Below are 134,245 nucleotides of genomic sequence, written 5' to 3' on the forward strand. Positions count from 1 at the left end.
CATCTGTTTTGTACATTTCTCGAATATACTGAAGATAAAATTCTACTTTTTTCTGACAGGTATTCTTTTCGCATGAATAGTTTTTTAGAGTCCTCGTCATTGAATGTATGGGGCAATTTATCCACCAATTGATCGGTGAACTGTACTTCGGAAATCATTTTTCACATCCATGCCACGTAGTGAAATAAGCACTTCAGGGTCTGATATTGTTTCCATTACGTTTCCAGTGTCCCCTTGGTTGACACATTACTTGTTTTCCAAAATTGATATCACAATAGTACACATGTGCGCCTCGTGATCGGAAAAAGCGCTTGGCCACATTTCTGACTGTAGGAAATATTGCTGCAGATCAGCTGTTGCGTACATCCGGTCTAAATGGCTTGCGAGGTAGATAATGAAGTGTGCAAAATCAATTCGATGGCTGATCGTCTGGGTGAGTGACAATTAAAATCACTGGCAGATAAGTGATCACGACCCGGCCTAAAAAGTGGTACTATCTAGATCTTAAAGAAGTCTGCTTGCTGCTGTCTTTTCCTGAAGGCATTTATTAGGCCGATTATGTCTCTGCGTTTAGGCTGTTTTTCAACGTTGCGAACTATGAGAGCTTCCTTAGTTAAGATTGCTGTTCCACGTTCACTATTGTAACAAGGGTTAACCACAGCTTTGTAGCCTGTTTCCTGGTCCAGGACAATATCTGTCACTTCTTATAACATCACGATATCGATGTCTGCTGCGTAGTTGAAATCCTCGAGCTTCCCCGTATTGACTGTACTCCATATCTTATTGACACGTTTAAACCGTGCATGCTTGTAATTCTTTCCTATTATATTGAACTTGGTCTGGTTTTATGCCCAACTTTGTATCTTCCTATCTATATTTATACCTAATTTTTGTAAATTTTCATTTAATAGAAATCTGAGTCACCATCGGCTCCTGTTTCTGATGCTGGGAGTTTCATTTTTTATTAGATTTTTCTTCATTAAGACATTGTGTCGTTTTATCAGTGGTTTACGTCATTTCAGCCCAGTCCTGGGAATGAATGTCTTGTCTCTTGTTTCCACTCAGTTGATTTTGTAGGTTGTTTATCAGCTTCAGCTTTACTTTATTGGGGTTAGCTTTACGAGTAAGGGGGGCCATAATCTTCACGTAGCACAGTCCAGCGATCCTTCCGTTCGAAATTTCTTTAACGCTTTTTGGGTGGTGTCATTGTTGTCATGTGTTTCTAATGGTATTCATTTATTTTCTGTTGCTCCTGTTTGGCCTTGTCTTTCAACGCAGGTACAGCTTTGTCCACCTCTGATGAGCAATCCTTCATTTTGGATTTCACTTGGAATGTTTATCTATTGGTTTTTCATTTGTCTCTACTGTTTCCGAGTCAAGGACCAACTGTTGTTCAGCAGCTAAAGTCAGTCATGGCGTTCAACATCCACAGTGTCGCTGTATTCTTCTTCTGTTAATTGTTCCAGTGTCTTATTCTCTTGTTTGTCTTCTGGATCGGTTGTTTCCATTCGGTTGTCGGCTATTTGGCTCTCGCTGGTGGGTATCTCTATCGTGGCTGAGGGTCCGCAGACTGCTGCTAAGTATGTAAGCGGTAGTTGGGACTTCGTGTTTCGGATTGCTGCCTCACCGGTCGATAATTTTGTAACTCTTTGCTTAAACTGAGTGCGATCACGTATTGTTGAATCACAGCCCGCGCACGTTACCACTTGGTCTTCGTATTTCACGACATTAATATAAGATGGCCATATCGATTTTCATCTGTCGAACACCCTTGACAACCTGAAATTTATGAGCAGCGGACCACTTCTCAGCAACGTTGCTTATGTCAGCTCCATATGTTCTCAAGACTACATTAATTTCCTTGGCAATTATTTCCAAAGGAAGTTGGAAAACGTCAATGGTTCGAATATCAAATCCAACTTTAGTTACTTTAACCTTACCAGTACTGCCATCGGTATGTTTAAACTTTAAATTGCCTCCACATCACTCATCAACTTGAGCACACTTATCAGCACTCTTTAACTTAAACACAGTAATACTACGAATCGATTGGCGAATACCAAGATATCATCACCTTTGACTATCTCCTTCATGACGTTCTCCACTTCAAAACAACCAGGTCTTGCAGGCTTTAGGGAATTCAATATTTCGAAACCCACAGTAACCCAAGAATACCATATTTCAGCCATTACCTTTCACCGTGGACAATGCAGAGGCCGATGACCTTCACTTAACGGCCACGTGGAGTGGCCGCGTGGTTTGAGGCGTCATGTCACGGACTGCGCTGCCCCTCCCGCCGGAGGTTCGAGTCCTCCCTCGGGCATGGGTGTATGTGTTGTTCTTAGCAGAAGTTAATTTAAGTTAGTTTAAGTAGTGTGTAAGACTAGGGACCGAAGATCTGAGCAGGAATTCACACACATTTGAACATTCACATAACGACCTAGAGTAGCAGCGTTTGTGTAGAGCTGTCAGTGCTAGCAGACATGCAAAACTGCGTGAAGTAACCGCAACGAAAGTATCGGTTAGAACAGTGTGCTGAAATTTGGCGTTAATGGGAACCATATCGGGTGGACAGTATATGACTGGAAAACAGTGACCGGTTCAGTTGAATCCCGGTTTCACTTGGTAAGAGGTGATGGTAGGGTTTGACCGTGACTCAGACCCCACGAAGCGATGGACCAAGTGGTCAACAAGAAACTGTGTAAGCTGGTCATAGCTTCATAATTGTGTGGGGTGTGTTTACAGGGAAAGGACTGGGTCTTCTGGTCCAACTTCAATCGATCATTGACCAGAAATGGGTATGTTCGACTAGTTGGAGACGATTTGCAGCCATTCGGCGATGAAAATTAATGGATGACAATGCGCCATGTCACCGGGCCGTAGTTGTTCAAGCCTGGTTTGGTGAACATTCTGGACAATTCGAGCGAATGATTTGCCCACCGAGATCGCCCAACATGAATCCCATCGTACATTTATGGGAGACAATCGAAAGGTCAGTTCGTGCACAAAATCGTGCACGATTTTTTTAGCGATATTTGAAAATTTGTGTGTAAAGGACATTGCATAGTACACCGTAAAACACGGGCACTACAAAGAAGTATTTCATGTCTAGACAGGCCACAGCAATAAGAAATAAGTATCTCCCTGTGTGGGAACTAACAACCGCCAGAGTGCGAGAGGACACACGGTGACATGTGGAGCTTTAGGTCGGTCTAAGAGCCGTGCGAGGCCGAAGTGGTGAAGGCGACCGCACACGTACAGCGAGAAATCAGGATTCGAGTACCTGTCCGGCACAAATTTTCGTATGCCGCTAGTAAATTGTGCACCTGAAGTCTAATAATTGCATACGTGACTGCGAATACATTTCTTCTACTTGCTTTGGGTTTCTCTATTACTAAAGGTTTATTAAATTCTGCATGACTACAAGTTTAACAACAAAGTATAGAACCTGAAAAGTAGGTAACTGTATATAAACACCAGATTTCGGATTAAGTAGCTCATTTGTAGCGATAGTATTTTTAGTACCTTTTACCCGTGGTCTAGGGGAGCCGGCACGGTAGCTCAGCGCGTTCGGTCATAGGGTTTAGCTACCCTCTGCAACAAAAAAACTGTGTGAACGAATCAACGATCAACCTGAACAGGCGTCATCGGACGTCCGCCACGAACAAATTCAACGAACAATCTAGAACAAATTGAGATTAAAAAAAAAGAAAAAAAGGGGGTAGCGTCTTTGATTCATAATCAAAAAGTCTTCGGTCCTGGGTTCGATCCCCGCCACTGCCTAAATTTTGATAAATAATCAGCATTGGCGGCCGAAGACTTCCGGCATAAGAAGTCAGCCTCATTCTGCCAACGGCCTTGTCAAAGAGGGCGGAGGGCGGATAGAAGTTCAGGGCACTTTCTTGTCCTAGGGGTGGGAAATTGCTCCTAAAGGCGGAAGAATCAGCAATGATCAACGGCATGAGGATGCAGAAGGCAATGGAAACCACTGCATTAAAGACACGTAACGTGTATCCACAGGACATGTGGCCTGTAATTGAAGAAGTGTCATGATGATCTCTCCATTGGCAAAAGATTCCGGAATAGTCCCCCATTCGGATCTCCGGGAGGGGACTGCCAAGGGGGAGGTTACCATGAGAAAAAGATTGAATAATCAACGAAAGGATAACGTTCTACGAGTCGGGGCGTTGAATGTCAGAAGCTTGAACGTGGTAGGGAAACTAGAAAATCTGAAAAGGGAAATTAAAGGCTCAATCTAGATATAGTAGGGGTCCGTGAAGTGAAATGGAAGGAAGACAAGGATTTCTGGTCAGATGAGTATCGGGTAATATCAACAGCAGCAGAAAATGGTATAACAGGTGTAGGATTCGTTATGAATAGGAAGGTAGGGTGGAGGGTGTGTTACTATGAACAGTTCAGTGACTGGGTTGTTCTAATCAGAATCGACAGCAGACCAACAGCGACAACGATAGTTCAGGTATACATGCCGACGTCGCAAGCTGAAGATGAACAGATAGAGAAAGTGTATGAGGATATTGAAAAGGTAATGCAGTATGTAAAGGGGGACGAAAATCTAATAGTCATGGGCGACTGGAATGCAGTTGTAGGGGAAGGAGTAGAAGAAAAGGTTACAGGAGAATATGGGCTTGGGACAAGGAATAAAAGAGGAGAAAGACTAATTGAGTTCTGTAACAAGTTTCAGCTAGTAATAGCGAATACCCTGTTCAAGAATCACAAGAGGAGGAGGTATACTTGGAAAAGGTCGGGTGATACGGGAAGATTTCCAAACTTCCTGGCAGATTAAAATTGTGTGCCCGACCGAGACTCGAACTCGGGACCTTTGCTTTTCGCGGGCAAGTGCTCTGCCATCTGAGCTACCGAAGCACGACTCACGCCCCCTCCTCATAGCTTTACTTCTGCCAGTATCTCGTCTCCTACCTTCCAAACTTTACAGAAGCTCTCCTGCGAACCTTTCGAAGGTAGGAGACGAGATACTGGCAGAATTAAAGCTGTGAGGACCGGGCGTGAGTCGTGCTTCGGTAGCTCAGATGGTAGAGCACTTGCCCGCGAAAGGCAAAGGTCCCGAGTTCGAGTCTCGGTCGGGAACACAGTCTTAATCTGCCAGGAAGTTTCATATCAGCGCACACTCCGCTACAGAGTGAAAATCTCATTCGAGAAGATTTCAATTAGATTACATCATGGTCAGACAGAGATTCCGAATTCAGATACTGGATTGTAAGGCGTACCCAGCAGCAGATATAGACACAGATCACAATATAGTAGTGATGAAGAGTAGGCTGAAGTTCAAGACATTAGTCAGGAAGAATCAATACGCAAAGAAGTGGGATACGGAAGTACTAAGGAATGACGAGATACGTTTGAAGTTCTCTAACGCTATAGATACAGCAATAAGGAATAGCGCAGTAGGCGGTACAGTTGAAGAGGAATGGACATCTATAAAAAGGGCCATCACAGAAGTTGGGAAGGAAAACATAGGTACAAAGGAGGTAGCTGCGAAGAAACCATGGGTAACAGAAGAAATACTTCAGTTGATTGATGAAAGGAGGAAGTACAAACATGTTCCGGGAAAATCAGGAATACAGAAATAAAAGTCGCTGAGGAATGAAATAAATAGGAAGTGCAGGGACGCTAAGACGAAATGGCTGCAGGGAAAATGTGAAGACATCGAAAAAGATATGATTGTCGGAAGGACAGACTCAGCATACAGGAAAGTCAAAACAACCTTTGGTGACATTAAAAGCAACGGTGGTAACATTAAGAGTGCAACGGGAATTCCACTGTTAAATGCAGAGGAGAGAGCAGATAGGTGGAAAGAATACACTGAAAGCCTCTATGAGGGTGAAGATTTGTCTGATGTGCTAGAAGAAGAAACAGGAGTCGATTTAGAAGAGATAGGGGATCCAGTATTAGAATCGGAATTTAAAAGAGCTTTGGAGGACTTACGGTCAAATAAGGCAGGAGGAATAGATAACATTCCATCAGAATTTCTAAAATCATTGGGGGAAGTGGCAACAAAACGACTATTCACGTTGGTGTGTAGGATATATGAGTCTGGCGATATACCATCTGACTTTCGGAAAAGCATCATCCACACAATTCCGAAGACGGCAAGAGCTGACAAATTCGACAATTATCGCACAATCAGCTTAACAGCTCATGCATCGAAGCTGCTTACAAGAATAATATACGGAAGAATGGAAAAGAAAACTGAGAATGCGCTAGGTGACGATCAGTTTGGCTTTAGGAAAAGTAAAGGGACGAGAGAGGCAATTCTGACGTTACGGCTAATAATGGAAGCAAGGCTAAAGAAAAATCAAGACACTTTCATAGGATTTGTCGACCTGGAAAAAGCGTTCGACAATATAAAATGGTGCAAGTTGTTCGAGATTCTGAAAAAAGTAGGGGTAAGCTATAGGGAGAGACGGGTCATATACAATATGTACAACAACCAAGAGGGAATAATAAGAGTGGACGATCAAGAACGAAGTGCTCGTATTAATAAGAGTGTAAGACAACGCTGTAGCCTTTCGCCCCTACTCTTCAATCTGTACATCGAGGAAGCAATGATGGAAATAAAAGAAAGGTTCAGGAGTGGAATTAAAATACAAGGTGAAAGGATATCAATGATACGATTCGCTGATGACATTGCTATCCTGAGTGAAAGTGAAGAAGAATTAAATGATCTGCTGAACGGAATGAACAGTCTAATGAGTACACAGTATGGTTTGAGAGTAAATCGAAGAAAGACGAAGGTAATGAGAAGTAGTAGAAATGAGAACAGCGAGAAACTTAACATCAGGGTTGATGGTCACGAAGTCAATGAAGTTAAGGAATTCTGCTACCTAGGCAGTAAAATAACCAATGACGGACGGAGCAAGGAGGACATCAAAAGCAGACTCGCAATGGCAAAAAAGGCATTTATGGCCAAGAGAGGTCTACTAATATCAAATACCGGCCTTAATTTGAGGAAGAAATTTCTGAGGATGTACGTCTGGAGGTTCTACGCAGAATCGGAGAGGAAAGGAATATGTGGAAAACACTGATAAGGAGAAGGGACAGGATGATAGGACATCTACTAAGACATGAGGGAATGACTTCCATGGTACTAGAGGGAGCTGTAGAGGGCAAAAACTGTAGAGGAAGACAGAGATTGGAATACGTCAAGCAAATAATTGAGGACGTAGGTTGCAAGTGCTACTCTGAGATGAAGAGGTTAGCACAGGAAAGGAATTCGTGGCTGGCCGCATCAAACCAGTCAGTAGACTGATGACCAAAAAAAAAAAAAGTATTTTTAGAAGGTAACGTCTCGATTTCGCACGCATCTTTATGTTGAATAAGTATGATAACAGTTACCATTGCATTCACAGCTGTATCAGTTTCGTGAGACTTTACCTTGCCAACATATTTCTCCATATACTGAACACTCAACTTGCTTTAACTGAAACGCGAGAATATCTATAAAATTTTTTGTTATTTATGAGGGAGCTGTGAATAAATCAGTGGAAATAGTGCTTCTAGCTTCTGCACATTACTGCTACAATAATATGTTGTACAGTGAACATTAATATATTTTTTACATCTGTTCAAAATTAAATATCTATCATGCATATGCATATTATATCATTGATTAAGAAATTAATCTTAACTTCACAAGTGTCTTGCGGTGGCCGTTTTTCGCAGCACCATTGTTACAGCTTTGTACTCACGCACAAATGCCTCTCGTGCGGGCACTTTATAGGTCATATGAGTTCAGCGGCATATTTTCTGTTCCCCCTTCCCCCATCCCTTTCCTCCTTACAACTTTTTGGTTAACATGTTAAGTCTAGTAATGAATTATGTTCTGCTGAAATCACACAGGATGTTCATTGCAGCTACGCGCAGGAGCGCCTCCTGCCAGAGGCGACCCAAGGCTGGTGACTACTCTACAGCGATTCGGCGTACTTACTCTCTGTAAGATCCGAGTCCATACGTATAACGTTTTGTAAAGAACATCTGTTGGGAAAGAAAGATGGTAATGTACAAATCCACCTTTGCGGAATAGTTATTTATTTCTGGTCATACTCCGAAGGATTTAGAGAATACGGTAACCATATATATTTATATATATAGGGTGATTATAATTAAAGTTGAACTTTCAAAACGCTGTAGAAATAACACCACTGGTCAGAATGACGTCGAATTGCAACGGAATATTATCGGAGAAGAGGGAAAGCGTATGGCAGATGAAAAAAAATAGTGTGAAAATTGATCAATAGATGGAGCTGTGTGTTTCAGAATACGTAAATGAAAACACCTGTCATGCGCACGACCCATTGAAGTTGGTATAAACGCGCCGGGTACGAGGCTTTTCTTCCTTTCGCGTCTTTGACGTTCGACATGACTATCTCAATGCACGATCGCGGTCTGCTAGTAAAGCTGCATTACAAGAATGATGACTGTGCAAACGTCGCTCTGCAGAAGTTCCGGGCACTGAAGGGTTTGAAAAACAACGTTGGTCCGATGACTGCTTTGGGTCAGGAGGAAATAATTAGGAAATTCGAAACCACTGGTTCTTTTTGTGTGGAATCTGGTAGAGGGAGGAAAGGAATTGATTCGAAGCAGTGGCCACAGCAATGCAGGAGGAGACGAGTGGTGGTGCGCAAACGTGTAGTACACCTAGAATTGGCCGAACATTGGACATACCCGTCAGCACGGTGCGCAAAATCCTACGAAACGTCCTTCTTTGCTATCCATTCAAAATTCCCATGTGCACGATTTGCTTCCTTTTGACCTTTGTTCAAATGTTCAAATGTGTGTGAAATCTTATGGGACTTAACTGCTAAAGTCATCAGTCCCTAAGCTTACACACTACTTAACCTAAATTATCCTAAAGACAAACACACACGCCCACGCCCGAGGGAGGACTCGAACCTCCGCCGGGACCAGCGGCACAGTCCATGACTGCAGCGAGAGACTTTTGCTTTACAATTTCTTGCTCGCGTGGAAGTGGACAATGACTGATCGTGGAAGAGTTTGTGGACAGACGAAGCTCACTTCCATTTGACAGGATATGTCAATACACGGAATTGTCAACTATAGGCAACGGAAAGTCCACACGCAAATCAACCAGTACCACTTCATCCTGAAAATGTCACTATGTTATGCGGGTTTACGACATCATTTATCATAGGGCCATATTTTTTCGAAGAGACAGGTGCTTCCGGTCCTGTTACCTGTACCGTCACTGGTAAGCGCTATGAGTGTCTTTTGCACAACCACGTCATTCCAGCTCTCCATCAGCGCGGATGTGTGGATGGGACCATTTTTATGTAAGATGGCGCACCTCTGCAGATTGCAAATCCAGTTAAGCAGCTGCTGAAGCGCCATTTCGGAAATGCTAGAATTATCAGCCGCAATTCCCCTACAGTCTGGCCGTCACGATCACCTGCTATTAAGCCGTGTGATTTCTGGCTGTGGGGCTATCTGAACGTTGTGTTCAGTGTTCCGATTGCAGACTTAGCAGCACTGAAGGCACGCATTACACAACACATTCTGAACGTGAGCCCGGAAGCAATTCGATCAGTTGTGGAACACGCTGTTTCTAGATTTCAGATTTTTACAGAAAATGGTGGACAGCGTATTGCACATATTTTGCGCCGAACACACGAAAATTAATAATCCGGTTTGATTTGATTGATGCTTTTTATGCGATTTTTGGCCTCAGGACAATTAAAAACCGATTTTTCCCATCCTATGTGATATGACCTTGCCGTGGTGGATGGGCCTCAGTAACTAATAGTATCACACCTGTACCCCCATGCACACTGAGTAGTACAGTGTGTTTCGCGTCAAACGTACACCTTAGGCATTGTTGTATGATTCGTGTCTCATCTGTAGTCGACAACTATTAGCTTGAAGGGGGAAACCAGATGGCGCTATGGCTGGCCCGCTAGTTGGCGCTGCCATAGGTCAAACGGATATCAACTGCGCTTTTCTAAATAGGAACACCCATGTTTTATTACATATCCGTGTAGTACGTAAGGAAATATGAATGTTTTAGTTGGACCATTATTTTCGCTTTGTGATAGATGGCGCTGTAATAGTCACAAACTATTAAGTACGTGGTATCACGTAACATTCCGCCAGTGCGGACGGTATTTGCTTCGTGACACGTTAACCTTGTTAAAATGGACCGTTTACCAATTGCGGAAAAGGTCGATATCGTGTTGATGTATGGCTATTGTGATCAAAATGCCCAACGTGCGTGTGCTATGTATGCTGCTCGGTATACTGAACGACATCATCCAAGTGTCCGGACCGTTCACCAGGTAGTTACGTTATTTAAGGAAACAGGAAGTGATCAGCCACATGTGAAACGTCAACCACGACCTGCAACAAATGATGATGCCCAAGTAGGTGTTCTAGCTGCTGTCGCGACTAATCGGCACATCAGTAGCAGGCAAACTGCGCGAGAATCGGAAATCTCAAAAACTTCGGTGTTGAGAATGCTACATCAACATCGATTGCATCCGTACCACATTTCTATGCACCAGGAATTGCATGGCAATGACTTTGAACGTCGTGTATAGTTCTACCACTTTGTACAAGAGAAATTACGGGACGATGACAGATTTTTTGCGCGCATTCTATTTAGCTACGAAGCCTCATTCACCAACAGCGGTAACGTAAACCGGCATGATATGCAGTAATGGGCAATGGAAAATCCACGATGGCTGCGACAAGTGGAACATCAGCATCCTTGGCCGGTTAATGTATGGTGCAGCATTATGGGAGGAAGGATAATTGGCCCCCATTTTATCGATGGCAATGCAATGTATGCTGATTTCATACGTAATGTTCTTTCGATGTTATTACAAGATGTTTCACTGCATGACAGAATGGCGATATACTTCCAACATGATGGATGTCCGGCACATAGCTCGCGTGCGGTTGAAGCGGTATTGAATAGCATATTTCATGACAGGTGGATTGGTCGTCGAAGCACCATACCATTGCCCGCACTTTCACCGGATCTGACGTCCGCGGATTTCTTTCTGTGAGGAAAGTTGAAGCATATTTGCTAACGTGATCCACTGACAACGCCTGACAACGCATTGTCAATGCATGTGCGAACATTACGGAAAGCGAGCTACTCGCTGTTGAGAGGAATGTCGTTACACGTATTGCCAAATGCATTGAGGTTGACGGACATCATTTTGAGCATGTATTTCATTAATGTGGTATTTACAGATAATCACGCTGTAACAGCATGCGTTCTGAGATATGATAAGTTCACAATGGTACATGTAATTGGAACAACCGAAATAAAAAGTTCAAATATACCTACGTTCTGTATTTTAATTTAAAAAACCTACCTGTTGCCAACTGTTCGTCTAGAATTGTGAGCCTTATGTTTGTGACTATTACAGCCCCATCTATCACAAAGCGAAAAAAGTGGTCCAACTACAACATTCATATTTCTATACGTACTACATGAATATGTAATAAAATATGGGGGTTCCTATTTTTTAAAAAAGGTAGTTGATATCCGTTTGACCTATGGCAGCGCAATCTAGCGGGCCAACCATAGCACCATCTGGTTTCCCCCTTCAAGATAGACGAGTTTCGTTCTTTGTAGTTTTTTCGTTTGACGCTTATTTCGTGAGATATTTGGCCCGGTCACGATCAATGGACCACCTTGTATGTCCACTATAGAGCATAAGTATGCCACGTACAGAGCTAGTGACGTGTGCCGACAGGCTAAAGAGTAGAGGCAGTAGCCTCTAGTATACAGGGTGAGTCACTAACTATTGCCACCAAGAATAACCCCGAAAGTATGATAGTACCTGAAAAGTTTGTGGGACACATGTTGCCTAGGACAACGGGGACCATATTATTTTTGTTGCTAGGTGGGTTCGCGTCAGAGATATGAAGGTCAACTTTTTTTTTCTTTTTTTTTTTTAATGGGATGCTATATTGTGGTTCTTATTTTCTGATAGCGGCTATCTAGACGAATTCAGTTATTTGTAATACTAAGGTCTTTGGAGATCAACGAAGGTCAAAAAGGTGGCACGAACGTCGATTTACAGAAGGTGTTTGAGATGATGACCATTGGTATCAACGCAGTGCTGCAATTTTCTTATCATGGATTAAGTGGTATTCATTATCATTTCGGCACTTATCGAAGCACATACTCTGACAATTCTCTCTCCTATATCGTGCAAACAGTAAATATTCGCCAAATTCTGTGTATCCATCTAGCGTACCATTGACATGTAAATACCATTCGACGGTTTCGCAATACAACACTGACAGGCACGGTAAGACTAGTATCGTCGAATAAAACGAATGTGAATGATGTATTCCTTCGAAGAACAAGTCGATATGCTTCTCATTTACGGAGAATGCCAACGAAATTCAGTGAGAGCTAGAGGCTTATACGCTGAAAGATATCCTCAATGTACTCACCCTACGCGTTGTACATTTCAATATGTGTATTGGATCTTTAAACCATCGGAAACGTATCTGGCAAAGTAAAATTATTAACGAGGAAACGGAAATTGGTACTCTTGCCACTGTTCAGATGGTTCCAATGGCTCTAAGCACTATGCCACTTAACATCTGAGGTCATCAGTCCCCTAGACTTAGAACTACTTAAACCTAACTAACCTAAGGACATCACACACAGCCATGCCCGAGGCAGGATTCGAACCTGCGACCGTAGCAGCAGTGCGGTTCCGCACTGAACCACCTAGAACCGCTCGACCACAGCGACCGGCTCTTGCGACTGTGGTTCGAGATCCTTGTGTTAGTTCGCGTCAAATCGCAAGGGAATCGGATAAATTCTAGTGTCCGATACCACCCGTCATCTTTGACCAATGACGTCATACGTAAGGCAAAGATGCTGCAATGGACAATCTATGAACGGAACGGATCATACTCCTAAACAAACGAATGTAGCATACCGTAAAATAATACATTTAACGCGACTATTATTTACGCGCGAATTTCACTTAAACGAGTTGAAGATGACTGAAATAAATAACAACACGGGAGGAGTTGCGAGTGGCTGTATTATATTTTCCACACGTACTACAATACTGCAAAAACAATCTAAATAATGAACCGTCGAATAGTTGGAATCGGTAACTAGAAGCAACCTATGTAGGAGGTCATTTCTAGTTACTGAGTCCAATATTACTGTTTGTTACACAAAAATCTTATAACATATCAGAAACGTGCTAAAAAATGATCTTGTTAGTGAACTACAGAACACAACTAGACTTTCAAAAAATGAAAATCCTTACACACATTACTGCACATGCAAAGAAATGAAACGCAAAAATGACCAAAGCTTGCAACCGATAACTATACTACACGAAAGTCACACCAGCTACGGTAGCTCCAAATAACATCCAGTCAAATGGATACACCAGGAGTGACACTAAAAATAAGAGAAGTATAGCAGAAACATCGAAAAGGAAAACATAAAAGTGGCTACATAAAGAGAAACCTACCGCATATGAACTTCCAAAGAATTCAAAGATCGAGGCTGACAAGAACGAAATAAGGACATAACAAGAAATAACAATGTTAGAAGGTCAAACTGTAACGAAAGAAGCAAAATCCAGAATAAATAATGAAAAAAAAAATAATAAGAAACACAAACTGCCATGCACGGATGAGGTACCACCCAATTCATTTCTTCCGTACCACCCGCCCTCAATCAGACGCAAAATTTTAAAACAGTAAGAAAAATGAAACCACGAGTCAATAACATAAACCCTCCGGCAAAAGCACTATAATACACCTCGGCCCACCATTGTAACCAGAAAATATTAAAACGACAGAAAAACCTCCCTCCCGAGAAACAAAAAATGTAGCACTGGCCCACAACAGCAACATAGAAAAATGCAACGTAAAACAAGAAAAAGTTTCAGACCCACCAACACCTAATTAACAAAACGAGGCTTGTACATTTTGCTAACTACTTTCATAAATGCAAGAAATAAACAATAGCCTTTAGGAAAACTCATCCTCCAACAGTATTCATCTAAAAGGCCTTGCAATACAGAAATCCGCCTCCTTCCCTGTTATTTCTTTCTGCAAAATGGTTCAAATGGCTCTAAGCACTATGCCAATTAACTTCTGTCGTCATCAGTCCCCTAGACTTAGAACTACTTAAATCTAACTAACCTGAGGACATCACACACATCCATGCCCGAGTCAGGATTCGATCCTGCGACCGTCGCAGCAGCGTGGTTCCAGACTGAAGAGCCTAGAATCCCTCGGCCATATTTTTTCTGCACCTCCACATGAATTCGTCGGAAGTGCGTCAAAACCATTAATTTCCACAGCCACCGCAGTTGCAACATTCAGCTATGACGCCCATTGGTTGCAAAAATTTTATAGTTGATTTATGGTCACTCATTTTCTGAATCAGATTTTTCGCAGTAAAAACAATTGACTCATCCATAACGAACAGCGTCAGAAATCAAGACCTGGTAAATCACGACTACTTATAAATCACGACTACTTTCACTAACAAAAGACGCCGAGAACAAATTACGAGATGAAAACAAAACAATCTACATCGAATTTTTAATACACACGCGTAACGAGGAAATCCGGAGAAGTCATTTAACTTTCATCGACAGCAATCTGCGGCACAAACAAAGTAACATCAGACATTACGTCATTGGTCAAAGCTGATGGATGGTATCGGACACTAGAATTGACGCAGGGAATCTGGCATGAGCCGGAGTAGTGTTGTTCGTGTTTTGCATTGCCATAAATATCATCCTTACCATATAAGGCTCCACCAAGAATTAACTGATACAGATTGTATGCGCTGCATTGAATTCTACCGATGGGCTCAACTTCAGATTCAGAGGAATGACTCATTTATTAATTTGATTTTATTTACTGACGCGGCTACATTCAGAAACCATGGAAATGTTAATTTGCATAACATGCATTATTGTGAAACTGAAAATGCATGTTGGCTGCGGCATGTTGCACACCAAAAACCGTGGTCGGTGAATGTATGGTGTGGGATTCTGGAGAGAAAATCTTAATGGTAGGAAGTACACCACATTCCTGTAAGAAACATTAGGTCCATTATTGGAAGAAATACCTTTAGGAACAAGGAACAGAATGTAGTATCAACACGATGGGTGTCCGGCACATTTTTCGCTGATGGCTATAAATGAGTTGCTGAGACAATTCCCAAATCTTTGGATTGGACGAGGAGGAGATGTGTCGTGGCCGGCTCATTCGCCAAACTTGACGCCTCTGGATTTTCTCTTGTGAGGATTCGTAAAAGACATTGTTTATAAAGACATTGCAACTACACCTAAAGATATGCGAGAGAGAATTGTGATAGCATGTGGAGATGCGCTAAGGAATACCCCTCTATTCATGATAAGAAGATTGCAGCACTGCATTGATACCAATGACCATCACTTCGAACACGTTCTGTAAATGGACGTTCATGACACCTTTGTTACCTTCGTTGATCTTCAATGACCTTACTGTTACACATCGTAGGATTCGCCTCTATAGCTGCTATCGCAAAATAAGTACCAAACTACAGCATCTCATTTGAAAAAACAAAGCTGACCTTCATATCTCGGACGCGACCCCACATAGCACCAAAAAACCAACGTCATATTGTGGCCCCCTTTGTCCCACACATCATTTGTCCCAAAATCTTTTCAGCTACTATCATACTTTTGGAGTTATTCTTGCTGGCAATGGTTAGTGACTGACCCTGTATAATATGGTTTTTAATCGCACACAACACGTTGTTGGAGCCATTGTCGTGTGCACGGTATTTTACCGGTAAAAAGTTTGAAGACAAAGCTCTCCTGTAGAGAAATACTAGTTTCAAATCATGTTTTTTAATTGGTATTAAGTTTACGACATAACCCTTCTGAAGAATACAGTTTTAAAACTGTCGAAACCATGGTAAATGTTTAACAAACTTTCATTTTACAACTATTTGGGTGTTGGTTCCACTCCGTTGAAACACTTCTTATTTGTCGATTACAGCGCCACCTGCCACGAATGGAAAATCATGGCTTGAGTAAAACGTACATATTTTCTGGCGTAGAATCCGAACATAAAATAAAAGTTGGTGCGGGGATTCCCATTTCAAAATACAAAGTTGACCCTGGTGACGTAGGAGGGGCGGTTAGGAGGTGTGTAGTTGTCCCCTTTACTAACATGAACTTCTCACTTGGAACTACCGAGCGAGGTGGCGTAGTGGTTAGCACACTGGACTCGCATTCGGCAGGACGACAGTTCAATCCCGCGTCCAGCCATCCTGATTTAGGTTTTCCGTGATTTCCCTAAATCGCTCCAGGAAAATGCCGGGATGGTTCCTTTGAAAGGGCGCAGCTGACGTCCTTTCCCGTCCTTCCCTAATTCGAAGAGACCGATGACTTTGCTGCTTGGTCTCTTCCCCCAAACAACCCAACCCAAATCAGAACTTTTTTTTCTCGTATGATGCGTAGTTTTCGAGATATTTAGTTGTCTCAGGTTCAAACAAACACCCTGTCTTGTTAGTCTCTGCGGCGGCTGGCCAGCAAACAGGTTTTATGTCTAAGACTGTACGCATAATGGCCGGCCGGTGTGGCCGTGCGGTTAAAGGCGCTTCAGTCTGGAACCGCGTGACCACTACGGTCGCAGGTTCGAATCCTGCTTCGGGCATGGATGTGTGTGATGTCCTTAGGTTAGTTAGGTTTAAGTAGTTCTAAGTTCTAGGGGACTGATGACCGCAGAATTTAAGTCCCATAGTGCTCAGAGCCATTTGAACCATTTTGTACGCAAAATTTTGACCTTTTTCTCATTATATCTGTTAACTTTTCAGCTTTCAGATATAGTTCAGTATTAGATCTTAATCTATACTCTGATTCACTGCTGCTTTTGGGTCCTGGTATTTTTCTTAGGATTCTTCTTTCAGTTTTTTCTAATTTTTCAAGCTCTCACTTTCGAAGTCTGACCGTTGTTTCGCAGTGCTTCAGTTTTGTTCCAGGATAAAGATCTTATAGCATAAAGTTTCTTGTTAGTTGAAAGGCCATCTCCATTTTATGTATTCTAGTTTCAATGGCTGTATTTTGCTTCATGGCGTTTTACATACATATTCCTAGATATTTAGTATTTTCTATGCATTATTTTTGTAGGATTTTTCAAAATAACGGCTACATAGCCTGACAATGTGAAGTACCTACACGGCATGGTAGAATGTCGACGTTTCTACAGAGATGTATACACTATCGGCAGTAATGTGATCAGAGTTGCAGTGTCTGTGACGGATACAACGGGCGCCAGAGTCCGTTAGTATTGTTGTTAGCAGGACTGGTTGGGTGTGAACAGCATGTGATGACGTGTAATAACTGTGAAGAACGTGGAGAAGCCGAATACTCCTGCGACACAGCGTAATCAGCAATAGACGGAGTTTGAAAGCGGCCTCATTGCAGGCATTCATTCGGTCGACTTATGGATCGTGCAATATCCAGATCTTTGGTGTCGAATGTGACTGCTGCTCTATATTGAATTGCATCGGGAAGTTAGGGCAGGCAGACTCGTCTTCAGAGTCCGGTCGATCTCGTATGACGATCACAAACGAGGATCGCCATATTGTACACCAATCATATCGTAACCACTTCAGATCTGTGCCTGCCTTCCGAGAACAACTAATCGACATCCTGCAACATTCTGCGTCAATGCGCATCGAGACCGGCAGCAACAGGTCTAGGGAATTCGCATCCCACACGTAGACCACTGTTAAAACCACATCACAAACTGTGTCTAGAGTGGTGCTGTGATCGGGAATCATGAACTGCTGTTGAATGGCGTCGCACTATTTTCAGTGACGAATCAAGCTTCTACACTAGCTCATAGTCGGCGAGGATGGCGGCGACCTGGGAAGGGAGGGGTTGCTCTGATGCAGCACAATGGTGTTGCTTGTGACGTCGTGGTGTGGAGAGCCACCGGGTATGACTTCAGGTCACGACTGGTAGTGATTTTGGGTTGTCTGACAGAAATGCGTGACCAACCGCCTGCGAACACATGTGCTAATACTCATGTGACAGTATCGTAGTGGCACTTTTCAACAGAAAAATACTTGTCCACACATGGTACCTTTCTCTACGAACTGTGGGATGTTGAGGTGCTTCCTTCGCCAGTGAAATCCGCATATCTGGCCCTTTCAGAACATGTGTGGGACCTCATCCCAGTGCCAATACCCAGGATATAAAGGGTCAAGCATATTTGTGTGCCAGCATGCCTCTAGAGAGCGTACGGCTTTGACATCCATCAAAAGGAAATCAGTGCATGCAACCAGACTAGAGAGGGTGCAACATCATTTGATAAGTTGGCTGATAATGCCGAGTTGTTTGTAAATTTGACCGATTTTATAGTCACTACTGTAACATCACGTACCATCTCAATCCGAGATGCTTGATATCGTTTCCTCCTACCATTCTGGCTGATTCATTCTTTTGTCAAGCAGAGTAGATTCGGTGAATACAAATATTGATTAAATTTCTTTATGTGATGTATCTGGAATCTAAAACAGTTGTTGGTAAAGCACAGCGACGTGTTATCGTTAAAACTGAAGTATTATCAAAGATCTTTCCATTATGAACCAAAGAAGCTGCCGACATTTGCCGATAAAGATGTTTTGTTTATGAGGGACGTTCACTGTAAAGCAACACAATTTTTCATCTGCCAGTTTCCGTTCAAAAAAGCGTAATTTGTTGTGAGGCGCCGTGGAATATTCCCGTTTCATTCCCTACGGTTTTATGACGTTCTGATAGGTGGTGTCTCTATATGTAGCCTTCAAAATGGCGTCTGCGACGGAGGTGCGTTCCAAGCAGAGAACTGTCATTGAGTTTCTTTTGATGGAAAACCAGGACATCGCAGATATTCATAGGCGCTTGCAGAATGTCTATGGAGACTTGGCAGCGAACAAAAGCGCGATGAGTCGTTGGGCGAGGCATCTGTCATCATTGTAACAAAGTCGCGCAAACTTGATCGACCTTCGGCGTGCCGGCTTGCCGCACACAGTTATCACTCCTGCGATGTTGGAAAGTGCGGACACTCTCATTCGAGATGATCGACGGATCACAATGTAACACTTCTCTGTTCAAGTGGACACCTCTGTTGGAAGTACCGATACACTCTGAAACCATTTGGGGTCTTCAGAGCTGTTTACCTACCAAGCTCCTTGTCACCTAACAGAAGAGCGTAAAGAACAATGGAGGACCATTCTGTGCTGAACTGCTTGAATGTTATGAGACTGATCGTGAGAAGAAAAAGTTAAAAACCACATCCTCAGCTGGTAAAGTCATGACGACAGTCTTATGGGGCTATGGAGGAGTTGTTCTGTTTGGTATCCTCCCTCGTAATGCAACAATCAGCTTGTAAATGTATTGTGCTACCCCCAAGAAAGTGAAGAAACGAATTCAAAGTGTTCATCACCACAAAAATACAAAAGAACTTCTCCTTCCCCATGAGGGAGCAACATCTCACATAGTTCTGCACATATGACATCGGCTCACAGGACTTCGTCGGACTGTTTTTCCCTAACTATCCTACAGCCCTGTTAATGCGGATGAGTAGCAAAAACAAACCATTAATGTTTGGTTACAGCGTTAGTAGCATACTACTTGGTGCAGTCACGTACTTTAAACAGCGGGGGTAACATAGCAAAGCAATATGAAATGGAACAAGGATTGTGGCAGGAAAGGCGAATGGTCGACTTCAGTTTATTGGATGAATTTTAGGAAAGTGTTTTTCATCTGTAAAGGAGACCACATATAGGATGCTGGTGCAACCTACTCGTGAATACTGCTGGAGTGTTTGATATCTGTACCAGGTCATATTGATAGAGGAAATCAGAGCAGTTCAGAGGTGGACTGCTAGTTTCTTACCAGTAAGTTCCAACAACAGGTAAGTGTTCCAGAGATGTTCCGGGAACTCAAATGGGAATCCCTGGAGGGAAGGCGACGTACTTTTGAAGGAACACTGTTGAGAAAATTTAGAGAACCGGCATTTGAAGCTGACTGCCGAATAATTCTGCTGCCGCCAACATACATTGCACGTAAGGACCAGTCGTTTTCCCCTTACTCTGTTTTTGAGTGAAACAGGAAAGCAAATGACTATTAATGGTGCACAGTACCACACATCGTATGGTGGCTTGCAGAGTGTCTAGGTAGATGGAGATAAAGCACCTTCTAACTTCCACCTGTTTGGTCCAATTGCTGTAAGACATAAAGAGTATGACGCCCGGCTGGTCCCGGCGGAGGTTCGAGTCCTCCCTTGGGCATGGGTGTGAGTGTGTTTGTCCTTAGGATCATTTAGTTTAAGTAGTGTGTAAGCTTAGGTACTGATGATCTTAGCAGTTAAGTCCCATAAGATTTCGCACACATTTGAGTCCGACGCCGACCAGTGGAGTGGTACCATGCAGGTATACACGCCCTCCGACTAATGACCGGTTCCCACTAGGGCTGCCGCGCGTCAAAACCGCGCGGCAGCGGCGTTGTTGCCATGGAAACGCCGTCAGCGGCGCGGCACAGCGGCTCTGCGTCGCGGTTTGCCCATGTCGAAGCGCTGCCGCTGCCGCGGCCGCGTGCTGCACTCCGAGTCCGCGCGGCCAACCACAGAACGCGCGGAACCTGACTTTAGGTACAGAAACGCGGGTCACACGAACTTCCGCCGAACCGCTGGCAAGGACGCAGCGGCAGCTATGAAATACTTATCCGATTTCAAGGAAACAATTCGGTAGAAAAATTTTATTCTTGTGCATGTTACAGCCAGATATCTTCTCTCAATGAAGGACCGAATTTCTTTTCGTTATACGTCGTGGTTATTTGCTGTATCGCATTTACGTAAACCGTTACACGAAATTTTAATGAGTGTGCAGAGGTAAAAGCGCATTGCGTGGATCTTGCGTACAGTTCATTTTAGGGAATCATTATTGTGTATGAAATTTAGTCAACATATCAAAAATTTTTTTAAAGATGAGAGCAGAATGATAGTTATCACCGTTCTCGAGATATTGAATGATATGTCGTTGGACGGGCTGTGCAGTGACCGCGCGCAGGTCGCTGTCGATGCGACCGATACTTCGTCCTGCTCGTCGTAAACCATGTTGTAATATCAACCGAAAATTTCGTAAACGGTTCAAGAAATTGAAACTATTTTTTTTTTTTTTTTTTTTTTTTTTGCAAACGATAAATTGTAAAAAGTCGTGTATTTTTTCGCATAATAAATATCCAAAATCTATTTATCTATAGAGATTTGAAAGTAACTACAGTTTTTCAGAATGGATAGATGAATTTTTTTAAATGACATTTAATAGCATGTGGAACGAGAATTTCAGTGACATGGAAGACGTTAATATTTACAGTATTCTATATAGACTTACAGAAGTTAAACCGAAACTAATTTGCTGGTATTTCATAAGATGTAATTTGCTAAGTATCTACAGCTATTGATTATTTCCTTTGGTAAGTGACAAACGTTTTTTTCTTGCTCCAGTGTATTTTATTTATTCAAGACGTGTTTTGCCTTTTACTTGAAGGCATCTTCGGTGGAATCTAGAATGATTCAGTTTTGTTTTGATATGTGATCCTTGCAGATTATAAAACAGTTCACATCTTTTTTTTGCGTGAATAACTGATTACTTACAGTTAATCGAGTTCTTGGCGCACATCTGCGTTCCTCCTCACCTGCTCACATGCTGGAGGTTCAATTAAAACATAAATTATGGAACGTAACCAAATTTTCATGCTCGCTCTGCTTTCTTCTGTCACTAGCTGTAGGCATTTTACCGAAAACTCTGATTTAAAGTCGTAACTACAGTGTGATCACCTCATGTCCCTTCCTGTATGGATTGTTTATGTACATGTTGCCAACCTAAAGAATTATATGCTGAAAACTAATGTTTGTTTATTTCTGTCCTCCTTATATCTGTATGTGTGTGTGGCTAGCCAGTGGTAGTTATACTGTAGAAGGTTGACAGTGAATGCAGTAGTTGACAGACAGTGGTTGAAAGGTTTGGTGTTCAGCTGATTTCAGCTATGGTTCAAATGTTTTGTGGAGGAGTTCATGTAAGAGTAAATTCACTGCTTACATTAATAGATAAAATAGTAGAATAACATTTCAACAGATGATTATTATCAGAATACTAGCACCCAACCTCTTTGTTCTCACTCTTGCATGAACTACTCCACAAGATATTTAAATCAAAATTCGAATCAGCTGACCATGAAAACTTTCAACTACGCTATGGCATACGTTTATTACATTCACATTCAATTTCTTCAGCTCAGCATGGCTAACTACACGCACATATAAGGAGACATAAAGAAAACAGAATGAACAGAGTTTAGTTTACAGCATACGATTCGTTAGGTTGGCAACGTGTAAATAAACAAACAAAATAAGAAGAGACATAAATTTAACACACAGTAGTTACGACTCTAAATCAGTTTTTGGTAAAATACTCGCATATAGTGACAGAAGAATAATTATGCTCCTCACCAATTAGCGCAAAGAACATAAAAATTGTGAAGGAGAAAGTTTGTAATGTGAAATTAATGTGCTTACGTCTCGTAAGTAATTTTGTAGTGCGATCAACAGCCTGTGACCAAATGAGTGGAAACGCAGACTCCAGCCAAAAATTCGATTAACTGTCAGTAATCACTTATTCACTTAAAAAAAAAAAAAGACCTGAACTGTTTCATGATCTACAAATAACTCAAAGATTCCACTGGAGCGCCTTAAAGTAAAAGGCGAAAAGTGTATAGAACAAACAAAATACATCACATGAAGAAAATGACGTTTGTTAGTTACAAAACGAATATATCTGTGCTTTATGCAGGTGATGGCCACGTAAACAAATTTCTTATTTATTATTTCGTTTTGCCTTATGATACTTCGTTTATTTGCAACGTTTAGAATACTTTATAATTGCATGTAATAACATTTGATTGCCAATTACTCTTTCCATCATCGCTAAAACAGTCCTTACATTCAGATGTATAGTTTTCGATAAGTCGATTTCTTTTACCGAAAGATTTTACTTCCTTGGTCGAATCTTTCTGTCAAATACCTTGGCTTAAAGCATCAAATATAACATTCTGTGAATCATTTTCTATATCCATAAAGTCTCACTGATCATGGTCTTGCAAGTAGTTATGAAGGACCAGTCATTGCTTTTACAGTTACCATTTTAAGCGTTGTAATCCAATTGCCGATTCGATATTTGATTACCAAAATACCGTATCTATTTTTTGTTTAACCTGCTTTCCCCCACAAAAACGGTACTTTAAAATAGTTTCATACGACGTTCGTGCATCCTTTAATATGCTTGTGAACGGTCACATGGTATCTGATGCCGGCGGAAAAGTCTCCACTGCACAAAAAAAGTATGCGAGCATACGTAAAATTGCATTATGATACATTTGCCACTGATGACTTCTACATAGTTTGAGAACTGCCAGTGCAATCGAAAGTCATGGATAATACGTAACCAGCCATTGGCTGTTGTTTCACGAAGGAATATGTCTTATGGAAAATGCTACAAATGGCAGAGTGGCCGTAACAGTAATTAAACTTCATCATTTTCAGACAGTCGCCATAAGAAAACTGCATTCAGTTGTAACTTTTCCCTAACATAAGGCTGTTTGCAGAGACTAATAGAGATGTATACACAAATACATCACACATATATTTGCTATGGGCTACATTAAAAAAATATTCTGGCGACTGACCTTCCTAATGAAAAGTGATTTTATTTGCTGTTGGGCTGTATAAACAAGAAATACAATTCGTCTGTGTGTTGATACAGTGTTCCACAGTAGTCTGTCCTCTACAGGCCTCTTCATTCCTACATAACTACTGCATGCTACATCCATTCTAATCTGCTTACCGTTGGAAAGCCTTGGTCTCACTCTATCGTTTAGCTTCCAGTACCAAACTAATGATTCTCTTGTAGTCAAGTTGTGCCATAATTTCCTCTTCCTCCTCTATTTAATTCCGTACCTCTTCTTTAGCTACACGATCCTTGTATATAATCTTCAGCATTCATATTTATCACCACGTTTTGAAAGCGCCCATTCTCTTCTTGACAGAACTGTTGATCGTCCACGATTTACTTACATACAAGGCTACAGTCAGCACAAGTACCTATGTAAAATAATACCCAACCATTAGAATTTAAATTCGATGTGAACAAATTTTCTTTTTCAGAACCCTTATTTGCTATTGACAGTCTTCATTTTATATCCTCTCTACCTCTGCCTTCTCAATCACTGCTTCCCTTTCAAGTCACTGAAGGCTTAGAAATGCAGTTTGGTTTCTATACAAGTTGTAGATAATTTGTGTCCCTGTGTTTTATCGATGACACCTCCAGAGCTTCAAAGAATGTTTTTCAATTAAGATGGTTCAAATGGCTCTTAGCACTATGCGACTTAACTTCTGAGGTCATCAGTCGCCTAGAACTCAGAACTAATTAAACCTAACTACCCATGCCCGAGGCAGGATTCGAACCTGCGACCGTAGACTGTAGCGCCTAGACCCGCACGGCCACTCCGGCCGGCAATTAAGATGGTCAAAACCTTTCTCTAAACACGCGAATGCTATGAACACAATTTTGCAGTTCTTCAGTCTATCTACTTAGCTAAGTTGTAGAATCAGTATTGCCTTGCGTGTTAAGACATTTCACAAGAATCTAACGTTGTGCTTACGTTAGTTTGTGTAACCCCTCCCCCTCTTCTCTCTACATATTCCTTCCACTTTCTAGCCTTCTCTTACTTGCTTAGTTCTGGCTTGCCAAATGAGTTCTTGACAGTTGCTTCTCCTTTGAGCAAAGGTTTCTTTCTTCTTTCTCATTTCCATTCTCCTTTGTTTTCCAGTTCAACTAAATACTTAGGGATTACAATTACAAATAACCTAAATTGGAACGATCACATAGATAATATTGTGTGTAGAGCAAACCAAAGACTGCGATTCATTGGTGGAACACTTAGAAGGTGCAACAGTCTACCAAAGAGACTGCTTACACTACGCTTGTTCGCTCTATTCTAGAGTGCTGTTGTGAGGTGTGGGATCCACATCAGGTGGGACTGACGGATGACATCGAAAAAGTACAAAGAAGGGCAGCTAGTTGTGTATTATCGCGAAAGATGGGAGATAGTGCCACAGACATGATACGTGAATTGGAGTGGCAATCATGAAAACAAAGGCGTTTTTCTTTGCGACGGGATCTTCTCATGAAATTTCAATCACTGGTTTGTGATTTTGTACTCTCTGACAACTTCATGTTTAGACATTTCTGTTTCCCATGGCCCACTTTATTTGCTGCATTTTTATATTTTTCTCTCTCGTCAATTAAATGTAATATATCACGTTTTATCCAACGATTTCTACTGTACCTTTCACCCGTTCACATACTCTGCTGCATTCACCACTTCTTCTCTCAAAGATATCCATTCGTATCCTAGCGGATTCCTTTCTCTGTTCCAGTCAGTCGTTGCCTTACTGTAATTTTAAGATTATGGAAAAACTGTGGGTCTTGACTTATTCAAGTTCCATCTCCTTAATTTGCTACCACTACTTGTAAACTGCATTTCGTAACCAATAACTTATTGTTGGTTTGCGTCTGCACCGCGAAATGTTTTACAATTTAAAATCTTGTTTCGAAAACTCTGTTCTAAATATGTATTATTCTTTCATCATTCATTAGAGATGGGGCCCCTCCACACCCGCACCAACGTGGTGACCTGACCAAACGTTCTACTGTCACCTCCGTCAACATGTTAGTTATCCAATAGGTGGATCACAGGATGCTGGGCTGTGATTTCATCCGTGCGTCTGGGTAAGACTACGCATTAACACGGTCCATCAGACGATAGATAGTAAACGAAACGCGAGTGAGGGTAGCAATTTGAAGAGCCTAGGGAAAAAAGTGACAAGGCTTGTGCCGTGGGAAAAAAACCTCTGCGACAGTGGGATGGGTAGTAAGAGCAGTAGTGGCTTACTAGCTGCGATAGTTCATGCAAGGTTGGATTTGTTAGTATGGGTATCATGCATCATTACCGTGGCAAACGATGGCGATGTATCCCAGTTGCTGCAACCGCTACATTCCTGGAACAATCTAGATCGTTATATAGTAGTGGGAGATCGGCCATAGATCATCTCACTGTGTGTGGTGGAGAGGGGGGAGAGGGGGGGGGGGGGGAGCTTGTCTGCATGCAGTGTACGGTACGGCTTCCCTGCGTGGTGCCAGTTATTCGGCAGTGTGTTCCAGCTGGATATCCAGTAATGGCGTCTGATTAACAGGGGCTCACCTGTACCGTTGTGTTTGCGTGTGCTTGGCCATAGATGTTAGGTCCTTACAAGTATGTCTTTTATGTTTCCATCTATGGTTGTGGTCGTAGTTCCTCAGATTCAGAATAGACGGGTTCTGCGAATGTCTGGAATTTCTGTATAGTCCTGTAGTGAGTTTGTGGATTTCCTCCGTGAGAGTCTCAAGTCGGTATTCCCGGTGAAGGTCCGCGATGCGAGTGTATCGTGGAGCATTGCTTATGATTTTGAGTACTTTGTTTTGTATGAGCTGCAGACGGCGCAGGCGTGTAGGCGCAGCGTATCCCCAGACAGGAGCTGCGTACGTCATCAGGGGTCGAATAAGTGTCATGTACATGGACCTCGACACCCTTCTGTTCAGTGTGCTACGCCTGTTGAGCATAGGGTAGAGCTGTTTGAGCCTCGCGCTAGCTCGGTTGGTCATGTGTTGTATGTGGTCCCCCCAGAGTAATTTCCGGTCCAGCCAGACACCGAGGTATTTGACTTTCTCACGGAAACGTATTGGGCGTGCATATAGAGTTATTGGTCTCCAGTATCGGTGTTTGCGCATTTGCTTCGGTCTTTTAGTGAACAGAACGGCTTCGCACTTGTCGACGTTTACTCTAACACGCCATTTCTCCAACCAAGGCTCAGCCACTCTGAGTGCAGTCTGTAAGCGTGACGTAATGTCTGATGGTTTCCAATCTTGCGCGAGGATGGCTGTGTCATCCGCATAGATTTCCATCGTTGTGTTGTGTGTGGTTGGAAGATCGTTTATGTAGAGGTTAAACTGTAGGGGCCCTAGGATGCTTCCCTGGGGTACTCCAGCGTGTATACCGTGTCGTGTTGATTGTTTTCCCTGCACGTCAGTGTTGAAACTCCTGTCTGTGAGGTATGAGTGTATTAGACGCACCAGCCCGTCGGGGAATCCCGCGTCGCAGAGTTTGCGAATGGTGTTCTTACTGTTTCCCTGTACCTGCTACCGAATCACATTTTAAATATTTGTCACGCTTAACTATCTGAATAATCTCTTTTAAAGTAAAGTGTTTCAGTGTGTTAGGAGAGAGTGAACAATCATGAACGGTAGTCATGAAATCTGTTTATGGTGAAATGACAAAACATGAATAATGAAATATGTGAAAGAGCACAGAGTACAGAAAATGAAAAAAATGGTAATGTCGTGTGGCTAGGGCCTCCCGTCGGGTAGACCGTTCGCCTGGTGCAGGTCTTTCGATTGGACGCCACTTCGGCGACCTGCGCGTCGATGGGGATGAAATGATGATGATTAGGACAACACAACACCCAGTCCCTGAGCGGAGAAAATTTCCGACCCAGCCGGGAATCGAACCCGGGCCCTTAGGATTAACAGTCTGTCATGCTGACCACTTTTTTTTTTTTTTTTTTTTTTTTTTGGTAGATTTCATTTTGTTCTAGATTGTTCGTTGAATTTGTTCGTGGCGGACGTCCGAGGACGCCTGTTCAGGTTGATCGTTGATTCGTTCACTCAGTTTTTTTGTTACAGAGGGTAGCTAAACCCTCTGGCCGAACACGCTGAGGTACCGTGCCGACAGCACTCAGCTACCAGGGCGGACACAGAACATAAAAAATTGGTGTATCCTCACCCAACTTCGTCTTTCCTTCATGTAGGTGTAAGATATAGTTAATCAGACCCACCGGGCGTTTCAGTAGGCCCCGCCCCGTATCTCAGTGGCTGTCCATCATTGGCTACCGCTAGAGTCTGCCGCTTCCAAATGGGAACGCCAATTGCGCGAGCCGCCGCGTCAAAGCGGAAAACGCTTGCCGCTGCCGTTGCCGCACGCCGCGCTGTAGTGGGCTGGCTCTGAGCACTATGGGACTTAACATCTGTGGGCATCAGTCCCCTAGAACTTAGAACTACTTAAACCTAACTAACCTAAGGACATCACACACATCCATGCCCGAGGCAGGATTCGAACCTGCGACCGTAGCAGTCGTGCGGTTCCGGACTGAGCGCCTGAACCGCTAGACCACCGCGGCCGGCGCTGTAGTGGGAACCGGCCTTAAGGTGCCGTAAGAGCGTTGCATTGAACGGAGAAATATAAGGTTTTGCAGTCAGAATAGCGGTGAATAATATGATGTTTTGGAATCCGGAATAAAATCTACCTGCTTTCAGAAAGAAAGGTGTTGCAACAGTTATTGAACGGACCTTCTCCATCCTCGTGGCAATGGACAAGTATTATTGCGATCATTAATAGAGACGTGGGCCACAATTGTCACGAGTGTATACACGCCACGTCAGGGACACTCGTACGTTTGCGACCACAGCAGCGAGCGGAAAACTCCCGCCGGCAACGGGTATCGCCGTTTCGGCGCCCGACTGACGCACCGCAGTCCCGCTGCCAGGCTATTTATACAGCGCGGCGCAGTGGGACACCGCCGCACGGCACCGCCGCTGCCACTCTCGCGACCTCAGTACCTGGCATCGCGGCCGTGGCATTGTTCTCGCGGGGGACCCTGAGGGACGGAACCACAGGGGCGCCATCCTCAGGGCGCGCTCTCGCCAGCCGTCAGCTACGTCGACTGAGCAGATCCTATTCGGCGGGTGTACTGCGCAGCTGGAACACTTCCACTAGACAAACTCAGAGTGAGCAGTGACAGCAGCAACCACACTCGTCGCTTCAAGGTAACCTACCAGACGTCCTTAAACATACAAACAGGTGCTCAAGAAGCAAATTGGAGTAAGTTGACAGTTCCTTACTCTATTTCATTCCATTCCTCTTTCCCTATTGTTCTGGCGGTACCGCCAGTGCGCCTACAGTAATGACCGACACAGCATGTCAGTTTGAAAATACAGTGGGTCATAAAAGTGTGTAAGCATGCTGTTTAGGTTTTTATGTTGGTAACGCCACGTGAAAATCACTGACTGCGCTGTGTGCAGTCTGTGGCTAGTTGGAGTCATTGCTGGAATATTCGCTTGTGTAGTGTTGGGCAGTTGGATGTGAACAACGCGTAGCGTTGCGCAGTTGCGGGTGAGCCGCCAGCAGATATGGAGAGAGACAGATGTCAGAGTTTGGAGAGGTTGCTATAAGCGGACGACCTGGACGTGTGTCCACCAGAAAAAGGAAATTTGTAAAGATGGATGTCATGAATTGATATATATATATATATATATATATATATATATATATATATATATATATATATGATGACTTTTGAACATTATTAAGGTAAACACATTGTTTGTTCTCCATCAAAATCTTTCATTTGATAACTATGCCTATCAGTAGTTACTGCCTTCAGTAGTTAGAAACTTTAGCCGCTCGCTGTATTGCAGTAGTTCGAGTAACGAAGATTTTTGTGTTCGAAAGTAATCATATATACAGGGTGGTCCATTGATCGTGACCGGGCCAAACATCTCACGAAATAAGCGTCAAACGAAAAAAACTACAAAGAACGAAACTCGTCTAGCTTGAAGGGGGAAACCAGATGGAGCTATGGTTGGCGCTATGGACGGCGTTGCCATTGGTCAAATGGATATCAATTGCGTTTTTTTAAATAGGAACCCCCATTTCTATTACATATTCATGAAGTACGTAAAGAAATATGAATGTTTTAGTTGGACCAATTTTTCGCTTTGTGATTGATGCTAATAGTCACAAACAAATGGCTCACAATTTTAGACGAACAGTTGGTAACAGGTAGATATTTTAAATTATAATACAGAACGTATGTACGTTTGAACATTTCATTTCGGTTCTTCCAATGTAATAAATGTACCTTTGTGAACTTATCATTTCTGAGAACGCATGCTGTTACAACAGGATTACCTGTAAATACCACATTAATGCAATAAATACTCTAAATGATGTCCGTCAACCTCAATGCATTGGGCAATACGTGTAACAACATTCCTCTCAACAGCGAGTAGTTCGCCTTCCGTAATGTTCGCACTTGCATTGACAATGCGCTGACGCATGTTGTCAGGCGTTATCGGTGTATCACGATAGGATCAACTTTCCCCACAGAAGGCAATCAGGAGACGTCAGATCTGGTGAACGTGAGGGCCATGCTTCGAGGACCAATCCACCTGTCATGAAATATGCTATTCAATACCGATTCAACTGCACGAGAGCTATGTGCTGAACATCCATCATGTTGGAAGTGCATCGCCATTCTGTCATGCAGTGAAACATCTTGTAGTAACATCGGTAGAACATTACGAAGGAGATCAGTGTACATTGCACCACTTAGATTTCAATCGATAAAATGGGGGCCAATTATCCTTCCCCCCATAATTCCGCACCATACATTAACCCACCAAGGTCGCTGATGTTCCCCTTGTCGCAGCCATCGTGGATTTTCCGTTGACCAATAGTGCATATTATGCCGGTTTAAGTTACCGCTGTTGGTGAACGACGTTTCGTCGCTAAATAGAACGCGAGCAAAAAATCTGTCATCGTTCCGTAATTTCGCTTGTGCCCAGTGGCAGAACTGTACACGACGTTCAAAGTCGTCGCCATCCAATTCCTAGTGCATAGAAATATGGTACGGGTGCAATCGATGTTGATGAAGCATTCCCATCACGACGTTTTTGATATTCCCGAGGCCGGTCTTAGTGGCCGAGCGGTTAAAGGCGCTGCAGTCTGGAACCGCGTGACCGCTACGGTCGCAGGTTTGAGTCCTGCCTCAGGCATGGATGTGTGTGATGTCCTTAGGGTAGTTAGATTTAAACAGTTCTAAGTTCTAGGAGACTGATGACCACAGCAGTTACTTCCCATAGTGCTCAGAGCCATTTGAACCATTTGATATTCCCGATTCTCGCGCAATTTGTCCGCTACTGATGTGCCGATTAGAAGCGACAGCAGCTAAAACACCTACTTGGACATCATCATTTGTTGCAGGTCGTGGTTGACGTTTCACATGTGGCTGAACATTTCCTGTTTCCTTAAATAACGTAACTATCCGGCGAACGGTCCGGACACTTCGATGACGTCGTCCACGATACCGAGCAGCATACATAGCACAAGCCCGTTGGGCATTTTGATCACAATAGCCATACACCAACACGATATCGACCTTTTCTGCAATTGTTAAACGGTCCATTTTAACACCAGTAATGTATCACGAAGCAAATAGCGTCCGCACTGGCTGAATGTTGCGTGATGCCACGTACTTATGCGTATGTGACTATTACAGCGCCATCTATCACAAAGCGAAAAAAGTATTCCCACTAAAACATTTTTTTATTTCCTTAGGTACTACACGAATATGTAATAAAAATAGGGGTTCCTATTTTTTAAAAAAGCAGTTGATATCCGTTTGACCTATGGCAGCGCCATCTAGCTGGTTTCCCCCTTCAAGCTAAACGAGTTTCGTTCTTTGCAGTTTTTTCGTTTGATGCTTATTTCGTGAGATATTTGGTCCGGTCACTATCAATGGACCACCCTGTATGTGTATCCATTCATGACATCTATCTTTACAAATTTCCTTTTTCTGGCGGACACACGACCAGATCGTCCGCTTATAGTAACCTCTCAAAACTCTTGCATCTCTCTCTCCACATTCACCACTGCTGGCGGCTCATCTCCAACTGCCCAGCGCTACGAGCTGTTCACATCCAACTGCCCAACACTACACAAGCGAATATTCCAACAATGAGTCCAACCAGCCACATACTGCACACAGCACAGTCAGTGATTTTCACCTTTTCGTGCTGAAGTGAGTTTACTTCAGAGCCTTGTTTCGAGATAATCTTGGAAATTCCGCGTTAAAAAGTGCTATCTACAGGTCGGTGACTAAGGGTGATTCTCGTAAGACGTAACACCCCCTTTTTTTCGTGAACGGTTCCAGAGATCGAACCGAGGTTTCTGGCAAATAGTAGTACGCTAAGGGTATTTAATACAGAATCTTAACACTCCTGTCGGTGAAGATACTGGAGCAAGTATCATTTTTTAAATAGAGCGACATATTTTTAACGGCATGCGAAAGCACTTAAAAAGAAGAGTATGATGATATAGTGCTTGTTAATTCATAGTTAGAGACACTTTGCAAAAGAATCCCAGAAATATTCTGAAATTCAGTAGGAATTGGGGCGAATTCGGCTGTTGCATTGTTAACGCGCTCATGCCGAGCTATGTCACTGTACCAAGTCTTTCAACTGTGTTTTGTCTGTACTCCAGAACCAACAAGAACTGCGTTGACTGTCTTCAGATCATATCTACTTTAATAAATGGTTCAAATGGCTCTGAGCACTATGGGACTTAACATCTGAGGTCATGAGTCCCATAGAACTTAGAACTACTTAAACCTAACAAACCTAAGGACATCACACACATCCATGCCCGAGGCAGGATTCGACCTGCGACCGTAGCTGTCGCGCGGTTCCGGACTGAAGCGCCTAGAACCTCTCGGCCACCAAGGCCAGCTCTGCTTTAACATTTCTTGCATGTAGACTTATACACTACTACAGAGAAGTTCGACGTGCTACTTCAATATGGCGAATGTCAAACAAATACTGTCGAAATGGTAACTGATGAAACGGCACTGGTTTCCACAAAAACCTGGAAACGTACGCACATTTGAAATACCTTTCTTAAGTCGCATCTGGGGCACCAGAACTTAGCATATGGTGTGATGCCGTATACAAAACTTATAGCTCACCCTGTACGTATGTCTTATAGAAAATTAGGTTTTGTTATGTTAGGTTGATGAATAAGTTCATAGCTTTTTTCTTTTGCATGTTGGTATTCAGGTCGCGATGGGTTTGAGTTCAGTAGGGAAGAGAAAGCAGCGGAGACAGCCAGGAACATTTGCACCGTGTATGAAGATAGTGCCAATGGACAGAGCACTGCAAGAAAATGTTTCCCTCGTTTTAAGAAGGATCGTTTTGACATTAGTGACTCTCAGCGTTCAGGAAGACCGTCAGCGTGTGATGAAGATCGTTTAAACGCAGTAATGCGCAATGGTCCGCGTCATCGTACTCAAGAAATGACAAATGTGATGAACTGCGATCATTCCACTATCGTGCGACATTTGCATACAATGGGGAAGGTTCAAAAATAGAGTTTATGGGTATCGCACGCACTAAGCCAAAATCACAAAAATCAGCGGGTATCCTGTATCGATACTGGTCACAAGAAACACTGTCTTTATGCTAACATAGGGAAAAGAAAGGCATGGTTGAGGTCAAACAAAGCAGCAAAACACGATACAATGATCTCCACTCATCCACAAACGACAATGTTGTACGTCTGGTGGAACAGTGACGGTGTGGCGTGCTACCAACTGCATCCCTGAGCTGTAACTCTGACTACTGATATTTCCTGTCAACAACTGAGACGTCTTGCAGACGCGATCGAAGAACAACAACCAGGAACACTGCATGAACTGTTGCGATAATTCCTGTCCGCATTCTGTTAGACTGACAAAAAACACTATACAGGAGTTGGTCTGGGAAGTCATTCCAAAGCCACTTTATTCACCTGATTTTGCATCCTCAGATTTTCACCTTCGCCGCTCTCTGTCAAACAACCTTCAAGGAACTTCCTTCCCGGATGAAAATGGGCTCCGAACATGACTCGCCAACTTCTTCGCCTCAAAACCAGGTGATTTCTTCACCCGCGTTGGTAGACTGTTGTAAATAGTGAAGGGGAATTTATTATTGGTGACTAACGTCTCTCTTATGTGTATCTGTTGTGTTTATTAAACTTACGCAAAAACACTAAGAACTTACGCACCAACCTAAGTAATGAAAAGTGTGAGGTCATCCAGACGAGTGCCAAAAAGGAATACGTTAAACTTCGGTAACACAATAAACCAATCAAACTAAAGGCCATAAATTCTGTTGAATACCTAGGAATTACAGTCACGAATACCTTAAACTGGAAAGAACACAGAGAGAACGTTGTGGGGAAGGCGAACCAAAGACTGCGATCTATTGGCTGAACACTTAGAAGAAGCAACAGATGTGCTAAAGAGACTACCTACACAACGCTTGTCCGTCCTCTACTTACCAGACAGGATTAACCAAGTACATCGAGACAGTTAAAAGAAAAGTAGAAATAGGGAGAGAGTGCCACGGACATGACACAGGATTTGGAGTGAACATCATTAAAACAAAGACGTTTATCGTTGCTGTGGGATCTTGGCACGAAATATCAATCACCATCATTCTGCTTCGAATGCGAAAATATTTTGTTGACGCCGACCTACGTAGGAAGAAACGATCATCATAATAAAATAAGGGAAACCAGAGGTCGCACGGAAAGAGGTAGGTGTTCGTTCTTCCGTGCACTGTTCGGAAGTGAAATACGGAATTATTATGAAGGGGGTTCGATGAACCATCTGCCAGGCACTTGAGTGTGATTTGCAGAGTATCGATGCAGATGTAGATGTGGATGTAGATGTAGGCCTGTTTTGCTGCATATAACAAGGGGCCTGGCATGAGAGCTACCGAACAGCCGACTCTGGCCATATTCCTTTCCAATCCAGCGAGTTTCTCGGAATCTTCTTGCCAAAGATTTCAAAAAAAAAAAAAAAAAAAAATGGCTCTGAGCACTATGGGACTCAACTGCTGTGGTCATCAGTCCCTTAGAACTTAGAACTACTTAAACCCAACTAACCTAAGGATATCACACACATCCATGCCCGAGGCAGGATTCGAACCTGCGACCGTAGCAGTCGCACGGTTCCGGACTGCGCGCCTAGAACCGCGAGACCACCGCGGCCGGCCAAAGATTTCAACGGCAATACTAACAGATGCAATATCACTGCAACTGACTTTCTTAGAGCTACTGAATACAGCTGTGAAAAGTATACGAACACATTATAAAATTAGTTGTTTCAATATCTCGGTTGATAGACCTATCAGAGTTCAGAACACTATCCGTACAAAACATTACTTACCTCTTGGCATAATATCAATTGCTGAAAACCGTGTAGAGTGACTAAGAGCATAACACACTTGCCGAGTTCGTAGTGTATGCACGTCGATGCGCTGTACAGCGAAACAGACGCAGTATGTTAGATGATTACAGTTCTATTCCTTTTTAAAACGCTTGTAAAATTCAAAAGCAAACTGCAAGAGACCTCAGTGTGTCACTCTGCTTAGAGGGGTTCACGTTTAAGAATAAAAACCTGTCTACATTGTGAAAATCAAATGTTATATGTGTTTGGATGCCTGACAGTGCCCATTATTTCTCAAGTATGCCGGCCGGAGTTGCCGTGCGGTTCTAGGCGCTACAGTCTGGAGCCGAGCGACCGCTACGGTCGCAGGTTCGAATTCTGCCTCGGGCATGGATGTGTGTGATGTCCTTAGGTTAGTTAGGTTTAATTAGTTCTAAGTTCTAGGCGACTGATGACCTCAGAAGTTAAGTCGCATAGTGCTCAGAGCCATTTGAACCATTTCTCAGGTATATGTGAACCGATGCACGTCTAAATAACATGCAGTTGACCCGTGATTTACGAGCATCATTTGCTTTAGTACACTGTTCGATAGTGACAGAACTGTTGTAGCATTCGAAGAAGCAACCTTTCTTGAAGTGAAATAGTCAATAATTGAATTTTCGTTTCCTGAGCCAATGTAGACGGAAAACTACTAACTGTACGGTTACCCATCTTTATAGGAATGTTGTGCAGTTTGTGCGCTGCATGGATTTGATTTGTTAATAATATTAGTGTGATGTCTTGCCGTTAGGCGACTGTAATGGTACGGCGACGTAGGGTTGAAACATAGTAATCGGTGGGCGTTACAATTGCAGCCAGGCAACATAGGTCTGGGACAATGTGGCCAGGGCTTTGTTCGTAAAACTATTTCATCAAAACAGCAATAATGCTTTGGCTCTTCGCGAGTGTCGACGTATTAAAGGAACACGGAGAGGTCTTCTTTCCGCATCGGAGTTGAAGAACATGATTCTGAAGTTTGAATTAACTGGCAATTTGGTAATTTTTCTTAAGGGAGACAGCCAGCCAATGGAGCCACCAACTGTTGAAGAAGTTTCTGTTGCCACGGCTGAGAACGCTGGACGCAATGTGTGATCTTCAAGCAGTGCACCAGTTTTCTCATGAAAGCTGAACATTCCATGGTCCACTGTTCGAAAAGTACTTCGAACAACTCTGAAATGATATCTCTAGTGCTGTACCTGGCTGTTGTGGATGCAGGTGGCCATTACATCGAGAACGTTTGTAACCCAGAACATTGTAAGGAATTAACTATTACCCCTCTCGTGTGTAATTTAGAATGTGTTTATTTGAATGATATAGTCATTACTTCTCACCTGCATGTCCTTAAAAATGTCCCTACTAAGTTTCATTATCCTACGATCAGTCGTTTTTCATGGACGCCCTCTCAAGTAGCGAAGGCTCGATCATAACCACCCCGTGTGTGTAGGACGTATCGATCACTGTGGCGAAGAAACTTTGAATTGTAGAGGTAAAAGAACTCTTCGTCTAACATTCTATCGTGTCTTGTAGAGTGTATATATGTTGCTCCAAACGCACGACAGAAGATGATACGTGGGCTCTGGTTATACCGAGAGGTCTCTTGAAGTAGAACATTTTTTTTGCGTTGATGCTGACTGGAATACAAATTAATTTTGACATAATTGCATTATCTATCATGAGACTCAAAGAAAACATAGTACAAATGTTGCTGGGATTTTTGCTGACACCTCACACTTTGGTAAGGGGTGTGGCAGACTTTCCTCATCTATTGCTGGAGACATTTTCAGAGGCCTAAACAACTCAGAAATCTGTTACATATGCAAGCAAGCTCAGTGATTCTGACTTCATAAGGCCAGTCGCTGTGACCGAGCGGTTCAGGCACTTCAATCTGGAACCGCGTGACCGCTACGGTCGCAGGTTCGAATCCAGCCTCGGCCATGGATGTGTGTGATGTCCTTAGGTTAGTTAGGTTTAAGTAGTTCTAAGTTCTATGGGACTGATGACCTGAGATGTTAAGTCCCATAGTGCTCAGAGCCATTTGAACCAACCAGACTTCATAAACAACCTTTCATTAACTTACAAATGATTCAAATTGCTCTAAGCACTATGACACTTAACATCTGAGGTCATCAGTCCCCGAGACTTAGAGCTACTTAAACCTAACGAACCTAAGGCCATCACACACACACCCATCCCCAAGGCAGCGCTGTTCCGGACTGAAACGCCTAGAACCTCGCGGTCACAGCGGCCGGCCATTAACTTACAGGAATGCATATTGAATACGTATTCATCATGCACTGTCAGTCATGGATATAATCCTTAGTGACTTGTCAGGAAGGCCTTAACGTCAACATGTACTCTCCCGCCACACCGATGCCACAGTAGCAATTTCTTTATTGTCGTCCTGTGACTATCCACAGATTGCAAACTCCTTCTTATTAGCCAGTGTAAGTGCCAGTATCTGTTGCTATTGTTGTGGTTTCAGTACGAGGACTGGTTTGAACCACCTCTCCACGACAGTCTACCCGGTGCAAGCCTCTTCATCTCGACATAACTCCAGCGACCTGTATTAGAGCTCGATCTCTCTCGACAATTTTTACCTCTCGAACATCCCTACAACACCAAACTGAGATTCCATTATGCCTGAAGCTAAGTCCTATCAACGGATTCTTTCTTTTAGTCAGTATGCGCCATACATTCGTTTTTTCCCTAGTTCGGTTCAGTACCTCCAATAAGCAAATTCTTAAAGTAAAAGCGACAAAATACAAGGAGACAAAGATTATGCTTTACGTGTACAGGAACTAGACTGAAGTTTCAATAGTCGAAGCACCTGAAAGGAAAACTGTGATTGAGATAGTGTTAAAGCATTATCCTCGATGTTAATGAATCTTACTTTGAGTAACAATAAAGGAAATCAGGAAGAAACTTAAAATGGACTTTGAAGTTCAGAGAAAAGAAATGAACACTTCAGTGTTTGCCGATGACCTCGCAATTCTGTCAGGGGCGGCAAAGTACTTGAAAGATGAGCTGAATGGTGATCTACCCATATAATCTTCAGCATTCTTCTGCAGCAACACGTAGAAAAACCTTCTATTCTCTTCTTCTTCGTTTTCATCTTGTCTGTACTGTTTGTTGTCCACGTTTCACTTCCGTACATGTCTGCACTCCAGAAATGACTTCCGAACACTTATAACACATACATATTCGATGTTACCAGATTTATCTTTTTCAGCATGTTTTCCTTTCTGTTGCCAGTCTGCATTTTATATCATCTATTGTTCGTTCATAATCGCCCAAACAAAGAAATTCATATTCTAATTTTAGTGACTCATTTCCTAATTTAATTCCTTCAACATCACCTGATTTAATTTAACTGCATTCAAATACCCTTCTTTGACTGGTATTCATCTTCTAACGCGTTTTCAAGACACTACCCGTTCCCTTCAATTGCTTTTCCAAACGCTTTACCGACTCTGCCAGTACTACAAGGACATCGGCGTACACTGAAGCATTATTTCATTTTGAACTTTAATGTCTTTTCCAGATGTCTTCTAGGTGTCGTTTATGGTTCTCGGAGTGCAGACTTACGAGGGCAGTTCAATAAGTAATGCAACACATTTTTTTTTCTGAAACAGGGGTTGTTTTATTCAGCATTGAAATACACTAGGTTATTCCCCAATCTTTTAGCTACACAACACTATTTTTCAACTTTATCTCCATTCAATGCTACGGCCTTACGCCACCTTGAAATGAGGGCCTGTATGCCTGCACGGTACCATTCCACTGGTCGATGTCGGAGCCAACGTCGTACTGCATCAATAACTTCTTTATCATCCGCGTAGTGCCTCCCACGGATTGCGTCCTTCATTGTGCCAAACATATGGAAATCCGACGGTGCGAGATCGGGGCTGTAGGGTGCATGAGGAAGAACAGTCCACTGAAGTTTTGTGAGCTCTTCTCGGGTGCGAAGACTTGTGTGAGGTCTTGCGTTGTCATGAAGAAGGAGAAGTTCGTTCAGATTTTTGTGCCTACGAACACGCTGAAGTCGTTTCTTCAATTTCTGAAGAGTACCACAATACACTTCAGAGTTGCTCGTTTGACCATGGGGAAGGACATCGAACAGAATAACCCCTTCAACGTCCCAGAAGACTGTAACCATGACTTTACCGGCTGAGGGTATGGCTTTAAACTTTTTCTTGGTAGGGGAGTGGGTGTGGCGCCACTCCATTGATTGCCGTTTTGTTTCAGGTTCGAAGTGATGAACCCATGTTTCATCGCCTGTAACAATCTTTGACAAGAAATTGTCACCCTCAGCCACATGACGAGCAAGCAATTCCGCACAGATGGTTCTACTTTGCTCTTTATGGTGTTCGGTTAGACAACGAGGGACCCAGCGGGAACAAACCTTTGAATATCCCAACTGGTGAACAACTGTGACAGCACTACCAACAGAGATGTCAAGTTGAGCACTGAGTTGTTTGATGGTGATCCGTCGATCATCTCGAACGAGTGTGTTCGCACGCTCCGCCATTACAGGAGTCACAGCTGTGCACGGCCGGCCCGCACGCGGGAGATCAGACAGTCTTGCTTGACCTTGCGGCGATGATGACACACGCTTTGTCCAACAACTCACCGTGCTTTTGTCCACTGCCAGATCACCGTAGACATTCTGCAAGCGCCTATGAATATCTGAGATGCTCTGGTTTTCCGCCAAAGGAAACTCGATCACTGCCTGTTGTTTGCAACGCACATCCGTTACAGACGCCATTTTAACAGCTCCGTACAGTGCTGCCACCTGTCGGAAGTCAATGAAACTATACGAGACGAAGCGGGAATGTTTGAAAATATTCCACAAGAAATTTCCGGTTTTTTCAACCAAAATTGGCCGAGAAAAAAAAATGTGTTGCGTTACTTATTGAACTGCCCTCGTATTAAGATCAGGAATGAGCTACAACTCTGTCTGCACCACTGTTCCCCTTTTATGTCCTTCGATTCCTACAACTTGTCTACTTCCAGTACAAGTTGCACACAGTGTTTCATTCCCTGTATTAATACCCTTATTACTTTCAGAATTTCAAACGGTATACTGAACTCACATCCCGGAGATCTAGAAATACTACAGGCGTAGGTTTACCTTCTTCGGTCTGTTTTCTGGTATACATCGTAAGACCAGTGTCATCTCGCGTATGCCAACATTTCTATGGAAACAAAACGGATCCCTCCAAGGTTGGTCTCTACCAGTTTTTCCATTTCTATGTAAACAATTTGTGTCAGTGTTTTGGTCCAAATGGCTCTAAGCACCATGGGACTTAACATCTGAGGTCATCAGTCCCCTAGACTTAGAACTACTTAAACCTAACTAACCAAAGGACATCACACACATCCATGCCCGAGGCAGGATTCGAACCTGCGACCGTAGCAGCAGCGCGGTTCTTGACTGAAGCGCCTACAGCAGTTCGGCCACAGCGATCGGCTCACAAGTAAACCCTCCATACTGTAAATCACGGTTTTTCATGCGCTTCAAATATGTTGTAGAGGCACTTACCCTGAATACCTGACTAGCCGGTTTTTTAACGACGAGCCTTGGTTGTGAGAAAATCGGTATTGAAGTTCATTGCGCGCTTTGTATACGCGTAACATCTACATCTACATCTACATCTATACTCCGCGAGCCACCTTACGGTGTGTGGCGGAGGGTACTTATTGTACCACTATCTGAACCCCCCTTCCCTGTTCCATTCACGAATTGTGCGTGGGAAGAACGACTGCTTGTAAGTCTCCGTATTTGCTCTAATTTCTCGGATCTTTTCGTTGTGATCATTACGCGAGATATATGTGGGCGGTAGTAATTATATATATTCCGAGCAAGCCAGCGTAGCGCAGCGGTAAAGCTTCACGGCTACTACGCTGGAGGTAGTGTTCTGCTCGTGTAGTTTTTTTTCAAAATCGAACGAATGTTTCAATTTGATTTGAAAGAAAATCGACAAACAGTGTAATGTGTGCGACATTATAAAGATATATTCAGTTATTAATTTTCTCAAACATTCATTCCGTTTGTGGTTCGCAGTTGGAGTTCCAAATATTCGTACAATAGTCGCTTCTTGTATTACCTGAAATCGATCTCCACCCATTATCGTCCCCTCTCCCGTGAATACTGACCGAGTGAGATGGCGCTGTGGTTAGACACTGGACTCGCATTCGGGAGGACGACGGTTCGATACCGCGTCCGGCCATCCTGATTTAGATTTTCCGTGATTTCCCTAAATCACTCCAGGCAAACGCCGGGATGGTTCCTTTGAAAGGGCACGGCCGACGTCCTTCCCCTTCTTTGCCTAATCCAATGAGACCGATGACCTCGCTGTCTGGTCTCCTTCCCCCAACAACCCAACCCCAACCCCGTAAATACTGTTAGCCGTAATGGGAAGCCCAGCTCCTAGTTGCTGCCAGTTAGGATGCGAGTTACATTCCTTTACGTTCGCGTCTAGCTACAGCATCAGTTGCTCGCAAAGCGTCTATAGTGCCGCGTGTTAGAAAAATTCTGTGAAATGGAAGAACCAAGTGTTTCTGCAGTAGTGGAGCCAGAAGCAGATCCACAAGTAGAGGAGTTGAACGAAGAATCAAATGGCGAAATCACAAATGTCATTAAATATGCCGTAAATCTCCTCCGCGATTTGAATCTCGTAAAGAATACACAGCCTAGCGTGATCTCTGCCAATACCGTTGCGGTTGGCGATGAGATATGTATCGCAATACAGGACCCGTTGGCCGAAAGACAGATAATTAATGTTTATGAATTGATAGATTTCAACGAAGAAGATGAATTGGGGGAATATGATGCGAACCACAAACGGAATGAATATTTAAAAAAATTTATAACTGAATATGTCTTCATAATTTCGCACACCTTACGCTGTTTGATGATATTCTTTGAAATAAAACTGAAAAATTGGTCGATTTTATAAAAAGAAAATTACACGAGCAGGATTCGAACACGGTACCTCCAGCGCTGTAGCCATGAACCTTTACCGCTGCGCTACGCTGACTTGCTCGAAATATACGTTACGTTACAGGTATACAAATTGTGCAATTAACTTCAAAATCAGTTTTCTTAAAATCCAAGTCCCGTCGCTAAAAAGCCGGATAGCCAAGTACTCAGGGTAAGCACCTCTAAAACATATTAGAAGCGCTTAAAAATCCGTGATTTACAATATGGAGGGTCCCCTTGTCAGTGTTTTGCAGCCACGACTTATCACATTGAAAATTCGGTGATATTTACACCTGTCAGTACCTTATTCTTCACATTAGGAATTACTACATTCGTCTTGTAGTCTCAGGGTATTCCGTCTGTCTCAAATACGAGGAGCGTTCAATAGACGATACAACACATTTTTTTCTTGGCCACTTTCGCTTGAAAAAATGCGGAATTTTTTATGAGACATAGTGAAATTTTCCCTCTTCAGCGTCTACAGTTTCATGACGTTCCGACAGGTGGCTGCGCTATACGTAGCATCCAAAATGGTGTCTGTAACGGAGGGGCGTTCCAAGCATAGAGTAAATATCTCTGGAGTGAGCATTGCGTTCTGCGAATGTTGTCAACATTAAACCAGAATTGTCACGTGTTTTCGTGACTTCGCTGTGCGTGTGTGCTTTCCGCAGAGTTTGAAGTTTATAATATCAAGAGTTTTTGTTGTGTTTTTACCGTTTGTTGATAGTGTAATAGCGATGGTGAATTACTGTTATTGCTACGGATACAAAGAAAATATGTGAAATGAGGGATAGTAACTTTTCATGGGTACTATATTTAAAAATTTCGAGACGTATTATAATTAAGGCTTGATTCTGTAGACCTATTTTCCTACGATTTTATGGCTATATAATAGATATTACGGCTTTTACAAAAGCTTACAAACAATCGCTTCCTCTTTTAAATTTTCTAGTGGAACAGGAAAGGGAATGGTTAGTTGTTTCAGCAAATACTATCCTCCATGTATTTATCAGTGACTTGTCGATTATGTATTTAGATTTGAAAGACGGGAGACAGATAAATTCAATAGAGTGGAAGTCTTAGTTGTCTTCGTATAATATGTGTGTCCAAACCTTTTTGTTTACTATAAAGTTACAGTAGGAGACCATGTTAAGTGTGTCTAGGACATGTAGAATGATTATGTGTGATTTATATTTTAGTTTCCCGAAGGATGAACAACGAGTGAAGATGTGGCTCCAGAAAATAAGTAGGAGTAATTTTGTCCCCAGCAAATATTCCAAAGTATGTTCACAACATTTTGAAGAGGAATGTTTAGACAGAGAAAAATTTGGACGTGTGTGACTGAAGGTAGATGCTATACCAACTATTTTTAATTTTCCACAGCACCTGCTACCAATTTCTGCATTCGGCTTAAATAAATTTTCTGCACAAATCAAATAAAAAACACAATACTGTAGCTAATCAAAGTACACATTTATCTTCTTTGGTGTATTTTGCCTTCAATTTATTTTCTTCGCCATTTCATTAAGAAGCGTAAAATATTAGTAAACACGTCCCCAAACTCTTTCATTTGTGTCACTTTCCACTTCCCTTAATGGTGTTATATGGGTTGACTGTTACATGACCAATTGTATTTGATTTACAGTACATTTATTCTCCGATCGCCTTTTTTTCCCCTTGTTACTCAGTCTACTATGTATTTAATAAACTGGGAGCAAGTACGTAAAATGCGTTAAATAAACACTTCAAAGTGTCACCAGTAAGAAAAATAATGCTTTATGTCGCAAAAACGAGAAAATAAATACGCAGAAATAGCTGAAAAAAGGACGAATTAGCAGGGATATAATCGCTAAAGTGTGGCAAATTCGGTGTTTTTCGGACACTTGCAAAAGTAATAGCGTACTGTCATGTCGTTTTGCAAGACTATCACTGCAAAAATGTACATCAGGCTCCGTAATACTATAAAGTGCCGTACATACCGAAAACTACCAAAAATCGAGTGCATCTGATCTGTGACACGTATCGCAAAGAAGCAGAATGCAATATCACTTGCCCTTAAAAGTTACGTAGCTGGTTTATTCCCGGTATCAAATGGATACTGTTAAAATGTCTGCGCAACATACACTCCTGGAAATTGAAATAAGAACACCGTGAATTCATTGTCCCAGGAAGGGGAAACTTTATTGACACATTCCTGGGGTCAGATACATCACATGATCACACGGACAGAACCACAGGCACATAGACACAGGCAACAGAGTATGCACAATGTCGGCACTAGTACAGTGTATATCCACCTTTCGCAGCAATGCAGGCTGCTATTCTCCCATGGAGACGATCGTAGAGATGCTGGATGCAGTCCTGTGGAACGGCTTGCCATGCCATTTCCACCTGGCGCCTCAGTTGGACCAGCGTTCGTGCTGGACGTGCAGACCGCGTGAGACGACGCTTCATCCAGTCCCAAACATGCTCAATGGGGGACAGATCCGGAGATCTTGCTGGCCAGGGTAGTTGACTTACACCTTCTAGAGCACGTTGGGTGGCACGGGATACATGCGGACGTGCATTGTCCTGTTGGAACAGCAAGTTCCCTTGCCGGTCTAGGAATGGTAGAACGATGGGTTCGATGACGGTTTGGATGTACCGTGCACTATTCAGTGTCCCCTCGACGATCACCAGTGGTGTACGGCCAGTGTAGGAGATCGCTCCCCACACCATGATGCCGGGTGTTGGCCCTGTGTGCCTCGGTCGTATGCAGTCCTGATTGTGACGCTCACCTGCACGGCGCCAAACACGCATACGACCATCATTGGCACCAAGGCAGAAGCGACTCTCATCGCTGAAGACGACACGTCTCCATTCGTCCCTCCATTCACGCCTGTCACGACACCACTGGAGGCGGGCTGCACGATGTTGGGGCGTGAGCGGAAGACGGCCTAACGGTGTGCGGGACCGTAGCCCAGCTTCATGGAGACGGTTGCGAATGGTCCTCGCCGATACCCCAGGAGCAACAGAGTCCCTAATTTACTGGGAAGTGGCGGTGCGGTCCCCTACGGCACTGCGTAGGATCCTACGGTCTTGGCGTGCATCCGTGCGTCGCTGCGGTCCGGTCCCAGGTCGACGGGCACGTGCACCTTCTGCCGATCACTGGCGACAACATCGATGTACTGTGGAGACCTCACGCCCCACGTGTTGAGCAATTCTGCGGTACGTCCACCCGGCCTCCCGCATGCCCACTATACGCCCTCGCTCAAAGTCCGTCAACTGCACATACGGTTCACGTCCACGCTGTCGCGGCATGCTACCAGTGTTAAAGACTGCGATGGAGCTCCGTATGCCACGGCAAACTGGCTGACACTGACGGCGGCGGTGCACAAATGCTGCGCAGCTAGCGCCATTCGATGGCCAACACCGCGGTTCCTGGTGTGTCCGCTGTGCCGTGCGTGTGATCATTGCTTGTACAGCCCTCTCGCAGTGTCCGGAGCAAGTATGGTGGGTCTGACACACCGGTGTCAATGTGTTCTTTTTTCCATTTCCAGGAGTGTATATAAATATTCCACGACACGTACGAAATGAATCCGTCTGTACTAGGGAAGTAGTGACATTCGAAATGTAAAGGGCACTATACGGACAAACACACGACGTCCCGAGAACACGTGACCAGGACGGCAATGTATGTTGACAACACAAAATCTGTTCCGCGCATGTGAATGCTCACTCCAGATATTTACTCTATGTCTCCAAGCAGAGAACTGTCAAAGAGTGTCTTTTTTCGGAACACAAGAGCATTGCAGACACTCATAGGCGCTTGCAGAATATCTTCGGATACCTGGCAGAGAACAAAAGCACGGCAGGTCGTTACGCGAGGCATCCGTCATTATTGCAACAAGGTAGCGCAGTCCTGTTCGGTGTCACGTGTACCGGCCAGCCGCACACGGCTGTGGTGCCTTCAAAGTTGGAACGTCCCGACACTCTCATTGGAACGTTCGGACACTCTCGTTCGATGCGATCGAAGGTTCAGAAACACCTCGCTGCACAACTGGACGTCTCCTTTGGCAGTGCTAACACACTCGTCCACCAGTCACGGTGCTCAAAGGTGTGTGCTCATTGAGTTCTTCATCGCAAAACAGAAGACCGTGAAGAGCAACTAACGACCATCTGTGCTGAACTGCTTGAGCGTTACGAGGCTAATAGCAATAATTTTTTGACAGACATCATGACAGGTTTCGACGTCGATCAGTAGAGCAGAACCATGCAGACATACAGCCCTCCCAGTAAAGCGGCGTAAGGCCGTCACATTGAACGGAGATTATGTTGAAAAACAGAATAAGAGTTGGAATCCTGAATAAAACTAACCCGATTCCAGAAAAAAGGAAATGTGTTGCGTTACTTAGTGAGCCGCGCGGGATTAGCCGAGCGGTCTCGGGCGCTGCAGTCATGGACTTTCCGGCTGGTCCCGGCAGAGGTTCGAGACCTCCCTCGGGCATGGGTGTGTGTGTTTGTCCTTAGGATAATTTAGGTTAAGTAGTGTGTACGCTTAGGAACTGATGACCTTAGCAGTTAAGTCCCATAAGATTTCACACACATTTGAACATTTTGAACGTTACATAGTGACCGCCTCGCATATCTTCCACCCCTGGTGGAATAGTTTTCTCATGGCTTGCTCGAACAAGAATATTAATATTTCGGAGAGGATATAGCGCTTGCAGAAATTACTAGCATGACCCGTGGTCAACCCTCACGGATTATGAAAGAGTATAGAAACAGCCTCTGCGGGCAAGCGCGAGGGTAGCGGATAGAAGGGGGGGGGGACCTGGTGCAATGACTTTCGCCGACGCCCGGCAGCGTGCAGGTGTTTCAAAGCCTGGCACCGCGCCGCCCGCGTGGGCGTCTGTTGGTGGTGGCGGTGCCGCCCCCGCGCGTGGCTGCCTGCCAGTGCCGACAGCTGGGCCCGTCTTTGTGACAGAATCGCCTCTGCTGCTGCTGCTGTCGCTGCTACTTTAACTACCCTTTGTCAGGCAGAGGTCCGTTTCTATTTAGTATTACTCAGCTGCGAGTTTTCAAGGAGTAATTGCTCTTACACTAAGGAGAGTAAACGACTAGTTGATTTTTCACTAAAGGTTTATAGTTTATGTTTGCATATGTGAAGTTGAAAAACGCCATTTTCGTTTTGCCCATCAAGTCACGCCTCAATCGACGGAGGCATCTATAGCTGCTTGAAATATTGACACGTCCTCAAACTACTGAGACTGAATCAGAAGGAACCCCTTGAGGCTGGCCGCTGTGGCCGAGCGGTTCTAGACGTTTCAGTCCGGAACCGCGCTGCTGCTACGGCCGCAGGTTCAAATTCTGCCTCGGGCATGGATGTGTGTGATGTCCTTAGGTTAGTTGGGTTTAAGTACACTACTAGCCATTAAAATTGCTACACCAAGAAGAAATGCAGATGATAAACAGGTATTCATTGGACAAGTATATAATACTAGAACTGATATGTGATTACATTTTCAGCAATTTGGGTGCATAGATCCTGAGAAATCAGTACCCAGAACAACCATCTCTGGCCGTAATAATGCCCTTGATACTCCTGGGCATTGAGTCAAACACAGCTTGGATGGCGTGTACAGGTACAGTTGCCCATGCAGCTTCAACACGATATCACAGTTCATCAAGAATAGTGACGGGCGTATTGTGACGAGACAGTTGCTCAGCCACCATTGACCAGACGTTTTCAGTTGGTGAGAGATCTGGAGAATGTGCTGGCCAGGGCAGCAGTCGAACATTTTCTGTATCCAGATAGGCCAGTACAGGAACTGCAACATGCGGTCGTGCATTATCCTGCTGAAATGTAGGGATTCGCAGGAATCGAATGAAGGGTAGAGCCACGGGTCGTAACACATCTGAAATGTAACGTCCACTGTTCAAAGTGCGGTCAATGCGAACAAGAGGTGACCGAGACGTGTAACCAATGGCACTCCATACCATCACGCCGGGTTATACGCCAGTATGGCGAATACACGCTTTCAATGTGCGTTCACCGCGGTGTCGCCAAACACGGATGCGACTATCATAATGCTGTAAACAGAACATGGATTAATCCGAAAAAAATGACGTTTTGCCATCCGTGCACCCAGGTTCGTCGTTGAGTACACCATCGCAGGCGCACCTGTCTATAATGCAGCGTCAAGGGTAACTTCAGCCATGCTCTCCGAGCTGATAGTCCATGTTGCTGCAAACGTGTCGAACAGTTCGTGTAGATGGTTGTTGTCTTGCAAACGTCCCCATCTGTTGACTCAGGATCGAGACGTGGGTGCACGATCCGTTACAGCCATACGGATAAGATGCCTGTCATCTCGACTACTAGTGACACGAGGCCGTCGGGATCCTGCACGGCGTTCTGTATTAGCCTCCTGAACCAACCGATTCCATATTCTGCTAACAGTCGTTGGATCTCGATCAACGCGAGCAGCATTGTCGCGATACGATAAACCACAATCGCGATAGGCTACTAACGTTATGGTACTTATTTCTCCTCCTTACACAAGGCATCACAACAACGTTTCACCAGGCAACGCCGGTCAACTGCTATTTGTGTACGAGAAATCAGTTGGAAACTTCCCTCATGTCAGCACGTTGTAGGTGTCGCCACCGGCGCCACCCGTGTGTGAATGCTCTGAAAAGCTAATCATTTGCATATCACAGTATCTTCTTCATGTCGGTTTAATTTCGCGTCTGTACCACGTCATCTTTGTGGTGTAGCAATTTTAATGACCAGTAGTGTAGTTCTAAGTCTAGGGGACTGATGACCTAAGAAGTTAAGTCCCCTAGTGCTTAGAGCCATTTGAACCATATTTTGAACCCCTTGGCTGCGAGGTCGCAAGTTCAATCCCGAGTGTGGCTCGTTTGAAATTGTTGTGTTAGCAGTTATGATAGGGAAGATATTAGCTGCTAATCTCACCACGTGCATCGGTAGGGCAATAGGAATTGAGTGTCCAGGAGGTGCAGAGATCATCGTTCAGTGGTATGGATGTATTACACTTCGACATTCAGGAAGTGTTCGAAAAAAGCCATTACCTTGCGCCATGAACACCGAATGAAAAATGGCACGCCACAGTGGTCGAAAACGTTCGCACAATCAAGATCCAAGGTGAACTCCTTGGGAATTACAAAACGTGCATGACGTTCAGCCAGTTATCTACTTTTAAACAATGCATTTAGAATCATATTGGTGTAACTGGGTGATGCGATCTGATGGAATGTGATGGCATGCAACCGAATGAGAAACAGTCTGTCGTAGAACTTATCGTGGTACTGGCCATCCATTCAAGCGTGGCTGCACACAATGCGAGAATATGTTTTAAAGGCACGGGAAAAAGAAACATCCAGAGGTGGAATTTGTCCAGTGGTTCCAGGCGGTAAGACTTCCAATGTCGCACACTTTTTAGGAGTTATAGTTTACTCTAAAGGAGTACGGTTTCTTACGCAGGTCAGGAATGAAATAAAAGCAAAAGCAGATACTGGCCAAAAGCAATGCTTTTACCGTATTTGTAGTTCTCTTACGCCAATTTTCCCACTCTTGCTTCCTGTGACGTAAATATTCCCTACTGCCCTTGCAAGATCACGCTTACGAAAAGAATCGTACGAGGCAAAGCACCTCCAACTTCTCCCAGCACAATAAATAGCTTTGCAGCCAAATTTTTATCCACATTAACAGTCGGCGTAATTGTATACGAATGCGATAAGGCACTGAATCATACTCATGTTCAGAAAAAAAAATCTCGAACGAATAGAGATATGAAGTTCATATTCACAGGACATGTACACCAGTATGATCTGCAGAAATGGTAAGCATTTGAACCATGTCGGCCAGCGGGTTCAATGTCAACACTGACTCCGCGTGGCAACAGGACGCTAGATGATTATAAGTGTTTTAGGGCGCACAACAGCGAGGGTATCAGCGCCCGAACAGGACGCAGCCGGCAAAATGTACTAGCGCCTCTCGTTGTCTCTATAAACCCAAGGTAATGGACCACTGTGATTTGAGTAGCCGGCCGCGGTGGTCTACCGGTTCGAGGCGCTCAGTCCGGAACCGCACGACTGCTACGGTCGCAGGTTCGAATCCTGCCTCGGGCATGGATGTGTGTGATGTCCTTAGGTTAGTTAGGTTTAAGTAGTTCTAACTTCTAGGGGACTGATGACCACAGATGTTAAGTCCCATAGTGCTCAGAGCCATTTGATTTGAGTAGACCTGTAAGATGCCTCGCAGACGTATGCGCGAACCATATCGTCAAATCACTGAATTTGGAAGTGGGCGCATTGTTGATATGAGAGAATGTGGCGCATCCATCTGAGAAATTTCTGCTCGTGTGGGACGAAGTATTTCGGCAGTGCAACAGGTGTGTGCAGAATGGTTCACGAAAGACCGTAGAACACGACGAGATGGGTCAGGTCGCACAATCCAGACCACAGGAGCGACACCTCTGAATGTCATTGCAGGACAGATCTTGCGACCTTTAGGATCTGTCAAAACAGTGGAACAGTGTAACACATCGTACACTACAGGGGTTGACATTCCGTCGCCGCTTATTACGGCATGTATTATGTGCACATCGTCCACTTCTACAACTACCTTTGATGAATCTGCAGAAACATGCTAGAAGGTAATGGTATATGGAACGAAGTCAATAGGACACGGGTGGCGTCAGATAGTGTTTTCGGATGAATCCAAGTTGTGTTTTTTTTTTTTTTTTTCAGAATGATGGCCACATTTTGGTTGTCCGCAAACAGAGGGAGCGGCATCACAGTAACTGCATTATCGTAAGAAATACAGGACCAACGCAAGGCCTTATGGTGTGGGGTGCCATTGGGTACAACCACAAATCACAACTGATGCGTGTCCAGGGCGCTATGACATCCTGTGACTCGTAGCCATATCCTTTCTGCACAACACCCCAGACGCCGTTTTTCAGCAAGATAATGCACGACCACATGTTGCATCACGAATACGTGTCTTCTTGGTTTCACACGCTGTCAGCCTTTTGCCTTGGTCCGTCAGATTGTCAGACTTGTCACCAATCGAAAATGTGTGTGATATGGTGAAACAATGGGTGCTGCGCTGTGACCCAGTGCCAACAGCCACATAAGAACTTTGAAAACAGGTGAATGTAGCATGGATGGCTATACGACAGGACGCCATCCGCACCTTATACGCGTTGATGCCATCACGCATGAGGGCCCATTGCGGACCCTGTACCTATTAGGCAACAGGACACATAATGAACCGACGTGATTGAAATGCTAATCATTGGTGCAGAACATACCCTGTGAACATGAACGTCCTATTTCTGGTCGTTCAAGGTGTTGTGTTTTCTTTTCTGAATATGAGTGTAGTTGACCTTAGTACAACTCTATTGCTACCTCAAATATCCAGGGTTCCTTTCAAATGCATTTTCTCTTAGTAGGAAATGTCAGTAATTAGCAGTTAATATTTTTCTTGTCGTATTGTTTAACACAATATTTTCAAATGAACCTTACTAAAGTCTGAACTTGCGACCTAGCGCTCAAGGGGTTCCTCATCTTTTGGCTTCACTGTCGTTAGAGTGTAATCATGGAACTAGAAGGGGCAGGATGATGACCCAATTGTGCCGATCCCTTTTGCCCGCAGGAGCCGTCCTAGAGGGACTGTGAATAGCAAAAATCTCTTCCCCTGTCCACGGTTGAACCCAGGATATTCAGGGCCGGAATCTAGTGTTGTACTTGGTAGACTTCAGCGGCCACACTTACGAGCGGCAGTAACAAAATTTTAATTATCATCTCGAAAAAATAACGTTACATAACAAATACTTTGTATGTTTACATATACATGTCTCCATTCGCAACAATCAAAACATTGCCGCCCATTGGTAAAATGGGGTATCGTGTGATAAATCGTTTTCGGCAGAAGCAGGAATGTAGTAGTTGGTTTGAAAAGACCACAGCTAGTTTTCTGTCATACTGTGACCTGATGGATGTGAAACGTCCCCTTTGAACAATTCTACATGACTGTGCTTAAACTGACACACAATATTTTGTTAGCGCAACGCAATCTGACTTTCAAAATTCCCTACAAAAGAATGGCCCTGACTAACATTAAACTATACCTTTCACAAATCACTTACCTCACAAAAATCTTCGCTGCTCAAGCTACTGCAATACAGCGAGCGCCACTACTGCCAGCTAAATAAAAGATTCAAACTATGGAAGGCACTAACTACTGATAGGGATAGTTAGCAAATGAAAGATATTAATAGAGAACAAACAATGTATTTACCTTAATAGTCATAATATATATAGCCGTTCATGACAAATTACAAATCTCCGCCATCTCTCTCCCCACATACACCACTGCTGGCGGCTCACCTCCAACTGCGCAACGCTACGCGCTGTTCACAGTCAGCTGCCTAACACTACAATGGCGAGTATTACAACAATGCAAAGCAGCCACAGACTGCACACAGCACATCCAGTGATTTTCATACAGAGGTGGCGTTACCAATAAAAAAACCTAAACAGCCTACTTACATAAATTATACATGACTCTGCTTAAACTGACACACAATATTTTGTTAGCGCAACGCAATCTGACTTTCAAAATTCCCTACAAAAGAATGGCCCTGACTAACATTAAACTATACCTTTCACAAATCACTTACCTCACAAAAATCTTCGCTGCTCAAGCTACTGCAATACAGCGAGCGCCACTACTGCCAGCTAAATAAAAGATTCAAACTATGGAAGGCACTAACTACTGATAGGGATAGTTAGCAAATGAAAGATATTAATAGAGAACAAACAATGTATTTACCTTAATAGTCATAATATATATAGCCGTTCATGACAAATTACAAATCTCCGCCATCTCTCTCCCCACATACACCACTGCTGGCGGCTCACCTCCAACTGCGCAACGCTACGCGCTGTTCACAGTCAGCTGCCTAACACTACAATGGCGAGTATTACAACAATGCAAAGCAGCCACAGACTGCACACAGCACAGCCAGTGATTTTCATACAGAGGTGGCGTTACCAATAAAAAAACCTAAACAGCCTATTTACAGATGTAAGTAGAGTGCAGACATTCTTCACGACGGCACAAGGAGAAGGGGGGGGGGGGGGGGAGGCATTGGGGGCTCTTACGTCTCCGCTGTTTTAAAAGGCGTGTCTTGGTAGCTCTTTGTAAGAGACTGACTGTACAAGTGAGGGCTGTAGCCCGAAATGTACATCAGGTACACCTTACAGTGCTCTCTCTCCTTCTATTGTATTCTAAAGACGATGTCAAATGGTTCAAATTGCTCTGAGTACTACGGGACTTAACATCTGAGGTCATCAGCCCCAAAGAACTTAGAACTACTTAAACCTAACTAACCTAAGGACATCAAACACATCGACCCCCGAGGCAGGATTCGAACCTGCAACCGTAGCGGTCGCGCGGTTCCGGACTGAAGCGCCTAGAAGATTATGTCTCCTTCGGTGCAGAGGATACTGCCGTGGCTTCGTTAATGAAATGATGCTTTAAAGGTTGTGATTATAGAAAAAATCTATTTCGCAGTAAAGAACCCTTCTTTACAGGGTATAACGGGTATAACTGCAGGCCGGTCAGGGTGGCCGAGCGGTTCTAGGCGCTATAGTCTGGAACCGCGAGACCGCTACGGTCACAGGTTCGAATTCTGCCTCGGGCATGGACGTGTGTGTTGTTCTTAGGTTAGTTAGGTTCAATTAGTTCTAAGTTCTAGGGGACTGATGACCTCCGAAGTTAAGTCCCATAGTGCCCAAAGCCATTTGAACCATTTTTATAACTGCAGATATTTTTATATGTGGTCCTTGAATATGTACACACATAAGTGGGCTGGTTGTTTTCTCTGCCTCAAACTATTTTCCACCAACACTTTACAACCATTACAATCTCTTTCCTGGACAATCGTAACTACACCTCTAAATGGACTACACTTGTCAGTATAGAATAATCGTCATGGGCCCAGGCACGTCAAAAATTGACCTGCTGCCCAGACGAAAGTAAGCATTAATGGCTTGCTGCTGCCACATGTCCTTGGAGATATTAACCACCCTAAAACATTATACTCCTAATACCTATAATTATTAACATGCAAATGAAGTAAATACTGATGTAATGTTGTTCAGTGCATTGTCTTCGGTCATAGAAAAAAATGTCTGCACCGGTACCCGTTATACCCCGTACAATTCAAGATACGTGCTATTTTACTCTGTGCTGTCGGTCTTACAAAACCATCGTTACCACCAAATGCTTACACCAAATGAATACACAATGTGTCACATGTGTAAATTTTTGACACACAAATTCAGTAATGCTTGATAACCCTTCGTCGTAAATATTCTGAGCAGTGAACCGAGTTATGCACACCAATCTGATGTAATTAACAAAACTTTACACTCGTTACCATCAATGGCTTCGGTCGTCACATACACGACCCTTCATGTTGGCCATCGCCAACTCACTCGAAGAACACACCCTCCTGATGCCATTAACCCCCTGAATGAAAGAATTAATACCGTTTTCAAATACTGAACAGTGACATTACATAGGCGACCGCTTATTGTTGTAGCTGCCAATTTCTTTTCCTTTTTCTTGTGCCTTTGTACAGCATCGGCGAAGGATCGTCATAGTAACGGATTTGGCGTGATTAACTTATATGGTAGCTGGATGATCTTCGTATCACCGCAAAGTAATCTCCCTGGAGGGAGCAATGTGTGTGTCAATTCTTCTCGTGTAGTGTTATTCAAGTGAAAGTGAGCTAAAGTTTTCTACATATTTGAGAATGGTGTAACTGAGGCGAGGCTGGAGTACCAACCCACTTTTCACCGCTTAACAAGCACATCTACCAGTCCGGTTCACTAACCCTCGTCATTAATCCCCGCGAATTCGATCGGAGATCGGTGCGCCTACCCGTGTCGGAATCATTGCTTTAACACGCACCGCTGTCCGATTTTGAAAATATGGTACTTCATAAAACTGACGTCACGTTCGCCCCGTACTCAAGCGTACTCAATCACCCGACACCAACCAGCAATGACAACAGAGCTGCTGTTCAAACATTTCGGTCAATGAGGCCCGAAAAATCCTCGCTACCTGGCAATGGTCGGCTACAGCCAGCCAATAAGAAGCGACCACACTGTCTCCAGGTGACGCCGTAACTCGCCACCAAGCTGCCTCCATCTCGTAATAGGCTGCTCGACAGTAGCGCTTGCTACATATTGCACAATATTACGATTTTATGGGTACTCATTTTGCATAAATTTTAAAATCTCCTCGGCCGTCTTTTGTCATCGAGGAAGATCCTTTGTATTCATTCAAGGAATGAGGTGTTCAAACTATGCCGTCGCGATATATATATTTTCGCAATACGAATTTGTGATAAACAATCCATGCCTACAACACTAGGGGAAAAACGACCTTTATTAACCATTATTTAAGCTGTCAGTGGCTCAGAAACGATTTCAATGCCCAGCACCAAAAATTTTATCATTTGCGCAGTACCATAAAGTGTCTGACAAGTAGCAAACCAATGTAATGTAAAAATCATTTCCCAATGTCAACTGAGTCTATTCCACTAACGAATTTCTGGTTAAAAACTGGTAGCCAGATAAAGAAAAACTTCAAAATGAAACTACGAGGGTAGGAACTGTAATAGTGGCAACTTTTTATTTACATGTCGTACAAAATAGATATGTGTTTCATAGTTTTACTGACATTCAAAGTAGTCACCAGCATTGTGTATAACCCATTGCCAGCGATGTGGAAGTCGTAGGATACTCTTAGCAGTGCCAGTTGTGTTGACAATTCGAGGGGCGCGGTCCATTGCCCGACGGATTTGTAGCAGTTCTGAAGCGAATGCCGTGAAGTCTTTCCTTTAGTTTAGAAATCGAGTTGAACGTACGAGAATTTAAGTCAGGGGAGTGCAGTAGGTGGTACACCACTTAGCAGCCTCATCAGTCAAACAAATCAGTAACAACTTGCACTTCACCTGCTTGAGCATTGTCCTGCAAAATGATGGTCAGGTCCTGCAGAAAGTGTCATCACTTCTGTCTCTTCGCTGTTCATTTTTGGAACACAACCTACGACCAGCCTAGAGACAGAAGTGATGTCACTTTCTGCAGGACCTGACCATCATTTTGCAGGAAAATGCTCAAGCAGGTGCAGTGCAAGCTGTTACTGATTTGTTTGACTGATAGGGCTGCTAAGTGCTATACCACCTACTGCACTCCCCTAATTTAAGCCCTCGTGAGTTCAACTCGATTTCTAAACTGAACGAAACACTTCGCGGCATTCGCTTCAGAACTGCGACAAATTCTTCGGGCAATAGACCGCGCCGCTCGAACTGTCAACACAACTGGCACTGCTAAGAGTATCCTACGACTTCCACATCGCTGGTAACAGGTTATACATAATGCTGGTGACTACTCTGAAGGTCAGTAGAACTTTGAAACACGTCAACACGTATCTATTTTGTACGAGCTGTAAATAAATAGTTGCCACTACTAAAATTCCAACCCATGCATATGGTTCCAGAGGCTTTTACAAATCTCAGAAATCTAGCATGTATATATGAAGACTGAAACGAATAATGAAAATTTGTACCAAGGACAGGATTCGAACCCTGGTCTCCTGCTCTCTACGTTGGTACGCTAAACACTACACCACTTTGGCACAGTGGCTTTGCAACACTGGACAGTCAACTCTAGAACGCCTTCCTCCTCAGTCCAAATTCCCATTCACGTCTCACTCCACTTAGTATTTCCCCTGAATTCTAGCAGCATTCCTGGTTCAAAAATGACTCTGAGCACTGCGGGACTTAAGTTCTGAGGTCATCAGTCCCCTAGAACTTAGAACTTCTTAAACCTAACTAACCTAAGGTCATCACACACATCCATGCCCGAGGCAGGATTCGAACCTGTGACCGTAGCGGTCGCGCGGTTCGAGACTGTAGTGCCAAGAACCACTCGGCCACCCCGGCCGGCTAACAGCATTCCTGAACTGCTATTCCAACATAGTTGGAGAGCCTCTACAATGTTTAGGGGAAATGCCAAGTGGGGTGAGGCTTGAATGGGTATTTGGATTGAGGAGGGAAGCGTGCTAGGGTAGTCCATACAATTGTGCAACTGTATAATTGTGTAAAGCTATGATGGTTATGTGTCTGCCTCGTGAGGAAGGGACACTAGTTCAATACTCGCCTTTGCATAAATTTTCATTCAGATCTCCAGTCTGTACATATACATCACAGAAAAGCGCAATTGCATGAGTAGGACTAAAACAATGTGTACATTAATGTACAGAATAGTCGTGTATACATATTCTGTAAACTGACTCATTCCCCATCATTTCAGTAAGAATCGTTCAGCTAATGTGTGGAACATGTAAATAACTAAATACCAGGCCGAGTGGACCTGTGGCCGTCCTAGAGAGACTGGAACTAGGAAAAGTCCCCACCTTATCTAGGAGTAAACAAAAAACATGTAGGGCTGAAGTCTAGAGCTTTACCTGCTACCTGCTAGAGGACCACCGGTACAGCTACACAGTACAGTTTGCAAGTTATTAAAGCCTTAGGTTATGAAAGTAATTAATGGACATCCTGTACGTCAATGTTGATCATTTGTGTGGTGCCATAGTCATCTTTCAAGCACAAAAAATTTACATTAAGTCGTGTGATGTATATAAAATATACACGCTTTTTTTGCGTCATCAGTCTTCTGACAGGTTTGATGCGGCCCGCCACGAATTCCTCTACTGTCAAACCTCTTCATCTTGGAGTAACACTTGTAACCTACGTCCTCAATTATTTGTTGCATGAATTCCAATCTCTGGCTTCCTCTACAGTACAAAATAAGTTATTCTATGATTCTTAACAGATTTCCTATTTTACTGTCCCTCTTTGTGTCAGTATTTTCTGTATATTCTTTTCCTCGCCGATACTCCGAAGAATCTCCTCATTCCTTACCTTACATTGTTTTATGACGTATTAAACCAAACTGACAGTGGCGTGTACCTTTCTCGTGAGCTGTTTTCCTACTCACGGTTAGTATCCAGTTGGCTTTGGAAATACCCAACTAATGCCATCGCATCCTGAAATCTGTCACCGCAGCAAATCCCAATATCTCTCTCTGAATTTCAGATATAGATAAGTACAGAAATTTATCGGCGTCGCACTGATAGGAGATATTTAGAATCTTCGCCGGCGTCTTGCCAGTACATAAGAGCGCAAGCGTCGTGTGACGCTGCGAGGTGATTCGTTCCAGGGCTTGAGGGAGCAGCGGTGAGGCTTAACGAAGTATGGTGGTGCGCAGGCAGCTGCAGCTGCGCGCGGTCCCCATGGAGCTGCGGCAGTGGATCCGCGGCGTGCTCGACGGCGCCAAGGACGGCCGCGCGGCCTGGGACGCCGTGTGGGCGGCCGTGCTGGACGGCGTGCTGCGCAGGCGCGAGCTGCCCGACGCCACGGCGTTCGACATCGAGCGCGAACTGCACACCTTCCTCAAGGACAGCAACACCGTGTGAGTACAACAGCGAGAAAGAGGTGTGTCTTTATTTACAGGGTGACAATTATTGAAGTACAAGAGGAAAAAAAACGTAAATTAGTTACAAGCTAAGGCGTGCATACACTTTATTCCAAATTTAAACGTGTAAGTAGGCTGTTTAGGTTTTTATGTTGGTAACGCCCCGAAGCGCTCTGTATGAAAATCACTGGCTGTGGTGTGTGCAGTCTGTGGCTGGTTTGCATTGTTGGAATATTTACTATTGTAGTGTTGGGCTGTTGGATGTGAAGAGCGCGTAACGTTGCGCAGTTGGAGGTGAGCCGCCAGCAGTGGTGGATGTGGGGAGAGAGATGGCAGAGGTTTGAGAGCGGATGATAATCTTTTTCGTATAACTTCTCAATGCATTCTTTCCCTATTCTTCATAGTTAGTTTCTTGTATAGTCTACCTCCTCTTAAGCGAACTTAAAACTACTGAGCTCAGATATATATACTAAGGAACGAGGCAATGCAGCAACACACAACAAATTAACACAAACAGCAATGATAAAAAAAATGCAAATTGGCAAAGCAAGCAGCAGTATATCTAAATTAGCAAAGCAAATGCAACGTTACAACTAATATGAGCAGGGTCGCCATATGAAACCTCCCATTAGAAAAATTTATGAATGATTGTGCTGATAAACCCCTTACGTTATTTGACTTTCAAACAGCTGAGCAAAACTGAACGTACTCAGACATTTCGCTCTTTATTTATTCTGATCAACACTAAACTGACACATAATATTTTCATCGCAACGCAATCTGACTTTCAATAATCTCTACAAAAGAATGACCCTGACTAACAATAACCTATACCTTTCATCAATTACTTACCTCACAAAAACCTTCGTTAATCGAACTACTGCAATACAGCGAGCGCCAATACTGCCAGCTAAATAAAAGATTCTAACTGCTGAAGGCACTAACTACTGATAGGCACACTTACCAAATGAAAGATTTTTATGGAGAACAAACAATGCATTTACCTTAATAGTGTTCAAAAGTCATTATCTTACAAATTTACTGTCTCTGATGGATACACGTCCAGATCATCCGCTCTCAAAACTCTGCCATCTATCTCTCCACAGCCACCACTGCTGGCGGCTCACCTCCAATTGCGCAACGCTACGTGCTGTTCACATCCAACAGCCAAACACTACAATAGTAAATATTCCAACAATACAAACCAACCACAGACTGCACACAGCACAGTCAGTGATTTTCATACAGAGCGCTACGTGGCGTTACCAACATAAAAACCTAAACAGCCTGCTTACATACATCACTACTGATATTCGGATTTAAGTTATGAAATTATCGATATGCCTCCCATCATTGGCGATGATGTGGCGCAGACGCATAGCGAAATTCTGCATGGCCTGGTGAAGTGTCGGAACATCGATGCTGTCGATGACCTTCCGAATGGCTGTTTTCAGCTCAGTACTGGTTTTGGGGTTATTGCTGTACATCTTGTGTTTAATATAACCCCACAAAAAGGAGTCGCTTGTGTTCAGATCCAGACAATATGGCGGCCAATCGGGGCCCAAGCCAATGGCCTCCAGGTACCTCAGAGCAAGAATGTGGTCCCCAAAGCCGACTCTCCTGCTTCGATGGGGTCGAGATCCGTCTTGCATGAACCACATCTTGTCGAAATCAGGGACGCTTTGGATAATGGGGATGAAATCATCTTTAAAAAGATTACCTACCGTGCCATCAAGGATTATGCACCCATTATTCCGTGACTGAACATTGCACACAACACAGTCACCGGTTGAGGGTGAAGAGGCTTCTCGATCACAAAATGCAGATTGTCAGTCCCTCAAATCCTTCAGTTTTACTTATTGACGAATCCGTCCAAATGAAAGTGGTCTTTGTCCCTAAACCAAACCATACATGCACATTCTAATTCCCATCATGCCCCGAGGCCACCCGTGCAGTTTGAACGTCCTAAACCAAACCGTTCAGTTATGACGATTTTATTTCATATAATTCAACAATGGTCACCCTATATTTACTTACTGGCATTTGGCGTAAACCATGCAGCTAGAGAAGTCAGTAATGACAAAGTTGATGTGCAATATCGTTCAATAGTTTACTCATCTTGGGTGTTTGGGGGCGATATGTTATTATTACTCAAGAAGAGATAAGTTTCCTGGCCAAGATCGCTTGTAAACAACTTTTACTGTCGATTAGAGGTTTCGGTAAGCGTGGTTACCATCTTCAGATCTCGATAAAAGATTATTCCATGTCTCCTACACCCTCTGAACAAGTGCTCTTTCTAAAACATTGCTAGGTACGTGAGGGACGAGCTGAACAAGGCATTGGCACGTCAGTGTTTGTATTGGTGTTTTAATCTTGACATGCCGATCCATCGTTCAAGTCGTACCTCACTTGCTTGGTAATGTTTCATAGAGAGTACTTGTACAGGTGATGCAGGAGACGTGTTACAATTTTTATCGACACCTGAAAATGGTAACCACACTTACCGAAAGCTGTAGTAGATAGTAAAATTTGTTTACAGGCGATCTTGTCTAAGAAGTTCACCTTCTCTCAAGTAATATAACTTACACACATTAGACTATTATCAGTTAAACTTAATGGTACACTTTGCACATTCAACACAGACCATGTGTCACCTTCTGACTCTTGATTCCTTGTGTCAGATTTTTGACGGTACTAGCTGTTACCTGCGGCTCTGATCGCATACCATACTGCAAGGAATATCATAAAATAAATAATATCCATACTAATACTAAAACTGTTAAACCATAGTGTCTGACTGTTTGTCTGCTTGAGCGCGCTAATCTCCAATACTACTAGACGAATTTCAGGGAGCTTTCACAGAAAATTTGAACCTTAGTATCATGAAAATCGGACCACGGGGAAAAGATATCGTACTTTAAAGTTTTACCTAAAATCGTTTCATCAGCTTAGTAGTTCGGATGTTTAATCATCATGCCGTAGTACTCAAAGGGATCAATATATGCCCCTGTAAGCTTCTTTAATTCAGTCACACACGTACACTTATGGAAAAAAGCGCAACACCAAAAAATAATTAATGCAAAGTAATGAAATTTCAGGAATACATTTGTTGAGGTAATACATGTGATCGTCATTGCACGGTCACAGATTAAAGTAAGCGCGGGATCAGCCATTGCAAATGTGAGATACTGGTACCTCAATAACCGGTGTAACCGCCAGAATGTTGAATGCAAGCATGCAGACGTGCCTGAACTGTGTCGTACAGGTGCCGGATGTCAGCTTATGGTACGGAGTTCGTCGCCTGCTTCATCTACTCGTTCAGTACAGGGACTGGGACGGTTAATGCTGGTTGTGCATGGTACCGGAATTGTCGTCCGATAATGTCCCACATTTGAGCGATTGGAGACAGATCTGGCGATCGAGAAGTACAAGGCAGTATGTCGACACACTGTACAGCATGTTGGATTACAGCAGCGGTATGTGGGTCAGCGTTATCCTGCTGAAAAACACCCCCTGAAATGCTGTTCCTGAGTGGCAGAACAACAGGTCGAATCACCAGACTGACGTGCAAATTTGCAGTTCTGTGTCACTCTAGGTGTAAGCTCAGTGTGACTAGCACGCAAACAGCTTCGATGCCGGCCAACTGGTCTCCTAACCAAGACACTTCCATCCCTGGCACCGAGGAAGAAATCAGAAAACACAACTTGCCCTTCAATGAACTCTCACTTGACATCACTGAAGTCACAAATGGCTGTGATTTGTCATCAATGGAATGCACGCTTCAGGGCTTGTGGATCAGAGACGTCCTTGAAGTAACCGATTTTTAATAGTTCTCTGTATCACTGTGGTGCCATCTGCTGCTCGAGTTGTTGCTCCACATGCAGTACAATGTGCCAGAGCCATACGCCGAAAACGATGGTCTTCCCTATCGGTAGCCCCACGTGACCGTCCGGGGCAGGTCTTCTTGCGACCGTACATCCTCATGACTACCGCTGACAGCAGTCATGTACGGCGACTACATTCGTGCCAAATCGCAGAAGGACCATCCAGCTTGTCGTAGCCCTAATACACGACCCCTTTAACTAAGTGAGGTGTTGATAATGGCGTCTTGGTTGTCTTGAAGACATTCTTAACTAACATCAACTCAAAACGTCCAATCTCAAAGGTGGGTAACGCTCACCACCGTTTGCATTCTCATATGCGACTGGCGCGAAATTTTAAAAACACCATGTTTCAGATGAAAAAAACGCCTACCACTCTCGTTTATGTTGCACAACTCCTTCTTGGTATTGTGATTTCAGTGTTTTCGGGAGGTTACATCAGTGATAGAACTAAGCGCTCCGATGTTATTTTTACAATTACAAACTAACATTGAATTTACTTGGCTAGGATATGTGGATTTACTGATCTCACTTTGTGCATTGAACCTAACAACTTTGACTTGCTTCTTTCGACATGTTTTATTTATGTTCTTTGCTAGGAAACACGAACTGCGTGATTTCCGTGCCTGCTCGTTGCATCTTGATTTTGTTTACGAACAAAAATTCCTAGAAAATGGTAGCCTCATTCTGAAAACACCAGAATGGGTAAAACACGGAGGCTTTTGAGGTTTCGAGAATCTAATTAAGATTATCACCACGGTTGTTTCCGAACTAGACTCCCTTACTTCAAATTGATACACTTGCCCTTTTCCATCGTCCCTGAAAGTTAGTAACATCATATCGGAATTATCATTTATACCTTCAGATTAGCATGAAATTAATCTTAAATTTATCCTCCTACACACACAAAAATGGTGAAGTTTCATAATTTGGTCCCCTTCCTGGTGTTGGAACTTCAAACCCTGCAGCGTATTTCGCTGGAACTGCGCGCCGTGGGGGCAGCCAGTTACAGCTGCCAGTTGACTACTGGTGTCCGGCCAAGCGTCGGGTAAGTAGTTGACGGAAACACTTTGCAGTCAACTTTCGTAAAATCATCTATTGTCTCTTCTAAAACCTACGTTGCTTGATCAGTGTAGGGGCAGTTTAGTGGCGATTTGTGACCGCCGCGCGTGGTAAATAACGTGCGCTCCAAATCTCATATGATCAGTAATGTCAAACAAAAGTTATGATAATTACGACGATGAGCAATTAGTAGAACACGTGTGTATCACCACTATTTCAGAATTGTGCAGTACATACAAAGGATAATACGTGATAGAGTCTGAAGTGTGCTGTGAGAGTTAGAACTAGATCACGGAACTATAATTTCCTCGTCTTACAAAACAGCTGGAACGCTGTTTCAGTCCATCTCCCGAACTCAGATTGTTGTACCTTTCACAGGGAACAATAAACTGAGCAGTGCCGCCGCTGCGGTGAACAGTTTCGACGAACACACAAGCAGTAAAGGTCGGGAGTTACGGATGGCCACCGCAGCATGTTTGCAACGAAATAATGCCGTTAAAAGACCACACTGCTCACTCTGTAGCGCTGTAAATAGGGCAGAACTAGCACCAGGTGGTCATACGACCTTCCAACGCCGACGGAAGTCATTGCAGTCGAGTGGTGTTTCTGTGCCACTCGGTTGTATAGACCCAATACAATAACATGGAATGATAGAGAGAAGCTTTCTGTTTGGACGTACCCGCGACCATACCGTTAATGAACTTGCCATATTTGGCGTATGAAAGCAGACTCTCCAACCTGTCTACAAGGAATGATGTACCACTGGCAGCCGTGTAATACACCATACAGACAATGACCATTAAAGCATCCTAACCGACAGGGACCGGAGACCTTCTTCACGACAATTGGTTCCAAAGCCGAATGGAACTGCTGTTAACAGTAAATGCAGGCCCTCTCAACCAGTTTCTGAGTGAATAATACGAAGGGTATTCCATGCATGCAATGTATATTTGGAGTCGAGCACAAAGCAAACGACTGTTAATCACACCGATACATCCAGTGGCACGTATTCAATGAACTTAATAACACAACCACTGGAGATTAGCTCAGTGGACGCAGTTAGTGTAGTCCGTCATGTCGTCAGACCTTGTTCTCAAATTAAGCAAGATGATGAGCGTGCCATCAGTACTATCAAGCTGTAATCCATAACGCGTGGATCGTTTCGGTGACGAAATGTTACCCTTTCTTTTAGATCTTCACTTTCCGAGATACCAACAGCCGAGCTCACAGCGCTGCACAAATGAAGAATGGAAAGTGGTTCAAAAGGTTCAAATGGCTCTGAGCACTATGGAACTTAATATCTGAGGTCATCAGTCCCCTAAACGTAGAACTACTTAAACCTAACTAACCTAAGGACATCAAAGACATCCATCCCCCAACACAGGATTCGAACCGCGCGACCGTAGCGGTCGCGCGGTTCCAGACTGAAGCGCCTAGAACCCCTCGGTCACAACGACCGGCGAGAAGGTATTTTGACACAAGTCTGAAAATAAGTATTTTGTGAAGACCGGTCTAAGTGCATAACCATGAAGCTGACTAGATGTTGTTACCAACACGAAACCTTTACACATTCGTTGTTGCAATTTGTTAGTTGGGTTGTTTTCGGCCGACGAGTAACGCAAACATCAACAAATGAAACAAAAACGTGAAAAGCAGTCTGAAGATGAACATGTCGGTTCGACACCCGTAAAGACGCTATTTTGGTGTAAAAAAAATACCATTATTAACTGTGGTTGGTTGGTTTTTGCTCCTCTGCAAGAGTCAACTTTTATTTTGTGCTCAACCACAATCTCAAATATTTCAGTTTTGCGACAGAATAGCAGGAAGAAAGTTCTTGCTTCAAGTGCCATTAATAATGAAGCACTCAATTTTATCGTGAAAGTACAAGAACAGAAATACAACAACATTAGGTTTTTAGCTAGTGGAACTGTTTCCAGCAAAAGTCACTTTTCACATGTTTTTAAATCTGGAACTCCGTATGGAAGTACAGCTGGCGCAAAGACTGTATGGAATCTACTAACTCGTGTTTGAATGACTTTTTCCATGTTTGTCGCCCGGATGAAGTCTAGAGAAATGCAACGTCGTACCGAGAAAAAATAGCACTGAAACATGATTTTTGAAAAAATGACAGAACATTTTCCATTTACACACTTCAACTGCGTTCCTACTCAAGCACTGCATCTCATCTGGACTGGGCCGCTAAATCATAATGCCACCAGTGGAAAAATGCACCTGTCGGGACATGAGTGCAGATTGAGTGATGTGGGACCCCTGATACCTCTAGATACGACTCTGACAGGTGAGATGCACGTAAGCATTTTGTGTGATGATCTGTATCCATTTACGTCCATAATTGCTACAGAGTGGCTCCAGGAACAGTCTTCTGAGTTTAAACACTTCCGCTGGCCACCAAATTCCCCAGACAGGAACATTATTGAGTATATCTGGGATGCCTTGCAACATGCTGTTTAGACGAGATCTCCATCGATTCGTACTCTTACGGATTTATGGACAGCCCTGCAGGATTCATGGTGTTGTCAGTTCCCTCCAGCACTACTTCAGACATTACTCAAGTCCATGCCACGTCGTGCTGCGGCACTTCTGTGTGCTAGCGTTGGGGGTCCTACACGATATTATTCAGGTGTAGCAGTTCTTTTGGCTTTTCAGTGTATTATGTCGAGGTAGGATGATGGAAAAAGTGGAATATTTTAACGATGCCACAAACATAATTGAAAAATTGTTTACTTGCAATCTACTGTAAGAGACACTAACTCTCTTAAAAATTATAATCAGTTTTGCTGAATATACATTACGTTTCTTTCATTACTGATAATGATTAAACGGATTTCAGCAGACAATATAAAATCTTCACTGAGAATTTGCGTGATATGTGAGAGCCAGTCCTGACAAAACTCTACCATCTGGTGCGCAAGATGTATGAGACAGGCGAAATACCCTCAGACTTCAAGAAGAATATAATAATCCCAATCCCAAAGAAAGCAGGTGTTGACAGATGTGAAAATTACCGAACTATCAGTTTAATAAGTCACGGCTGCAAAATACTAACACGAATTCTTTACAGACGAATGGAAAAACTGGTAGAAGCCGACCTAGGGGAGGACCAGTTTGGATTCCGTAGAAATATCGGAACACGTGAGGCAATACTGACCCTACGACGTATCTTAGAAGCTAGATTAAGTAAAGGTAAACCTACGTTCCTAGCATTTGTAGACTTAGAGAAAGCTTTTGACAATGTTGACTGGAATACTCTCTTCCAAATCATGAAGGTGGCAGGGGTAAAATACAGGGAGCGAAAGGCTATTTACACTTTGTACAGAAACCAGATGGCAGTTATAAGAGTCGAGGGACATGAAAGGGAAGCAGTGGTTGGGAAGGGAGTGAGACGGGGTTTTAGCCTCTCCCTGATGTTATTCAATCTCTATATTGAGCAAGCAGTGAAGGAAACAGAAGAAAGATTCGGAGTAGGTATTAAAATCCATGAAGAAGTAATAAAAACTTTGAGGTTCGCTGATGACATTGTAATTCTGTCAGAGACAGCAATGGACTTGGTAGAACAGTTGAACGGAATGGATAATGTCTTGAAAGGAGGATATAAGATGAACATCAACAAAAGCAAAACAAGGATAATGGAATGTAGTCGAATTAAATCGGGTGATGCTGAGGGAATTAGATTCGGAAATGAGACACTTAAAGTAGTAAAGGAGTTTTGCTATTTGGGGAGCAAAATAACTGATGATGGTCGAAGTAGAGATGATATAAAATGTAGACTGGCAATGGCAAGGAAAACATTTCTGAAGAAGAGAAATTTGTTAACATCGAGTATAGATTTTAGTGTCAGGAAGTCGTTTCTGAAAGTATTTGTATGGAGTGTAGCCATGTATGGAAGTGAAACATGGACGATAACCAGTTTGGACAAGAAGAGAATAGAAGCTTTCGAAATGTGGTGCTACAGAAGAATGCTGAAGATTTGATGGGTAGATCACATAACTAATGAGGAAGTATTGAATAGGATTGGGGAGAAGAGAAGTTTTGTGGCAAAACTTGACCAGAAGAAGCGATCGGTTGGTAGGACATGTTCTGAGGCATCAAGGGATCACCAGTTTAGTATTGGAGGGCAGCGTGGAGGGTAAAAATCGTAGAGGGAGACCAAGAGATCAATACACTAAGCAGATTCAGAAGGATGTAGGTTGCAGTAGGTACTGGGAGATGAAGAAGCTTGCACAGGATAGAGTAGCATGGAGAGCTGCATCAAACCAGTCTCAGGACTGAAGACCACAACAACAACATGTGCTTGTAGATAATACGGGAAGAAGCATAATGGTTTATTAGTGCATGTACAAGCAGAATCTACAGTTAAAACTACAAGATTCAAATAAGGTGGTCTGCATCTTACAAAAGCGTTATAAAATACATCCGAAATCAGGTTATGTTAGAAAATGCACCGGCCGCTGTGGCCGAATGGTTCTAGGCGCTTCAGTCTGAAACTGCGCTGCTGGTACGGGTACAGGTTCGAATCCTACCTCGGGCGTGGATGTGTGTGATGTCCTTAGGTTAGTTTGGTTTAAGTAGTTCTAACAAGGGGAGGCCACGTCGTTTGGAACGGGGATTTACTGTAAACTTCGTACACTCGTCCTACTCCATGAGGACAACAAAATGTGTAAGCAGGAGCGCGTACTTTTCAAGCGTTACTGAGAAAATCGCAAAATAATTTCGGTCGTGGAATGTATACCTGTGCGTGGCCATTTTAACCATGAAGCGACTGCAGCCCAGTGACGACGGCACGGTAGCTCAGCGTGTTCGGTCAGAGGGCTAGCTGCCCTCTGTAATAAAAAAAACTGAGGTAATAGATCAACAACGAACTGAAACGGGTGTCTTTCGACGTCCTCCCAGAGCAGATACAATGATCGAAAACGAACAAAATGAGATTAAAAAAAAGGCGTGTTCGGTCAGAGCGTTAGCTTCCCTTTCTGATAAAATAAATCGAACGAACGGATGAACGTTCAAACTGAACGGTTGTCATCGGACGTTCGTCCTGAACAAATCCAGCGAACAATGTAGAAAAAAATGTATATTTTTTTTTAAAAAAAGTGGTTGGCGTTCATGCCGCTTGATTCCTGGATCGAGTTCCGTTCGTCAGTTTTTTTTTATTTTCAACACAGTCATTTTCTTTACTATTTATATTACAATTGATATAATGCGAAAAATACATGTAATCGGTTTAGCTTTTATTAAATTTACAATGTTATTTGGCAGTTTACTAATTTTTATTATCACAAGTAATATAATATTCATCACTATCGACTTGTAAACGACCAAATACATAAACTGATGCTGAAAATGTTTGCTTGTCCGTGCCTTTAAAACTGTTCGTATTTAATCGAAAGAGAACGAGAAATTGCTTCTCGGAAGACGCTATTAAAATACATTCGATACTGTATAACCAATTATCAGCGCCGAATTTTAAGGAAATACTGCGTTATGCATGGTTTGCTTCCAAACTATCGTCTGAATGAGAGGTTTTTGAAAATGTTAACATGGTTCGTTTTTCCACATAAAACGTCAAAGACCTTGCGTATGCGGAAACATAGCGTTTGTTCAATGGATCTGGTGCCTTTTAACTTTATGTTTTCCATGTTTTTACGAAAAATTCCATCCTGCTTCTTGTACTCGTTATGTCTAAAGCGACGATTAATTGCACATCTTTCGAAAGTCGTCTGCAACGTTCAAAAATTGGACGTTTCGGGCTCCTTCCAGGTATAAGGGATTTCTCAGATCGCGGACAAGCATACATTTCCGGTATGACTTTATGCATTTGGTCGTTTACTAGTCAATAGTTATGAATATTATATTATTTGTGATAATAAAAATTAGTGGACTCCCAAATAACATTGTAAATTTAAGGGGCTCCGGAACGCCCTATACTTCGTGAAATCTTCTCGGGTGATCAGCCGAGTAAAGGCGTCGTCTTCTCGCAACGTTTCGAAGGGTTTCGTACCCATCATCTTCGCTTGAAGTAGGAAGTTGAACTTTTTACAGATTATTTATTGGAATATGGGCTACAACTTAACACAGGGATTTTACAAAATTTTAGTTCAGTTATTAAAGATGATTTTTTTTCAATTGTAATGAAAATTCACAACATTTTTTTGCAATTTTTTATTTATATATTCAAAAATATACAGTTTTTTGGAAAAAGGCTGTGTTAAATTATGCAGAAGGTACTGTGTAACATTTACTGAAAGTGTGAAACAAATACGTTTGGAAGATCCTCAGAATACATGTAATTAGCATGAGAAAATAAAAGTTTTGGGACTCGAGCGACAAAGATTGGATTAACTTATTAGTGCATTCCAGGTCCATAGGATGGATTATCTTCATCCTCTGCAAACTCCTCCAGCTTCCTCTTGTTCCTCCTCCTGTTTACTCTTGCTTGTATTTCTAGACTCTTTACAGCCCTGTCTGCAGCCCGAAGGCGTTCCTTGTCTAAAGCAAGCATCGCTCGTTGTTGTGTTCGTAGATTTTGCTACCATTTTCTTCAGTTGCAGTTACTGCAACACTGTTCCAAAAGGTGGTCATGTATGAACACTTTTCACATTTCAGTTGTATTTCACTAGCAAGTCCTACGTGCTTTATTATGGAGAGTTCCAGACCAACTTCACTACAATTTGAAAAAATTCCTTTGAGAACCGACATATCAAATATTTCATTCACATCCGATTCGCCCATAAAACATTCATAGTTTTCACTCATTGAACCAAGCTTCTTCTGTGAAGTATTTTCTTTCCCACTTTGACTGCTATGGGCAGGTGTACTTGAGAGGTTAGGTTCACTCACTTGGTTATCGTCTTTATTGTTTACAGTAATAACACATACCTTTGGCTTTCCAACATTTCTCCTTTTCTTAAAAGCCTTCAGAGGATTTCTAGTAACTTTACTTTTACTCATTATTATACTTCAACAAAACAGAGACTCAAGAAACAATTAATTACGAATATTTTCGAGATAACGACAGAGTAAATAAACATGAAACAATCGACAATCACACCAGCGATATATATTGAACCATCACAGGTTAGCCACAACACATACTTTATCTCACATCACTAAAATGTACCTGATGAACACGGACGTTAATAATAACACCATTTGACAGCAGTTTAACAGCGCCACAGTGGGTCACGCCAATGTATAACACATTTTTAAAAAAATTTAAAAATAGTTGTAGTCTTCGGAATTGAATAAATTATATATCTATTAAAAGGTAATAGTCTGCAAATTCAGAAAACGCAAAAACGTAAAAATTGAACTTTTCATGATTTTGTGCCTTTCCGGAGCCCCTTAATAAAATTTCATCCGATTACACGTATTTTCCCCATTATATGAATTGTAATATTAATAATAAAGAAAATGACTGTGCTGAAAAAATAAAAGCGACGAACGGAACTCGATCCAGCGATCCAGCGGCTTGAACGCCAAACACTTTTTTTTTTAATTGTTCTATATTGTTCGTTGAATTCGTTCAAATTCGTTCAGGGCGGACGTCCGATGACACCCGTTCAGTTTGTTCGGTGATCCGTTCGCACAGTTCTTTTATTATAAAGGGTAGCTAACGCTCTGAGCGAACACGCTGAGCTACCGCACCGACACCGCTCGGCTGCTGTCGCTTCATGGTTAAAACGGCCCCTCACAGATATATATATATATTCGACGCCCGAAATTATCTTGCGATTTTCTCAGTAACGCTTGAGAAGTACGCGCTACTGCTCACACATTTTGTTGTCCTCATGGAGTACTACGATTGTACGAAGTCTGTAGTAAATCCGCGTTCCAAACGTCGTGGCCTCCCGTTGTAAGTCTAGGGGACTGATGACCTCAGATGTTTAAAGTCCCATAGTGCTTGGAGCCATTTGAACCATTTTTTAGAAAACGCTGCAGAAGATGTCCATGAACCTTTCCCAGAAGAACGGACACTTACTACAGATTCTGACTAATCAATTTGGTAATGGAAAAGTAAAGCGCAAGATAAAAGCAGCAGGGATCTTAAGAACCACAACATGCAGTTTCTGTTACGGATGACATTGAATGCTGCATATGTACACTGATGGAAATAAATATTCAACACCCTCAAGGACAAGGTCATTTTACTTAGAAGTGAGGTGAAAGGTAGTTAATCATTGTAGGATTTCATGACAAATTCAGACCAAATGAAACATATGTCACAGTAAAGGGTTCTCCGTCACATCAGTATACAGTGTACCTCCCTCTGCGGCAACGCAGTCGATTATTCTTGCATGCCAACTATCGTTAAGGTCGCGAATGGCGTCATGTGATACACCGTCCCACGCGTCATGGGCCTTTTGTTGCAATTTGGTAACGGTTTTTGCAGGCTCTGAGAACGAGTAAGTTCTCGGTTCATCATGTACCATACGTGTTCAATTTTCAAGAAGTCTTCCTGGTCAGGGTAGCTGTTGTACACCACGAAGAACGCGTTGCGACGCGGCACTCATATGTGGACGTGCATTGCTCTGCTGTAAAAGCACGTGACCTTGTCTTCGAAGAAATGCACGCCAATAACAACCTGTTCATTGTAGCTGGCAGAGGTTACTTTACTCTGCAGAAAAGTCAAATATCACGGCGAATTACAACTGATGGCCTCCTGCACCATGAAGCTGGGATGGGAGCCTTGTGTCGTGGGCGAATGCACTCTAGGAAAAGTCTCTCACCAGATTTACGCTATACACGAGTACATCTGTTACTCGCATACAAACAGAACCCACTTTCATCACCGAAGATAGCAGAGCTCCGTTACACTCCCCATTCAACACTTTCATGGGACCAAAGTACCCGTGTCTGACGATGGCGTCATGTCAGTGATAGCACGGACAGAAGCACGTGTGGTCTTAATCCTGCTGCAAGTAGACGGTTCTCATGGGGCCTTGGCACACAGAAGATACTGCGTGTGGCCGCATTTCATCCTTGGATGATTTCGGTCGGGCCTGCTACTCGCGTAATGAAAATGTATGCTTGTCCGTGCCTACAAAACTGTTCGTATTTAATCGAAAGAGAATGAGAAATTGCTTCTCGGAAGACGCTATTAAAATCTTGAACGTCCAGAACCTAGTCTAATTGCAATGCATCCAAACAGGACCTGTTACTCTTTTCTTGTCTACCGAAGGGCAAACATCGATAGACGTACATCGGAGAACGAAAAATATGTCGAAAAGCACGGTTGTGGAATGCTGCTCCAAGGGGTGTTGCTGCGCCGCGATAACGGACGACCAAATACCGCAAACAAATATAACGCAAGAGTTACGTCTATTAAAATGGGAGACCTCGAGCACGCGTCCTACAGCCATGAACTCTCCCTCATGCGACTATCACGCCTTCAGTCCGTAAAGAGTGAAAGTGGCCTTGATGAGTGTACGATTCCAATTGGACGATGACCCTCAGAATGCAATTACTGACTTCTTCACACAGCAGAGCACATTGTTTTACGAAACGAGTGCTTCGGGGGAATGATTACCTCGAAACTCACGGCAGTTTTGTCTGATTGAAATTCCGTTTCTGGACTGTGCGGCATTCGAACGGAAACTTTTTATCGCCCCTTATAATTATCTTGTGAAGAACAATAAGTAACACCAGATTTATCTCCTTCCAGTCTTACACAACAGAGGCATGTTTTGCAAGATAAGACACCAAAATCCTGATGTGATTAAGAAACAACTATTTATGGAATCTGTCAATAAAGATTTTTGAAATGAGTAAAACGACAAGCTAAACCAAATCTCTTAATTCAGCAACAGACAACGGGATAAAAACGTGTGTCAAACACAAACAGGCCTGCTGCTAATCTTGACTCACGTGTTGGAAAAGAAACGTGATGTCCACAGAGAGCTTAATATTTCTGATGATAATGTTTACTCATATAGCTTTACATGATTCAGACTGTCACCGAAGAAGATTTAGCTTCCCGCAGTGTGCTTTCGCATCTCATTTTGAAATAAATTTAATCCAGAGTGCTTTGGCTCCATAAATATGGTTTCTCAGATCAGGACTAAGTAATGGAGTCATTTACACAACGAAAAGTGGTATGAATAGCCCGTTCAGAACGAGATCATGGACTAGTAACGGCAGAGTAAAGCGTTGCTTTCGCTAATGGACGCCTATCTGTGAAAGTGAAATGTTAGAAGTGATGTAAAACTTACAAAGAAGCACTGTGGCGTTGAATACCTTCTGTTTCTATCTACTTTTACGTAGCCTACTACATGGCAGTGAACTTAGCGGGTTCATAGTTCCCATAATAATAAGCATGCACGTTGCCAAGAAATTTATCACTAATACCAGGAATTTATATTCTTACTGAAGCTACGTTTTCACATTCAGTTTTCGTGAGAAGTATGGAGGGATGCAAATATTCAATAAAGTGCATTATTGGATCTTGCGAGGTATATCAGTTTAGAATCTCACGAATCATATCTTCGTTAAATTCCAAGTGTAGCTCTGAGTTCAGTGCTTAAATTTGCTAGCGATTTTATAAAAAGAAAAGTTTTCATCATCAGTCAACACTCATTCGCTAGTTAGAACGTTGTACTTTTAATTTTTCCTGATTTAAACAACATTTGGGGAACTTTAAGTTAATACAATTCCGTTTAAAGGATTACTTGACAATAGTTTAACACCAATACTGCGCAGTAGTACAAAAAGCAAAACTAAAATAAATAAATAAATAAATGAACAAAAAAGGATCATACGTCTTGTGAAATGATTTGTCTAAAAGTAAGAAATAAAATATGTTACAGAAACATTTGACTCGCCCTCGAATGAAACTCGAAATCTTATACAGCAAATAAGACGCGTCTGCGTTTCTCTAATCCGTTTCATTTCTTACTTTTTGGCAAATCATTTCAGAAAACATTTGGCCGATTCCTTTTTCTTTTTTATTTTTGTTCAGAAAGCATGAAGTATAATTTATTTAAATAAGTTTCAGTATTCTTTTATTATTAAGAGTGATAGAGTTCAAGAGAAAGCAGAGACGTTTCAATTTACGCTGTAATTTGATTTTATTTTTTTCAACATGAAAGAACGAATTCACAATTTGTACATCAGTATAATTTTTTATGCCCAAAATAGCTAGACCTTGAAGACATGAATTTTTTTGATAGCTGATTTATAAATAGTTGGCAGCTAGTATTGGTGAAATATTTCATTTTCTCCTCAAATCACTGATAGCGTTTTCCTTAATTACCCTGACAACTTTGAAAGAATTAAATCTTTTTTGGAGAAATAGACCTCACGCTGGCTGATTTGATACGCCATTTATAGACTTTCCACTCTTAGTTCGGTTAAGAAGATTCGGACAGTTAGTTTCGTCAAAATCCTAACTAATTTTTCTTAATTATTTTGATTACTTTTAAGGAATTAAACCTTATATTTCAGAACTAAACTTTAAGCTGATCTATTTGACACCTCATTTGTCCATTTCCGTCTATTACTTATAAAGAATGGGACAAAAAAGATTGTGTGATCCTTTAGACTGCCTGATTTTTGCTCCGCTGAAACTTTTGACCAAAAATGACACCTGCGGCAATATCATATCATTCAAATAATTTTTCGCAGCTGCGGATCCAGTTTCAATGAACAGCACTACAACAATCTTTTCATAAGAACTTAAAGGCCATGCTATATCACCAGGGGCAGTTCCGATTTTTAGCTCATATGTATTGGCCCGGGAAAAGCCAACAACGTCGAAATGTCTGCAGTTCTACGCATCGTCGTTATGTACTTTAGTCGAGACCTCTACATTTTAGCTTTACATCATTTGCAATTTTATATGTAGTTTATACGCGAGCATTTATGTTCACGAACTACTACAATGCTACCCGCTGGAGGGACGCCCGAGCCACGGTTACCAGACAATGCGCCAAAGAAGTTACACTACAGAGGCAGGTATCGACAAAGTCTCTCGCAGGGCTCAAAAGCCTCCGAAACGCCTCATAAGTAAAAATCTGAACTGTTAGATATTGATTATGTCGTGTTTTTATTTACACTCGTATGATAAACAACAGTCATGGAAACAGCCTACCAATTATGCTTATGCATAAACCGTTCTGTAATTTCTAATTCTTCAATTATAACATTGGCAGTTTCTTCACAAACCTTGTTTAGGTATAAATTCTTGTTATTTAATTTATATAACATTTGAACTTTAACTGATATCGTATCTTACACACGAAATGTGTAAGAAAAGTAATCAGACTGACAACACTGTGAGCAATCTGGCAATACTTTCTTGTTCTATTTGTGTTGACAGGCGTCTTCAGCCCTTCCAGATTCTCAGTCCGAGTTTCTGCTCCGTACATCACGTGATTTATGAGAGCGCCATCAGTGAAGCTGTGTTTTTGTTGTGTGTTGCGAAAAGGGAACAGCAGGATTTAAAGCGACTTTATGCCACAAAGTTTCATGTTAAACTTGGGGAAACCGTGATTGTGACCTTTGAAAAGTTGAAACAGGCCTATGGGGAACATTCCGTATCAAGACCACAAGTTTTCCGCTGGCAAAAATAATTTTTAAAGGCCGAGAACACTTTGAAGATGAACCTCTCCCACGGAGACCTTCAACTTAAAAAACCAATGAAAACGTTAAACGTGTGCTTGCTCTTCTGATATCAAACTGATGTTTAACTACAATGGTGATGGATGACCTGTTAACTTTAAACACTTTTTTTGGACATCAAATTTTGACTGAAGTTTTGGACATACGAAAGGTCTGTACTAAAATAGTGCCGAAAAATCTCAAAACTGAGCAGTCCAATCGAAGAAACGTGTCCGTTGATCTCCTTGATAAGATTACCAACGACCACGAATGGTTCAGTTGTATGATCAAAGGTAACGAGGAATCGTGGATATCTGTGTACGGTCCTGAGACAAAGCGGTGACGTGAGGATGGCACACTGAGACATCTCCTCTAGCGAAAAAAGTTCGAATGAACGAATCAAAGATCATAACAATACTGATTCACTTTATCAGTAGGGGTATCGTGCATAAAGAATTTGTTCTTCCAAGACCAACTGTCACAAAAATAAAAAAAATGTGTTAAATATTATGGGACTTAACTGCTAAGCTCATCAGTCCCTAAGCTTACACACTACTTAACCTAACTCATCCTAAGGACAAACATACACATCCATGCCCGAGGGAGGACTCGAACCTCCGCCGGAACCAGCCGCACAGTCCATGGCTGCAGCGCCCCCTACCGCTCGGCTAATCCCGCGCGGTGACCAACTGTCAACCAAGTTGAAAATACTGCTACAGTTGTAAGGTTCTTTTATTTAGGACACGACTGGTTTCGGGCTCTTATACACTCATACTCAGGTATCGTAACTTGGTGCTGTGACTCCAAGCATCACGGTGAACGAGTATAAGACGCAGTTTGCTGCCAGTGAGCGCAGATTTACGGCATCTGAAGATGGGCACATAAGAGCCCGAAACCGGTCGTGCCCTAAATAAGAGAACCTTACAACTGTAACAGTATTTTCAACCTCTGGTATAATGCTCAGTTGCGGATGTTCCTCCGACGGTATTGTTTGTGTCAACCAAGTGTTCTACAAAGATGTCCCTGAAAGGCTCAGGAAGCCGGTGAATCGAGACGATGTTGCATCACGACAACGCCCCAAGCCACACGGCCACTTCCATCAAGGAATTTTTGGCCTCGAAAGGCACTCCTGCTGTTCCACAGCCCCACCCCTCACCCCCCATCCCCATTCATCTGATTTGAGTCCTTGTAAAACTTTTCCATTTCCGAAACTGAAAAATGTATTAAAAGGGCGTCATTTTGCTACTCTGTAGAACATTCAAAAGAATGTGACCGATATGTTCAATGTCCTGCCAGTAGAAGCGTTTCAGCGCTGCTACCAACACTGGGAACGACTCCACCTATATATAGCTGCCGAAGGGATCTACTTTGAAGGGTACAATATTGTTGCCCGAAGAAAATAAAAGTTTTGGTAGATAAAAAAATCAATCTCATTACTTTTCTTACACAACTTGTATCTCAAGTCCACACCAGCTTCCTGATCTCTCATGTCGATTTTCTAACAGTCTCTCTCTCCCTCTCTATTCTCCGTCCCTCCAGCCGAACAGGTCTCGGATTGTCCAACGAGACCGACCGACCACCGTATGATCCTAGGCCGACAGGTGTCACTGGATGCAGATTGGAGGAGCATGTGGTCAGCACATACCTCTCCCAGCCGTTTTCAGTTTTCGTGATTGGAGCCGCTACTTCTCAGTCAAGCAGCTCGTCAATTGTCACCACAAGTGCTGAGTGCACCCCACTTGCCAACGGTGCTCGGCAGTCCCGGACGGTCACCAATCCAAATTCTAGGCCAGCCCGATAGCACGTAACTTCGGTCATATGATGGGAACCGGTGTTACCATTGCAGTAACGCCGTTACCTTCGAACAGACTGCACATGCGAAATTTATTTATTACCGGCACTTTAGCAATTATGCTAAAGTGTAGTACCGGTAGATATAAGTGACAGTACTGTGTTGTGTGTTACGACATAAGAAATCTGTTATGTTTTTATAGTGCTTCACCCATAGGTGTAGGATAGTTTCAGTGGTAAAGGCGAGGCACAGCACTTACCAGTACGCTCTGTACACAGAGAGGAGGGCCAGCAGGAGGCAGCCGGTGAGGCGTGGTGCACGAACCGCGGCGGGCCGGCGGAGGCGTGGAGCGAGCTGTGGGCGCGCCTGGCGGCGAGAGACGGAACCTCGGAGTGGCTGCACCTGTCCAGCCGCGGCTGCGGCCAGCACGCCGAGCTGCAGCTCGTGGACGCCGTCAACGTGAGGCCTCAGCTTAGGTGGGTGCTCTGCAGCCTCAGCTAACGGCCTCCGTGTCTACTACACTGACGACCAGCTGGCTGAATACACTGCCGACCATTAAACACACCACGTCAGCAATGATCGCAAGTACACTACTGGCCATTAAAATTGCTACACCAAGAACAAATGCAGATGATAAACGGGTATTCATTGGACAAATATACTATACTAAAACTGACATGTGATTACATTTTCACGCAATTTGGGTGCATAGATCCTAAGAAATCAGTACCCAGAACAACCACCTCTGGCCGTAATAACGGCCTTGATACGCCTGGGCATTGAGTCAGAGCTTGGGTGGCGTTTACAGATACAGCTGCCCATGCAGCTTCAACACGATACCACAGTTCATCAAGAGTAGTGACTGGCGTATTGCTACGAGCCAATTGCTCGGCCACCATTGACCAGACGTTTTCAATTGGTGAGAGATGTGGGGAATGTGCTGGCCAGGGCAGAAGTCGAACATTTACTGTATCCAGAAAGGCCCAGAAAATGCAGTAGTGCTTTATCCTGCTGAAATGTAGAGTTTCACAGGGATCGAATGAAGGATAGAGCCACAGGTCATAACACATCTGATATGTAACGTCCACTGTTCAAAGTGCCGTCAATGCGAACAAGAGGAGACCGAGATGTGTAACCAATGGCACCCCATACCATCACCCCGGGTGATACGCCAGTATGGCGATGACGAATACGCGCTTCCAATCTGCGTTCACTGTGATGTCGCCAAACACGGAAGCGACCATCATGATGCTGTAAACAGAACCTGGATCCATCCTTAAAAATGACGTTTTGCCATTCGTGCACCCAGGTTCGTCGTCGAGAATACCATCGCAGGCGCTCTTGTCTGTGATGCAGCGTCAAGGGTAAGCGCAGCAATGGTCTACGCGCTGATAGCCCATGCTGCTGCAAACGTCGTCGAACTGTTCGTGCAGATGGTTGTCTTGCAAACGTCCCCATCTGTTGACTCAGGGATCGAGACGTGGCTGCACGATCCGTTACAGCCATGCGGATAAGATGCCTGTCATCTCGACTGCTAGTGATACAAGGCCGTTGGGATCCAGCACGGCGTTCCGTATTTCCCCCCTGACCCACCGATTCCATATTCTGCTAACAGTCACTGGATCTCGACCAACGCGAGCAGCAATGTCGTGATACGATAAACCACAATCGCGATAGGCTACAATCCGACCTTTATCAATGTCGGAGACGTGATGGTACGCACTTCTCCTCTTTACACGAGGCATCACAACAACGTTTCACCAGGCAACGCCGGTCAACTGCTGTTTGTGTATGAGAAATCGGTTGGAAAGTTTCCTCACGTCAGCACGTTGTAGGTGTCGCCAACGGCGCCAGCCGTGTGTGAATGCTCTGAAAAGCTAATCATTTGCATGTCACAGCATCTTCTTCCTGTCGGTTAAATTTCTCGTCTGTAGCACGTCATCTTCGTGGTGTAGCAATTTTATGGCCAGTAGTGTAATTTTTCTTGTTGTGGGTATACGGTATAATAGGAAGAAGACATATTTTATTTGTAAAAGTTCAATATTGCTATCTGAGTTTACATATTGTCATTTTGTCATTTGAACATAGTTAGTGAAACTTTAGGCGCTAGAAAATGGACTGCTAAGAGGAGAAATCGTAACATTTCCGACATATTCTTTTGTTGGCGTCCAATAGTGTCGTGACAGCAGCGAAGGCAGAAACATTTGCGCTCTTTATGGGGATAGTGCCACTGGACAGAGCACCTCAAGAAAATGGTTTTTCTCGTTTTAAGGAACATTGTTTTGACGTTAGTGACTCTCCATGTTTAGGAAATCTTCGGGGCTTGATGAAAATCATTTAAACGCATTAGTCCACAATGAGCCACGTCATTGCAGTCGAGAACTGGAAAACGTTGTGTAATGTGATCATTCCACTAATGCGGACATTTACATGCAAAGGGGAAGTTTCAAAAATCTGGTGTATGCGTACCGAATACTCTAAGCCAAAAACACAAAAACCTGCAGGTGACCATACGTGCATGTCTGATAACTCGTAATCAACTGGCTCGTGAACAACACGGACCACTCCAATCCTGTATCGTTACTGGTGACGAGAAATGGTGCCTTTATTCTAACATATGAAAAAGGCTTGCGAAGTCATTCCGCACACACCTTATTCCCCTGATCTTCTTGCGCCGTCAGATTTCCACCATTCATGCTCTCTATCGAGCAACTTTCAAGGGACATACATTCCGTATGGAAATGCGCTCCGAACCTGGCTCGACGATTTACTCGCCACGAAACCATGTGATTTCTTCAGCTGCGGGATAGAAAAGCCACCCCAGCGTTGGCGGACTGTTGTAAATAGTAGAGAGGATTTTATTATTGATGACTAGTCTCCGTTATGTGTATTACTGTGTGTATTAAAAAAAGGAAACTTGGAAAGAACGTGAGCAGACTTAATCTGCTCATGTTGATTGCAAGTCAACCCTGTAACTATGTAATCTTATGATTCTTATCAGAACCACGATTCTGATGACAGCTAATGCCGAGACGAGTAAAATGGATTAATAAATGAAGGAATGCTGGATTCTAGTTTTCATTGTATTACACTTCCTTCACCTGAGACTAATTCAGTTGCAAACTACACAAATTACACATATAACTGCTGCCTCATTCAGGGGACCCAAACCAATGGACTCCGTGCTGACAGTCCTTGGTGCTCTACATGTCCTCACACTATACATGTGCATACTACTTCTCTTGCTGCAAAGGAGCCCGTTACTTTACGTCGCTCTATGATCCTGAACGGCTGAGCGGGTAATGTACCCTCTCAGGCGCACGTTACGTGGGGCCGCTTAGATCCCGCATGTCGTTGATTTTGACGTTCCTCAACTCAGTGATTCCATATCCGCACTATACTCATGGGATTCCGATAAATGGGAGAACGATAAACCGCTATCTTGGCAGACCATGATCCTGCCGCTTTCTGTAAGAACTTCGAAAACTGACTGGTAGATATTTTTCGATATTCAATGAGAATCGTGCAGCATAATGTTTCCTGATTTACAGGAAAGTCGTTTTGACTTTTGTATGTCATCGATGTGCAAGTTAGAGAAAGAGAGAGTGAAAGTTACTTAACTGTTAAACAATCTTTGGTCTTGTTGTGGCACATTTTTAGGCCCTGCGTAGTCTGATACATTCCGAGTTGAAGTGTGGTAGGTGATGGACGAATTCAGCAGTGCTGTGTTGACGTGTTATTTAAAGAATGTGGTAAAGGACGGCAAGGATGGATATGATCTGTGCACTGAAAGGTAAAATGAATATAAATGTTGATGGTGTTAGGACAGCAACCAGCCACAAATTTACTTTCAGTTCCTTTATTCATAGGGCACCGTTACCGGTTTCTAATCGTTGTGATTCATCCTCAGACGGTTTACACGATTTTTTTATGACATGTGGTGTAGTTTTTACAGATTAATTGTCCTAAAATATAAATAAAACATAATTATAAATACGCCACACACAGATGGTTGCGTTACAGATTTTCATTGCATGTGACTTACGTGAAACGTCGATTTGGAGTTTTTGTTTTCATAAGATTCGTCCAACAGATGTGAATACATTCCCACTGCATTCTTATTGTTGCACACGTAAACTGTTCTCACTGAACACTTTAGATTTGTCACTGAGAAGATTTCTACTACGTACCATATGTTTTGATACATACAAAGAGCTTACAAACATATGAGTATCAAATATGCTATGTTATATCGTAACATTTGACGATGGTGTCCTATGTTTGGAAAGGATCATATATTCATTTACGCAACTGTAATGCCTTTTACACTAGTACAGAGACATTGAATTTTTGTGTTGATATTGTTAAATTTTATATATATATATATATATATATATATATATATATATATATATATAGATATATATATATATATATATATATCACTGTAGAGGTAAAATAGTATCTTATTTAATTACATTTAGCATCATGAGAATTATAGTAACATACAAATTTGCTACTTGATCTGCAGATAGGCGTACTAATATTATTTGCTTTGGAGGTTGGAAAATAATTTTTGGAAATTTTTCAGGAAAGGGGTGTTAGCTAACTCTGTTTATTAAGGATATAGTCTGGGGTGCTGTTTTTGTGTGTGTGTGTTTCTATTTCTTCTAATATATTCATAGTGGCTCCTTTTTCTGCTAGATGTAAAATTTTTAAGTTGTCCTCATAGTTTCCCACTGAATGGTTTTCTTCAGCAATATGGGCTGCAAATGTTGATTTGTTCAAGTTTTCTTAAAGCATCAATATGTTCTTTGTATCTAATTTCAAAACTTCTGCCTGTCTGTCCAATGTAGAATTTTGGGCATGTATCGCATTTGAGTTTGTATATTCCTGATTAACGGTAGGGAGTCTTGGAGGTATTACATCATGGATTACTTTTTGTTGTAATTTATTATTTGTGGAATAGCTGATTGTGATATTTTTCTTTTTAAATAAGTTTGCTATTTGGTATGGATTTTTGAATTATATATCTTGAATAATGTTATTGTTTCTGAAGAGAAGAAGTTTCAGAAAAGGCTCCAGCCTTGCGCAGCTAGGATTGATTATTGTGAGTTAGTTTACTTGCTCGGAACTGAGAAAGACCAACCCACTTCCCTGAGTCATGGACTAACATATTATCTGGTTACGCCGTTTGGTTTTTATAGAAATTCTCTTTTAACATTGTTCACTTTGGTAATGATAGTATTGTTCAGACTCATTTTATGTATGACTGTCACTCGAAGTATTACTCTGTCTTTTTTTAATACGTACTTAATTCTAAAATCGTTATCTTGACATGTCATTTCATAGGAATATTTTCTCTCCTCACCCCACTGTTCGTCGTTACTCTTTACCACACGCAACAGTCTGAATGTGTATTTACAAACAGAAAACTAGCTGATCATCTGCCTGCTTGCTGTTTGCTGTTGTTATTTTGAGAAAACTGCAACAATGTTGTCAAAACGAGAGGTAAGTGATAATTTTCATTAGCAACAGATAATTGTTTTTACTTCAGTTGCCCATTTAACATAAGGACAAGCTGCATTCAGATCAGGAGCAGTTCAGTTCAAATTAGGTTCTGTTTAGTCAAACGTTAGCATACGAGTTAAAGTCGAATAACAGTTTGTGTGTACATAGTTTTGGTAATACGTAGTCTTTTATAGATTGGGAGGTAAAGTTATGCTAAATTTCATTGATAAACGTAGTGAGGAGGTTACACAGAATATAGATCGCGTCATCCCTACCTAATTTGGGTGGTTGCTCTGAAATCCCATTTGCATATCTCAACATATTGTACGCATTATAACAAGCTACCTTTGTGGCAGGCCACGTTCATAGTGTTCTAAGTTTACTGGTCAGCAGAGCGATAGCTGCAATGCAGGAGAAGTAGAGCTTTTCTCCTAGATGAGTGGGACAGTCGGGGACACATTATTGTGGTATTCTCATATCAAATACTGTAAATAACTCACGAAGGACCAATGTAACTTAAAATAACTTTGAATGGAAACTGATCGTAGAGGGAAAAGTATGGGAAATTTCATCCTGGACTTGACTTTTACTTTGGCTATTGCGTCTAACATCTGCAGCAAGTATTTCGATTGTTGTGAAAATGTTGCCCTGACCACCTGTAGTCCCTAACGAGACGATTGCATGAGCTACTATTGCCCAGCTCCTCAAGAGACCATTGCACTGGGAACCAAAGCCGTTTAAATGTATGCTAGAGGCCACTTCAACCATAATAACCATAAAGCTTTGGTCGCAACGTGGTTCAATGGTGGCCTTATTCGATACTTGAGCTAGCCGAAAATCACAATCAGTGAGATTAGGGATACGGAGAAATTTGGTGACGGCCTGTGACTGGATTCTTGTGGTTCAGGGTGGAGGAGAAGCTCAGGCTGCAGAAGAGATCCTTTCGTGATTCCCAATAGATGAACAATACGAGGAGTGGGTGAGTATATCGTGGGATTTTACAACTGGGAGGATGAGTAGCGCGGTTGTTGGCTCTGCTGTGATACATCGACCATACGAGCTGTGTAGAAGGTTACAGCAGCTGCCAGAGAAATGTACTTGCGGCTAGACAAAACACTGCCCAATTGCTACCTGCGTGAAAACTATGATGCCTGTCCGAAACGCCGGACGGGGTGGCCGAGCGGTTCTAGGCGCTACAGTCTGGAACCGCGCGGTCGCTACGGTCGCAGGTTCGAATCCTGCCTCGGGCATGGATGTGTGTGATGTCCTTAGGTTAGTTAGGTTTAAGTAGTTCTAAGTTCTAGGGGAGTGATGACCTTAGCAGTTAAGTCCCATAGTGCTCAGAGCCATTTGAACCATTTTTTGTCCGAAACCACGAGATCAAATGATTTCAATCCCATCGTAGTAATTCTGTAGTGAGACACACAATCTGCCGAATCTACTCTTGTGACTATCCACGAGCTGCAATGGTCAGTAAATTATCGTTGATCAGACTGACTAACGTTTGAAAGTCATTTTACAAATTGGTGCCGCTATTAACTATACCAACACGCACATCTAGACATGTGCTCCGGAAACCATTGTACAGTGCATGAAGCAAGATGTTAGGTACCAATATTAGGGAGTTTCTCTATTATTTCATTCATTAGTATGGTTTTATCCGCACCGAAATCTATCTTTTTTTAATCTCGTCATCATTACGCAAAATTTTTGATGTAAGCAGCAGAATTTCCACACTCTTCAGTTCTCGTAGTTTGTCCAACAGTGTCACGCGAGAGCAACTTCGCTTTTCTTCCAAAGATTTCCCTTTATTTAGTATCTTACCCATTATGAAGTGGTGACTGTCATGCAGTCAATGGTCTCACCTTTATAGAGCCGCGGTACCTGTCGTGATCTTTACCGGCTCTCAGCTCATCACCAGATAAGACGATATTCATACCCGCTTCAATCTCGCTGTTACAGGATCCTACAAAATACTAAGGTGTTGGCGCCATCTTTTTGAATTTATTTCCTAGGTTTTAACTTCATTACCTTGTTTTATTACACTATCCGGAAAAGCCGTTGGTCCTCGTAATGAGGTGGTGTCGAATGCGTTTCGGTGTCCATATCCTAACTGATGTTCCGCCTTGGCTGTTTTTTTTCGGAACAGTGTAGCCCTGAACATTTCTCACACTAAGTCGGAAATTGTTGTATGGTGCTTACTGTTACCACAACATAGTGCAATGGATCTCACAGGTACCTTACGTACCAGGAGTTCTGAGTACTATACCATCTTCTTCAGGCCTTCCCTTACTTTGCAGGGGCAGGGGGACTGAACACAGCTTTCAGTTTGTTCGTCTTCAGGAACCGTTCTGAGGTGTTTTGCTTTTAAGCTTCGCCTGATGTGGCCTGCGAAATTATCAGTTATCATAGCCATTTTCACGATAGAATTTACTACTTCCCTTAGACCTCGTGGCAGATTTTCAGCGTCAAAACAAAGGACTAAAGTCTTCATAATACTGTGATTCTTATTCGAATGGTGTTGGCCGAGAGTGTGCAGATATCGGTCCGTATGGATGGGTCTCTTATGTGCTCTATATCTCAGTTACCCATTGGATTTTCGACGGAGGACAGCATAAAAACCAACACGCCATCTACCTCTACCTCCACATGGAGTTTGAAGTAGACATGAATGTTGTTCTGGCGAGCCAATACCTTCTAACAAATGTGTCATCCATATAGCTACAAAAACGTACCACACTTCTGCTGTATAATCCGTGCCCTGGTGGTTGGGATAACATCCCAGATGTACACGTGTGGTCTGCAGCTGGATGTCTACAGCACTAAGTACACATTGCAGTGTCCTATAGCTCACATTGCATCTGCTAGGCCTGAATGTCCCTCTCGCTTCCGAAGTACATGCTCGGTCGTGATTCCACTTAAGAAGTGATGATGCAGCTGCACTGAGGCGACGAAAGTCATGAGATAGCAGCATGCACGCATGCGGATAGTATAGCGTACACAAGATATAAAAGGGCATTGCATTCACGGAGCTGTCATTTGCATTCAGGTGATTCCTGTGAAAAGGATTCAGGAAGCTGAGTTACATGGAATGGACTGGCTCTTGTGGTCAACTGAACCAATCATTGCCTGGGAATCATTATATTCGGCTACTTGGAGACCGTTTGCAGCCATTCATGGACTTCCCAAACAACGATGGAATTTATATGAATGACAATGGACCATGTCACCGGAGCGCAGTTGTTCGCGATTGGTTCCACAACAGAAAAGAGATATAATTGAAAGTCTAGTGGACAGAACTATAAGAATTTGTGCGCCGGGATACCTGGACGCCGAATTAAAACGTCTAAAGTAGGCTTTTGAGAAGAATGGGTACTCTAGTAAAGAAATAAATAGTTTTGCGACCGAATAACAGGAGGCCTAAGGACAAGAATAGGACACAGCGATGGAAGAACACGGTTTCTCTACGCTTCATCAAAAAAGTAACGGATCAAATCGGCAAGATTTTACGGAAACATAACGTTCGGCTTATTTTCAGGCCAACTAAGAAAATAGGCCAGGCACTTTGTTCCGTTAAAGATAAACGTCCCCCTTTGTCTGCAAGTGGTGTATACAAGATTCCTTGCACATGTGGTAGGGTCTACATTGGAACTAATAAGAGAAGTATGAATACATGGTTGAAGGAACATAAAAGTCTTTGCCGACTAGGGAAAACAGACTAGTCAGCCGTGATGGGACATGCTCTTCAGTCGGGTGATCACGCAGTGAAATTTTCGGAAACTGAAGTTTTATGTACTATGACGAACTATTATCCACGGCTATATAGAGAAGCCATCGCAATATATAAACACTGGGATAATTTTAACAGAAAAGAAGAAGCTATGAAACTCACCGATATATGGACAGTGGCGCTACAGAATTGGTGAGAAGTTTTTATCTTTAACGTGCTATGATCGATAGTAATATTTTATTCTTGACAAGGTTTATCTCTGCTATCACGTGAAATCCAGACACGCCTACTTTCCACGGTATTTAGGCCGATCTTCGACGTTCGACTCGCCAGTCGGCAAGAATCAGCACACCTCCGAAGATGTCCAACGCAGCTTTGGACGAAACGTCAGGGATAGAAGAGTTCTATGGACCACGGCCATACAACCCGGAATAATTCTCAGCAGCTGAAACATCCGGTCGTGAAAGCCTTCATTGTATAGTTTGAAGAACATTCTGGACAGTTCGAGCGAATGATTTGGCCACCCACATGACCCCACATGAATCCCATCGAACATTTATGGGACGTAATCGAGAGATCAATTCGTGCCCAAAATCCTGCAGTGGCAACAGTTCCGAAATTATGGGCAGCTATAGAAGTAGCATGGGTCAATATTTTTGTGGGGGACTTCCAACGACTCGTTGAGTCCATGCCACATCCAGTTTCTGCATTACGCCGGGCAAAAGGACGTCCGACATGATATTAGGAGGTATCACGTGATTTTTGTCACCTCACTCTACTGTGATTGTAGGGAAAAACAAGTCTGCTTTTCAGTAAAGGGCACGTAGCTTTAAGGGATGTCGTCCTTCAATTAGCTCTCTATTTTTTCCCACAACCCTGTTAAAATAAAACACACGAAATACTCGTACTACACAACATTCTACATGACTGCCTATTTCGTAAAACAGTACATTACACTTGTTAGTAATAACGCTGGTCACATTTCATGATCTTGGAATCAGTGCCAATGATCAGTACAACTGTTCTTGGCACTTTACACATTTCACCTCCAGGTATTAATAGTCATGAACCTCATTGTGCTCACAGAGGACAGCACACTTCGGACTCCACCACCCAACTCCGCTATCAGCGACTGTGGGACTTCTGCCTCAAACGTTTCGACCAGTAACTGTAAAGTAAAAGCAATGATACCATACGTGGAAGTTCTCCAAACAGCCAGTGAGAAGTCTCCTAGTGAAGAGAAGTCTCCTTGGCTTCTGACCGACACTCCACATTTCGCAATGTTACACACACTCAGCAGGGCTTGTGACGTATAGCGCAACATTACCATTTTCTCGGTGCTAATTTGCTTCAAATGTTAGAAACAGTTTAACTTTGCTAGAGCCGTGCCGAAGGTGATGTTTTCAAATATTTCCAGTTCTCTTACTCTCGGTGGAACTGACACTAGAAGAGGTATCTCCATAGTTGCGAAACCGGTTGTGTGTGTTTATAAGAGACCTGAAGAAATGTAGCTACAGCGAAACATAGGACATTTCATTCAGTTTCATTGTAATAGTTTTAGCACCTGTAATTTAAACAAAAAGAATAATGAAGACATCAAAGACCATAAATGATGCATAAAATGCTGTTTCTATGTAGGGGCCTTTCGGAAGAAATGGACAGCTCGCCCTCAACTCTCTTACGAACCAGACGTCCATGTTCTATCGTCTTCTAATAGACAGTTTTGTTAGTAATGTCAGGCTGACAAAATGTTGGCCATATTCCGTTAAAACGCAAATGAGTTATTTCATGGTTTCTTTACAAAGTAAACACCTAATAGTTGACTCTGTTTCTTAAGATTAATGAGTCGACATCTATGAAACCAGTAAATTATAAATGATGACCTGTGGCTATTTAACACTATAACACGCAATTGAGGAGAAAGGCGAGCATTTTCACTATCGTATGGTTGGAAGTTTGGCCCGAGCTTCAAAAAGCGTTGCATTTTATCAGAAACGTCACAAACGACTGTCAGTCCTCTCTTAAAATAAAAATTCGCGAGGAAATATACTGAGATAATGAAAATTGAACTGAGAACAAAACCATCTTGTAAATTAGACCTTCCACTGTAATTGTTCATTGTTTTCATAGTACCAACGATCGGAGAATTACCTGCGAAAGGGACATTTTAAGATAACTGAAACGAACTGACAACAGACATAAATTGTCCCGTTTCGCACAACATCCCTTACTTTATGATAAATGCGAAGAAGTTGTAATAGTTCATACGCACCACTGTTACCTACTCCTAACGAACTCTGCTCTGTCGGGGATGAGCCTTTTACGACAGTGAAGATGTTCGACGCCTTGTCCCGCAGCAGTCTGACATTATAGACATTATAATTACAAGCAGCGGAAACGATGACAGTCGTAATTAGACAATTAGCAGCTCACCACGAAACATTTTCAGTCAGTCACGAAGAAAGACACCGGAATTTGCTTTCGCCCAGCTTCCGCAACAACGTAGCGGCGATCTTATAACGCGGCAGGCGTCACGCACAACTGCCTGTACTTATAATTACTTTTTTGCTCAGGATTCAATTAACACTTTAGTGACGAAACTTTGAGGGGTGGGGGGGGGGGGGGGTGGAGTAGAGTAGAAAACTGGTTGGTGTGACTACTACTGAATTTTTTATTGTCTTCCAAGCTGCCTAGCATTAAAGAAATCATAGATCCTTTTCTTACTTCATGCGTAAAACCACTAACGAAGCTTCCTCTTCATTACCTGTCACGGTGAATGGTGGGAACACAGCCACATATAACAATAACAATAAATAAAGTAGCTTCAGACTACAGCTGTGTTGTTACAAGTTTTATTGCGTTAAACGTGTAACGCCATAACTGCAGAGTGGAGCTAGTTTATTTATTGTTAACCTACGATATCTCTACAATTCAGAATAGATCCATACTGATATCAAGATTAAATCCACCTTGCTATCAGTGATGAGATACAGAGTCTACTTGGTATGAGTGCTGATGTCTGTATATGTGGTACCTTAGTACGTACACACATCAGTGTGTTGGTTGTTTATTCTCTGCCTCGAACAGTCTTCCAGAAAACCCGTCGCATAATTTACTGCCTGATGTTTGCTGCACAGTCGTAACTGCACCACTAAGTGGACTACGCCTTTCGGTGTAGACTACCCATTTTACGTCGATGCGACCACAGTTCAACACCTGATCTGCTGCCCAGGGGAAAATAAGCATTAATGATTACTCTTGCCACATGTACTTCCAGGTACTAACCAACCTACAAAAACATATAACTTCTAATAGATGTAATTATTACTCTCCAAATGACGTGAATACTGATGTAATGTTATACAGTACACTATCCTCAGTAACGAATAAAAATATCAGCAGTTATATCAATTACATTCCACATGCATATATACTGTACAATAATATAGTAATTCCGAAACGCTGATTTTCTGCACCACTTTTTCAATGCGCGAAGAGTGCATAACAAATGAGTTTCAAATTTAGATAGCGGTGGAATCGTAAAGAAGGTTTCTTTAAGGTATTACAATTAAAGAGAACGTATTAAACTAGTTTATTCGTTTTGTAAAACGAAGTTACGGCACTTTATTAAACAAAGTAGCAGAAACCATGTAGGAAAATATCGTTCTAAAACAGGCAACAGCTGGTGTGACATCTTCCGCATAGGCAACTCAACTTTTACAGGAAATGATAATAATATACACGGTTCAATCCAATGGATTTATGGATGTTTACTTTGCTTAGCAGGCAAATGTCGAAGCCCGAATCCCCCCACCCAGGGATGGAAAACAAAACTCTTGGGACTCCCCTTTGCCACTTCCTACTTGCTTGCTTCTTGGATGAAGAGAAGTAAGCTCTATAATGAGTCATATCTTAAACCACCGGCTCTGCTCTTCGAATGTAAGAAGCAAACGCATAAAAAATTGTATGTCAACCGAATAATGAGGCACAAAGCAAAAAATAACGAGCAGAAATTTGCATCGCTTTAGTTAGTGTTAACTGTTGCGTATGAGAATTCCTGGTTGAACTGTTTTTTAAAATGGGTTTTATATTCTCCTGCTGAGACAGGCTCTGTTCTTGCTTTACCTCTTTCGTCTGATCTTAGGCGTCTGAATACTTTGAAAGCAAATACTTGGGCCCCGTTCAATCACACTGCATTCTTTTAACTAATCGAGCAGAGAATCACAAACATTGTTACACCAGAGAATCAGAATACGACAGAGAGGCGACACCGCGGCCAAAATGAGAGAAAGTGAAAAATCCTCTGACATGTTTTTGTAAGTCAAACCTCAGGGTCGTGGTAATGGTAATTCATAAGGAAATAACGAAATCTAGAAGAAAATGATAAATTAATGTATTCGCGTTAAGTCAAACACATGAAAGTTCTTTCTGTGCAGGTGTATAATACAAAAATATACAAATCCACAAGCAGATAATAATTTTAAACAGGAGGTACACACTTTGAGTTAGATATATTCGCAGTTTTATTGCTTGTGTGCGCAGTTATATGCTGTGCAGATATTAGGCATGGTTTCTAAGAAAATCAGCCATTACCTACCTTACAAGTTCGCACACATATTATCACGCTTTCACAACAACCACAGAATAACTAGTGACTAAAGTGAGGAAGCCGGCTGACGTTCGGCTATAACAGGAACTCGATCACGTGATATTCCTCACTCGCTACTTTTTATGGTTTCCGATTTATAGCTTGTGCGTTATACAGTGCGACATTTCAAGGCAGCGGCGTACTGAAAATTTATTACAGACACGTAAATGTAGGTAAGAATTGTTACAACTAAACGTCAGTTAACCGTACATCAGCTGTAAATGTCCTTATGGAATTCTAAGATGAGCAATAAAAATGTTCGAAATATTATGTATTCGATGTGGTCTTGTGGTTAAACATGTGCAACTGCATGGTGATATATGTTTCTTTTTTATCTTAGAGTTTGTAGCACATCCTGTGACTATTATTCATGTAGCAAAAGTATCAAAATTTTAAACGTGGCTGAAGCAGTAACTGTTGAAAATTTTCACGGTAGACGATAACAGCCAAACAGTTGCAGATTTATTGAAATCCTTGACCACGGTTTCGGTACATCTAAATATACCTTCATCAGAAGCAAAAATGCACCTGAACAGTAAGACCCGTTCATTAGCAAAAAAACTTAAAAACATAACTGAGGTAGAAGAAAAAGAAATGGTTCAAATGGCTCTGAGCACTATGGGACTTAACTTCTTGTGTCATCAGTCCCCTAGAACTTAGAACTACTTAAACCTGTAGCGCCTAGAACCGCTCGGCCACCCCGGCCGGCAGAAGAAAAAACACTTACAGCTTTAAGTAACCATGAAAATTACCAAAGTATTACAAGCACAAAAACTTTTAGTCATTCACTAAAAGCGCATCCTGCAGTGGAGATGCATAAAAACAATCGTGCCAAGAGCGTCGTCAGTAGCTAAAATTAAATTATCACCTCCATCTGTACAGCATAATTGTGAAGAGATGGTCGATGCGAACACGGCATACTATCAGTGCTTAGCTTGTGAAGTAACGTGAAGAGGGTGTGGAAGAATTAGGGCAGGCAATTTCACCGAGAGAGTGCCCCGTACATCATCGCATTTACGATGCAGTAGGTGAAAGGACTGGCTCAGCTCTTACATAAAAGAAATTTCATACGCTACGTGCTGTCATCCTTGCGTCATAGCATTTTTGTAGACTGGAGAAGGGGGGAACTTTATGAAATAGTCTAATCTTGTCATGTGCTTTGTTTCAAAATACTAAACAACTTATAGTTTTTAATGCCTTTTTACAATAGACTCCGTAAACATTTAAAATTTTTCAGCAAAAGTAACTAAAAAATTGAAGACTTAGTAGTGAATGTGACTTTTTGCAACAAATGTCATATTCATGTAAGAATATGGGAATTGTGAGTCGACCTTGCTGCAAAACACTTTGTTGTTTATTTACATATTTATTCCCACAAACCAGTTACAACGACAAATGTCGCCATCTGCAGTGTGTTCTACAAATCTTATCTACTGTATGTTATGACATGTTTCTAACAACTGATGTCGCTGTTTGCGGTATACACTACTGGCCATTAGAATTGCTACACCAAGAAGAAATGCAGATGAAAAACGGGTATTCATTGGACAAATATATTATATTAGAACTGACATGTGATTACATTTTCACGCAATTTGGGTGCATAGATCCTGAGAAATCAGTACCCACAACAAACACCTCTGGCCGTAATAACGGCCTTGATACGCCTGGGAATTGACTCAAACAGAGCTTGGATGGCGCGTACAGGTACAGCTGCCCATGCAGCTTCAAAACGATACCACAGTTCATCGAGAGTAGTGACTGGCGTATTGTAACGAGCCAGTGGCTCGGCCACCATTGACCAGACGTTTTCAATTGGTGAAAGATCTGGAGAATGTGTTGGCCAGGACAGCAGTCAAACATTTTCTGTATCCAGAAAGGCCCGTACAGGACCTGCAACATGCGGCCGTGCATTATCCTACTGAAATGTAGGGTTTCGCAGAGATCGAATGAAGGGTAGAGCCACGGGTCGTAACACATCTGAAATGTAACGTCCACTGTTCAAAGTGCCGTCAATGCGAACAAGAGGTGACCGAGACATGTAACCAATGGTACCCCATACCATCACCCCCGACGACGAATACACGCTTCCAATGTGCGTTCTCCGCGATGTCGCCAAACACGGATGCGACCATCATGATGCTGTAAACAGAATCTGGATTCATCCGAAAAAATTACGTTTTGCCATTCGTGTATCCAGATTCGTCGTTGAGTACACCATCGCAGGCGCTCCTGTCTGTGATGCAGCGTCAAGAGTAACCGCAGCAATGGTCAACGCGCTGATAGTCCATGCTGCTGCAAACGTCGTCGAACTGTTCGTGCAGTTGGTTGTCTTGCAAACGTCCCCATCTGTTGACTCAGGGATCTAGACGTGGCTGCACGATCCGTTACAGCCATGCGGATAAGATGTCTGTCATCTCGACTGCTAGTGATACGAGACCGTTGGGATCCAGCACGTTGTTCCGTATTACCCTCCTGAACCCATCGATTCTGTATTCTGTTAACAGTAATTGAATCTCGACGAACGCGAGCAGCAAAGTCGCGATACGATAAACCGCAATCGCAATAGGCTACAATCCGACCTTTATCAAAGTCGGAAACGTGATGGTACGCATTTCTCCTCCTTACACGAGACATCACAACGACGTTTCACCAGGCAACGCCTTTCAGCTGCTGTTTGTGTATCAGAAATCGGTTGGAAACTTTCCTCATGTTAGCACGTTGTAGGTGTCGCCACCTGCGCCAACCTTGTGTGAATGCTCTGGAAAGCTAATCTTTGCATATGACAGCATCTTCTTCCTGTCGGTTAAATTCGCGTCTGTGGCACATCATCTTCGTGGTGTAGCAATTTTAATGGCCAGTAGTGTATTTTCTGTGCTTTTTTCTGTTGCCTTTTTTTCAGCGTGCATCATGTCATCTGCAAGTTCGTTCGACGGCATGCCTCTAAATCTAGACACAGAAAAGCAAAACTTTTCGCACTTTATTTATGATCCGAAATATTATGGCATCTTCCTCTGTCTAGAATTAGCTGCACGCAGTCCTATGAACTTGCAGATGACGTAATGTACGCTGGGAAAAGCGGCAACAGAAAAAAGCACAGAAAATATGCCGCAAACAGCGACAACAGTCCTTGTAAACATGTTATAACATACAATAGATAAGATTTAAAGAACCCACTGACGATGGTGATATCTGTTGCTGGAACTAGTTTGGGGGAATAAGTAAATAAACAACAAATTGTTTTGCATCAAGGCGGACTCTCAATTCCCATATTGTCGTTTTTCTATGCAAATACGGACCGAATGGAAGAGTTGCAAGATAAAGTTATTGTCGTATTCATATTTTCAAGTTCAGGAGCTTTCTTACAAATCTAAATATCTCTAAAAATCCTGCTTCATATTTTCAAGTTCAGGAACTTTCTTACTCACCTATATATCTGTAAAAAGCATGCTGTGTTTAAAATCCAACGACAACGAAATTTGCATTTTTTTAGCTTTTTCTTAGTGAAGGAGCAATCACAGGATAATATTAAACCATACGTATTATTCAATGGCACAAACCACGCCTCAGATATACTATTAAATGGTAGGAGGTAAAGTGTGTGGCGCTCAAACCGTGAAAAGGTTGCGGCCTGGATTTAGAGTGCGGACTTTCGTTATCTGTGGCACTAGGAAGGTGAGCATGTTGAGCCCATCTCCTCGTAGACTCTCGGTCACGTTTTATCCCCCCCCCCCCCCCCCTCCCGGAGAAAGATGCCCAGGCCTCAATTTGATAGGAAATTGGGTGAAGTAAAACTCCCCGCTCCAACCCAGGACTGAAACCGGGACTCCAGAGCCTGAGAGTAGTGCTCCAGCCCATAGACCACCACAGCCACAGACGTTGCAACGATAAATGTGTAATATTAAGAGCAGTTTACAGCAGAAATATAGCATAGCTTACAGAAAATGTTATATATGAACTAACTATACTGCGTAGTGTATAATAAAAAAACATGACGGAAATGTACCACGGAAGTGAATAACAAAGGAAATATGAAAATTTAGGAAATTGCTTTGCGAAGGTAATCATTGTAAGAGAGATGGGAAAACATCATAGCAGGAAACGTTGTGAGGCAGGACGAAGGATTTTTCAGCGATAGCAGGAATGTGTCAGTACCATAGTGCAATGACTAAACTTAAATGGAATATGTCCAGCAAACTGTTGAACATGTTGATTACCTCCACTGTCTGGATACGAAATAATTAACATGGCATAGTCAGATGTAGAGAGCAGACTGAATGAGAGATGAATGTATCTCCCGTGTCTTCGTTACCTGCTAGTCTATGGATTCCGAACGCAAGAGAATATGACGATTTGAAGGAAAGGAGAAAGAGACAAGACGAAAATCAAAGTTTAACCACGAATGACGAATGTAAGGCTTTACCTCTGTTTGTTAATTGTAGTTGGCTTTGGTATTCAATCATTATTCTCTACATTGTAACATCGCGGTCTGCACGCTTCGTTTCGAGCTATGCTTGTCCTCTTCGGCCGTGTACAACGCAATGTGTGAAAGGAAAGTCCCCATCATTTTCTTTTTTAGAATGTCAGTTTCTTTGGTGTCAAAGGGCCTGCGACAAGTTGCTTACATAATTAAAAGCATGATGGCTCATGATGGCTCAAGGGTGTCGTCTAATGCGAACAGCAAAAACTAAAGTACGCCTCTCGAGTGTGCCATATGACGGCAACTTCCGTGTAGCAGCCACTTTTCCTTGCTGTATCGCACGATGAGAAAGTGATGATTCTGCGAGAGTTTATCGTTCCTCTGTCTTTCAAAAAAGAGTAAAATAGAGGTTCAGGACAGGTGGAGATAATTCACTTGTACTTTATTAGAAACGAAGCACTACTTTAGAATAAGTGTTTCTGTCTTTGATGTCAAAGACAGAAACACTTGTTCTAAAGTAGCGTTTCGTTTCTAATAAAGTACAAGTGAATAATCTCCACCTGTCCTGAACTTCTGTTGACAAAACTTGGAACAGATGAGTGCAGATGCTCTTCCGCTCTTCTTCGGGCAAGAGGATACACTTCCAGGAATAGGGAAAGAATGACATAGTAAATTCCCCTACGCGGAGTAGTGACAACTCTATTTGTCTAAAAGTCTCTGTATCTATTTTGAATAATGTAACTACGAAAGATTTTTCTTTGGGATAACATGCATAAATAAAAATAATATTCGGCTAGGAGGATATACGACTGCTGACCGCCGGCCGGTGTGGTCGAGCGGTTCTAAGCGCTTCAGTTTGGAACCGCGTGACCACTACGGTCGCAGGTTCGAATCCTGCCTCGGGCATGGATGTGTGCGATGTCCTTAGGTTACTTAGTTTAAGTAGTTCTAAGTTCTAGGGGACTGATGACCTCAGAAGTTAAGTCCCATAGTGCTCAGACCCATTTGAACGCATGCAGTATGTTCTTAACGTAAAATAAAAACACTAAAAGGCGAATATCAGACATTCAGCAGTAGTTAAAACAATGCCAAGTTAACATTAGTGAAATTCTGACAGTAGAATAATGATAAACCTGTGAAGTACAAAGATAAGCTCGTTATATAAATTAGAAAACACGAACTTATGACCCAGGGTTCGACCCGGGCGGGTTCCAGAGGAGAATGATCTCCACAGCAACTTATCATTGAGAGCTGGAGACAGGCGTCATTTACAAAGATAAATGCTTTAAGCAAAGTAAAAAGACAAACAGATGTCCCAGTTTTCTAACCGGAATGGTTCTATGGGAGAACAAGATACACATACCTTATAGGTCAAAGCGAACACCGACGTCTTTTAAATAGTTCGCGAGCAAATACCTGTACATATTGAACCATAGAAGTAAAGTTGCCCCCCTCTCTCCACCCCTCCCCCCCCCCCCCAATTTTTTGTATAAGATCGCCTGTGCTGCCGAGTACTTCGTACACGCCAATATGATGTGCTTCAGATCCACCACCGCCGTTGCCCTGATCACCCTGTCATCAAGCGATGATGTGCAAACTGTAAAGGTTGGCGGGATAACACCTGTGTCCATCCTCATGGGGGTGAGAGAGGTCACAAGAAGTCTACCAACCATCAAGGAAGTAAACTACAGCTGATAAGAGACGTTCGTCTGTATGGCCGGCAGGTAGCTGCCTTTGTAATGCTGGGATGTGTGCCATTCACCTGTCGTGATAAACAGCTTCCGTGACTGCAGAATATGTAATGTATATCAATTCCCATTCGGAATGGAGCTTTATCTATTTCGGACAAGTGTGCAGGCGCCATAGTATTCCTGAATCAAATCTACTTTAAGACAAGTAGAGCTGTCAGCGAACTTCGTGGCGTCTGAGAAGGCGGCTGCCTTGCCCTAGTAGCATCCGGCTGCAGCCTTCATTTTCCTCTTCCTCCTCATTCCTCAGCTCCACTCGCCGCTGCGCTCGGAGCGGTAGGCAGGGTTGCGGCCGGAGCGCTGTTCGGCCAGGCCTGGTTTACTGTGAGTTGAGCTGTAAGACTGCCGTAAGCTACCGTTGACTATCATAAGTAATCATAGGCTACAGCAGTTTTCCTAGTAGCTTTGCTCAGTTAAGGTCGCACCTGCATTACCTGTATGTTAGGTGTGTTGCATACCTATCTGGCGTTACATCATTACGATCACTTTCTTCACATATGCGAGCAGTGTCTTACTGAAATCCCCAAGTAGGCGGAAGCGGTGAACCGTCTAGAAACCAAGTGAGGGTATATAAAGGGCTACGTAACCTATGGAACGTTTTTGTTCTATAAAGTTTTCCTCCCGTTTGTTACTTAAAACTAAACAGTATTTGTAGCAAAACTGAAATGTTTAACGTTTAATTAAGGTTTTCCCCGAAAATTGTTGATTTTGAAACGAGAAACAGAGGGATGTTGTAATAGAAGAAAAAAGGAAACAATACAGATTAATGATGTAGCGCTAGAAAGCGCTATTTCCTCAAACACGAAAGGTAAAATAAAAAATCACAAAATGAAAATATACGAAACATCGTCTTAGTACTTCTTTAAAATTATATAAAACACAATAAAAGTTTCTTGGGCTTCCAGCCTCGTCAAGTGGTTTAAAATCCACGAGCTTTCAGCCAAGTACTCCTCGGCCATTGTGAAGTGGTGACTGTCTTCTGGTTGCTGCTGCCCTCCTTTATATAGCCGCGCTGCCTGCCGTGACGTCACTGCTACCTGCTCTGGCACCATATATGGTAATGTTTGCTTTTTGCGGCCGCCGCGCTCGCTTCAACCTTCCGATGGCCGGGTCCCCTCATTATTGAGCGTGTGGTCACAAATTTTTATTTCTATCGCTTCTTTTATTGCGCTATCCCAAAAACTGTTAGTCCGTTTGATAATAGATGTCTCGTCGATTGCAATACAATGACCGTTTTCTAATGGATGCTCTGCTACCGCTAATTTCTCTAGGTACCGTAGACTAAAACATCTCTCGTCTTCTACACAGCGCTGTTCTATGGTACGCACAGTCTGTCCGATTTATAACTGTCCACACCCACGTGGTATTTTATATGCTCATGGCATTCTGAGGCCAACCTCGTCTTTCACAGGCCTCAAGAGTTGTCGAATTTTTGCTGGTGCTCTGAAGACTGAATCGATTTTATGCCTCTTTAGGACCTGGCTTATCTTTCCTGTTTTTGAGCCACAGAACGGCAAGGACACAAACTTCTTCGAGTCCTCCTAGGAGTCTTTCAGCTTACGTGTTTTCGGAAAGATAGCTTGTGAAATTGGTGGTTGTTGTAGACGTTTTCCTTGAATACATTCCGTAAGTGGCTCAGTTCCTTCGGCAAGTTTTCAGAATCTGAGACGGTTTCGCCTCGATGCACTAAGATCCTCAGAACAAAACGTTTCTGCGACGGATGGTGATAGCAGATATCGGTCTGTGTGGGTGGGTTTCCAGTAAACGCTGTGGCTGAGACACCCATTTGCTTTGCGGCGGACGAGGACATCAAGGAACGGCAAGGCACCATGTATCTCTATCTCCATTGTGAACTTGATGTTGTCATGGATGTTGTTGATGTGGTCCAAGAATTCTCCCAGCTTTTAACGACCATGATACCAGACAACGAACGTGTCGTCGACGTAACGATAAAAACAACTAGGGTTTTCAGGAGCTGTGTTCCGGGCGATGTTTTCAAAGTACTCTGTGAACAGACTGGCTACAACGGGAGCTAATGGGCTTCCCATCGCAACGCCGTCCGTCTAGTTGAAATATTCTCCATCATACAAGAAATACGATGACCTCAGAGTATGCTTGAACAAATCCATAATACTGTCGTCAAATAAGTGGGAGAGGAGATCTATAGAGTATTTAATGGAATACGCGTGAACAATGAATTACAACAAAGCTGACCATAATATCCCCATCTCCAGGACGCAGGCATTTAGTTCGAGTGATGAAGTTGCCTGTATTCTTGATGTGGTGCACACAGTGACCAAAATGTGGGGGACAAGGAGGCTGGCCAGATGTTTCGCGAGTCTGTAAATCGGCGATGCAATGGTGCTCACGATAGGGCGTAGAGGATCGTTCTTCTTGTGAACCTTTGGAAGGCGATTCAATGTAGGTGGTCGAGGTGCCCGAGGCAGGAGATTTTTGATGGCAGTCTCTTCCAGCGACGACATCTTGAGAATCTCCGACGTCTTCCTCATTATTCTTGAAGCTGAATCCTTTGACAGTTTTTGATATGTCTCCTCCTCCAACATCAACCGAATCTTCGCTTTATAGTCTGCTCGTTCCGTAATGACGGCTGTAAGTCCGGGAAACTTTTATTAGTACATATCATGTGAAACTATGCACTCTTATATTATAAGGTGTACAACTTTGCTTCCGCCGTTTTTCCCCAACATTTGACGCTTTAATGAAACAAATTGGTTACACATGTATCATTCAAAGTATTTTCCATCGCTGGCCACTACTTTCTCCCATCTTTAGGGCAGTGTACGAATCCCGCGTCGAAACAATTGTTCATCTTTGAAACGATCCACAAAACGATCCAATTTGTGACTTCTTCATGAGATCGGAAGTGTTGGTCAGCCAGGTCACGCACCATTGATCTAAACAGGTTATAGTCAGAAGGAGCAATGCCTGGAGAACACGGCTGGTTGGGTAACACTTCCCATTTTAACGTTTCCAAGTACATTTTGACCTCTTTTGCAACGGGGGGTCGAGCGTTGTCGTGCTATAACATCACTTTATCGTGCCTCTCGCTGTATTGCGACCTTTCGTCTTATAATGCTCTGTTCAAGCGCATTAATTGCGTTCGATAACGAGCACCTGTGATTGTTTCACTTGGTTTAACACCTCATAGTACACGACGCCGAACTCGTCCCACCAAATGCAGAGCATGATCTTGGAGCCGTGAATATTCCGTTTGGCCGTCGACATGGAAGCATGGCCGGGATAGCTTCATTATTTTTTGCGTTTAGGGTTATCGTAATATACCAAATTTTCGTCCCCCGTGACAATGCGATGCAGAAATCCCTTCCGTTTCTGCCTCTGAAGCAACTGTTCACAAACACACAAATGCCGTTCACCGTCTCTTGGTTTCAGCGCACACGGGACCCAAGTTCTTTCTTTCTGAATCTTGCCCATGGGCTTGAGACGTTTTGAAATGACTCGCTGTGTCACTCCCACTAATCGTGCCAATTCTTCTTGAGTTTGACTCTACTCTTCACTCAGCAATGTCTCCAATTCTGCATCTTCGAAAACATTCCCTCTTCCATCACTATGCCAGTGTACGACGTCAAAATCACTGTTCTCGAAGCGTTGAAATCACTCACGACACGTTTTTTTACTAATAGTGTCCTTACCATACGTACTTGAGAACATTCGACGAGACTCAACAAACGATGAGAATTAGGCTCGCAGACTGACATTTTCAATCAAGAACAACTTTATGATGCAGACACAAGTCGACTAATGTTTGAATCAGTTTCTGTTAGTAAAAGGGTGAATGGCCTTTCAGACCATGATGCACAAATTTTGACACTAAAAGGTTTTTGTACTCAAACCAATGACATATTTAATTACAAACTATGTAAGAGAGTTAATCCAACGGCAATAGAGAGTTTTTTAAAACTTGCGAAGGAACAAGAGTGGCAAAATGTTTATAGTGCCGATAATATAGATGATAAATACAATGCTTTCCATAGCACATTTATCATGCTCTTTCAGAGTTGCTTTCCATTAGAACATTCTAAACGGGGTACTAGCAGTAATGGACAGCCCGGTTGGCTGACTAGTGGGATAAGGATATCATGTAGAACAAAGCGGGAATTATATCAAAATGTTAGAAGTAGTCACAGTCAAGCTACAGTAGCCCATTACAAACAGTATTGTAAGGTGCTTAAAAATGTTATTAGCAAGCCAAAGAGTAAGTGGTATGCAAATAGAATAGCTAATTCACAGGATAAAATTAAAGCCATGTGGTCAGTTGTGAAGCACAAGGTCGATGATATAAAGTCAGTTCGCAGTAATAATATTTCTGGTACTGATAAATGAGATATATGTACAGTATTTAACAACCATTTTCTGAGCATTGCTGGTGAATTAAATAAAAATTTAGCTTCTACAGGAAATCATATAATTTTCTTAGCAAACGCCTTTCCGAGATTGATGTCTGAAATGCTCGTCTGTGATAAGACAAGAAGGAGATTGAGTCAATAATTTAATCGCAGTAGACTAAGGACTCTCATGGTTATGATTGAGTGTCTAGCAGAATATTAAAGTACTGTGCTGTACATGTTAGCCCTGTATTTAGCCATATTTGTAATTTTTCCTTTAGGAATGGTCAGTTTCAAATGGTTCAAATGGCTCTGAGCACTATGGGACTCAACTGCTGTGGTCATAAGTCCCCTAGAACTTAGAACTACTTAAACCTAACTAACCTAAGGACAGCACACAACACCCAGCCATCACGAGGCAGAGAAAATCCCTGACCCCGCCGGGAATCGAACCCGGGAACCCGGGCGTGGGAAGCGAGAACGCTACCGCACGACCACGAGATGCGGGCTGGTCAGTTTCCTGAGCGATTAAAGTACTCAGTAGTAAAGCCGCTTTATAAAAAGGGTGAAAGGGATAATGTAGATAATTTTAGACCTATTTCTATGCCATCAGTGTTTGCAAAAGTTATCGAAAAGGGTGTGTATGTAAGGTTAATTGATCAATTTATATCACACGATTTGCTATCAAATCTACAGTTCGGCTTTAGAAGTTGTTTGACAACTGAAAATGCTATATTCTCTTTTCTCTGTGAGGTACTGGATGGGCTAAACAAGAAGTTTCGAACGCTTGGCATATTTTTTGATTTAACTAAGGCATTTGACTGTGTTGATCTCACAATATTGCTCCAGACGTTGGACCATTACGGAATAAGGGGAGTAGCTCACAATTCGTTCACCTCTTACTTTAGCAACAGGCAGCAAAAGGTCATTATTCTCAGTGTCGATAACGGCTGTGATCTGGGATCTGAGTGGGGTACTGTCAAGTGGGGGCTGCCCCAGGGATCAGTGTTGGGGCCGCTGCTGTTCCTTATTTACATAAATGATACGCCATCTAGTATTATGGGTAACTCTAAAATAATTCTGTTTGCTGATTACACTAGCTTGGTAGTAAAGGATGTTGTGTGCAACATTGAGTCGGTTTCAAATAATGCAGTACATGACCTCAGTTCATGGCTTGTAGAAAATAAACTAACGTTAAATCACAGTAAGACTCAGTTTTTACAGTTTCTAACACACAATTCAACAAAACCTAAAGTTTTAATCTCACAGAACGGGCATATGATTTGTGAAACTGAACAGTTCAAATTTCTAGGCGTTCAGATAGATAGTAAGCTGTCGTGGAAAGCCCACGTTCAAGATCTTGTTCAAAGACTTAATACTGACATTTTTACTACTCGAACGGTATCAAAAGTGAGTGATACTTCGACACGTAAATCAGTCTACTTTGCTTATTTTGATTCACTTATGTCGTATGGTATTATGTTTTGGGGTAACTCTTCCCATTCTAGAAGGATATTTTTGGCTCAGAAACGAGCGGTTCGGGCAATAAGTGGTGTGAGTTCATGAACCTCTTATCGACCTCTGTTCATGAGTCCGGGTATTTTGACATTGGCCTCTCAGTATGTATATTCCTTATTGTCGTTTCTTGTTACCAATATTAGTTTATTCCCAAGAATAAGCAGCTTTCACTCGGTTAATACTCGGCAGAAATCAAACCTCCATTTGGATCGGACTTCCTTAACTCTTGTGCAAAAAGGTGTGCAGTATGCTGCTACATTCATTTTCAGTAAGCTGCGACTCGAATTCAAAAATCTTAGCAGTAATCAACGCGCTTTCAAATCGAAACTGAAGAGTTTCCTTATGGGTCACTCCTATTCTGTCGAGGAGTTCCTTGAAAAATTGTGCTGATTCTTATTGTATTGCTGATAGCGTTTACTTAAACTTAAGGATTGACTTTTATCAGATTCATGAACATTTATTTTAATCTGTTATAAGTTTTATGTTGTAAGTTCATGTACTGACACGTTCCATGACCTTGGGGATTTGCTCCTCAATTTGGTCCTACGGATCTTGACGTGTAAATAAATAAATAAATAAGTTTATGTTTACCGAGGTCCAAGCTGCGTTGTCGCTACCTATCGCCAAACGGCGGAAGTAGAGTTGTACACATTGTATACAGGGTGTCACAAAAAGGTACGGCCAAACTTTCCGGAAACATCCCTCACATACAAAGAAAGAAAATATGTTAAGTGGACATGTGTCCGGAAACGCTTATTTCCCATGTTAGAGCTCATTTTATTGCTTCTCTTCAAATCACATTAATCATGGAATGGAAACACACAGCAACAGAACGTACCAGCGTGACTTCAAACACTTTGCTACAGGAAATGTTCAAAATGTCCTCCGTTAGTGAGGATACATGCATCCACCCTCCGTCGCATGGAATGCCTGATGCGCTGATGCAGCCCTGGAGAGTGGCGTATTGTATCACAGTGTCCACAATACGAGCACGAAGAGTCTCTACATTTGGTACCGGGTTTGCGTAGACAAGAGCTTTCAAATGCCCCCATAAATGAAAGTCAAGAGGGTTGAGGTCAGGAGAGCGTACAGGCCATGGAATTGGTCCGCCTCTACCAATCCATCGGTCACCGAATCTGTTGTTGAGAAGCGTACGAACACTTCGACTGAAATGTGCAGGAGCTCCATCGTGCATGAATCACATGTTGTGTCGTACTTGTAAAGGCACATATTCTAGCAGCACAGGTAGAGTATCCTGTATGAAATCATGATAACGTGCTCCATTGAGCGTAGGTGGAAGAACATAGGGCCCAATCAAGACATCACCAACAATGCCTGCCCAAACATTCACAGAAAATCTGTGTTGATGGCGTAATTGCACAATTGCGTGCGGATTCTCGTCAGCCCACACATGTCGATTGTGAAAATTTACAATTTTATCTCGTTGGAATGAAGCGTCATCCGTAAAGAGAACATTTGCACTGAAACGAGGATTGACACATTGTTGGATGAACCATTCGCAGAAGTGTACACGTGGAGGCAAATCAGCTGCTGATAGTGCCTGCACACGCTGTACATGGTACGGAAACAACTGGTTCTCCGGTAGCACTCTCCATACAGTGACGTGGTCAACGTTACCTTGTACGGCAGCAACTTCTCTGATGCTGACATTAGGGTTCTCGTCAACTGCACGAAGAATTGCCTCATCCATTGCAGGTGTCCTCGTCGTTCTAGGTCTTCTCCAGTCGCGAGTCATAGGCTGGAATGTTCCGTGCTCCCTAAGACGCCGATCAATTGCTTCGAACGTCTTCCTGTCGGGACACCTTCGCTCTGAAAATCTGTCTCGATACAAACGTACCGCGCCACGGCTATTGCCCCGTGCTAATCCATACATCAAATGGACATCTACCAACTCCGCATCTGTAAACATTGCACTGACTGCAAAACCACGTTCGTGATGAACACTAACCTGTTGATGCTACGTGCTGATGTCTTGATGCTAGTACTGTAGAGCAATGAGTCACATGCCAACACAAGCACCGAAGTCAACATTACCTTTCTTCAATTGGGCCAACTGGCGGTGAATCGAGGAAGTACAGTACATAGTGACGAAACTAAAATGAGTTCTAACATGGAAATTAAGCGTTTCCGGACACATGTCCGCATAACATCTTTTCTTTATTTGTGTGTGAGGAATGTTTCCTGAAAGTTTGGCCGTACCGTTTTGTAACACGCTGTATAAAACATGTTTCTGTTATTCATAAACAACTTTGACGTCATCAGTAATAACAGGAAACTCTTACCTTTGATCATGATGAAGAACGTTCAGTTGAGTACAAAATAACAATTATTACATTTAGATATTATATGTGGATGTTGTAACCTCCCCGCAGAAATAAAAGAGATTTATATTTAAATGTTAATGGGAACAGAGCCAAGTGTAACCTCCCCGCAGAATTTTGAAAAGAAAATAATTAATTAAATGTTAATGGTCATCGTGCTAAACGTAACCTCGCAGCAGAAATAGAAGAAAAGTCTATGATAATGAAAACGAGCCAAATGTTTACTCCCCACAAAAATTATAGAATAATAATGTCACAAATGTAAACTCGACACAAAAATTAAGAAATAAAGATTAATCCTTAAACCCACAATAATAGGGCAGCAGCGCTGACCTTAGGCCGTGCAATAATTAATCTGATAAATTGATTCTGGGAGGAAAAGCATAGGAAATATTGTTTCAATTGGAATGATTCTTTTCTTAAAAACGATTGGTTTGAAAACAAAATTATTATTGGGGAATTTCTTGAACAAATTAATTACAATTAATAGATGTTATTGGCTGAGCGCAATGCTGCTTCATTACCTTATTTAACAAAATACCTCGTCCTGAACCGTGACCAGAGACCCATGTCGACGCCCGCCGACTCCACACACACTACTTCGACTGAGTCCAACTCGCAACAGACGACTCGGAACTGAACTCTCGCTCAGTCAAGCGCAGACTAGCAACGATAAACAACTCTCTGTTCTGAGATTCTGTCATGCCTCGCCGTCGCTGGTACTGAATACATACGTGTTTCAATGTATACTGTAGTTGTATCAAACGTAGCTGCTTTGTTGACATAAAGGAACAGAAGTTATGCACTCATTTAATTTTTATTTCTTATAAAATGAAATTTGTATTCCTTTAAAGATATAAAATACGTAATGGAATGACACTGAATGATGAGCGGGTCTAATTATGTGCAAAACAAACAACCACACAAACAAAAAAACAAAGAGAAAAATGGTTCAAATGGCTCTGAGCACTATGGGACTTAACATCTGAGGTCATCAGTCCCCTAGATCTTAGAACTACTTAAACCTTACTAACCTAAGGACATCACACACATCCATGCCCGAGGCAGGATTCGAACCTGCGACCGTAGCGGTCACGCGGTTCCAGACTGAAGTGCCTAGAACCGCACGGCCAAAACAAAGAGAAGTCATCGGCTCCCAGGTTCTCTCCGACACATTCATTTGTATCTTTCTCTGGTTATACTACCAATACTACTGGTCATCCTACCATTTGCTGCGTCATTTATGTACCGTACCAAAACTACTGAACCGTAGTTTTGGTTGAGCGCATTTCTTAAAGTGTGACTGATGTCGAGAAGCAGACAGAGGAACTGAGCAGCGCCGTGTGTCGTGTGCTGCAGGAGCGTGACGGTGCTGGCGAACGTGTCGCCGTGCAGCGAGTGCGCGGCCGCGCTGCGGCAGCTGTGCGGCCGGGTGCGGCTGTCGCTGCGCTTCGCGGCGGTGTTCGCGCACCACGGCGACAACCACCGCGCCGGCCTGCAGCAGCTGGCGGCCGCCGGCGCAGAGCTCGCCGTCTTTGGGCCCCGCGACTGGGCGCTCGTCGTCCACCGCCAGGTCCGTGCCTCGCTGCTGCCGCGCCTTCCCACCCACCTGCTCTGTCTCACCCTCCACTTTCCTCCCCCTTACTGTCCCTCCTACCTCCTTGCGAGTGCTACCAACTGTCAAGAAAAACAGTCCAAACTCTGCATATCTACGAGGGGCATTCAGTAACTAATTCAGCACAATTCTTTTTATGAAATCAGGTCGGTTTATTCAGGATTCCAATAAATCGCATTATTCTCCACTCCTTTGCTTACAAAATCCTATTTTTCAACATAACCATCCGTCCAATTAGACGGCCTTAGTTCACCTTAGTGGGAGGGTCTGTATGCCCACATGGTAACACTCTACGGATCGACGTCCGAGTCAGTAACCTCTCAATCATCTACCAACTGCTTCCCGCTGAGGGCACCCTTAATTGGGCCTAGCAGATGGAGGTGCGAGATCCGGCCTCTAGGCTGAATGAGAAAAAAACGTCCGACAAAGTTTTCTGAGCTCCAGTCAGCTGCACAGTCTTGCGTGGAGCCTTGCGTTGTCATGGACAAGGAGAACTTCATTTGCATTTTTGTGGCTACGAACACGCTGAAGTCGTTTCTCTAATTTACTGACGGTAGCACAGTACACTTCAGGCTACGTCTCACTGAAGACATCAAACAAATTAACCCCTTCAGAGTCCAAGAATACCGTCGTCACGACTTTCTCGACTAAGGGTGCGGTTATGAACGTTCCCTTCGGAGGAGAGATGCTGTGGTGCCACTCCATTGACTGGTTTTTTGTTTCCCGTCCGAACTGATGACTTCATGTTTCATAGCCTGTGCTCGACAAAAATTTGTCACGATCATCCTCGTAACGCTCAAGCAATAACGGACAGGTGGTCTCCGTTGCTCCTTATGGTCCACTGTTAGGCGCCGAGAAACACAGCAGGCACAAAGCTTTGAAAAATGGTTCAAATGGCTCTGAGCACTATGCGACTTAACTCCTATCGTCATCAGTCCCCTAGAACTTAGAACTACTTAAACCTAACTAACCTAAGGACTTCACACACATCCATGCCCGAGGCAGGATTCGAATCTGCGATCATAGCGGTCGCTCGGCTCCAGACTGTAGCGCCTAGAATCGCACGGACACTCTGGCCGTCACAAAGCTTTGAGTACTCCAGCTGGTGGACGAGTGTATCAGCCCTAAGAAGAAAGACGTCCAGTTGAGCAGCGGAGTGTTTGTGTCCGTCGATTACCTTGAATGAGATTGTCCGCACGTCCGAACTTTGCAGAAGCCACAGCTGTGTGCTGAGAGCCGGCACGCGGGAGACCGGACAGGTCTGTGCGACCTTGGGGCGATGATGACAGACGCCTTGCCTAACGACTTATCGTGCTTTTGTTCACTGCTCTGTCTCTATAGACGTTCTACAAGTACCTGTGAATATCTGCGATGCTTTCATTTTCCACCAAAAGAAACTTAGTGACAGCTGTCTGCTTGGAATACAACTCAGTTAGAGACGCCGTTCTGAAAGCTACATATAGCAACGCCTTGAATCGGAACTTCGTGAATCCACAGGGGCTGAAACAGGAAGATTCTACTATGCTCCATAACAAATTCTGATTTTTTTCAACATACTAGCCTAAAAAAGTGTCTAACGTTTTTCACGACAAGAATGTGTGACGTTGGATTGCAACCTTCCCACTTCTTTTACACGAATTGACTTACTTGCTATGCACAGCCGATCTTCTTCTCTGGATAGCTGCCTACATCAATCTCTAAAAACTTCTTCTCCGGAGAATGATGCTAGTTAAAGGAACATACAAGACTCTCCCTTTACTCGTGAAGTAAGTAGGCACTCGAAGAACACTTTTGGTTCACTTTCGGTATATTTTAACTTCCACAAAGAACAAAATCATCATTTCTCACATAAATATTCGACTTCTTGTGAGTCACCCGTGTCGTCTCACATTAGACACAATTAAGATACATTTACAACAGAGTTGTTTTAACAACCAAAGAAATCATAAACATGTCTTGCCTCTAGCAAGTCTGTGTTAAGAGTTACTTAAAAGTCTTTCTCAACTCAACTGTTCTTTTGTCACTAACAATAGTCACTATTACAAAACAGCACAGAATAACACAGAAGTTCCTTGGTTCTTCCGTGTGCTTTCACTACGACTTCCATAGATAGACCGACAAGTACTTGTAGGTGCTGTTCGACCGCCATGTCTACAGTCTTCTCACGACAAACTTCAGACCTGAACACACAGACAGGTGACGCGCAGTAGATAGGGTTCCTTTTTCCCACTCATATCTAAAATATCGTGTGTTCGAGACTGTGGAAGGCCGAGATGTTCCAGAATTTACACAGAACTTTTCGAATCACTACATTTGTTGAATTACGTACTAAAAGCCCCTCGCATATTACTAAACGGCTAACAGTCTCGGCCCCAATTTGCCTATGTAACGGCATCCATATGCTACGAAGGAAGGTATTTTCAGTATTTCGTAGAGTTACTGATGAATATAAAAAATTTAAATGCTGATATAATCTTACGTTAAACGTTAGACACGGTAAGAAAGTATCAGTACTACTGAACGACTGTCCTGGAACCCATAACCCGAAACTGAGTACCAGCTGGTGGTACCTTAACAAACAGCTTCGAGGGACAACAAAAATGTGATTTCCAATATTTCGCTTCTTTATAAGGGCAGTCAAATTAAAACGATACAGGTCGGAAGAAAGTGAGTAAACTGTTTATTATTTCAAGAGTAGTGGTTCATATATTTAGAGCTGTTTCGAGGGTATGATATAAGCTCTGATCACTTCCTAGTCACCCCAACGCCAAAACTTGAAACAAAAAGTTCATGTTCTGCAGAAATAAAGCGGAAGTACGTCTAATTTATATCAACGAAGACTCACACTTTTGTTGCAAATGGTTGAAACTAAATACGATATTAGAGAAGTGTGTACCGGCCTATGTGACCGAGCGGTTCCAGGCGCTTCAGTCCGGAACCGCACGACTGATATGGTTGCAGGATCGAATCCTGTCATTGGGCACGGATGTGTGTGATGTCCTTAGGTTAGTTAGGTTTAAGTAGTTCAAAGTTCTATGGGACTGATGACCTCCGATGTTAAGTCCCATAGTGCTCAGAGCAATTTCAACCATTAGAGAAGTGTGGGAAAGATAAAAATAAGCAGTGTTGAAAATATCTAATGAGGTACTAGGAAAAAGTAAAGTATCAGACCAGAAAAGAGGTCTTAAAATATGGAATACAGAAATAACCAACAATAATTAAAGGAAAACGCTTATAACGCTTATTTATAAATACGAACAATTGATGCCTGGGAAATATAAAACCAGAAAAGAAATGAAACAAAGACTTTAATAAAAAGGTGCTTTGGCGAAGCCTGGGAAAGATTCATTGCTAATGCTGAAGATGACATTCGCGAAAGACAGAATATAGGATTTAAACTTATGAGTCATATGAATAAAACGGAGAAAGATACTGGAGCCATTAACATAATAACAGAAAATCAATAGACACGCCGTTACAGAAATGTATGGTATGATGAAGATAGTAAATAAAATGATTTCATAAAAACTGATAGTAACTCTGTATATCAATTAGACATAAAAGAATTTAAAGCAGCCTGAAATACAGAAAAAAAGAAAAGGTACTGACCTAAAGGGCATTAATGCTGACTTAATGAGATATGGAGGAATCGTTTTCGAGTTTTGCTTCCTCCATATATTAAATATGCACTGGGAGAACTGTTCAATGCCTGAAGTATGGAACATAGCTAAATTTCGGTCTTACTTCTATATTTTAAAAAGTCAATAAGAAGGACGCAGGAAATTATAGAGGAATAAGTCTACTGAATGCAGGATGTAGAATTTATAGGAAAATTCTTATTTCAGAAAGGGACATTCGTGCAATGATAACATACTCATAATACCACAGGTTAGTGGGAAACGTCGGAAATTCGTCTTAGAACCGCATTTAGCAGTTTTTGATTATGAGAAAACCTTTGATGAGGTGAAAAGACCCCTTTTGTGTAAAATGTTGGAAATGAAACGTTCTTATAAACACGATATTAATATCATAAAGAGTCTAAATATAAATACAAAAATAGTTATAAATCCAAATTCTAAAATGTCATATGAAATTTTAATAAATCAAAGAGTTCGACAAGGTTGTTGTCTGACACTCACTTTATTTAATGTGTATACTGACTGCGTAAGATAGAAAGTGGAAAGATGAGATACAATCAGGAATCAAAATAAGATTTAGTGTACAATTAAATAACTCTGTTATATGCTGATGACCCGACAATTTTACAGGAAAGGGAGGATAATTTACAAACAGCAGTATACAGATCTGTAAATAAGACGTAGGTAATAGCTTTAAGAGGAAGGAAAGCAGTCAGATCGAAAATAATAATGAATGAGAAAATTTTAAAACAACTATCCGACTTCAGTTATATAGCATGTGATATTAGTTCTACCTGTGACGAAGAAACAGAGAAAAAGGGTAATGAATACCAAGTTATCTGCGGAGCAATGGAGGAACTTTGGGAAGAAAACAAAAACGGAAATTCCATAAAATTCTGGCTGTATCTAGTATACGGACAGCCGATAAAATCCAACTAACAAGAATTGAAGCCAAATGATCAGGAAAATCGCCGAGCATTTGCAGCTTGGGTGCTTGCGAAACAAAGAGCGGACAACAATATCATAATGAAAACAACGGTCGCTGATGAGGCTCTCTCTGTGTTGAATAGCTTCGTGAACAAGCAAAAATGCAAGATTTGGGGCACTAAAACACTCGAGTAATAATGGAGAAGCCATTGTATCCGCAGTGAGTAATTACGTGGCTTCGTATATACAAGACAGTATCAAAAAATAAGGAAAATCACATACAGGCAACAGAGATGAAGTTCATGGGATATGCAAGGGACTGTAATAAAATGGATAAAATAAAGAAGGAAACGATAAGATCGAATTTAAAAATCTTTTCAGTTCATGAAAAGATAGAATAGAATGAAATGGAAAGATCATGTTGATAGAATGACAGAAAATAGAAAAAAGATCATGAACTATCTGCCTACTGGAAAGAGAGAACTAGATACACCTCTTAAGAGATGGATGGGTGGATGGATGGATCTGTGGATGGATGATAGAGACTGTAACTGGTGACTACAACAACTAATCCCTGAAAGGAGACGGTGATTATGATGGTGGTGAAAAGTAATCACCATAACTTTTAATACATCAATTCCACTGTGAGATAAATAGTCAATTCCTCAATGGAAAAATTTTTGCTGTAGTCTACGAAAGCATGATTTTTCCCAGGCGTGCACCTTTTGTTTCGAAGCAAATCGACGGCCATAAATTTCTTCAGGGCTCAAAAAGTATGGGAGAGATCGGGATTGAATCGAGGATGTGTAAGCTTCCCAGTGAAACTTCGGTAGCGTACTCAAAAGAGACGTGACAACAAATCGCCCCGCTGAGACAACTCAATATTCCACATTTTAAAATGCTAAATTCCCAGTTACCTGTTACCAAAAATGTGCAAGGCCTCTTCCAAAACGGCGCTTATTGTTGGGACCCTGTGCTCCAGCGTCGACGTCGATGGTGGGAGCGTGAAAAACTATACCCAGTCGTCTGTGATGGGTCCATAGTACAGTTTACCATTGCTCATAGTTCGCAACTGGTAGACGTTACTCATTACAAGAACATGAGGAGGGGAATTAGATACATGATGCAACACGATGTACAGCCTGAAATGTATAAAGACCGTACAATGGGAATTTTCGTAACAGACCCCCGTCAGGAATAAATTTGTCACCTTGTATAAAGCTTACGACAAACCGGAAAGGTTAAGTCACAGAGAAATGGCAGTGTTTCTGGACGAGGTGTCTCTTGCACGGCGAAATTCGAAAAGATAGTGTTCGATACTGTGGGAGAAGTAATTTTGTCTTCGAAGAGAAGAGTTTGGGCTGCCTATGGTGTATAAATTACACCCCTTATCATAAAAATATGTAGAAGTAATGGTCCCAAACTAATCTGAACAATGGAGAATCCTGTCAATGGATTATCTAACGCAGTACTACAAATTTGATCTCTCTAGGTCAAGTACGAGCATACTTCAAACTTGATGTGTTCTAGTTATTAAAATCCTAACGCCATTTCATCGGTTTTCTGACTGCCTCGATGTGGTCCGCCGCAATTTTCTTCTTGTACCTATCTCTATATTTCAAATAAGCACCTATACAAAGCGATCTCGGTTATTTGTTTGGTGTATTCTTATCTCTGTCTCCTCCAATAGTGTTCAGCTTTCATGACTCCATTTACACTGAAGCACCAAAGAAACTGGTATAGACATGAACATTCAAATACAGAGATATATAAACAGGCAGAATTCGACGCTGCGGTAGGCAACGCCTTCATAAGATAACAAGTATCTGGCGCAGTTGTTAGATCGGTTACTGTAGCTACAATGGCAGGTTAACAAAATTTGGGTTTCAACGTGGTGTTATAGTCGGCGCACGAGCAATGGACACAGAATCTCCGAGGTAGCGATGAAGTGGGAATTTTCCCGTACGACCATTTCAAGAGTGTACCGTGAATGTCAGGAATCCCGTAAAACATCATATCTAAGATTTTGCTGCTGCCGGGAAAGGATCCTGCAAGAATGCGACCAACGGCGACTGAAGAGAATCGTTCAAAGTGACAGAAGTGAAACCCTTACTCAAATTGCTGCACATTTCAATGCTGGGCCATCAAAAAGTGTCAGCGTGCGAACCATTCAACGAAACATTTTCGATATGGGCTTTCGTAACCGAAGGTACACTTGTGTACCCTTGCTGACTGCACGACACAATCTAGGCGCGCAGTCCGGAACCGCGCGACTACTACGGTCGCAGGTTCGAATCCTGCCTCGGGCATGGATGTGTGTGATGTCCTTAGGTAGGTTAGGTTTAAGTAGTTCTAAGTTCTAGGGGACTGATGACCACAGATGTTAAGTCCCATAGTGCTCAGAGCCATTTGAACCATTTTTTTGCACGACACAAAGCTTTACGCCTCGTCTGGCCCGTCAATACCGACACTGGACTGTTGATGACTGGAAACGTGTTGCCTGGTCGGACGAGTCTCGTTTGAAATTGTATCGAGCGGGTGGACGTGTACGCGTGTGGAGGCAAATCTCATGAATCCATGGACCCTGCATGTCAGCAGGAGACTGTTCAAGCTGGTGGAGGCTCTTTAATAGTGTGAGGCGTGTGCAGTTGATACGTCCAGATACGACTCTGATAGGTGAAATATACGTAAGCAATCTGTCTGGTCACGTGCGCCGGCCGCGGTGGCCAAGCGGTTCTAGGCGCTTCAGTCTGGAACCGCGCGACCGCTACGGTCGCAGGTTTGAATCCTGCCTCTGGCATGGATGTGTGTGATGTCCTTAGGTTAGTTAGGTTTAAGTAGTTCTAAGTTCTAGGGGACTGATGACCTCAGATGTTAAGTCCCATAGTGCTCAGAGCCATTTGAAGCATTTTTGAACGGAGTTGATACATGTTTTATCAGGGACATATATAGAGGAATTTTTGTTCACAGCAGTACCTGAAGATTACACACACGGTTCATAGAGACATGTGCAGTTTGTGGATTAGCATAGTCCCGTTGTAAAGCGACGCCACAATAAAGTTGCGTGAGAAGTAACAAATCACAATGTAGTATTTACGTGACATACCGCTTCGCCGTCAGTCCGCTCAATGTCTACCTGAAGTCTTCCACTATGGTTCCCCACACTATGAACCCGGGAGTAACACGGTACAACGCTTTTCATCAGCATTTCATGCTCTCAGGCCACGGCACCATTCCAAACGCAGCAGTCTGTCTTGTGGCGTTAACGGCAGACTACGCATTTGACGGTAGTTCTCTAGTTCTCATGCTGCTAGCCTCCAACCAAATGGCGCAGGATGACACAGACTGTTCCAAGTCGGCTGTTACTTGTTCTCGGACGGCAGACGGAAATGTGAATGTATTACAGTGTGCTTGGAGCGCAATACGGGGGTCAGAGGTGGTCAGCCAGAACCTTGACGAACGAGTATGCCAGCATCACGGTCCCATGCAGTCCAACATTACGCCTCTGTCACACTCGAACCCACCACAATTTGGATATTGCACGATTCGACCAGCCGGCCAAGTGGAGACCCTCAGTGTGACACCCACCAAACTCTGTCAGCTGCCGATAACTCTGACACGAGGACGGGCATCGCCACGTCTTTCACTGTGATAAGACTACACTTGATGCCATTCACGGCCCTCATATGCCCTACGAGTCTTGGTAATGAAACTACAAGTGAATCACACTAATCCACAACGGATTGTTAATCATTTAGATACCCACCGATAATTTGTTCATGTAAGAAGTTACATTGACATCCGAGGAAGTCTTCTAGATGCTTTACATTTTTGTCGCCCAGTCTAAATAAGATTCATCTCAGTTCAATGTTTTGAATTAATTTGCCTCACTTTATCTACAAAATAGCAGTTCTAGTTCCTCTACATCTACAAATAGTATTTTTAGTTACTCCATACCTTCACTTAAATCAAGCCACTGTTGACTTCATGCTGATGTTACACACTGATAAGCCAAAACATTATGACGGTTGCACATCCGCGACTCTTCACAGAACGTGGGGTTCGGAGGCTTGTCTGCTCTGTAAAGTAGGACAGATGGGGATCTGTGGCACATCTGCCGAAAGAGCACAATGCTGATGCACGCACAAGTGTTTCGGAGCACACCGTTCAACGTAGATTGTTGAACATGGAGCTCTGCATCAGACCACCCCTACGTGTTCACATGTTGAACTAACGACATCGTCAGTTATGACTGCAGTGGGGACAGGACCATCGGGATTCGACCCTCGATCAATAGAAACGTGCCGTCTTTTCGAGTAAACCACATTTTGCTACACTAGGTGGCTGGTCTTCTCCACAAACGCCGTTACCGAGGTGAATGGCAGCTCGAAACCTACAGCTCACCACGGACTCAGGCTGGTGGGTGCCGTATTATGCTATGGGAGACATTCTCCTTCGACTGCATGGGACCTGTGGTAGTAATCTGAAAACGAAAGTTGCGAGTCACCTGCACCTCTGCATGGTTGATGTGTTCCCCAACGGCGATGTCATCTTTCAGCAGTGAAATAGTCACTATGTCTCAGAGCCAGAATCGTGCCACAGTGGTTTGAGGAGTAGTACAGTGAACATACGTTGATGCCTCGGTAACTAAATTCGCCTGACGTAAATCCTACGGAATCCATCTGGATCGCTATCTGGGACCATCACCGTGTATGCAAATCAGCGGTCCGTTATTTATGCGAATTACCTGAAATGTTCGTAGACATCTGGTGCCACATACGTCCAAAAACCCACCGACAAACTGTATGATCCCTGATTCGCAGAATCAGCGACGTATTTCGTTCCACAGACAGACAGAGAAGCCATTAAGCAGGTGGTCATTAGTTTTGGCACATCAGTGTATATACCTCTTCAGTCTGCAGGTATGCCGTGAAGTTAACTTTAGAATTGGTTCTCACTCAGAAAACAGTCACAACAGCCAACCTCAGAGAGGAAACTTCAGTTTACTAAATCTCCAATATCCGTCTTCGACATGCTCTTATACCATTTGAAATCATGGAGCACCTTAGGAGCCATCACTAATCTCTTCCGAAGAAACTCTTCCGCTAAGCTCTGGAGAGATCACTTGTTATCTTAAGAAATCAAAACTCGCATGGCCGTCTCTTTGATGAATAATTTTATCAAATGTGTACAAAACTTATAATTTTTTTTATAACTCTGCAACCTGCGTAATATGTGGACTAAACTTGATTAGTTTGTATTTGTTCTATCTGGGTGTTCTGCTTGCATTTTTTATTTGACCAGTACAAAAAAATGATCAAATGTGTGAAATCTTATGGGACTTAACTGCTAAGATCATCAGTTCCTAAGCTTACACATTACTTACCCTAAATTATCTTAAGGACAAACGCATACACCCATGCCCGAGGGAGGACTTGAACCTCCGACTGGATTGTACAGTACAGTAAGATGTAGATTATATAGGGTGATATGATTATTTTATAAATGTGCCAATTTGAGCTAAGCGAATATAGTTTGAAAACACTCGAGTCGACAGTTAAAACCGAAAATCTTTCCGATGCCTATAACAGTGGACCTCTTCTGCTGCAAGCTTTCTGCTCTCCATGTTTTAGGAGGAGGTAGTATGGGCCAAACCAAGACTAAAATGTCTAGTAAACGTGGGAACTAAAATGCGTACCTTATGAGCTGCGAGAACTTTTTCAGTAGAAGAGATGTGCTTCATAGTAGTAAAGACGAACCAGTGCTCGTAGCACTTGAGGGATCCACTTTAGAACCCATGTTTACTGTACATTTTTTCTTGTTTTGGCTCTTACTACCTCCTCCCACGATATGCAAAGCAAAGAGTTTGCAACAGAAGAGGTCTACAGGTTTCAGAACAATTTTCCCTTATAATTTTCGAGTCGGTCGTTTCCGGACCAGGGTCTTTTATCTTAAGTTCATACGTATACCTTTCTCTATCGTCGCTGGAAGTTTGCAGCATCATCAATGAATCACCCTTGTATGTGGCCATAGTGATAACAACAATATGGGCTGGCTGTATGTTAAGTCTAGTAGACAGTTACTAACAAGATCGTATATCCTGCAGGTAGCGGACAGGAGGCACCTTGAAGATGAACTTGCGAAGGAGGCACGACCAGAAGACGCCGCCTCTCGGAAGCGCGCCGCCTCTGAAGACGTCCAGAGCCAAGAGCAGGCGACGGCTCCCAGCGCGAAGAGGGCGCGCGTCTGAACACGCGGCCCGCCGGCCCTGCACTGCTGCTCCACCCAGATGCTCTGCTGCTCGGGCCACCACCTGCTGTTCACACCGTGGCTTCGTAACCATTTTTTTTTATCAGATATGGGGTTGATTGTTTGTTGACAAAGAAGTGTGGCACAGAACTGTTACGGTGTTCAGTCCGTGAGGCTAAAATTACTTTATCAGAAAATTTTCTCAGTATATTGTATCCTCTTTTAAGGAACAGAGGTTCATACATTTCGAGTTGCATTCCGAACCCATGATATTATTAATCAACAATAAACGCTAATTTAAACTTTTTCATTTCTAACCTCTTTTGTGAACGCTTTATTTTCCTTAAACGCAGTAACAAGTACGTGGTAAGATGAATGTGTTTCATTTGTCACTGGGCGCAGTACAACATAGTGAGTATATGTTTAAATAAACAAACATGATATTCAAACGTAAAATGCATGTGATTATATAAGAGGTACGTCTAACTTGTATAGTGGCGTATAAGTAAGGAAGCGGCTGTGTGAACTGATCTGTGCACACAAGGACGGAAAATACACTAGAGACTCGGCATTGCACACTCTGTTCTTTGTCGCATGCCAGAAACTCCAGCCGTTACCTACCCTGGTAACTGGTAACACTGGACTAAGCGCCATGATGAGCCAAATTTTATGCTTCTGCCTATCCCTATACAACATCTACATCTACATACATACTCCGCAATCCACCATACGATGCATGGCGGAGGGTACCTCGTACTACAACTAGCATCTTCTCTCCCTGTTCCACTCCCAAACAGAACGAGGGAAAAATGACTGCCTATATGCCTCTGTACGAGATCTAGCAGCCCGTCTCTGAATTGCTTCTATGTCATCCCTCAATCCGACCTGATAGGGATCCCAAACGCTCGACCAGTACTCAAGAATAGATCGTATTAGTGTTTTATAAGCGGTCTCCTTTACAGATGAACCACATCTTCCCAAAATTCTACCAATGTACCGAAGACGACTATCCCCCTTCCCCACAACTGCCATTACATGCTTGTCCCACTTCATATCGCTCTGCAATGTTACGCCCAAGTATTTAATCGACAAAACTGTGTCAAGCACTACACTACTAATGGAGTATTCAAACATTACGGGATTCTTTTTCCTATTCATCTGCATTAATTTACATTTATCTATATTTAGAGTTAGCTGCCATTCTTTACAACAATCACAAATCCTGTCCAAGTCATCTTGTATCCTCCTACAGTCACTCAACGACGACACCTTCCCGTACACCACAGCATCATAAGCAAACAGCCGCATATTGCTATCCACCCTATCCAAAAGATCATTTATGTAGATAGAAAACAACAGCGGACCTACCACACTTCCCTGGGGCACTCCAGATGATACCCTCACCTCCGATGAACACTTACCATCGAGGACAACGTACTGGGTTCTACTACTTAAGAAGTCTTCGAGCCACTCACGTATTTGGAACCAATCCCATATGCTCGTACCTTAGTTAGCTGTCTGCAGTGGGGCACCGAGTCAAACGCTTTCCGGAAGTCAAGGAATATGGCATCTGTCTGATACCCTTCATCCATGGTTCGCAAGATATGTGAAAAAAGGGCGAGTTGCGTTTCGCAGGAGCGATGCTTCTAAAGTCATGTTGATGCATGGACAGCAACTTCTCTGTCTCAAGGAAATTCATTATATTCGAACTGAGAATATGTTCGAGAATCCTGCAACAAACTGATGTTAAGGGTATTGGTCTGTAATTTTGAGGATCCGTCCTTCTACCCTTCTTATATACAGGCGTCACCTGCGCTTTTTTCCAGTGGCTCGGGACTTTACGTTGGGCAAGAGATTCGCGATAAATGCAAGCTAAGTAAGGAGCCAATGCAGTAGAGTACTCTCTGTAAAACCGAATTGGAATCCCATCACGACCTGGCGATTTATTTATTTTCAACCCATTCAGCTGCTTCACAACCCCTGGGATGTCTATCACTATGTCCTCCATACGGGAATCTGTACGAGACTCACACAGCGGTATGTTTGTACGATCCTCCTGCGTGAAAGATTTGTCAAATACTAAATTATTTTCGTCATGTTTTCCGTTTTGCATCGTTCCTTAGTTGCTTCAAAGTTCATGGAGATATGTTCCGTGTTTGGAACTAAATGAAAGTCAGTTTGCTTTTTGCCATACGCGTTTCGCTTCTTTTATTTATGAATCACTCTCAGTGGCTTGTAATACTTGTGTAGCAGTTGTAAGTAGTTTACTACCTTTTCTCGCGTTTGTCTCTTGTTGAAAAACAACTTTGGCAGTGTACGTTTCGTGAGGTTAAATTATCGTTTGGTGTTGCTTACGATTTCCAATGTTGCTAGCCATGAGTGCCTTCGTGCACTGGAAATTGTAATTACTAGACAATGCATTCACTATTTGTATAAAAATAAACATGTATTGCAGCCACTGAAGATGCTTCATATATATAAAAGAAGCGAATGCGTGTGGCTAACTACTTTCACCATACCTGAACTCGCACGGAAACAAGTGTTGTACGTCCGCCCCGAAGCGGACGCTAGAGTCAGATGTGACAGAATGACGCTACCGACTGGAGCGTCACGTGGTACGCTGCCGATCGTGCACCGCCTCACAGCCCACCTCCCTCCATGCACAACACTATAGTATTCTAATTCCTGGCATCACATTTTTTTCTCGCAGTTACATGGCAGTTGATAGGTCTACTGTTCAACTATGGCGAAGTACGGTGAATGGAAGGCAGTGGCTAAGTAACCTTTACACAGAATGACCACGCAAACAAACTCGCTAGTACGTAAGTAGCCTGTATTTTAAACAAATCACATGGTTTTCCCGTGTACCCGTATTTTGATGCGTCTTCACATTTTACTGCTAGTCTTTTTCACTTGCAGTTTATCATGTCTTATCTTAAGACTTTGTACACAAAATGAGTAGGGTATCAGAAAGAAATCAAGGATTAAACACATTTGCCAATTAAAACCATGTGTCGGAAATAATAAAAGGAGGCTAGCTGCTCAAGTATAAATTGCAGTGTAATAGTAAATACTCGCTCCACAAATGATCCACCAGTCTTCTACAGACCAAAAAGAAGTATACATCTACAAACTGTGCAAACACTGTGAAGTGGATGGCAAAAAATATTTACTGTTGCACCACATATTATAGTTTCTTTCCGTTTCGATCAGTATGGAACTGCTAAATGCCTCTGCGCGTGCTGTAATTAGTTTCGTTTTCGCGATTCCTAGCGGACCGATTTGGAGGGGTCTGGAGAAAGTCTGTTGATTTTTGCCTTGGTACAGGTTCTTGAAATTTTACAAATAGGTTTTCACTAGATTACTGCCGTTTATCTTCAAGGGTCTGCGAGTTTCGTGATGCTCTTCGTGAGTCAAACAAACCTGTAAGCAGTCTTCTTTGTAGACTCACTGCATTTTCCCAGTACCCAGCATGTGAACCGAAGTCTGTAACCTACCTCGTCTACGACTGAGTCTATGTAATTATACAATTTCAAATACCTATAAAATGTTACCCAAAGGTATATGGACGTGATTACTAATTCCAGTCGTACCTTACTGAAGTTTGGCCATGGGTACTATGAAACGTCCCCTTTGGACAATTTATACAAGACTGTGCTTAAACTGTCACACAATATTTTGTTAGCGCAACGCGATCTGACTTTCAAAATTCCCTACAAAAGAATGGCCCTGACTAACATTAAACTATACCTTTCACAAATCACTTACCTCACAAAAATCGTCGCTGCTCAAGCTACTGCAATACAGCGAGCGCCACTACTGCCAGCTAAATAAAAGATTCAAACTATGGAAGGCACTAACTACTGATAGGGATAGTTAGCAAATGAAAGATATTAATAGAGAACAAACAATGTATTTACCTTGATATCATCATATATAAATATAGCAGTTCATGACAAATTTCAAAACTCCGCCATCTCTCTCCCCACATCCACCACTGCTGGCGGCTCACCTCCAACTGCGCAACGCTACGCGCTGTTCACAGCCAGCTGCCGCTGCCCAACACTACAATGGCAGACAACAATGCAAACTAGCCACAGACTGCACACAGCACAGCCAGTGATTTTCATACAGAGGTGGCGTTACCAATAAAAAAACCTAAACAGCCTACTTACATAGAGAAAACATAAACAGTCTACTTACATAGAGAAAACATAAACAGCCTACTTACATAGAGAAAACATAAACAGCCTACTTACAGCCTACTTACAACTATAAAACCCAAAATATAGAGCCCTTAATGACATCCCTTTTGACAGCAAAAGATATAAAAAGTAGTTATCACGACCTTGACGGCAGCTATTGGAAACAAAATACTAACACTATTGAAAGTTTGAGCAACAGAAATACTAGGGAACTAGCAACATATATTCTACGGAAAGAACTAAATGAAAGACAATCAGATGGTCACTTAATCTACGAAGCATGAAACTCTAAATAAAGAATTCAAAATATAAGCGACTGCAGTCTTTCTCGGCGTATTCCACTGATGAATTCTTCTCGGGTTATCACTTCTGGCGAAGTGAGATGAGAGAGAAGATGATGGGTACGAAACTCATTGGAACGTTGCGACAAGACGACCCCACCACTCGGCTGATAACACGAGAAGAATTCATCAGAATTAAAAACATATGCTTTTCGAAGATTAAGACCCAGACAAGGTAAAGTGTTCAGAGATAACATGTATCCAATAAAAAAGCTGTGACCGCATCGAGCAGTAAGTTCGCAGCGACTACAATGGAAAACTTCAATAGAGATGTTAATTCGCTCTCTTGTAGACGACGCTTATTGACCGATACTAGATTGTTTCAGACCGATCTGGAATTTTAAAGGTTTTCATGTATCGTCTTGACGTGTTAGTCATAGTTGTGAAGAAAAGTGATAGAACATTTACCGTTTAGCCAGACAACGGAACAGAGATATTATACGCGAGGGAAAAGTAATTCGTTTGATACTTAATCAATTCTGGAACTTAGTCGTCGTGATCTGTGATCGTCACGAACATTGAAGGACACAGCAATATACCAAACGCCGACATAAACTCTACAAATAGACTTGAGGAGGAAACATATACACGCATTCATGAAGAATTCACAGATACGCAGTGTTGTCGGAAGCTGTAGTCAATGTCAGAATTGATGATGTAAATCGTAGCTTCAGTTCCTCGAATGACAGATCGGTGTTCTTTCTAGTGCAGTGGTTAGATAATTCAGAAGCTCAATAAACTCAGTTATAACTTTATTACTTCGCTTCATCTACATCATCTAATTGAACTTTATTCTGTAAATGTGAAACAATTATTTTCTTGATAGAAGGCTAAAGGTGATTGAGTGTCATTATTAACAGTGAACAGTAATTGACTATTTTATTACGACTCTTTCTGTAAGTTATTTAGAGAATACATTATCTCTGGATTTACGACGTAGGAGTTGTTGAATTAGTACCGTAGCGACACATTAACGACGCTATAATACTTTACAAATCAACATCCTCGCATGACTATAATGTGGCATCGGCTTGAACGGTGAAACTTATAATTCGAGGTATCATATTATCTACGTTTGAACATTCATTTGCAAACCGGGCATAAAAACTACTGTTATCAAGCCCGTCGCGAACAGCCGAAAAATATTTGGTTTATTGTTTCAGATAAAGGGAGTTGTTACGGTACCGAGTTGTGCAGTCGCTGTGTGTGGCAGTAAAGAAGACAGACATGCTTCGAACACCATTGCTTCAATTATAAGCGAGGGCTGCTTATACATTCCGGCGTGCTGCTCCATCGATACGCGGATATCTGTTAAAGGAAGACAGTATCTGAAAATAAACAAACAAAGCGAGGAGTTTGTTCTCGTATTTTGTAAATATTTCATCACCTCGGCACTGAAAAACTCGTATGGCCCAGAAAAACATTCCGCTCCGCATGATAAATGTGAGCTCTTTTTGAAGGTAGATAGAAGTAAAATAATGAACATAAACAAGAATTAAGACGTGATTCTGATTGATTACAGTGTCAATTATGAATCTCTGGATTCAGTTAGATAAGACACGTAGTGTAAGCACGCGAACACATCTGAAGTCAGAAAATGCTCTGAATTTTGGCCCTAGTCGTTGAAGTGTGTCATTGTTTTTATGGAGATTGCTTTCCTTACCCAAGCAGCGAAATTGAAGAGAGCTAGTAAAAGAGAAATGGGGTATCGCGTCGAGGATATTCTGGAAGGAGAAATTTTTCTCTAACATTAGTCTTATAACCGATGAAAACTTTGTTTTGAATCGAAAGATCTGGTGTATTTTCATCCTATAGCCAAACCCCAAGTCAGGTCAATGCGCGTACGTGAATTTGTTTGCGTAAGAATATAAAAAGAATGTCAAATATTTGCTGGATATGCTTTGGGGTGCAGCTGTTTTCATGTTTCACTACAATGTCCTCACATAGCCATCCTACCAGTTGTGACTCCACTGATGCCTAAACCATCCAACATCACTCCGTGCTTGCAATCCTCATTCACTGCTTCCCCTTCAATTGAGGAGTGGTTTGGACCCACACCGTAGTCAGCCTTAGGTACTGCAAAAAGTCTCATTTTCTATTTTAATTTACAGATTATTTTATGACACCATCTCAGATGTCGATTGTCCGTCTGACGAGAGATTTATCTATTATCGAATATAACCCGATAGTCTGTTCGGCTTAACACCACTTCACAACTGTATATGATCAGAGTGGATCTGAATAAAGTAATATGGAAAGTTATCATAGAAGTTAACATGCAGATCTAGATTCTTTACACAAACGTTCCATTAGCAGAAGAACACATAAATGAATGAAACACTAAATGAAATTTAAATTTTTTTTCTTAAGTGTTTGTGGAATAGTACTGTCAGAATCAAGTTATTTTAAGCATCTGCATCTACATCTACATCTACATGATTACTCTGCAATTCACATTTAAGTGCTTGGCAGAGGGTTCATCGAACCACAATCATACTATCTCTCTACCATTCCACTCCCGAACAGCGCGCGGGAAAAACGAACACCTAAACCTTTCTGTTTGAGCTCTGATTTCTCTTATTTTATTTTGATGGTCATTCCTACCTATGTAGGTTGGGCTCAACAAAATATTTTCACATTTGGAAGAGAAAGTTGGTGACTGAAATTTCGTAAATAGATCTCGCCGCGACGAAAAACGTCTTTGCTTTAATGACTTCCATCCCAACTCGCGTATCGTATCTGCCATACTCTCTCCCATATTACGTGATAATACAAAACGATCTGCCCTTTTTTGTACCCTTTCGATCTCCTCCGTCAATCCCACCTGGTAAGGATCCCACACCGCCCAGCAATATTCTAACAGAGGACGAACGAGTGTAGTGTAGGCTGTCTCTTTAGTGGACTTGTTGCATCTTCTAAGTGTCCTGCCAATGAAACGCAACCTTTTGCTCGCCTTCCCTACAATATTATCCATGTGGACTTTCCAACTGAAGTTGTTCGTAATTTTAACACCCAGGTACTTAGTTGAATGTACAGCCTTGAGAATTGTACTATTTATCGAGTAATCGAATTCCAACGGATTTCATTTGGAACTCATGTGGATCACCTCACACTTCTCGTTATTTAGCGTCAACTGCCACCTGCCACACCATACAGCAATCTTTTCCAAATCGCTTTGCAACTGACACTGGTCTTCGGATGACCTTACTAGACGGTAAATTACAGCATCATCTGCAAAGAACCTAAGAGAACTGCTCAGATTGTCACCCAGGTCATTTATATAGATCAGGAACAGCAGAGGGGGACGCTTCCCTGGGGAACACCTGATATCACTTCAGTTTTACTCGATGATTTGCCGTCTATTACTACGAACTGCGACCTTCCTGACAGAAAATCACGAATCCAGTTGCACAACAGAGACGATACCCCATAGGCACGCAGCTTCATTAGAAGTCGCTTGTGAGGAACGGTGTCGAAAGCTTTCCGGAAATCAAGAAATACGGAATCAACTTGAGATCGCCTGTCGATTGCGGCCATTACTTCGTGCGAATAAAAAGCTAGCTGCGTTGCACAAGAACGATGTTTTCTGAAGCCATTCTGATTACGTATCAATAGATCGTTCAATTCGAGGTGATTCATAATGTTTGACTACAGTATATGCTCCAAAACCCTACTGCAAACCGACGTCAATGATATAGGTCCGTAGTTCGATGGATTACTCCTACTACCCTTCTTAAACACTGGTGCGACCTGCGCAATTTTCCAATCTGCAGGTACAGATCTATCGGTGAGCGAGCGGTTGTATATGATTGCTAAGCAGCGTGCTATTGTATCAGCGTAATCTGAAAGGAGCCTAATCTGTATACAATCTGGACCTGAAGACTTGCCCGTATCAAGCGATTTGAGTTGCTTCGCAACCCCTAAGGTATCTACTTCTAAGAAACTCATGCTAGCAGCTGTTGTTGTTTCAAATTCTGGAATATTCCATTCGTCCTCCCTGGTGAAGGAATTTCGGAAAACTGCGTTCAATAATTCCGCTTTAGCGGCACAGTCGTCGGTAGCAGTACCATCGGCAATGCGCAGCGAAGGTATTGACTGCGTCTTGCCGCTTGTGTACTTTATATACGACCAGAATTTCTTCGGATTTTCTACCAAATTTCGAGACCAAATTTCGAGTCTGTTTCGTTGTGGAACCTATTAAAGGCATCTCGCATTGAAGTCCGTGCCAAATTTCGCGCGTCTGTAAATTTTAGCCAATCTTCGGGATTTCGCGTTCTTCTGAACTTCGCATGCTTTTTCCGTTGCCTCTGCAACAGCGTTCGGACCTGTTTTGTGTACCATGGGGGATCAGTTCCATCTCTTACCAGTTTATGAGGTATGAATCTCTCAATTGCCGTCGCTACTATACCTTTGAATTTCAGCCACATCTCGTCTACATTTGCATAGTCAGCTCGGAAGGAATGGAGATTGTGTCTTAGGAAGGCTTCTAGTGACACTTTATCCCCTTTTTTAAATAAAATTATTTTGCATTGGTTTCTGGTGGATTTGGAAGAAACGGTATTGAGCCTAGCTACAACGACCTTGTGATCACTAATCCCTGTATCAGTCATGATGCTCTCTATTAGCTCTGGATTGTTTGTGGCTAAGAGGTCAAGTATGTTTTCCCAACCATTTACAATTCGCGTGGGTTCGTGGACTAACTGCTCGAAATAATTTTCGGAGAAAGTATTTAGGACAATCTCGGAAGATGTTTTCTGCCTACCACCGGTTTTGAACAAGTATTTTTGTCAACATATCGAGGGAAGGTTGAAGTCCCCACCAACTATAACCGTATGAGTGGGGTATTTATTTGTTACGAGACTCAAATTTTCTCTGAACTGTTCAGCAACTATATAATCGGAGTCTGAGGGTCGATAGAAGGAGCCAATTATTAACTTAGTTCGGCTGTTAAGTATAACCTCCACCCATACCAATTCGCACGGAGTATCTACTTCGACTTCACTACAAGATAAACCACTACTGACAGACACAAACACTCAACCACCAATTCTGCCTAATCTATCTTTCCTGAACACCGTCTGAGACTTCGTAAAAATTTCTGAAGAACTTATTTCAGGCTTTAGCCAGCTTTCTGTACCTATAACTATTTCAGCTTCTGTGCTTTCTATTAGCGCTTGAAGCTCAGGGACGTTCCCAGCACAACTACAACAATTTACAACTACAATTCCGACTGTTCCTTGATCCAAGCACGTCCTGTATTTGCCATGCACCCTTTGAGATTGCAGCCCACCCCGTACTTTTCCGAGGCCTTCTAACCTAAAAAACCGCCCAGTCCACGCCACACGGCCTCCGCTACCCGTGTAGCCGCCAGCTGAGTGTAGTGAACTCCTGACCTATTCAGCGGAACCCGAAACCCCACCACCCTATGGCGCAAGTCAAGGAATCTGCAGCCAACACGGTCGCAAAACCGTCTGAGCCTCTGATTCAGACCCTCCACCCGGCTCTGCACCAAAGGTCCGCAGTCGGTTCTGTCAACGATGCTGCAGATGGTGAGCTCTGCCTTCATCTCGTAAGCAAGACCGGCAGCCTTCACCAAATCAGATAGCCGGTGGAATCCAGAGAGAATTTCCTCAGATCCAAAGCGACACAAGTCATTAGTGCCGACATGTGCCACCACCTGCAGCTGGCTGCACCCTGTGCTCTTCATGGCATCCGGAAGGACCCTTTCCACATCAGGAATGACTCCACCCGGAATGCACACGGAGTGCACACTGGATTTCTTCCCCTCCTTAGCCGCCATATCCGTAAGGGGCCCCATTATGCGCCTAACATTGGAGCTCCCAACTACCAATAAGCCCACCCCCTGAGATTGCCCGGACCTTGAAGGCTGAGAATCATCCTCTGAAACAGGGCAGGCAGCTGCATCTGGCTCAGCTGGAGACAGTACCTGAAGCAAATGTTTGACTTTCTTTGAAATCCTAATTCTATTTCGATGTTGCGCAAAAACTCGATGAAATCCCTTTTAACTTTGTTAAATCATTAATTGACTGCCATACATTTATTAATCTCTGACAGGGTTTGTTACGAAAATGTGAGAGTTTTTCACTATAATTATAACGCCGAAGTACGTTTTAACATTCGGACGAGGATTCTATCACAGGGAAGACGACTTGGGTCAATAACACTCTTGATACACTTAAGTTGAAGGGAGAAATGATCATCATAATAAAATAAGGGAAATCAGAGATCAAACGGAAAGATTTAGGTGTTCCTGTTTCCCATTCGTCATTCTAGAGTGTAATGGTAGAGAAGTAGTATGAAAATGGTTCGATAAACCCTCTGCCAGGCACTTAAGTGTGAATTGCAGAGTAGCCATGTAGATGTAGATGTGATTTATAGTTGTGATAATTCAGATGTTGAGTCCTTTCATACAGTTGCAGTTCTTGCACATAAATGAATTTTCTCTGAAGTTGAGTGCAGTCTTTTTACTATCTTTCCTCGGAATGGTGTGTTTTATGCTCCCCCATTCGGGTAAAAACCACTGGGAAACAAAGGGAAAACCAGGGCAGAGTTATAAGACTGTGCTCTTATTCAACATTTAAAGAAACAGATACAGGTACTAAGAGTTTGAAATTCGACCCGTCATTCATGTTGTAGAATGTCCATTGTTAATCTTCTTCCGCGGCAAGCTGGTGAAGAGATGAGTGAGTGTGCGCCGGATTGCGCCACCGACAGCGCGTATTGCAGGTTGTGACGTCACCGAGGCGAGCGGTCAACTGACGCGCCACAGCGACGAGGCACACCCAACCGCGTAACGGACTTGCGTTGTCTTCTACCCTCCTTCCAGGTGGTCTCCGCCACCACTCCACAGCAAAATTTCATGAAATTCAAAAGCAACAGCAGCATCAGTTCATTATAAATCAACTGATGTTTATTGCTGTGGATGGGAAAACACATGATTATTCGTCCTGTTTTATTGCTCCGTCCAGCAGCAGTTTATGTCGGTTTGCGTATGAATTAATCGTTCATTTGTTAATACATACGAAGTCCGCTGTATGGCATTGTTTAAGTACAGTTCGTCACACGTTTGTTGAAGTTTACATTGCAGTTTCTTACTGCTGTATGGCACTGTTCAAATGCACAGTTTGTCACACTTTAACTTTAGCTTAATACAGTTATGCCCCCGAGTAGGCTGTTTACACAGTCTCACTACTTCAGTCACACAACACACTGTTTATGATGTTACAAACACGTATTTCCGGACACGCTCGCACAGTTCAGCCGTTCTGTTCGCTTGCGCGTGCGGACTCCCATTGGTGACTTCCTCCAGTCCATTCATTGATTTGATGAAGTCCGTTTGAATCAGCTGTGCTTCGACTACGTTAAATAACGTCCTTGTCCGAAACGCATTTATTAATTCGTCACGGTCTGTAAGCTATTTACTACATTTAACCTTTATTTATTATTATGTAGTTAACTGCCTAGTGGCAGGTCCATGTCTTCCTACGGAGAATTTCTGATTCCACTGTTTCCTGCCTTCAGCTTCTTCCTTCAGTCTGTTGTATCTCCTTCCATCTTTCCTGTCGTCCAGATGTTGAATTCTTCTTCTTCCTCGTGTTGCGTTTCCTCTGAGTTTCCCTTCGATGACATCATGTATGATTCCCTCGTGTCTAAGTACATGTCCAATCCAGTTCGCCTTTCTCTGAAGAATTGTACGCAGAATACTTCTCTCCTACTCTTCGCAGTACACCGTCATTTTTTTATGCGATCTGTCCACTTGATCTTTTCCATTCTCCTCCAGCACCACATTTCAAAGCTCTCTAAGTACTTTCTCATGGTACATGTCTCTACTCTATATAGTGCAATGCTCCAAATGTAGCCCTTTATCAGTATTTTCCTCAATGCCAAACTCAACTTGCTGGTCAGCAGAGTCCTCTTCTTGTTGAAAGCAGCTTTGGCCATGGCGTTTCTTGCTCGGATTTCGTTGGTGCAGTGGGCATCCTTTGTGATAAAACTTCCCAGGTACTTGAACTGATTCACATTTTCCTGTTCCCGATTGTCAACAGTTATCTTCAAGTGTTTCTCACATTTTGATATGCGCATCACTTTTGATTTTTCGATGTTGATTTCCGTGCCGTATTTTCTTCCCGTTTCCACTCAATTGTTCATCATGTGTTGCAGCTGTCTCTGATTTTTGGCGAGCACTACCAGGTCGTCCGCATACTTGATGGTGTTGATGAGACGTCCTCCTACTTTCAAGTTTCCGCATCCTTTCAGCGCTTCTCTCGTCAGCATTTCTCCATACAGGTTGAAGAGACTTAACCTTTATACACTATAATAAAACCGTCTCTGGCGTTGTACAGTTTATATTGTTTCATGAACACTGATCATTTCACTATAGTTCCCGTGAATGACGCTATTTTTGGTCGCCGGCCGGGGTGGTCGAGCGGTTCTAGGCACTACAGTCTGGAACCACGCGACCGCTACAGTCGCAGGTTCGAATCCTGCCTCGGGCATGGATGTGTGTGATGTCCTTAGGTTAGTTAGGTTCAAGTAGTTCTAAGTTCTAGGGGACTGATGACCTCAGAAGATAAGTCCCGTAGTGCTGAGAGCCATTTGAACATTTAGTTTTGGTCACACTGAATACAGTTTACTGACACGACGTTCATTTGGGTTTATACACACACAGTCACTGTCCTTTACAGTCTTTTTGGTACATTAAACTGTTCATGAAAACTTTAACATTTTGTTTACATGACGAAATACACACACAATGTATTCGATATGCACATTATAACTTATAGCAACGTACATTAGGTATTGGTAGCGTAAGTACCTTCCTGTTACATTTGCTTCGCCAATTAGACCATTTCTTGGACTTTTCGACACTGGTCTGACTTTTACAATAACTCAGTTCGTTACATATAAGGATACTTACAAATAGATATGTATATTAACTGAATACAGGACTCCTGAATATGTCTCTGCCTCCGTGATATTTTTCAAAACCGCTGTACTTGACAGTTTGGTTCACTCAAAACGTGAACGGATCTTAGTGACATCTTATCTTTATAAATTTGGTAGATAAAACTACCTAGTTTCTACCAATTGATCTTATTAATTCTTTTTTTAATTTTCATTTAGTTGATTCATGGCTTGTACCGTTAGGTGCACTACGCTAATGACCCATTAATAAATTCTTTAGTTTCTTTAAAAAGGCTAGCTATACCATTGCGTTTGTCATTACATATTTTTAACAAATTCTCTTTCTGATTTCCATTCATAGGTTTGCCATTGTGGTTGCACCAATTAGAACAATTCCCACAACTATACCAACTTTTTTGCCCATTATTGTTCTTTTCTTTATACTCGGGACCATTTCCGTTGCTATTTTGCAATTTTAAGTCTTCCTGGATTAGATCTATTGAATTCAAGACACGCAAGAAGTTATCCAAATCATTGTCTGGTACATGGATTAGTCTCTCTCTAATATTTGGTGGACGTCTGGATTTTAATAGTCTGACCACATAACGATTTGAGATCGGTTCGTCCCAATATCGCGTTTTGTTAACATTTTTTTCGAAATGCTTTCTTAGCCTTCCTTGTTTAGGACTATGTGCCTCTGGACTGTATACCTCTTTTCTATGTCTTTCCTGAATACAGGGTGACCAGTATGTGTTTAGAAATGCTTTCTGAAACTGTTCACAGGTGTAGCTAGTTTCAGCTGCATCTATTGCCCATAGAGCAGCATCTCCTACTATGTGCGAAACAATAAACTGTATCTTTTGTTTCTCGGTCCATGCTCTGGGCAGTATGTTTCAAAACCTTTTTATGAATACAACCGGGTGAATATTTTTCTTATCGGTGGAGAAGGTTTGAAATTGGCGGTGTTTGATTAAACTCTCCTCCATCAATATTGAAGATACAGTAGGCACAGCCCCCGCACCATTCAATATTTCACTGTTCGGACTACACGTTCCTGCCTGTACCCCACAAATAGTTTTATGGGTGGCAGTGAACGGTGGATTTCCGTGTGAAACACGAGAAGCAGGTATATAATTGATATCCATTCTCATGTTATTTACTCTTTCCTTTTCTGTATGATTAATCTGACCAGTCGAGTGAGCTGCGCGAATTGCGCGTGTCACTTCTATCTGTATTTTTTCGTCTGTCTGTTTCTCTTTTCATCTATCCATTTTGCTACTTTTTCCATGACCTTTTTAGTATGTTGCTTGAGTCGATTCTGTATTTTTTCCTCATTTCCTATCTCTATGTTTTCTACCCTTTCGCTTACGTTTTGAATATCTTCCTTCATTCTATTTTGTTCTGTCTACAGATTTTGTACATCTGTGATTAAACTACCTACCAAATTTGGCAGTTCTTGGTGCGCTTGTTTTCCGCTGGCTTTTAAGTGGCTCACATGTTTGCTTAATTGCGGGCGCGGCTGTTGCACCCACAACAGTTGGCAACACACTACTATCGACGCTACGCTCTATCTCTGCCCGCTGATGTGCAGTTTTTGTTTCATGACCCGCATATTTCTACGTGAGGTAGATCCCATGCGGATTTCTTCCAATTCGTTACCACTACTCTCTCGTGAATCTGCTTCTACACTCCTGGAAATTGAAATAAGAACACCGTGAATTCATTGTCCCAGGAAGGGGAAACTTTATTGACACATTCCTGGGGTCAGATACATCACATGATCACACTGACAGAACCACAGGCACATAGCTACAGGCAACAGAGTATGCACAATGTCGGCACTAGTACAGTGTATATCCACCTTTCGCAGCAATGCAGGCTGCTATTCTCCCATG

The 134,245-nt window shown here is 42.7% G+C and overlaps 1 protein-coding gene across 1 annotated transcript; it reads left to right on the forward strand.

Moving 5' to 3' along the window:
• Window positions 1-28,774: 28,774 nt before the first annotated feature.
• LOC126458943 (uncharacterized) lies at window positions 28,775-119,222 on the forward strand. The gene is made up of 5 exons (XM_050095827.1): window positions 28,775-29,020; window positions 58,616-58,819; window positions 78,448-78,645; window positions 107,810-108,023; window positions 118,737-119,222. The coding sequence occupies exons 2-5, from the start codon at window positions 58,641-58,643 to the stop codon at window positions 118,878-118,880; spliced, it is 735 nt and encodes a 244-aa protein (XP_049951784.1). The 5' UTR covers window positions 28,775-29,020; window positions 58,616-58,640; the 3' UTR covers window positions 118,881-119,222.
• The last annotated feature ends 15,023 nt before the right edge of the window (window positions 119,223-134,245 follow it).

Source organism: Schistocerca serialis, chromosome 1, assembly GCF_023864345.2.
Source record: "Schistocerca serialis cubense isolate TAMUIC-IGC-003099 chromosome 1, iqSchSeri2.2, whole genome shotgun sequence".
In the NCBI taxonomy this organism is placed as follows: domain Eukaryota; kingdom Metazoa; phylum Arthropoda; class Insecta; order Orthoptera; family Acrididae; genus Schistocerca; species Schistocerca serialis.

What these genes read in the sequence shown, in the direction of transcription:
- LOC126458943 (XM_050095827.1), top strand. Translation starts at nt 58,641, where the DNA reads ATGGAGCTGCGGCAGTGGATCCGCGGCGTGCTCGACGGCGCCAAGGAC. An exon ending in CTCAAGGACAGCAACACCGT is followed by an intron (nt 58,820 to 78,447) that starts GTGAGTACAACA and finishes CTCTGTACACAG; the next exon opens with AGAGGAGGGCCAGCAGGAGG. An exon ending in AACGTGAGGCCTCAGCTTAG is followed by an intron (nt 78,646 to 107,809) that starts GTGGGTGCTCTG and finishes CGTGTGCTGCAG; the next exon opens with GAGCGTGACGGTGCTGGCGA.